General features: G+C 49.7%; 1 protein-coding gene across 1 annotated transcript; it reads left to right on the top strand.

Annotated features, from left to right (window-relative positions):
* Positions 1-66,197: 66,197 nt before the first annotated feature.
* On the top strand, positions 66,198-138,880 carry KCNJ6 (potassium inwardly rectifying channel subfamily J member 6). Its single transcript, XM_047100486.1, has 3 exons — positions 66,198-66,204; positions 66,288-67,208; positions 138,555-138,880. The coding sequence occupies exons 1-3, from the start codon at positions 66,198-66,200 to the stop codon at positions 138,878-138,880; spliced, it is 1,254 nt and encodes a 417-aa protein (XP_046956442.1).
* Positions 138,881-144,179: the final 5,299 nt, after the last annotated feature.

Raw genomic sequence — 144,179 nt, 5'->3', positions numbered from 1 at the left:
GAAAAATCCTGCTCTGACCTCCCGGGGCTCCTGCGTCCAGAAGGCGAAAACACGTTCCTTCTTTCTGAACCTAACACTTCCAGGCTCCAAGAGCACATCTCCCCGTCTGCCTCCTCACCCAGCCTCTGCCCAGGTTTGGATTATGCCAATGCGTGAAAATATTTGTCACGTAATCGAGGCAGCTCAGATACTCTGCAAAAGAGAGGGATCAAACCTGACATCCCGAGGACAACATTGGCCGCGTCAAGAAGCTTCCGTCACGATCCACAGTATCGAAAACTCCGTTTGACTAAGTGCAGTGTGGCTGGTGGTCCGGAAACAATCGGGCTGTTGTGAGCCTGGTTATGTCGTGCGACAGACCCGGTGCATGAAGACACTGTGCCCCGCTCCATCCCACCCCCCTGTGACTGTCCCTCCCTGACGCGCTTCTTTTTTTTTTTTCTTTTTTAATATTTATTTATTTTTGAGAGATAGAGACAGAGCGCTAGCAGGGGAGGGGCAGAGAGGGAGGGACACACGGAATCCGAACTTGCTTCTTAGAATGAAGGCCTTTGTTGGAAGGGGAGACAGATTTGTTTCTTTCATTCTCTTGTCCTTTCTCTGTCTGTTTCTTCCTTTTTAATTAATATGCTTGATTTCTTAGAATACTTTTAGCTCTACAGGAAGACTGAGCCGAGAGCACAGGGAATTCTTTTTACCCTCTCACCCCCAACCGCAGTCTCCCTGTTAACATCTTGCGTCAGCGTGGCACCTGTGTTACCATGGTAACAATGTAGCTGAACTACTATTGGTACGTTATTATCACCTAGAGCCCACAGTTTACTTCAGGGTCCCCCTTTGTGCTGTACGTCGTCTGGGTTTGGACAAATGTGCAATGACATGCGCCCACATTACAGTGTCACACAGAGTATTCTCACTGCCCTAAAATTCCTCTGGGCTCTGCGTGCTCCTCCCTCCCTCCCCTTTAGCCCCTGGCAACCACTGATCTTTTCTCTGTCTCCATAGATGTGCCTTTTCCAGCGTGTCATAGAGTTGGAGTCACACAGTACACAGCCTTTGCAGACTGGCTTCTTTTACTTAGTAATATGCACTTTTAAGTTTCCCCATGTCTTTTCGTGGCGTGATAGCTCATTTCGTTTGATTGCTGCATAATCTCACATCCCTGCTTTATCTTCTTCTCTCAAGGTAAAAATTCTGATCCGTGTTCTGTGTCCCGTTCTAAACCAGGCAGAATGACCCCACTAACAAAGGAATAGCAGTTAGTCAGGGACCCCTGCCCCCTACCTTACCCCTACCTTACACACACACACACACACACACACACACACAACTGTGCAGAGAGATGATACGAGAAGTCTCTACAACCTGATAGGATAAGAACCCAGCCGTGAGCCCACCTGAATCACACCAAATCCAACAGAACCACATTCTAAAAGCACACATCGCGCGCTGTTACATTTTTATTTCGAGGGTAGATGCTTTTCGGTAGATACACTTTCATTTGTGGCTCTAAACAGTTCATCTCAGGGCCACATGGCTGTACAGGCAAACCTTCGAAGGTTAAAGTCATTCTGGAATCGATGGCGGATGTCCTTTTACAGAAACATTAGCCTCTGCTTAAGGAGCTTGCTCTTGAGGCGCCTGGATGGCCCGGTCGGTTACGCGTCCGACTCTCGATTTCAGCCCAGGTCATGATCTTGCAGTTTCGTGAGCTCGAGCCCTGCATCGGGCTCTGCACTGACAACACGGAGCCTGCTTGGGATTCTCTCTCCCTCTCTCTTTTCTCCTCCCCCATTCGCACTGTCTCTGTCTCTCTCAAGACAAGTAAATAAGCTTAAAAAAAAAAAAAAACGGAACTTGTCCTTGCTTGACCTAGAAGCTCCAGGGACCCAAGCGATCTCTGAACTCCCTGGGGGCCCTTGAGGGGGCTTTCTTCAGTCAAATTCTTCTCTCCCAGTCTCCATGACTGTTCCATCAAGTGAGGGCTAAACCTTTGAAGCGGAGAAAATTCTCTCCCTGGGTGTGCAGTGGGGTCTCCAGGCAGACACGCGGCAAGAATTAGGCTTTTGACAAGTTCGTGGTCCCCACATAGCAGAACAGCCAGCCCTCCACAATCCTACTGCTGCGTGTTCAAGTAGACTCATCAACAGGTACCTCAACACGCTGATCCAGAAGGGCTGGAAGAGAGTCATCTGCCCCCCACAAAGCTGCCCCCGCAAAGCTTGGAATCAAGCGTGAGAGAAGAGATAGGCCTGTGGTGCCCTACGCACCCCTCACGAAGGACTCAGTGACCGGGATCAGGGACGAGCACCCTAGGGGGTGAGGTCTTTCCTCGAGTGCAAAATTCCAGAGGGCACCAAAAAACTCAAGAATCAAGGCAAATACTCTCTTAAGACAATAGATTTAAGAATGACCACGAATGCCAAAAAAAAAAAAAAAAAAAAAGAAAATCGTGGCGAACAAAATATCAACATTCTATTTTTTTAATGTTTATTTATTTTCAGGGGGGGAGGGACAGAGAGAGAAGGAGACAGAGAATCCCAAGCAGGACCCACAGCCGTCAGCGCACAGCCCTATGCAGGACTTGACCTCACAAACTGTGAAATCATGACCTGAACTGAAACCGAGAGCCAGACACTTAACCTACTGAGGGGCCCAGGCACCCCCAAAATATCAAGATTTTAAATAAAGGCAGAACCCAACCAGCCCTCGCATGACCCTGAGAATGCATGCCTCACTATCCCCACCCTGTTTCCAGCTCTGAGGTGAAACCATGGGTGTGAACATGCTTCCCACACCGCAAACGCAAGGCACTAGATCACTATGAGCAAATCATTCTCACAGATAATAAGGTCAGTGACAATTCGGAGAAGAGACAGCTGTGCCTGGATGGCCCCAGACGGCTCAACAAAGGGTGAATCAGAGGTGAACTTTGACAGGCAGGTGGGGGTTACAGAGCCAGAATGGAGGGTGCTCCAGGCGAGGGAACCAGAAACGGGCAGGGGCAGAACAGATCATTCCGTGGATGCCAGGAAGCAGGGGATACAGGAGACAGATGTGGTCGTGATTCCAACAGAAGATGGGTATTGAAGCATCAGAGGAAACTACGTAGGAAGGGGCCAAGGTCCAGGAGTCTGAAAGGTGTCACCCAAAAGTTTGGGATGGATGTGACAGTCAGGGTAATTCCTCGAGCACAGAATCCTAACATCACTTCAAAAGCAAGAGCTAATGAACAGAAGCAAAGCAGTGGGCGCTTTATATATACATAGAGCTTATCGTTCCGCCGTGCAAATAACACAAGCTCATTCTGTAAAATGGGAAAAATACAAAAAGGAAAAGAGAAGCAGATCGAGAACTTTGATCCATTCTCTTTCCCTGTCCTCGAGAAGAGACACTTCTCCGGGAGGAGGTAGTTCTGTGTGGAGGCTACGTGCCACAATCTCAGATCAGAGGAAACCGAAAAGTTGGGTATACGGAAGCACGGACTTTGAGAAGACAAAGTAGCCGTGAGTGCGAGGAATAGGTCCTTCCTCGGGGGATTGTCACTCAAGCAAGCCCCGGGCTGAAGAGACACAACCAGACCCCGAACAGCATCCTCAGCCAACAGACGCCCCTAGGAAGCTCCTGCTCAAATAAAACCTTGCTAGAGAACACACTCGGTTCCTTTTCTGGCATAGACAAAGGTGAATGGCCTTTGAGTCATGTTTTCATTCTTCTTTTCAAGTATCTGTTACCAGCTTGATGGTTAAGAACACCAGGAACACTTCCCCATTATCTACAATAGGGGGTCATTCTGGGGTCTCCGACTGGCAGAGAGCGAGGTTGTCCTGGGCTCCTGGTACAATATTATGGACTCCAGGCGCACTGGGCTGTCGTCCAGGGTGGCGTCCCCGATTCCTTCCTCCCGATTCCTCCTTTGCTTTCCTTTCTTCTGCAAAGGTTAAGGTTCCTTTCCAAGCACTCGTGAAGCCTCTCTTTCTATCAGCAGCTACCAGGGACCCCGGAAAAAGAGCCAGATTGGGAAGTCTGCACCAAATACCAATTTTCCTTTCAGCGAGTAAGCTAGATTTGTGTTACGTGAATCCCCAAAGTGACAGCAGATATGTGGCCATTAATTGCACCTTATCCTAATCTTTAAACATGCAATGCGAAAAACAGAAAACATAAAAGAAGTAAAAATGCAATTCAACCTATAGAAAAAGATGCGAATTCTTCACCTTTAAGTAACTAAGCGGAATACTCAGCACTTAGTTCTTAATAAAAATACGAACCGTGAGCTTAACTCTATTCTAAGTGCTGGGTTGCGCGGCACAGGTTAACGTCTGGGAGAGGACAAAACGCAAGTTAGCAAGCGTGACAATGCAAGCAGTCGTACAGACCAGACATCAGTCCTAAGGGTCGGCATGTGAGCGCTGGGTCAGTGCCGAGCAACCTCATTGGAGAGGGTGGGGAAGGTGAACTATTCTTTGGGGAAAGAACAACAAAGATAGGACAGAGCCAGGGGGGAGGGGCGAATGGCAATGACCTTCGTTCGTTGGGAGAATAAGAAGGAACCCTGTAGAATTATGAGTTGCTATTATCTCCTAAAACTCCCACCACAATTATTTAACATCTTAAACAATCCTATAAAGTAAAAGCTCTATTGTCATTTTACAGATGGGGAAACTGAGACCCAGAGGGATTAAGGAACTTGGCCTGAGGTCACACATTTGTCAGAGGGCGGAACTGGGTTTCCAGACCGGCCTTCTGATTCCAGAATCTTTGTTCTTAACTGCTATGCTAGAGACAAGGATAAGACATGAATAATCCATACTGTCACTCAGGTTGGTAAATTTGATTTGTTAAGCAGAGAAGAATGGTCAAAACAAAACAAAACAAACAAACCAACAAAAAACAGCCCGTAGGGAAATCACCACGCCGGAATGACCCAGAGAGGGCCAGAGGGTAAAGAAAAGTGGAGAATCTGGCAGGAAACAAAGAGGATGTGGCTAAGGGGAAAGGAATCACACCTGGAGAGGCCGCTTCAGACTGCAACGAGGGAAGGGTCTTCAGAAAGCCGAGACTGGATTGGGGGCCCCGGGAGGGCTGGCTCAACAGTGGCCCCAGAGTCCTGAAGGCATCCTATTCCCAGTGCTGTCAGCCCTGACGCAGGCATCGGGCAGGAGGCCCGTTAGGTGCCCACAGAGGGTGGCTGGAGAGAAGGAGAAGTTTGGTCTCCGTGGGCAACAAAATCCCAGTTTCCATGTTAGGAACACAGTTACGAAGGAGAGTGGACTATCCATTCTCCCCTCCAAAGAACCCACGTCCAACGTGGATGCATTAGCCCGTGTCACCTGGGCATGGAGGGGGCAGGATGAAGGACAGCCTTAGCCCTTTCATGCCTGTTTCTACTCCCTACTTACACGGAAGAGAAAATAGCTACATTTTCCTTACCAGGAACTATGCTGGTCCCGGGGAGATCACGATAAATAGGATTTGGTGGAGGGCCGCCTGGGACATCCCCTGGCTGGAACCCAGCAGGTTCCAGACAGGTCCAGAGAACCTCCTCTGAGCCACCTGCCGTGTCCCAAACTTTCTCAGCCCCTCCCATGAGGCCAACCCACCTAGGCGACAGGAGTTGAAGTTAAACGACCAACAGGCAACTATTTAGGTCTTACAGCACACAGCCCGCTGTATGGCCACACCCCAGAGACACAGGAACCCACCCGTGAGGCCCCGAGACTGCCCTGGAGGGGCCAAATCGTTTGTGGGGACAATAGATGGGCACAGAAAAAGATGAGTTTTCTCACTGATTATGAATTTGCGAATGTATTGTGGATGAAAAAGATCTCTCCCACAAACTCATCATTTTCCCCCCGGAAGATGCCATGATTTCACAGTGTCCTTGTTGAGTTAATGCTGTGGCATAGCACATATACGGCGTATGTGGCATAGCATAAGGAAATGGTGACAGAGATCCTCATGGTACCAAAATATGTAAATTGTATGTTTATACTGTTTCAAATGTACTTTATCAGATTTAGGGAAAAATAAAATGTTTCGAATGGAAAGTAAAAGATGTAACAAGTCAAGATAAGACAGCCAAAGAAACTTCCCAAAATCTTTGGCTGGGAGGTAGTAAAGACCAAGAGAACATATGCTATACGGATAAAAATTGGAAAATACTAAGGTGGCAGCATAATCATGAGACATTCTAACCAAGTCTCTGAGCTTTAGAAATTTGTCTTTTCAAATTAAACCCATTCAGAATCTTTAATTCTGCAGCATTGCTTTAAATTCTCGTCTCTCCCTGTGGAAAAATTCACAGGGTAGAATTTATGAATGTGATGATTCTGAAATAAATATTAAGTGCCTGAAAAAAAAAAAAACAGGTGACTTCCATCAGCTGTTACCTGGTTGAATTTCTACTGTAAAATGTGCACGTATACACACGTGCATGTGCATTTGCACATACGTGTGTCTGTTTCTATCAAGGAATCCTAAGTTTACAAACTGGAAGATTTCCAGTTCACCGAGTGGGTATAAACACAGTGATGTGTGCAAGTAGTAATCGATTCTCTCCTAACCCTCTATTTCCACTGGGCAGCCTTTTGAGATTAGGATATGAAAACTCTTCTTTCAAATAATATCATTTTAAAGCACTCTTTAATTTCTGATTCTTTGTTTTTATGATAACATGTCTCGCAAAGTAGGGACCTAGTCAGATTTACCATGAGTCGAGCAAAAGGCAAGCTAATGAGATAAAATTCTTCCCATGCAGAACTTTATTTATGGACCATAGACATGGGGATAGGTATTTCCTAAAATACCTCTCATGAAATTCTAGTGTTGCAATTCCCGGGGGGGGGGGGGGATGTTGCAGATTCAAATAAAATTAGTAAACACCTCGTATTATGTCCTTTTGGAACATTCATACCCGGAGGTGTTGTAAAGGCTCTGAGAAATCCTGAGAGAGCGACATCTCTTAAAAATCATTTCTCAAACTTAACTGCCCAGAGAAAGTCTTGCCTTTTTTTTCCTACCAAAAACCATGGTTTGGGAAGTTTAAAGTGATGCAGATAGGACTATAGCTACCTCAACCAGAAAACACTCATTGCAAACTAGGTGGTCATTACATGATTTACTAAGGGTTAGAACTGACCATCTGCAAAAACCTCCTTGGATCCAACAGTGCCGGCATTCCCATTTCTGAGACTGGTGAGCAAATAGCCATCCACACTCCCACTGGAAGGTTAGGTCAAGTGTTATCAGTCAAGTTTTGCCAGAGAAGCAGAATGAGTAAGAGAAACATATTAAGAGTTCCTACAAAGAATTAGTTTATGTCATCGTGGAGGCAAATCTGAAATGGCTGGGGCAGGCCCTTGGTAAAGCAAAGGAGAACTTGTGGGGAGCAGAACATAATGTACAGAGTGGTGGAATCACTATGGTGTGCGCCTGAAACTAACGTAACATTGTATGTGGACTATGCTTGAAGGGAGGAAGGAAGGAAGGAAGGGAGGGAGGGAGGGAGGAAGGAAGGAAGGAAAGGAGGGAGGGAGGGAAAGGAGGGAGGGCGGAAGGAAGGAAAGGAAGGAAGGAAGGAAGGAAGAAGGGAAGGTGGGAAGGAAGGAAGGAAGGAAGGAAGGAAGGAAGGAAGGAAGGGGAAGGAGGGAGGGAGGGAGGAAGGAAAGGAGGGAAGGGAGGAAGGAAGGAAGGAAGGAAGGAAGGAAGGGGAAGGAGGGAGGGAGGGAGGAAGGAAAGGAGGGAAGACAGGAAGGAAGGAAGGAAGGAAGGAAGGAAGGAAGGAAGGTGGGAAGGAAGGAAGGAAGGGGAAGGAGGCAGGGAGGGAGGAAGGAAAGGAGGGAAGACAGGAAGGAAGGAAGGAAGGAAGGAAGGAAGGAAGGAAGGAAGGTGGGAAGGAAGGAAGGGGAAGGAGGCAGGGAGGGAGGAAGGAAAGGAGGGAAGGAAGGAAGGAAGGAAGGAAGGGAGGAGGGAAGGTGGGAAGGAAGGAAGGAAGGAAGGAAGGGGAAGGAGGGAGGGAGGGAGGAAGGAAAGGAGGGAAGGGAGGAAGGAAGGAAGGAAGGAAGGAAGGAAGGAAGGAAGGAAGGAAGGAAAGGAGGGAAGGGAGGAAGGAAGAAAGGAAGGAAGGAAGGAAGGAAGGAAGGAAGGAAGGAGGAAAGGAAGGAAGGAAGGAAGGAAGGAAGGAAGGAAGGAAGGAAGGAAAAGGAGGGAGGGAGGGAGGAAGGAAGGAAAGGAGGGAAGACAGGAAGGAAGGAAGGAAGGGAGGAGGGAAGGTGGGAAGGAAGGAAGGAAGGAAGGGAGGAAGGAAGGAAGGAAGGGAGGGAAGAAGGAAAGAAGGAAAGAATGAGCAAAGCAAAACTTGGCCACAGGCAGAATCTTCTTCTCTGAGGAAAGTTTCAGCCCTGCTTTTAAAAGATTTACAACTGATTGAATCAGGCCCAGGTAATCCTTCACTTAAAATCAAATAATTATGAAATTGAACAACATCTAGAAAATACCTTCCCAACAACATCTAGATTGGTATGTGAGTGAATAACTGGAGACTGTAGTTTAGCCATGTTGACATATCTAGAAGATCCCCACCGTCCACTCCATGTTAACTTGGTAACTATGCATGTCTCCTTCGACCATAGTTAATTTCTAAATAAAGACACAACGATCATAATTCCCCTTGATGGGACATACATATCCTTAATACAACCAAAAACATACTTACCTGTTCCCTAGAAAAGGATGCAAAGCCCTGGGGTGATGTTCTGTGTTCTTTGATATGCTGTACCTTAAATGCTAAGATAGAAAGTTAACTACTATTAATATATCTTACGTTAAATGATAAAGGGACAAGAGGAGAAAGGAAAGGAAAATATTTGACATTTATATATATACACACACATATATATATTCTTAAAAATATTAGGAAGAAATACCCATAACTATTACAGTCCTCATTTCTGCAACCGTTCGCCTGACCAGAATATCTAGGGTGGTCTTCACTTGAAGTCGACTGATTATGAAGTGTAATGGTCACATCTACAGAACACCTTCATAGCAACTTCGAGATTAGGGTTTGAGTGAAAACTGGGGACTCCAGCTTAGTCATGTTGATGTATCTAACAGACCATCATCTTTGTCTAATGGGAGGACTCAAATCTTCATTCTTGAAGAGTCTGGATCATTATCGGTCCTGCGAGCACTGGTTTTGTGGTTTTTCATTGATTTTAATCACATATGAAAGACGTTGGTTTAGAGCATGTACTGCACCTAGAGGACAAGTACTTCCACCTAGCTAGTGTTAGAACTGAGTCTTTAAAAGCCCGTTCCACCATCTCATCAGGCCAGCTGCTTCAAGACGATAGGGAAAATGGTACAACTAGTGAATTCCATGAGCGTGGGCCCTTTACCACTCTTCATTTGCTGTAAAGTAAATTCCTTGACTAAAAGCAATGCTATGTGGAACACTGTGACGTTGGGGGAGCTACTCTCTAAACCCATGGGTTCTAGCTTTGGCAGAAGCACTGAACACAGGGAAGGCAAATCCAGACCAAGTGTCTATTCATGTAAAAGCAAAGCGCTGCCCCTTCCATGCTGGAAATGGCCCAGTGTAGTCAGTGGCTGGTCACCCCCATGGAATGGTGCCGTATCGGGGAATCCATATTGATCCAATCTGCTCCTCATAGATTGGACATTCAGCAGTGGCTGTAGGCAAGTTGGCCTTGTGAGTTTCTGACTCATCCATAACCTCCATCCCCACCACCATGGCCACTTTGTTCATGAGTCCATTGGGCAATGACAAGCAGCTGGGGAAAAAAGCTGACTGATATCCACGAACAGATCATCCTATCTACCTCATTATTAGGGTGTTCCTCTGCTGAGGTCACCCTGTGGTGAACATTTACGTGGAATACAAACACCTTCCCATTCTTTGCCCATTCAAAGAGATCTATCCACATACCTCTTCCCAGACCTCCCTGTCACCAGTGTTCTTTTTTGTTTTAATGTTTGTTCATTTTTGAGAGAGAGAGAGAGAGAGAGAGAATGTGAGCGGGAGAGAGTCAGAGAGAGGGCGGGACAGAGGATACGACGTGGCTCTGCACCTGTCAGCAGCAAGCCCAATGCGGGGCTTGAACTCACGAACTGGGAGATCACGACCTGAGCTGAAGTCAGACGTTCAACCAGCTGAGCCCCCCAGGTGCCTCCCTGTCACCAATTTTTGGGTCATGTGCCTTCTAAGTCCCTGCCTATCCAGCCACACTACTGTGCACAGTACGTGAATCTTTATAAGCTCGTACTTCTGGCCATTTCTTCTTCCGGACGACATGAACAATCAGCTGTACTGATTGTGGAGTTCTTCCCACTCTCACGTATACCCATCTGATATACATCACTCCCATGTTATAATAGAGTGGTACTGTGCGTGCCCAGCTCTCTGGTTTGGTAGATCAGACAATAATCAATCCATGATGTATATAGCTGAGTTCACATGGTAATTGGGTGGCCCATGGTTAAGTGTTCGGTCTCTACTGAGCAGTGGGCCAAAAAAAGGGGGTGTTTTTTTTTTCCAAAAGGAAAGTAGCCATCCCAGAGGATGGCAGGGCTTTGCTACAAAATGGTAAGGATTCAACTGTGATTCAACTCTAGAAAAGCCTGCCAACAGCTTCAAACAGCATTTCTCTCTGCCACTGACACCTCAAGCGTGATCAGATCTGCTGGATCATATGGCTCAAGCGGCAAGGCAGCTTGCACGGCAGCCTGGACCTGTTGCGGAGCCTTCTCTGGTTCTGGGTCCCACTCCATACCAGCAGCGTTCCAGGTCACTCGGCACATTGGCCAGAGTAGCATCCCCACACAAGGCATACGTTGCCTCCGGAATCTAAAGAGGCCCACTAGGCATTGTGCCTCATTTTCGATTGTAGAAGGGCCCCCATGCAGCAATTCGTTTCTCACCTTAGAAAGGCTATTTCGACACGCCCTGGGCCACCGAACCCCCAGGCGTCCCATCGAGGTGTAAATCCCCTACGCTCTTTGTGGGATTCATTTCCCAACATCTGGCATTCAAGTGTCCCCCTGACAAGACTAGAATCATTGCTACTTCCTGGCCACTAGGTCCAGTCGGCACGACGTGATCAATTCGATGAGCCGGTGAGACATCCCGTGGAAGGGAAGGGTCATCCAGATCCCTGAAGACTGTACCGTGACATTAGGCTGCAGAGTCGATACAGGCCTGAAGTAGGACAGTGGAGGGGTACCGCCAGCCCGGTTGGAAGCGACCTGTTTCTGGTGGTCTTTATTAACAGATACGGAGTAAAAAGCACTTTCCTAACCAGTAGCATCACACTAGCGTGCAAACAGCTACCGAGGGATATGTTAATTTGCCCAAGCAACAAAACTGCATCTGGACCAGTCGCCGTGACTGGAATACCGTTCAACCAACTGTTCAACCCCAGTTTCATCTGATTGAGCTCGTGGTGATCCATTGTCATTTTCCAAGACACATCTGTCCTTTGTACAAAAAGGCAAGTTCAATGGGGAGGTGGTGGGCATCATCACCACCCCTGCCTCTTTCAAGCCCTTCCTGGTGACACTGATCTTTGCAATCCCTTCAGAAATGCAATATTATTTTTGTATTTGCTATTTTTTTAATTGTTTTATTAAAAAAAATTTTTTTTACATTTATTTATTTTTGAGAGACAGAGAGGGACAGAGCGTGAGCAGGGGAGGGGCTGAGAGAGAGGGAGACACGGAATCCGAAGCGGGTTCCAGGCTCTGAGCCGTCAGCACAGAGCTCGACGAGGGGCTCGAACCCGCAAACTGTGAGATCGTGACCCGAGCTGAAGTCGGATGCTCAACCGACTGAGCCACCCAGGCGCCCCTTTATTGACTATTTCTGTAGGTAGAGGCAATTCTCTTGACTTCCGCTTGACCTTGCCCATCATAATAACCTTCACTCCATAGATCAGGGAGCCAGTGTGGAGATTCTGCCAGTTACTGTGTATATATATTTAAATTACGCATTCCAGAACTGGGGAAAGAGCCACAGGATGGCTCTGGGGACCTGAGCCCACTGTGAGACAGACCTGACATTGATCACCTGACCTCCACAGGCTACTACTCTGACTGCTGGACTACAGTGATGTTTCGGGCCTCCTGGAATCGGGGTTGGTCCAGACAGTGTCCAGGGAACTCTAAAATGTCTGATTATTTCCTTTCCCCAACGCATGATTACCCTGGTAAATAGCTTAGGGTCCTTCTGAGGAACAGTGGGAGAAAGATTAACAGCACTAAATGTTGGCAATACGCTAGGGTTCTTTGTCGAGGGGATCTGCCCTCCCCCTCATTTAAGAGGTTCCGGGTCTACAAACTGGCCCAAGTCTGGGAATTGATCAGGGGCCGTGATTGTGTTTTGGTGAGTCAAGGTAGATTTCTGTTCACTGGACCTAAAACCACCCATACAGATCAAGTTAAGAATCTGCCCGTCGGTCCATCTGTTCCTTTTCTAGAGACAGTGATCAACCGGACAGTGCCATAGGTCTTTGTGAATCAGACTGTGATGATTACTGCTTTGAGTCCACTGTCCTCCACCACGGTAACCATGGCCATCTTGTATTTTGCAGTTAAGTACCCACACTTGGCCCCTGCCACCCTGGGATCCAATTATCTTCATTGCACTTAAGGATTTCAGTTCAATGGTGACAGTTATCACTGTAATTCCTGTCCTGCAGAGAAGAGTGAGCCCAGATCTCCTCCCGGATATTGCATTTCCCCACACCAATTGATTTCTCACACTCCTGATGGGAGGAGTGTCCTATGCACCCTCCTCGAGTGAACGAGCAGATCTTATGTGATAATTCCTCTTGAACATTCCAATCTCCCCAAGACTTTGGTCTCCTCCCTCTACGTGATACCGAGGCCGTTCTGCCATTTTAACGTCGTCGGGCTTAGGCCGCTCTTTAGTCTGTGTGTCAACTGAACAAAGCAAAGTGTTAGGGTCCTGTCTAGCCCTCAAGGTAAAATATTGAATTCGGAAGTTCTGCCTCGGGCCATATCAACGATAGGGTAAGTCTCAAAGAGAATCAGATGCGTCTTGAGGCAACCGTGGCGGGGAGGCCATGGTAAAGCAGGGAAAACCCCTCAGACAATTGCAGAGGAATCCTTCCACTGGCAAAGAAGACCGGGCAGAGTGTAGGGGTTTGGGTATCCCCAGTTTCATAAGAATCTGCTCACATGTCCCCAGGAGAATTCTCAGGACCCGGTTCTTAATTTTTTATTTATTTATTTTTGAGAGAGACAGTGCAAGTGGGGGAAGGGCAGGGAGAGAGGGAGACACAGGATCCGAAGCAGGCTCCAGGCTCCGAGCAGTCAGCACAGAGCCCGACGTGGGGCTCGAACCCACAACCTGTGAGATCATGACCTGAGCAGAAGTCGGACGCTCAAGCGACTGAGCCACACAGGCGCCCCCGTCTATTTTTTTTTTTAATGTTTATTTCTTTTTAAGAGAGCAAGAGACAGACTGTGAGTGGGGGAGGGGCAGGGAGAGAGGGAGACACAGAATCCGAAGCAGGCTCCAGGGTCCGAGCTGTCAGCCCAGAGCCCGACGTGGGGCTCAAACTCACGAACCGCGAGATCGTGACCTAAGCCGAAGTTGGACACTCCGCCAACTGAGCCGCCCAGGCACCCCTCTCAGGACCCAGTTCTTAATGATCAATTCCCTGCTTGAAGCAATTTTCAAACTCTCTTCTCTGGAGCCCTGGAATTTCTCAGAGGAAAAGGAGCCGTAGGGCGCTGGGTCTCCCTACCATCTCATCCGGAGATGCTTGGCTTTTTTCTGTTACAAACACTGAGTTCCTGTGTAAAACTGTATTTGGAAAAGGCAATTTGAAAACAAGACCAAGTCAGGCCACGAGTCTTCCTCGACTAGGAAAGTCTTCAGTGATACGAAGCTGCACACAAGGCAGTGTGACTGAAGGGATGCTCTTGGACAGTCAGAGGCTGGCAGAGATCTATCAGCAGCTTTTGCCCCCACCGTGCGTCTTCTGGAGGAGTAGAGAATCCAGTCTTCAGCTCTAACGTGGCAGGAGCTCTTAGGCGAAACAACTTGCACGTGTAGGGCTGTCCGAACTGACATGTCATCGGTGGAGCTCAACCTCAATCTGATGCCCTCGCCCCACCCCAGGCTGCCCCGTGCCCTTTGGAACCACATCACCCACCTGTTGGTCCCGCTGTAGGTCTGACCTTGGAACAAGCCGACCGTATACCCGTGCTGGGGCCTGGTGAACCCCCAAGTTCCCACAGAGGGGGTAAGGGCACTGATTGCACTAACCAGAGTCCAGTGGGAGACGAAGAAGTGAGCAGTGCCTGTCACCAGCCTGTGGTTAATACTTACCCCCTACGCGACACTCACGGTCACTCCCTGGGACGGGATCCTCAGGCTAATCCATCACGGCTGCTCTCCCCTCTTACGCGCGACACCCGCACACAGATCAACTTCCACCCGAGCTGCGGATTCACCTCCAAAGAGCGGGGCTCCCCCGCAAACACGTTTCCACGCGAACTCAGAAGATAAGTGCCCCTTCCACGCAGTTGTGTTTTACCATCGCCCTGCGCCATCCACCTCGCCCTAAGCGGCAGCTGGAACTACAAAGCGTAGAGAGAAGTCCTGAGTGTGAATCCCAGGCCGACTTCATCCTAGAAGCACTAGGACGGTTCCACTCTGAGCCTGTCACCTCACGTGCTTCTTGGAGATGACGCCTGCATCAAAGAGCGTATACGTGCTAAGTAAATCAAGTGTAACAAACCCGTGATACGGTGCCTGTAGCATGTCATGAAGATCAGTTCTCACCTTTTACAAAACAGCAGAAGAATCGAGAGGGCTCGAGATCCTGTGCGTTATGTAACCCCAGCACCACTTCCATCTTGTAAATTCAACTGTTTTATTTTTGTTGCTCAGTTCTTCATTTTTCTTCTTCCTTACGTCTTTCTTTAGCTTGATAATTTAGTAAGAGTAAGGAACTGCCAGAAGTTTTAGAAATACAAGTGTAATAACTCCTAAACTAGCTTAGAAACGTCTTCCCGTGGGGTTACTCTTAACGTGCTGATGCAAAAACCAAAATAAAAGCACATGACCCCTCAGAGGGTCCCCCGAATGTCCCAGATGTCCCTGACTGCCATATCATGCATTAGATGGCCCTGAGGATCACGTCACACAGAGACATCCCTGACTACCAAGTCACACGGAGGACGGCCCCAATTGATACGTCACATGGCAGACGTCCCTGATTGATGTCCGTGACTGCTCTGTCACAGTGACCTGTATGGATGGCCTCAGAGAATCAACTTCACTAACCAACCAGCTCAGGAAGGACGAACAGGCTGACATATGGCTGAGACGAAAAAGTCAGACAACTTGGAATGACTCATACAGATGCTTGAAAATAAAAAATCCATACACAGCCACCTACAATATTTTAATTTAAAAATTTTACCCAAGTCCTTTGGAAATACAATTTGCATGAAAGCCCACACTTCTAAAAAGGTTTTCAGTTCTCACATATGATTTCCCAGACCTCCAGACTTCTTTCTGTGTCTCCTTCTAAGTACAGATCGTTTTCCAAGCTTTGGGGTATGAGATACAAACGTCAAGTTAAGCTGAAGTCTAATCAATGCACTCTTCTGGGGGAAACGGGAAAATTAAACTCAAATTCTCTTCAAACAATTCTAAAAGGCAGCTTCAGGAGTTGGGAAGGGAGAGGAAAAGCAACCTTTTGCCCACCATCCCTTCCATCTACGTTTCTAGCTTCCCTGCCCTCTCCCGATCCTTCTCCTCCCAGCTGGGAGTTGGTGAGAGGAGGGTTGGCAGCTGCAACTCTAACACGGCCAGCCTGTCCCCTGGAACAGGTAGCTAATCTGCTCTGGCTGCTTCCTCCTCTGTGAGGGATGGAACTTGAACTAGAGGGTTTGAAGGCCCCTGGCAGATCCTACCTACCACAATCCTACTCTCTGTTTGACACCTTCTACCCCATCCTGTGTTGTCATTAGTAGATTTGAGAGCCAGTCTGCACACACAGATGAGGACACATACCTAGGATTTCTCTAGGGTGAGGACGAGGCCGTCTGTAGCCCTCCAAGTCCATTCTTTCCCACCCGGACAAAGACGTGTGTGCCACAGTTCTAAAGGCCATCAGATATGACATCCAGAAGGATCTTGACCCCATACACAGAGTGCCCGGCACTAAATGTGGTGTAGAGGGAGCAGGGAGACCCTCGGAACCTCAGAGTTGGCCTCAGAAGACTTGCGTCTTGTTTTTCTGGATTCTGTCTTTGTTTCCTTTAGTGCAACTGACAAACATGTGAAGCATGTCTTCCCTTCGAGGGGAGCTCGAGTGCCCTCGGAGCCGTGTGCCCTCTGGATACTCCCGCTGCCCGGGGTCCCGTCACAGTGCCCCTTCTCACCAGAGGCTGCCCATCCTGTTTCTGCTACCGAAGTTTACCATTCCTTTTTGCTCTTCCTCTGGCTTGTGCTCCAAATGGACTATAATGGGATCTAACCGATTCAATGTACGAAAAGAGTCCCGCGAGAACCCCAGGCAGTTACTGTCCCCCACTCCCATGCCTTCTGCCCCCGTGCCCATCCAGCGACAACCCAGAAGGCCTGGGTCAAACACTGGAGACAAGCCCCTGGAGCAGATGCTTAAGGAGCGGTAGGTAGGCTTTCAGTGTGACCGAACCACATTGCGAGAGAGGCATCCCAGCCCACCCACCCGTGCTTCCCAGAACCATACCTTGCTTTCTCTAGAGGTAAGCTTCACGAACACAGCGCGTAAGGACACGGAATGAGGGTGGTACATTGAACATCAGGTAACTTTGCAGCTTCTAACCAATGGCGTGTTGGTAAATGTTTATCAACACACTCTCCAGGAAAGAGAAGGCACACACACTTACACACGCATACACACGCGTCTGTTACACATTTCGCTGATCCAAAGGAGGCATATATAGCACTTAATGTGCTACTCAGACTATACATAATCATTTTCTTTAAATTTTTTAATGTTTATTTATTTCTGAGACAGAGAGAGACAGAGCATGAATGGGGGAGGGGCAGAGAGAGAGGGGGACACAAAATCCGAAGCAGGCTCCAGGCTCCGAGCTGTCAGCACAGAGCCCGACCCGGGGCTCGAACTCACAGACCGTGAGATCATGACCTGAGCCGAAGTCGGTTGCTCAACCGACTGAGCCACCCGGGCGCCCCTATACGTAATCATTTTTATTGTGAAGGCCACATAGCCAACTGATTTTCACAAAAAAGAATTTTTTTTTTTTTTTAATTTTTGCTGCCCTCCTGTGTCTGCAGCCAACCTACGGCTGCAAGTGACAAATGAGTATAGGCTCCAAAACGAATGTTGGTTGAGACCTTCATTTAGCGAAACAAAGGAAGTGAAAATGGATGTTGGGACTTCGCTCATTCATCAAGGTCTTGAGCAACTTCTCTGCCGAATCGAAAAATAGTTTTCTAATGCTGGAAGAATATTTCCTCAGTTTCTTTGTGGTAGTCACTATGGAATGGGTATGGACATAACATACTTTTAAGTATAATCTACATTAATTCATCGCTTCCTTAAATCTAGACCAGGATTTCTCAACTTCACTCTTGACATTTCGTGTGAGGGAATCTCATTGTTCTTTGCGGCAGGCTTGTCCTGAGCATCTGGGGCGTTTCGTGGCACCTCTGGTCTCCACTCACCAGATGCCAGCGGCACCCATTCGTGACCATGTGAAGTGTCCCTGGGGCTCAAACTGTCCCTAGTTCAAAATCATTTATCTTGACGATTAACAGAACAATAAACCAAGCCTTGACTGATTGCATTTGACAAATTGCACGATATACACAAATACTCCCGCTCTGACCAATTTCCAGCTATCGAAGTGCTGTCGCCATTGGGAAAAGATGCGTCGCGGAATGCTGTTTCCACCGTACGGGTGCAATAGAGGGAAATAACCTCCAGAACACAGACACAGAACGATAAGCAGGAAGGCGATGAGTTTTTTTGTATTGATTGCCTTGGCCTTCAATACAATTAACTTGTAAGTTTACATAATTTAATTTTTAACAATGACTATGGCTGACAACCAGCTCACACAAATTCCCGAATTTTTAACGGTCAGGTCTCTAAGCCAGGACAGCGGCCCCAGCCAACCACCGCTTCTCCCTTCTACTGCAGAGACACTACGTGAAAAGGTGCACTTTGGGAGCGACATATCTGTGGTGCCTCTGGACCCCCACCTGGTGGCAGAACTTCAGGTTTGTTCGCACCATCTCCTTCCATTAAGGCATGTTCGGGAAGCGCTTTCAAAGTCTGAGATCACTCGGTGACCAAGCACACGTTCCCACCTAGGAAACAAACCAGCAGCAGACTTCCTGGAAATCCATCTGGAGGACTCCCATCAAAAAGTAACACACTCCTTCAAAATTTTCTTCTGAACATGCCCGGCCACAGGCTTCCTGTTCCTTCGCTCCCTCCCTCATCTGCCAGCCTTCCGGACACCCTGCCCGTGGCTTCCACGGATCCATTTTCTCACCCTGTTACCGTGGAAGAAGAAGGTCCCTTCAAGCCATTGCTTTCCTACTCATTTCCACAACAAGACAACCCCAGGCGTACAGCCTCCTTCATCAGTGTCTTTGTAGAGAGACAGTATCTGGTGTCAGTTTCCACAGATGCATTCGACCTATGGTTCAACCGCATGTTAAACATACCCTGTGTTAAAATAACCCGTTTTAGAGGCGCCTGGGGGGCTCAGTCAGTTAAGCGTCCAACTTCGGCTCAGGTCATGATCTCACAGTTCCTGAGTTCAAGCTCCGCATCAGGCTCTGGGCTGACAGCTCAGAGCCTGGAGCCTGCTTCGGATTCTGTGTCTCCCTCTCTCTCTGCCTCCCCTCCCCCCCCCACCCCCGCTCTATATCCCCCTGTCTCTCAAAAATAAATAAACGTTAAAATTTAAAAAAATAATAATAATAACGCACTTTACCAGTCAAGGACTTGGTTCCCCTTCCAATCAAGCATGGCCTTTGAGTATATAGTGATAAATGCACAAATTGGGGGAAAACAAAGGTTTTTGAAAGAGCAAAGACCAGTCATTCGTTAAAAAGACATTCATTAAACACTTCCTATGTGCCGGGCCCAGTCCAGATGCCAGAGGTACAGTCATGGGTCATATGGACATGTCCCGCCCCTCCTGTAGCGGATAGTCTACCGGGAAGGCCAGTGGTCATGCACATAATCCCTCAAACACATCATCACAAACAGTGCAGGGGTGGAGAGAAGGAGGTGGTTTGGGAAGGTGTGTAGGGAGACTCCCGATGTCATCTGCTCAGAGAGACTTTAATTGAGCAACTCATAGAAAAAGAATGGTCCAGCCAGCAGGTCCTGAGGCTAAATTTTGACCCTCCCCTCCGCCCTTCACCACGCTGCCTGGGAGGATCTCAGGGAAGACTCGGAGGCCTAAATTTGGCCCTGCCAGCCTCAGTCTCTACCCCACCCACGTGGAGGGAGGGTGGCCTTGTGCTCCCAGAAGGCCTGGCACGTGGCCGGTCTGTCCCAGCCCGAGGAACGGTTTTCTCGGCCATCATGAAGCCAGAGGAGACTAAAGCCCTGGACACGAGGCCCTGTCCGCTTCCCCCAGCTGTGGAGGGCGAAGGGCGGCTTCGCCCATGTGTGGGGACGATGGCAACCTGCCAGTTCCCTGCGGGAGACCATGCATGGCAAGCATTCAGCCACTGGAAAACCCCTCTCCAGGCAGGAACCCAAAACTCCCCTCGCCTCTCAAAATAGCAAAGTCGGGCTTGGGTCGTCTCAGGGGGGCTATTTGTCCCCCTTCGCCTGATGGATGCCCTGCAGACCCTGCTCAGACAGCCTGGCTGGGCAGGACACAGAAGGGCAGGGCCAGCCCCAGGAACCAACCTTGCCATCCTTGACCGTAAGGTCTCCGTGACAGCCAAGGTACGAGACCGGTCCATGACCGCCAGGCCTGAGGGCCACATGGATTCCAGATGCCCCGGCTGAGGGCCGGCATCGCTGTCCGGGTGGTTATCCAGATCCCGGGGGGGCCAGGGCGTGGGCTCTGATGACAGTTTGCAAACATTTCCATCCAGGAGGTGAACTCAGTCTACCTCGACCCCTGCAGGCAGGTCTGAGGGCAGAGTGTGGCGTGTTTAGGGATGAGGGGGGCAGAGTTCCACGAGTCAGCCTGGCATCTCCTCACCCGGCACGGAGGTCACGGCTGGTGGCAGGATGGAGGACATTATGGGGTATGGGGCCTCCAGGAACCCAGTGGGTCAGGTTCAAATCTTCGAAGGGATCATCGGGACCCAGCAGACAGGGGCAGGGACACCACTGGGCGGACGCATCCCCCGGCTCCTTCAGACCCCGCCCTCCCAACACTCGGTCACCCCTGAATCTCAGCCAGTCGCTGTCACACACAGGCCTCCGTCTGCCACCCGTGCCAGTCTTGGGGGGCCGGCTGGGGGTGGTTTCCAGGGACAGACCAACAGCCCGCCCCTGAGGGACTGGACCTCTGAGAAAGAGTGCCACGGGAGCAGCGGGCAACAGAACTCTGATCTGAAATGCAGAGCGTGGCCCTCCCAGAAGATAGAAGGCCAGTGGGCTTTGCACCAAGTAACAGGGAAAGCGAGGGCAGCAGGTCCAGCCCCACCCCACCCCGTGCCCGGGAGTCACCCCTGCCTGCAGCAGAGGGCCCCGGGGGGCTGGGCCGGCAGGCTGGGGCCACCTCCCTGCACTAAGGCTTAGTCGACAGGCTGCCCAACACCCCAGGCTCCACCATCCCCCAAGTCGGGACCAAGGTGCGGTGCAGTGAGGACAGAGAAGGTCCCAGGAGAGGGCCCAGCAAGGACCTCATGACACACGGAGCCACCCACCCAGCTGGCACGCCCCAGCCACACAGAGCGGCCCGAGGGGCCAGGACGGGCCCCGAGGTCCCCCCAGCATCAGGACTGGGAAGCAGGGCAGGGGCGCGTAAGAGGGGAGGCTGTTCAAACGAGAATCGTCTCATCGACTGCACCCCCCCGCCTCCCCCCATGCCTTCAAGTCTGGGGGCCGGGGAAGGAGTCTGCAGGTCCCCTCCTGTGGGCAGCCGCATAGGCCGGTCGGGGGCGACAGGCTCTGTCCCTCGGGAATGGCACACGGCCGGGGTGGGGGACGCCAGCCCGTGTGCTCTCCAGACACTTTGGAAAATTCCTCTCTCATGCTTCCGATCTGTCAGTGGATCCCACAGATCAGTGGTTTTCGATGACTCGGGGCTTCTCAGAAGCCCGGGGAACCACAGGGAGGATCGCGTCATTCAGAGCAGGCCTGTCCTCAGCTGCCGTGTTCATTCCTCTGAGCAGATTCTGGGGGAGAAAGAGTCCCCTGCTGGAACGAGATCTGAACATCTTTCGTCTCAGCCGCTGCCTGGGGGACACAGCTGGGGGTTTCTGCAGACGGGCCTTGCCGGGGGTCCCCACCCCAGAGATGGCTTTCATTGCTTTGCGGTGGGGCTTAGACGGTGGAATTTTTTTTTTTTTTTAATCTCCTGGGATCCGGAAGTATACAGCAGGCCGGGGGCACGAGCTCATCAGAATTAATCATAAAACGTAGCTACCTGCGTCCCCAAAGATCCAAGGGCAGGTGACTCCTTTCCAGACGGGGCCTTGTAGGGTGTCCAGGCCACGGTGTTATTTATCCGCTGGCCTTCTCAGGGGCCCACCCCGCATCTTGGTGGCTGGCCTCTCAGCCCTCGTCAGCAGGTGCACCAGTCTGGGCTTCGGCCTACAAGTGTTGATCTCGCAGGCGTCCTTGTGACCTCTTTGTCGGAACACCAATGAGGGGGGCAGGCAGCTCCCGGAAGAGGGCCCACGTCCCACGTCCCCCCTGAGGCTTGGGCCCAGCCAGCCTGTCAACCCAGGCTGTGTCCAGACTGGTCTTTAGATTTCTTAAATTTCTAGCAACTTGGGCAGGAAGGCTTGCACCCTGTTCCTTTTAGGAGTTTCCTTCCACAGGCCCGGGGTCTGCCCACCCCCTGCCCCAGGAAGGCACTGGCAGCGTGACTCTGGGTGGGCAGTTCATGCAGAGACACTAAGTGCAGGGACGCCCAGGGCCGCAGAGCTGAGCAGGGCCCCAAGAAAGCAGGGAGGCCACACTGGATGGGCTTTTACTCTCACGTAAGCTTCCGTGGGACACGGAGCGCTTTCCTCGGGGCCTCGGGATGAGGGGTAGGGACACGGAGGGGGGGCTGCAGGCTTCTTACCGCCCACTCCGCACCAGCTATGGACAGGTCTGTGTCCAGAGAAGGGGAGTCTCCTTGACAGAGTCTGACCTGGAGCGGGTTCCAGGCACTCCTGGCTTGGGGACGCTGCCGGGCCATGTTTTACAGCAGCTGCAGGGTCACCACATCCTCTGGGTGACTGTCCCGCTAGTGGGGAGTGGAAGAGACGGCTCAGATGGAGGTCGAGGGTCTCCCGATGAAAAGGGAGGAGGGTGTGTGATGCTCTTGCCAGGAAAAGACCTCGACATCCAGTAACTCAGATTCCAGGTCAAATCTTGTCCACACATCTGAGGAAAACTGGCAAATGACAGGCAAACATCGCTGCCCTCAGGGGGCCAAAAGTCCCCTGGCTGTCCCAAATCTATCCCAGCGGCTCCTCTCCTGTTACTTTTCGACTCATTTCAGCGCATGTCGCTGCCCTCCGCCCTGGACTTTATCGGACTCGGGGGGGGGGGGGGAATGCATCAGAAGTTCGGCATGGCGAGCAGATGTGCACACACACACACACACACACACACACACACCACATGCACACCATGGCAACATTTGCTGGCCGGGTTTCATGGGCCTAAACCCAGATCCCCAGGACCCATGACGCCTGCCTGTCTTCTCGCTCCTTCTCCAACACCCTGGCTTTGTCTGAGTGTCCCGCTTTGAGCCCAGACACCCCACCCGAGGGCCTCTGGCCATCCCGTTCTCCACTCAGGCCTCACAGTGCCCCCGCCCCCACCCCAGAAGGGCGTGTTGGAGGGAAAGAAAGGCCCATTACCAGCACAGGCAAGGAAGAAAGGGGACCGAGCTCTCTCCCTTCTGGGCCCCAGTTTGGCAAGCTCTGATGAATGGCGGGAGGCTGGCCTCACCAAGTCTGAGAGGAGGCTCTTGTGCCCCAAAGGCCGCAGACGCAGACGGGGATGAAAGGAGAAGGCAGGGTGGTTAGCAGGAAAAGCTCGCTGGAAGTTCGAAGCAGACACAGAGGCAGGGACCCCAGCACATGACAGCAGGACGGCTGGCAATCCTGAGGCAGGGCTCTGAGTCCCTGAGGGGGGGGGAAGGCCATGCCTCAGAAGCCCGCCCCCCGCTGGCAGGGCCCGGATTCGCATCTGGCTGTGGAGGGGAGGGCCCCGGGCTTCCCCACCACCGGTCAGCGCCCTGTTTGGGATACAGGGTCCACAAGTGCAAAGGCTTTGGGGGGCAGCATGTTGTGGAGACAGCGTGGGTTGCGCAGTCCAGCCGCCTCTGTCTGAACTCTGCTCTGTGTCATCTTAGGTGAGTTCCTTCACCACTCTGCACCTCTGTCTCCTCACCCACAGAACGAGGCCAATGGCAGCCTTTTGTTCTGCAGACCCCCTCCAAAGACAGTGGCTTGACTAGCAGGAAGCATCATGTCTGGCCGTTTCCGTGGGCCGGGGATTTGGGACCGGTCAGATTCAGGATGGCTTTAGGCCCCAGCTGATGTTGGCTGGGGCCACGGTCATTCCAAAGCTCAACTGGCCGGGGGCCGGCTTCCAGGGGACTGGGGCCCAGAGCTGGCCAGTCGGGGCTGGCTGTCGGCCGAGGCGTCCGGGCCTCCTGACGGGGGCCTCCCTGCAGGGCGATAGCCCTGGTGCCTGGCTTCCCCCAGAGAGAAAGAGCCCGGCAGCAGCCGTCGTCTTTGTGTCCCGGCCTCAGAAGTTCTGCCACTGTAACTCCCACCACGTTCCCTTTACCGGAAGAGTCCCTCGGTCTGGCCCACGGCCAGAAGGAGCGGAATTAAGACCCGCCTTACGAAGGGAGGGTGGTCGAAGAATCACGGATGTAGTCTGAAGCCACCACGATGTGTTTGGGCAGATGCACACACAGTGAGCAGGTAGATAAAATGCTTGCAGGACGATATCAAAGCCAGGAGGGAAATTTGCTATATGAGAACGACCAGGAGAGCTACTCACGTGGCCTGACGGGCCGGGGGGGGGGGGGGGGGGAGGCTTTCTAAAGGACTAAGAGAAGCCAGAGATGGGGTTGCCAAGGCAAGGGCATTCTGGGTTGGATGGACCTGTGGCTCCAGGGCCCTAAGGAGAGAAAGGACTTCATGGCTTCTGGAACATCTGCGAGGGCAGGGTGACGGCCGCCGGTGAGCACGTGGGTGTCACCAGACCCCGGGGCAGGGAGGCAGCCTCCGGCCTCCCTTCCTGGTGGCTCTTCCTTCAGACTCTATCTCCAAGTTCTCAAATATTCTGCCGCTGGGTGTGGGGTGGGGGGGGGAGGGTCACCGCCTGTCCCAGTGTGATGCACTCCAGGGTGGTGGGGGGAGGGGGGGGCACCAGGAGACGTCAAGGGCACCGAGGAGGAGACAGGCACAGTGGCAGGCCAGCTCAGAGCCAGCAGGGAGGAAGAGGGCGAGAGCCAGCCGGGGCCAGGGATGTGCCTAGAGACGGTCAGCTCTCCGGGGCCGCTGGCTCCGTCTGAGAAGCTGAACCGGCGGTGGGGCAGGGGGTGGGGGTGGAGGAAGGACGCGGGGGTAACCTCCTCCCAGCCTTGAACTCAGCCCAGTTCACGGTGGCCAGGAGGCCATGAAGCAGAAGGCTCAGACTAGGGTTCTGGTCTCACCACGTGACCTCTACACCTCAATTTCCTGGCCCGCAAACTTGCTCATACTTAGCAAATGATTCTTAATTAAATGAGCCGGCTCCTCAGGCTCACGGGAGCTGCCTGGTAAATATTCGGGGACTTTGTGAGCTGGCTAAACCGCTAAGCTTGAAATCAGCAGCCACGGGTGCGCTTCTCCCATGGAAATCGGCCAACAACGCACATCAGGGCGTCCCCCCCCACCCCACCCCCTCCGGAGGGCCGGTTCACCAGGCTGGCACCGCTACGGACTCTTGTTTTAAGAACTGAAGGCGGAGGCCGGATTTACAGCTCCTGGCACGAGGTAGCGGCTCCCCAAACGGCTCCCACCCACGCAAACATGAGGACCCCAGCGCGCCCTGTGGGCGTAAAGACAGTACAACTACAAGGACCCCCGAGAAGTGACACCGCATCAGCCCTGCAGACGTCTGTAAACAGCCACCTTCAGGCGACCCCCCCCCGCCCCCCCCCCCCCCCCCCCCCCCGCGCCATACCCTCGCATTCCTACTCTGTCAAGGACTTCACGTCCGGGGACCCGAGAGGAGAGACAGGGGAAGCCAGCCTCGCCGAAACTCCCTTCACCTCGGCCGGGTAAAGCAGGCCCCCCCAAAGCAGACCCGGGGACTCCTCTCTCACCACCCTCCACACCCTGCCCCTGCCCACTTAGGCCCTGGGAGCTACCTCTTCCCTCCACGATGCGAGACGAGTCATTCACAGGAGGTGACAAAGGCAGGGACGTGGGATCCAAAGGAATCAAACGCTAAGATGTGAGATTCTGAGGCCATGGCGGTGGCGGTGGCGGTGGTGTTATTTTAGCGAAGAATCATGTGCTAAGGGAAGCATTTTGGGGTGCACTCGGAGTTCAGGCCCGACCCCCGGGGCTCAAGCCGGCCGATTACTAGATGTGCGACCTCATACGCATCTGTAACATGCAGCAAGAGCTTTGACAACAGACGAGATTACCGGCCTGTGACCGGGCGCTCACTACGGCCTAGACGCTCGGCCCTTGCTGTGCATAGCTGCAAAGCGGGCCAGGTGGGCCCAATGCCGGGCAGGCCGCCCGCCCAAGGGGAAGGCGGGGAGAGCTGTGGGCGCGCACTGAGGGCCGGAGCCCCCTCCCCAGGCTGGGCCTCTGTTTCCATGCTGTCATCTCCCCGGGGGCAAGCCAGCCGGATCCCGAGGGCGCCTCTCCGACACTGGGGTCTGCGGCCCACGCCCTCAGAGACCTCAGAGACCGTCGAGGGATGGTCTCACGCTGCCCCGTGCGTATTATAAAACGGCACCCAGGCTCTCATTTCTGACACGGAATGAACAGTTGTCGGTGGTATCGTGTGTTTTCTTTGAGCCAATTTTCTGCTTTTGTTCATGTTTAATGATGGCTCCGCCCGGGTCACGGTGGAGGCCAGGAGGCTCCGCCCTGGGAGCAAGGAGTCGGACAAGCTTATCTCCCTGAATCCCCACGCGGCCTCCAGATGTGCGTCACCTCCAAACGAGGGAGCCGCGGTGCCATCCGGCCAGCCAGAGAGCCCAGAAGAGCCTCAATCCAAAGGCGTCTCAACGAAATGAACCCCGCCGGGCACTTATTTTCCCTCTCAGGTGCTACCGAGTGACCATCTACAGACAAGGAATGAAGACTTCAGACAGCCTGCACTTTCTGCACGAAGCGCTCCCCCTCCAGAGGTCCCCAAAAGTCGATGGCTCCGACAAGGGCCAACAGGTGCTGCGTGAGAGGCGACTGGATGAACCAGCAGCCTTCCCTCGACTGAACACTGGGCTCTGGGGACCTACACCACGTCCTTTTCTGCATCCCTCTCGCTCCGGGGTTGGCCCCTTGGCAGCACCCATCCCGGCTCGGCCTGGCTTCTCGTGGGCTGAGCAGGAACCCAAGGTAGCCGCCCTTCCTTCCTGGTCCAAGGCAGAGAGAGGACGCCTTTGCAGTCCCTCCCGGTTATGAGCATGGGAAACACGGAAGTTCCAGCTCCTTCTTCCTGGAACTTCTTCCTTGCCTCTCGTGACAAAGTGCACACAGATTTGCTTCTCCAAAGCCAGTGTGTTGTTTTAAAGAAAACCTGGCCTCTCCCTGCTTTCTCTTTGGTTTTGCTTTAAAAAAAAAAAGGTGGGACGGGGGGCGCCTGGGTGGGTCAGTCAGTTAAGCATCCGGCTTCGGCTCAGGTCATGATCTCACGGTCTGTGAGTTCGAGCCCGCATCGGGCTCTGTGCTGACACCTCGGAGCCCGGAGCCTGCTTTGGATTCTGTGTCTCCCTCTCTCTCTGACCCTCCCCCATTCATGCTCTGTCTCTCTCTGTCTCAAAAATAAATAAGCGTTAAAAAAAAAATTTTTTTTTTAAAAAGGGCTTTCAACTATAGATGAAAAGCACTCAGGTAGCATTTGAAGATTTGCAAGACTTAGAGAACACAGAAAAAGTCTCAGAAAAGCATCTTCTAGCCCTGGGGCCGGCTTTTCCTTGCCTTCTCTGAGAACCTTTATATGTATGTGTGTGTATTTTTTTTTTTTTAATTTTCATGATGCCCCTGAGCATAGATTGCCCACAAATAAACAACCAGGGACTATAAAAGTTAGCCAAGCTCCTTTGGATTCTCTTCCTTCTTTCTTGTAATTTCTGCCCCTTCCATGGCATTAGAAAATTCTGCTTATCTTGACTTTTGATCAACGAAACCGGTTACTGCTTTTCTCAGATTTACAAGGGGGTCTCTCGCATGGGTGTTAGAGGAGTGGAACTTGGTTTCCCGAGCAGACTTGCAGCCTCTGCGTTTTATTGTTTAGCACATGTCAGAACTGGCTGGAAGGTGTCACCCTGCTCCCTGGTGAAACTTTGGAAGTCCTGAGATGCACCTCAACTGCTCCCATCTCACGTGCTTCGCTGCCCAGATGTGCTGACACATGCCAGCCCTGTGGCCCGTGACCCTGTCACAGGGTCGTGACCCTACGCCGTGGCTCAAGGGCTAGGGACAACCCCAGAAAGGAAAAGAAGTTGCCCCCAATCCCGAGAGAAGAATCCCAGGCCTTTCATCCACCGTCACAAACATCGCCGGCAAGACACGTATCAAAATTAGGGAGATGGGGCTTCCCACCCCAGAGCAACACGCTGCCTCCCATCTGGGCTGCGATTCCTGGCGTGCGCAGTCCCTTCACGTGCGTCATCACCAGAACCTCACGTTCCCGTGTATGAGGCACGCAATGGCCGGGACTCTGGCGTCCTGTCCACCAAGGCACAGCCTCAAACCTGATAAGCCACAGCCACGGGAGATAAGGACAAAGTGTGTTACCTTCATTTATATATTCAACATAGTGACACGCACTGGGTACCTACTAAGTGCCAAGCTCTGGAAAGATGCAATCCACACCAGAAGCTTCAAGCTATCGTGACCAATTAGAAAAAAACTCGATGAGGGGGCGCCTGGGTGGCTCAGTCGGTTCAGTGTCCGACTCTTGAGTTCAGCTCAAGTCATGACCTCACAGTTCGTGAGATCAAGCCCCACATCAGGCTCTGTGCTAAGAGGGCACAGCCTGCTTGGGACTCTCTCTCTCTCTCTGCCCCTCCCCCCCATGCTCATGAACTCTCTGGCTCTCTTCCTCTCTCTTTCTCAAAAAAATAAACTTAAAAAAAATTTTTTTAAAAAAGAAAAGCAAAGACCCAATGAGAAGCCTTCTACTTCAGCTGCCTCACGGTTTCATAAAAAGCCAGTCTCGGGGCGCCTGGGTGGCGCAGTCGGTTAAGTGTCCGACTTCAGCCAGGTCACGATCTCGCGGTCCGTGAGTTTGAGCCCCGCGTCAGGCTCTGGGCTGATGGCTCAGAGCCTGGAGCCTGTTTCCGATTCTGCGTCTCCCTCTCTCTCTGCCCCTCCCCCGTTCATGCTCTGTTTCTCTCTGTCCCAAAAATAAATAAACGTTGAAAAAAAAATTAAAAAAAAAAAAAAAAAGCCAGTCTCATTTTGCCCAAGCAAAGAGCACTGCAGAGTCACAAAGTTTTGTCTCGTTGGGATCCCAGAAGCTCTCCTTTCCGGGGAAACGTCACTATGCTGAAATCCACAAACGGGAAAAACAAAAAAACCAGGAACGCATTCTCAGGGACGGCCTGGCACAGGCCGTCCTTGCCCTAGAGATCGTCTTCCTCCAGTAACTGCTCCTTTACATGCCGGTCTTCGAGAAGAAGTTTGCAGATGACATCCACGTTTAACTCTCTGTTGGTTCCAGTACCTTATATACTTCCCAGGCCCCAGATGGCTTTAAACATTCGTGAAAACTAGCTGCGGGCATGCCATCTTTTAAAATTATTTTTTATTTTTTTAAGTTTATTTATGTACTGATAGAGAGAGAGAGCAAGGTGGGGAGGGGCAGAGAGAAAGACAGAGAGCAAATCCCAAGTAGGTTCCACACTGCCAGCGCGGAGCCCGATGCAGGGCTCGAACTCCCATACCATGAGATCATAACCAGAGCTGAAATCTAGAGTCGGACGCTTAACTAACTGGGCCACCCAGGTGCCCCCAGGCATGCCATCTTTGGTCTCAGACCTAAAGGAGCCGCCCTGTGCTCTAAAGTCATTTAGCACATGCTCAGGGGTCCAGCCCTGTTCCCAGTGGAATAAAATCCAGCCAGGGAAGAAGCGATCATTCCACAGGAGTGAAGGCAATGACATCAGACGCCTCAGAGGTCGAGGAGAGTGAGGACCGGGGCCAGCCCCTGCTTTGACAACCGGAGGGCCCCAGTGACTCTTTCGAGTGCAGTCTTTTACTTTGCAAAGGCTCACCTATAAAACACATCACAGTGACAGTGTTCCTTTGTTCGGCGAGTAATAGGTACTTCAAATGATGGAAAGGAACAGAGAGCTCTCGGAAACGCGTTCTTTCTTAACATCATCCAAGTAGCCCTTCGCCGGCTTTCTCTCCAGGTTTCCCTTTCAGCACCAGGGGCTGAGCCTGGCCAAGAACTTCTTGTTCCTACATGCCTACCAGGCCGACCACCTCTCCGGACCCAGACCTCTGCTTCCATTTTGTTTATGAGGCTGGGTGGATCCGTGCTGTGTGAACGCTGCAGCCTCTGCCAATTCTATACCTGGCCAGAGTTTCTTACGCTGTAGTCTGTCTTCCAGCAGAAATCCGTGGGTCCCAGGGTTCTGATTACCGGGCGCTAGGGAACATCCAAGATCACAGCTGTCATCCAAGCCAGGAAATGCCATCCGGGGCCTTCACTGTTCGCTCTGGTTGTTCCCAAAGTTCCGAGTGTCCTGCTTTCCACCTCTGGGCACGAGGAAGCCCCCGCGGATCTGCAGTGACCCAGGCCGCCTTCCTCAGCATGGCGCAGGCCCGTGCCACTCGTGAGCCCGTTTTTGCAAGGCGATTTCCATGTGGCCATCTCAGCCCCACTCAACACGCAGCACCGCCTCTGGGACTGCTGTCTCAGAGGCCTTCCCCCTACTCTCTGCCCGACAATTTAATATATACCACCTTGGGCTGCATCCCCAACTCGAGCACAAATTCCTTCCCAGGCAGAAGCACAGTCCTACAGTCTCCCAGAGTCCGCCGGTCCCCCACAGCTTGCAGAACCCTGAATTCACATCTTAGTGCTGCTTCTAGACCAGCGTGGCTCGCTGTGTAGACACCGAGGCTCAGAGAGTGAAATGCGGGCACTGGGCTCCTTCAGGTCGCAGGAAACCAGTCTGGTCGCCAGTGGCCACCTGGCCAGGCTTCCTGGGAACAGAAGCTTCATTCGCCATCAGGGTTTATCAGCCCCGAGGGGGTCTGCTGGCTCTGATGACCCAAGAGCAGTGAGTCGGCCATGTCTGGGACCCAACGTCTCCACCTCTACAACTCTGCCTGCCCACATCTGCTCCCCTCCCCCTCCTCCACCCTCAAGGCTCCTGCTTGCCGCCTTCTCTGTGTCCCCCCTTGGCTTTTGTGCCCCCTACTACTTCTCCGTCCAGCTCACGCTGACTTCCAGGAAGAGAAGAGACCAGATGATTGGCCACCACCCAGTGTAGTCATCTCCTATTGGACAGCGCTCCACATCAGGCCACCTCATTGGCTGCTGATCGGCCAATAGCAGCTGCCTGCTTGGTCAGATGTCCATCTCTGCTCCAATCAGCTGTGAGCAGAGTAACTGGGCCGCTTGGGATGAGTCGGGGCAGCTCCTCCTGGAACCCTCTGGAGGGGGCCGAGGGCGTGACAGGCTCTGGTTCCCAAGGTCTTGTAAGACACCGAGCAGCCTGCGTTACAGGTGCAGCGCTTCTCTGCCTTCTATGTGGTGGACAATAGATCCTTCAGATGCCCAGAGGGTTCTTCTTTGGGCGGCACACCTTCAATAGCCAGTGAAGGCTGGACTGAATTTGCACAGGGACAGGATTACTATACGTTGTAGATAGATCGTTTTCCACCGCCGCGCTTTCTGTAACTGTGCGGATACACTCTTTTGACCCTCATGCATTCTGTTCACACAGTGAAAACGTCCCCCTTCCTTCCTTCCTTCCTTCCTTCACCAAGAATACACTGAGGACTTGCCGTATGTCATTTGTGCTGGGGCCTGAGAATACAAAAGTCAAGAAAACACAGTTCCTGGCTTCGGAGACCTCATCATAGGAAAGAGCTGACTTTGGTTTGTGCTATGTTCCTTTTCTACATCGTCCTCCTTTCTGCCAAGGATTTGGGAGGAAGTGTTCTCAAAGGTGCCACAATCACACGTTTAAACTCAGTGCACAGGAACCGGATCGCTTTTAGGCATGACCCTTCTGTGGCACCATAAATATTACATTTAAAGGGAAGCCCATCCTCGGAGGTGGGGCGTCCAGGGACAGCTGGACTCCCTACAACTGTCCAGTCCTCTGGGTGGGCTGAGCAGAGAAGCTTCTCGCACTACTCCCCGCGCTCAGCCAGTGCAGACTCACCAAACACAGGCATGGCAACCCTCGCACTTCAGCCCCGGAGCACTTTTACGTCTAAGTGTGAAAACAGGCACATCCTCATAATAACGTCAGTGCCCACTTCTCTCCTCTTCCCCCGGGGCCCCGCAAGAGCACGGGAAGAGACCAAGCCTCTGTCCCTCAGCATGTGAGCAGGTCACACTTTCCGCATTTGGCTAATAGAACGCCCAGCAGTCCAGAACGGCTCACGCTACAGCCACATCGTGACGTTCAGCATGAAATTCCAATGAGAAATTGGACAAGTAGCAAATGTTCGCGAGATTGAGGGCATGAAGAATTCCAATGAGAAATTAAACAATTAGCAAATGTTCATGAAATCGAGGGCAACTGCCGTGGCATTTTCTCTGTGTGCGCGTCTCTGTCTCGCTTGTTCTCGGCCGTCCTGTCCAAATAAGACTATTCCTTCCTGGCTCTCAAAGGTCTTCTCTCAATTGTCTGGTCAAAGGGACATCATGGAAACCCAAGTAGAAACAGGATTCTCTCATTTCAGAGGGTTTGTCATTAGTTTCATTAATTTCACTAACCCTAAACACATAACAAGGGTTTTGTTTTTTTTTTTTTTTCAGTGTGTAACAAGATCATAACTCTAGACAATTCTTACCATATTTGGCTTCTAATAAAACTATTACAAAAACGTAGGCTTCTATGCTTTGCTACCAGTAAAACAGCAAACAGGCTTTTTTAATGTTTATTTTATTTATTTTTGAGAGAGAGCATGCGCACAAGCGAGGGAGGAGCAGAGAGAGAGAGAGAGAGAGAGAGAGAGAATCCGAAGCAGGCTCCGAGCTGTCAGCACGGAGCCCAATGCAGGCTTGACCCCTTGAACCGTGAGATCGTGACCCGAGCCAAAGTCGGATGCTCAACCGACTGAGCCACTCAGGTGCGCCCAAACGGTTTTTAATATATACATCCAAATGTGTTATCCCCCAGATAAACATTCAGATCCGTGGCCTTTTAGCCCAGCGCTTACCTCTCCTAAGACAACATCCTACTGATAGTCTGTTCGCACTTGCTTGGAGGTCCCTTGATGACAGAATGAGGCAGAACAGGCAGGTAGGGTTATACCCTTTGACAGATTCACTCACTCTGGCACATTGGCTCCAAAGGCACTGGTTTGCCCTGCATCCCATGCCGCCTCAATAGATTATATCCTCGTACCAAGCTAAAGAACTTGCCTGAGACCATTTTTCAACCTCCAGCGTCTTTTAGATTCAATCTTTAAGCTAATGCACTAAAGTCACTTCGGATCATGTCCCACAAACGTGACTTTCCTAGTTCCCTGAAATACCACGAACTCCAACGTGAAGCCTCCCTGTGTATTTGCATCTAAATCCTCTTGGAAAGTGGCCAGGACAGCCCTGACATCCCTACTTTGTCTCACAGCACAAAGAGTTACGGCCACGCCCCGGGCTTGGGTGCAATAAAAGTTCATCTCACGCAGCCAATGCCAAAGCAAGTCCGTGTGTGTGTCTTAAGCAGCTCCTGCGGGGCTCCTGGCACAGCCCACGTTCTGTCCACCGCCGGAGGATGTTTCTTCCGGTTCTGTTGGTGTTTGCCCAGCCTTACCCACATGTATTCATTCTCTGCCCGGCTGTTTCCCAGGCAGAGTCGCTCCTGGCTCTGCTCCATGCACAGGCCCGGCTTCCTGGAAAGAATGCCAGTGCCTGCTCCTGCCCTCTCTCCCTGGGCAGATACGCCCTGTGACCCGCGACGTACCTGCTGCTGTGCCACCCAACCTGACTCTTACCTGTCACCTAAACTGCCCACGCCCCAATGCAAAAACTCAACTGTAGAGAATAACGTATACATTTCTAAAATTAGTGCCTCCTATCAAAAAAGCGTGTGTGTGTGTGTGTGTGTATGTGAGAGAGAGAGAGAGAGATACAATTTGAGGGTTGAGGGTTAAATATCCCTCGTTCACTCAGGACAAATCAATTGCTCCTTACCTGGTAAAATAGCACAATGCCAAATCGCCTCGGAACACGTCATGCGTAGGTCCCTCCTACAGTTCTATCCCCCGGCATTGCAGTTCCGTGCCTTCCAAGTTTCAGCTCAATAAAACCCCAGTGAGGGCGCAAAGCCGAGTCCGACTTTGAGTGAAGTGGGCAAAAATTGCATGAAGCCACAAGTTCCTGGAACAGCCATCAGCCTCAGCATAGCCCGTTGGGAACTGAGAGTCATGGCAGGAGCTGGAGCCCCAGTCTAACACTCAAAGAAATCGCCTCTGAAACCTTCTGCTGAGACCTGACCCTTGTGATTATGAACACCGCCATTTTCTATTACCAGTACATTGATCCTGCCGCATTGTCATCAACATAAAACCAAACTCTGAGGGGAAAAAAAATCTCAAACACTGCTGCGATTTCTGGGGTTGGACTCCTGACATCTGTCTCTGAAAGACTTGTCTCCTCCTGGCCTTGAAGCCATGGAGCCCGACTCCCACCCCCTGGCCCGCCACCCCACCCTGACCCAAACTGAAGAGCCATCTTTTATAGGCTTGCTCTGACAAGTGCAGTTCTGCAACAATTCACATATTCTTTTAGAAAAGCCTCAATTAGCACCGCAGCTGTGGGTCCGCTCACAGCCCTCAGGTACAAGACACGTCACAACCCTAGATTTCCCTCCGTGGCACTAAACTGGCTTTGAGCGTCTGCCGTCCAGGGCTGGTGAGCCATCTTGTGTCAGCCATCACTGAGGGACCTCACCTTTCTGTGGGGTCATACAGATGGCCCAAGAGGCTCACACGGTCCACAAAATGTGCGGGGGGACTTCTGGTCTGCACAATCCATTTGAAGGCATGAGACTGCGTGAGCATGAGGTTCACTCCTCCCCATCCAGCAAATCCACCGAGACCTTCGCCGCGTCTCCCACGGTCTCGGCACTGCGGCTTAGTTCCCGGGCATTCCCGGTGTCCCCCTGTGTTAGTTTCCTCATGCTACTCTAGCAAATGACCACAAACCTGATGGCTTTCACAACACGAATTTACTCTCTCACGATGCTGTTGGTTGGAAGTTTCATGCAGACCCCAACTTTTCAGCGAGACTTATGTCCCTTTGGTAGATTCTAGGGAAGAATTCATTCCCTTGGCTGCTCCGTCTTCTAGGGGCTGCCCACATGACCAACAACATAGGGCTGAATCTTTCCTGTGCTACAGTTTCTGGTCGTCCCTCTTCTGCCTCCAAGGACCCTCTTGTGATGCCGTTGGGCCCACCAGGAGAACCCAGGATAATCACTCTATCTTAAGGCCGTCTGATTAACAACCTGAATTCCACCCGCAACCTTAACTCCCCCTTGTCCTGGAACCTACCATAGTCACAGGCTCCAGAGATTAAGACACAGACATCTTGCGGGGGGGGGGGGGGCATTATTCTGCCTACCACACACTCCCACGGAGATCCTTCCATGTCCCCATATAGTGTTCAGATGCTCAGGTACACACTTGCAAATCCGGCCCCCTTCTCCAGGTCTCGGGGTCTCTGCTCCCGGCAAGGCCTCTGCCAGCTTTTCCTGATTAAACCCCAAAGCTTCCCCCCTTTAGAATGACCCAGCTCGTTGCCTCCCGCAGCCAAGGCTTTGGAAAATAAAAGGACTTCTCTAAGGCAAGGCACAAATCCCTTCTGGCTCTCTCCAGAGGGGACAAATACTGCCCCTTTCAGGGAGGGAGAAAGGTCAGCCAGTTTCGCAGTTGTCTTTCCTGCCATCTCCCTCTTGTGTCTGGACTCTTGCGGTATGCCTGTTCTCCCCATCGTGTTTGTTTGGGTTTGGGACCGCATCCTGTGCCCCTGGAATCTTCCACCGGGGCTTACCCCGTGCTCTGCACATATGTTCAAGTGTTCCATCCATTTCACACCAACACATGCAACAGTAGAGGCTTTAACTTTATCTGGGCAAGGCTCCAAAGTCATAAATAATCTAAAAGAACGTGGGGCTTTGCCACCATTCCCGATAGCCAACAAAATCCTATCGCTGGAAAGCTTAAGACTGTTGTGTGGCTTCTATTTGGACCTAGTGCTAGAACGTTAAAAAATCAAAAAGCCAGAGAGGCATCAAAGGGAATAAAGGACAATTTAGGAAGCGTGAAAAATTTTGTAGACTACTGCTCCAGAAGTTTGGTCTTGAAAGAAATGATATGACTCATTTATTTATTCAAGAAACATGTATTAAGTTTCTATGATGTGCCAGGACCAGCTTTAAGCTCTGAGTTTAGGGTCACAGGAGACCTCGTGCTCTGTACCTCCCCAGGGTTTCATCAGAAGGGATTTACTCAGAGTGCCGTGGAGGATACGGGCTTTGACCTGAGTCGGGAGGTCAGATATCCCTGCAAGTTGGGGAACTTTCCAGGTTAGTGAACCTGCTGTGCAGAAAGAGGGAAACGGTGTTCTCGAAATTCCATGCTTTGTTTAAATCCTCACTTGTGATGCCTGCTAACTGGTGGGATCCTTACAGCCCCTTCTGCTGGGACACGTGTCCCCAGTAAGCCTGGTCTCTAATCTTGAGTGTCTCGGGGACTTTTCCTGAGACACATCGCCTAGGAGAGAAGTCACCAGCCCTGCGACGCTCACTTTATTTCTTGCTGGCCTTACTTCAGCAACCACCTAATCTCCCTTCTTGGGTTATTACTGTATGAAGGGGAGTCTTTCAAGAAAGGCATTGGGGGGGGGCACCTGGGTGGCTCAGTAAGTTAAGCATCCGACTTCAGCTCAGGTCATGATCTCACAGTTCGTGAGTTCAAGCCCCACGTCGGGCTCTGTGCTGACAGCTCGGAGCCCGGAGCCTGCTTCAGATTCTGTATCTCCCTCTCTCTCAGTCCCTCCCTTGCTCACGCTCTGTCTCTCTCTCTCTCAAAAATAAATAAACATGAAAAAAAATGTTTAAAGGCATTGGAATGGGGGTCCTGCCACTTTTTTGTCCCTTTCCCCTTCCCAAGAGGACATGCGTGGGGAAGTAGAAACCCCGGAGGAGGCCTGCACCTGATCCGTGCCTCTATCTCTTAGGATCTCTAATTCTTTCTACTTCGAGAGAGTCCTAGGTCCTCTGCGTCACTTCCCAGCCATCTCTCCCTAAGTTCTGTCATCAGGAGAAATAGGTTTTCTTGCTATCTGTTATTTAGGAGGGAGTGTGGACTCCCTTATTGATTTAGGGAGAAGTGAACTTTCCTGCAAAAAGTTCAAAGCATTTTCATGAATAGAACATTCTACTCCCCACAGATCTTTGTCAGATTATAGACAGGAGGGGGAACAATGGAGGCAAAGTAGAGAGAAATAGCACTGACCACATTTAAAAGTCATAACTGAGAGGGGTTTTTTTTTAACGGTTTAAGTAGGTACCCTGTGGAAAGTAAGTGTTTGGATTTTCCGATCGGTCCCCCAAATCAGCCGGATACACAACCAGCCCATCTACAGACGTGTGTGTGGAACACAACACACACATTCATATAATTTCATCCACCCACCAACTCAGTCTTTCGGGCAATGTCTACTGAGCCTCCTCTGTGTTTCTGGCTCCTTCACAGACCCTGGGCTGTGGGGAAGAAGGGTGAGATACAACCGTGTACCCACCACATACCCTCGCGAGTTCAGGATCTGTCAGGGCAAAGTGACGTGGAAGCCGGCCACAGTCTTGGATATGCTGGGTGCTGTCTTTCAGCAGGCACTGGGTGCTGAGATGCGACTGACCGTCTGGGGATCCTCCTGGGAAGGGAAGTCAGAGCTGAGTCCTAAGGACTTAGCTAAGTTGTGGGTAGCGGGGAAAGCAAGGGTGACGAAGGAGGCGTCACGTGAAAAGACACCGCACGGAAGAGCTCGGGGCCTTGGAGAACCCTGGGTCTCTCCGGTGTGGAGGAAAGATCGAAGGCCCAGGCAGAGGGACGGCCTCGCTGGCATCATCAGTGGCATGCAGAGCCCTGCCGAGGAGCGTGGACCTCACCAGCGGGACCACTGAACAGTTTGCAGCGGGGCAGGTGCACGGTCAGGTCTGAATGGAAGCAAGATCTGTGGAAAAGAACGGGGAAGTACACGAGCTGGAACCGTGGCCCAGACTTGGACGCGACAGCAAGAATCCAGACGGAAACTGACGAGGGAAGTAGAAAATACATGAATGGGGTGCCTGGGTGACTCAGTCTGGCTCCGTCGGTTGAGCGTCTGACTTTGGCTCAGGTCATGATCTCACGGTCAGTGAGTTTAGGCCCCGCATCGGGCTCTGTGCCGATGGCTCAGAGCCTGGAGCCTGCTTCGGATTCTGTGCCTCCCTCTCTCTCTCTCTCTCTCTCTCTCTGCCCCTCCCCCGCTCATGCTCTGTCTCTCTCTGTTGCTCTCTCTCAAAAATAAATAAACATTAAAAATTTTTTTACAAAAAGAAAAGAAAAGGTTAACGGTGCCTACTGCTTGCGGGAAGAACCCGGGGTGAGGTTTTTGCTCTCTTCTTTATACCTTATACTTTCCTGGGTGGCTTAAACTGTTCTCCAGGAGGATATATTATCTTTATAACCAGGAACATAACAGCTTTGGGGCCGCTGTTTAGTAAAAACTGGCAATGACCCCGAGAGACTGAAGATGCAAATGGCCAGACCGCAGACAAAAATAGAAGCCGACCCACAGGCTGCAGCAGGCCGGCCCCGGAAACCCTTTCCCGCCGGGCAGGTACAATCCGCAGCCCAGGACGCCAGCCGGCTGGACGTCACACGGCACCTCTAGGAACGACCAGGCGGCCAAGCGAGGACTTCCCTAACAGCTGGCCCAGAATGGCCAGGATTCGATGGATAACCTGCCGCCTCCCTGGTTTTTGGTTCTTCTGTCGCCTTGGCGGCAACCAGACAAAGGCGAATCCGTACCCCCTGATCAATCGATCGCTGAGGGGGCCCCACTGCCAGCTGCCCACGGCTCTTCCAGGCCTGTCACCCCCATCAGGGCCTGCCTGCAGCCCTTTTCTCCGGCCGAAGCTTTCCTACTCCCCTGCCTGCCTTTGGGTCTCTGCCAAAGTGCAGGTGACACTGCTGACTACCTCGCGGTGGCAAATTCATTTAGTCCCACAACTTGAACGGTTCTGTTAAGCCAAAGGGGACCATGAGGACAACCTATGAGGAAAAGGTTATGGCACTGGGGGGCGTCTACTGGCAGTGGGGTGAGGGAAAGAGACAAGCATGTCTCCGGCTTCTGGCTTGGGGTTCTGACCACGAGCTGATGCTGTCCGTGGAGTCAGTAAAGGGAAAGGACACACGGGAGAGGTATGTGTTGGGGTCTTCGGGAGACAGACGTGGTGGGACAGACAGAGGAGGGTTAGAAGATTCTGGAGGCGCGGGATAGGCCAGGGGAGACCAGCCGCGGATGGGGAGGCACCCCGGGGCCGGGAACAGCTGGAGCCACCACCCTGAGCCTCAAGGTGCAAAGGGAGAAAATTGGACAGAACCACTAAACGAGAGTATGGTGGCAGGAAGAGCTCGGTCCGTTTCAGCTCCGCCCGGGGCCTACAGGAAGATTCCATCTTCCACCTGCCCTTCAGTCTCCTGCCAGTGCCTCCCATGAGCCCAACCCAGCAGGAAGCCAGAGCACGTGAGAGGTGGATGCAGGTGCATCCATAAGAGCCATTCTACGGGGACGTAGGGAAGCTCCGCGGGGGCAGGTGGGGAACAGTCAGCCCACACAGCATGGGGGTGATGAGTTCCATCTTGAAATTGTCCACTCCGAGGATCCCACAGGGCCTCCAGGTGGGTATGTCTCACGAGCAAGTCAACCTGGTGGTGTAGAAACTAAAAGAAAGATCTCAGTTGCAAAACTCTACGTGAGAGTCATCTAAATATAAGAATTTTAGAATGGGGACCTCTCCCTGAGAAAGGGTGAGGTATCGGGGCACCTGGGTGGTTCAGTCAGTTGAGCGTCCGACTTCGGCCCAGGTCATGATCTCGCGGTCCGTGAGTTCAAGCCCTGCGTCGGGCCCCGTGCTGACAGCTCAGAGCCTGGGGCCCGCTTTGGATTGTGTGTCTCCCTCTCTCTCTGCCCCTCACACTCATGCTCTCTCTCTCTCTCTCTCTGTCAAAAATAAATAAACATTAAAAAAAAAAGGGGGTGAGGTATGAGAGGAGAAGCAGGCTGAGGACAAACTCTGGGGTGAGGAGGTCCGGGAAAGGAGGTCCAGGAAAGCCACTGAGAAGAACCAGTCAGAGACCTAGAGGCATGATCGAGAATGTCACCAGATTTTCAGTCCCACTTTTCAGCAGTGAGGTCCACCAGTAGGTTGGGTGACGATGTAAGCCAAAGGTATAGACTCAGCCCAAAAGCAAATAACTCTTGATGTCCATGATCTTTGGGGGCTCCAGGGGTGGGGCAAGGAGGAATGGGTGACTGGTGACTACGGCGTTTGCATTTCCGTGAACATATTTTGTAAACTAATCCCAGCAAGCGTCCTTGACAAGCCAATCTGGAATAATTCACTGACTTGGCGGGAAAGAACAGGGTGACAGACCGTGTGACTGTCTGTATAGGTGATGTCACGGTGCTTCAAAGCTGGGACCATGACTCATTCCTTCACCACTGGATGCCTATGCCTGGTAATTGTTGTTATTTAAGGAGAAGAAGGAGGAGAAGGAGGAAGAGGGGGAAGCGGGGGAGAAGAGAAACAAACAAACAAAAAACTTGAAAAAAAACCTTTTAAAAAATCTTTCTTGGGGCGCCTGGGTGGCTCAGTCAGTTAAGCGTCCAACTCCTGGTTTCAGCTCAGGTCATGATCTCATGGTTCATGAGTTTGAGTCCTGAGTGGGGCTCCGCACTGACAGCGTAGAGCCTGCTCGGGATTCTCTCCCTCTCACCTCTCCCCCCGCCCCTCCCCTGCTCACTCTCTCTGTCTCTCTCTCAAATAAATAAACTTCAAAACAAAATTGTTAAGAGTCTCCTAAAACAATCTTCCTAAAGGACAAGAAATTAAAATTAAACAGACAACATCCATTAGTAAATCAAAAGACCCACTCCCTTCTTTCACCTCACTTTTTCTATCTGCAAATGTTCGTTCTTCCACGAGCTGCCGTTCCCAGCTTGGGATGTACAGCAGCAGCGGGAAATGCGATCCGTGTCTGATGTCTCTAGCCGGGCACAGCTTAGGTCCGGCTGGTGCGCAGAGAGCCAGCACACGCGTGAACACGCTGGCTGAACGGCCACGGCTTCCAAACTGAGCTGGAAAATTCTTTACGCTCGTCTGTCGGGCATCTCCTAAACCCTCTTCAATCAGTTGTGCTCTGTTCCAAACCCTTTTTCATTTTCTTCCCCGATTACGGGGTCCTCGAGTTAGCCTCTCCCATAGCTGATCCTTCTCTTTCCTGACCCGGGATGGCACATTGGCTGCCCCTTGGCATTCATGCCATTTCCAACGTACCAGAAGGAACGGGCACGGCTGAGGACTGGATACTCTGTAACAGCCCTGCCAGTGGACGTATGATGCCAGCCACGTGTATTATCTTAAATTCTCTATTATGCGCACTTAAAAGTAAAACGAAATGGGTTAAATTAACAGAGTGATATATTTTATTTGACCCAATACATACAGAATATTGTCATTCTAACATGTAATCAAATGAAAACCACTACTGATGAGAGGTTTTCCGTTATTACTTTGCACATTATGACTTCAAAACCCCGTTGAGTTCACGCTTATACCGCATCTCAATTCAGACCTGGCTCATTTCAAACGCCCAGTAGCTACACGTGGCCGGCGGATGCCACATCAGACAGCACGGATCTGTGAGGTCACAAGAGACCAGGGAGCTTCCTGTCTCCTCCTCTGGTGACAAACGCTGGAATCTTTCCAGCGGTAGTTACTCATTTTTTCCAGATAAAATGAGCCCATCAGCCCATCCAGACTAAAGAGAATCTCTTTCGTATAGATCAAGAAGTTATCAGAGAGTGCTGGCCACGGAGGGGGTTAGCGGGTACATAATCCACGCGCCTCCCTGTGTTATCAATATTATCAGCATTCTCCAACTCAATGCAGGGTCCATTTAAAACAAACACACAAGGGGTGCCTGGCTGGTTCAGTCAGTTGAGCGTCTGGCTTCGGCTCAGGTCACGATCTCACGGTTTGTGAGTTGGAGCCCCACGTCGGGCTCTGTGCTGACAGCTCGGAGCCCGGAGCCTGCTTCGGATTCTGTGTCTCCCTCTCTCTCTGCTCCTCCCCCACTCGTGCTCTGTCTCTCTCTCTCTCTCTCAAAAATAAATAAACATTAAAACACATGCAATTTTTCCTGATCCACCTGAAAATTTGTTGGAAAAATACTTCTTGGGGTTCAGGGAAAAAGATATAAACAGGAATACAGTGGACCCTTAAACAAAGCAGGGGTTAGGGGCTCTGACTCCTCCCAGTCAAAAATCCTTGTATAACTTTTGACTCCCCCAAAATGCACCTACTAATGGCCTACTGTTGACCAGAAGCCTTACCAATAACGTAAACATAAAAGTCAATTAACATATTTCGTGTGTTTTATGTAGTGCTCTTACAATAAAGCAAGCTAGAGGAAAGAAAATGTTAGTAAGAAAATCAAAAGGAAGAGAAAACACGTTTACAGTCCTATACTATAAAAAAAATCCGTGCGCCAGGGGCGCCTGGGTGGCTCCGTCGATTAAGCATCTGACTCTTAATCTCAGTTCAGGTCAAGATCTCATAGTTCGTTCAAACCCCACCTGGGGCTCTGCGCTGATAGTGTGGAGCCTGCGTGGGATTCTCTCTCTCCCTCTGTCTCTGACCCTCCCTGGCTTGTGCTCTCTCTCACTCTCTTTGCACGCGCACATGCACGCTCTCTCTCAAAATACATAAATGGACTTGAAAAAAATTTATTTAAAAATCCGTGTGCTAGGGGCGCCTGGGTGGCGCAGTCGGTTGGGCGTCCGACTTCAGCCAGGTCACGATCTCGCGGTCCGTGAGTTCGAGCCCCGCGTCAGGCTCTGGGCTGATGGCTCAGAGCCTGGAGCCTGTTTCCGATTCTGTGTCTCCCTCTCTCTCTGCCCCTCCCCCGTTCATGCTCTGTCTCTCTCTGTCCCAAAAATAAATAAACGTTGAAAAAAAAATTTATAAAAAAAAAAAAATCCGTGTGCTAAGTGGACACCTATTCATTCCAACCTACGTTGCTCAAAGATCAACTGCACTAGGTTTAAGGTTAGGAACACCAACATCTGTGAATTTATGACAGAAGTCAAAAGTTTGCCAAAGTGGCTAAAACGTAACTTTCCAAGGACACGTCATTTGTTGAATTCCCCTGGTGAAGGCAGAGTCGAGAGAAGGGCACAGATTTCTGTTTTTCCTCTTAAAGAGAGCGGATGGAGTTACTTCAGCGCCTGTACTCGTGTTGAGAATTCGACCAACTGACTTTAAAGAAATCAAATAAACCTTTGCTGGAGAACCGAAAGACAAGAATGATTCAGTGCAGGCTGAGCAAAGCACACAACAATGCCAACATTGGCCTCAGGGGAGGAGCGCAGAAGCAGGAGAAAATGTAATTTTAAAAGGACTGGATCCCAAGTGCATGAAACCCAAACAGCGCTGCAGCCCACGGACCACAGGGGCAGGGAAACACGAGGCCATTTGTAATCTATGGGCTATTAATAAATCAGCTCCTGGAGACACAGAATGCCAAATGGGGCATCATCGTTCCCCCCAAGGGCTGCCTGTCACCAGAGCCCATGCCAATTGTCTGTGAGCAGAGAATCAGAAAGCTCACAGTCTCCCTGTTAAAAAAAGGGCGTGATGTAAACATTGAACAAACACAGCACTAGAAGGCCCCAGAAGCCCCTGGCCTGGAACCTGTCTTTCCAGCCAGGCCTCCCTGAGAGCTGAGCAGGTACAGAGCCCGTGGAGAATTTCCTCAGGCTGAGGTCAGAGTTTTCTCCCTTTCTACACATCTTCCGTAAGAAGCACATCTCAGCCACACATCTTTCCACCTCAGCCAGGCTCATTCACGGTCGGCTCAGAATGGTGACCTGAAGACCCCAGGACAAGAAGGGCCTGGATACCCTGGACAGGATCACGTGGTGCTCTAGTGATCTGCTGTGGAGTAATTTGCGTCTTTCTTTTTTTTTAGAGACAGAGAGAAAGAGAGCACGAGCAGGGGGAGGAGCAGAGGGGGAGAGAGAGACTCTTAAGCAGGCTCCGTGCTCAGCACAGGGCCCAATGTGGAGCTCCATCCCATAATCCTGAGATCATGACCTGAGCTGAAATCAAGAGTCAGACGCTCAATCAACTGAGTCTCCAGGCCCCTGAGACTGACCCCTTTCTGTATAGAAACAATCCCATTCCAGAACGTCAGGTTTGGTAGACAAAGAACAAGCCAGAACCTTTGCTCGGACCCTGTCCCAGAGCCCACTCCGACTCACCCTCACTAGGCTAGCAAAGGACAGAAGGGAATCAACAGATCTTTCCAGACCTCTTCCCCTTCTAGAACTGGAGACTCAATTCAAGATCAGTTGTGGTCAGAGCTGCCTAAAGGTGTTCCCACAGGCAAGGTGATTTGCTGGGGAAACTTTCTTCCTTTGAGCGAGACGACATCAGAAACAAACGCATAGACAAACTGGCAAAAAATCTGCAGAGAGAGCGCCCTCTTCCCTTGTCCTTCGACTTCACTTTACAAACACCAAGAGACACCCTCCACCTGAGCTGGGAGAAGGAAAATGCAAGTATTTCCAGAGGCTGGTGAAAAGTACCACAAGTTAAAGCAGGGCACTGTCTCAAGGAGCGAATGAATGATAAACACAAATCCAGCTGACTTCTGGCCATTCTGATGTGGCTTCCTCGTCTAGCAAATCTCCCAAAAGAGAGACAAAGGGAAAGAGGCCCAATCTTGGCATCAGGCTGTGAGATAGAGTGGGGCCCTCAAGGGAAGAGCAAGCAGTGCTTTCTAAGGAATTACGCAAACCCGCCCCCCAACATATCCATGCCAACCTAGGAAGAGTGTTGAGCGACAGAAGGAAAAATCCGACATCACAAAAGGGAAAACATGGTGTGCCCAGGTAGATTGCTGGAAAATGGGTCTCAGAAGAAAAGCTCAGTGTCACCCACGCAACTACAATGGTCCCATGGGGCAACTTGTGTCCATTTGGTCTAAGACCATTATTAAGGGTGGGATCTCCAGTCGAGTGACCAGGAAACGCTGACGTTGGTTGAAGTTCATGGGCCTTCATCACAGCCACCCACTATCAATGACTTGCCAGATGTTGGGGCTTCAGAGTATGGAGACAAAGGGTGGTACGTGCCCAGGGAGAGGCTTCTCCAGCCGATGATGGGGGGTCCACCTGCCTGGGGCCCTTGTCTCCCTCCACCTGCCCCTGGGGACAGTGGCCTTGGGCAGATGTTCCAGCATGCTCTGTCTCCCTGTTGCCCGTGTAGCTCTCAGGCTCAGGCAGATAGAGCGGCCATGGCTTTCTCGGGAGGTCACACTTCGGGATTTTTACCATCCAAAGCAAATTCTTTTTTAGGTGAAATTCATGTCCCTTTAACACTGATCATTTTATAGTACATTTCAGTAGCTTTTAGTACACTGACAACATTTACACAACCGCCTCCACCAAGTTCTCAAGCATTCTTATCACCCCAAAAGGAAGCCCCCTGACCACCAAGTTGTCACCCCATCCCCAAACAATTTTTTTTTAATTTTTTTAATGTCTATTTACTTTTGACAGAGAGAGAGAAAGAGAGAGACAGAGCATGAGTGAGGGAGGGGCAGAGAGAAAGGGAGACACAGAATCCAAGGCAGGCTCCAGGCTCTGAGATGTCAGCACGGAGCCCGTGGCGGGGCTCGAACTCACGGAGCGCGAGATCATGACCTGAGCCGAAGTCGGACGCTCAACCGACTGAGCCACCCAGGCGCCCCCCAAAACAACTTCTAAAGGAAGTTTAATTTAATTCCAAAAAACATCTCCCCCTACTTCCTACCCTGACCTCAGACCAGTTTCCAGCCACAAAGGAAGCTCCCTTGGCAGAGACGTACGATGTATTCATCTTTATGTCCCCACGGCCCTAGTACCGTGCTTGGCACGCGGTGGCACGCAGCTGAGGTTAGGGGACCACAACGGTAAAGACAGGACGCTAAGGGCAAAACGGCAAGATGGCACTTCGTGGGTCAGGGATGCATATTTCAGTTCATCTGCTCTGAGGGCAGGCTCCGCACTGCATTCTGCTTCTTCACATAGACCCTACGTCAAGTTCGCCCACAGCCGCGCCCCCTGGGAAGCCAGTGAGAACCAAGAGGAGAGAAGGCTCCTCCCTTTATGGAGTCCTGTCCCCCAAGTGCGTCCCAGATGGCGCACCCCATAGATGGGCTCCGTGACGCCATTCCGCCTCCCCTTGAAAACCCAGCCACACGTGGCCCACGGAACGTCGTGATGGGCAACAACATCACAACGGACATAGCAAGCATTTTTCAGGGCAGGGCACTTGATGATGGCATGTTTTCCTGCTACGAGTTCTGTCCCACTCCAACAGCAGCAGCTACTGCTCTGGAGGTGAGGACCTTGCCCTCGGCCTCCACCAGCGAGGCTATCGGGGGCCTCGTTCACAGCACTACCCCTCTGTCTTCTGCCTCCAGCTCTGGGTTTCCACAAAACAAGTCACTTCAATAACTAGAAGTTACTGAAGGCTTTCACCACCCCTCCCTCCAGGGATCTCTGGGGCGGGGACGGAGGGGGTCAGGGACTTGCGTGGGGCCTCGGGCACGGGGCCTGGTCTGGGTACTACACCAGGATACTGGCACCAGCTCCCTCGTTGCCTGGGGGCCAGGGTCTGGGGGCCCTGAGAGGGACCACCACACTCGAACACGGACTGATAGGAAACGCCTCTTGGGCAAAAGTGGAAAAGCACCACCAACAGCCTGTAGGTAATTCCCAGCCTTGGGCTGTCCCCATTTCTGGTTCTGTGATTCTATTTTAGATTCTTTACTTTCATCCTCCCCTCGGAGTCTAGCAACAGAGTCTAAGCTAACGTCCCATTTGTGTCGGAGAATCTTCCTCTATTTGGATAATATGTCACTCTCGTCTTCGCTCCTGGCTGGTGACTGAGTCACGTCTCTTTACGAGGGAGGCAGGGAGGCAGGTGCGTGGATGTGCTCGGGGAACAAGGGAGACGCGGAGGGTCGTGTTGGCAGCAGGGGGAGTGGGGTCGGAGGCAAGGGGAGAGCCAGGCACCAGCCCTGAGCCAGTTGTGAGGCCGCCTAAGTGCGGGCCTGACACTGTCCAATTCCGTGTGCCTTCCAGGAACCTGCAAACCAGATATAGTTCAAATACGTGCTCCTTGGAACATGGTCGTCCTGAGCTTAAATGGGCTGGAGAATTCTGGGAAAAACAAATTTAAGCAATTATATATAATTGCAGTATTACCTATAATGATAATGTTACGTGTATAACAGGATGTCTCAGAACCGCGACTATGCTAACTTGTTCTAGAACTCTCTGAGAGGGAGGCAGAGGAGGCAACATTTCCTAAGCCCATTATCGGTTCACGTGCCTTCCCCCTCCTCCCTCGTTCCCCACCACCTCTCAGGCAAAATAGGATCCCTTCGCCTTCGCTTCTGGGAAGTAGGATTTGATCCGGTAGGGTGCTGAAGTAAGCTCCTTACGACTCCTGAGAGCTGATTGTTAAATACTTGGGAATTTGGGGTCACCTGGGTGGCTCCATGGGTTAAGCGTCCCACTCCTGATTTCGGCTCAGGTCATGATCTCATGGTTCACGAGTTCGAGCCCTGCATCAGGCTCTGCGCTGACAGCGTGGAGTCTGCTTGGGATTCTCTCTCTCCCTCTCTCTCTCTCTCTCTGCCCCTTCCCTGTTCATGCCCCCCCCCAATAAATAAACTTGAAAAAAAAATTTTAATCTAAATAAATAAATAAGTAAATAGTCTGCTATTTTGAGAGCCAGTGATAGTCTGAAATCCACCACGGTGGGAGTTTTTATACCACAGATACTGGCAAACACTCAGATCGGGGCGTGTGTGCGTGTGTGCGTGTGTGTGTGTGCAGTCACATTAATAGCACACCAGTGGACCTAGCCCAATTTGTAGAGTCCGCTGAGCTTAGAAAGGGCTTCCGGGGGGGGGGGGTGGAGGGTCCCTCACATCTTGCTGCCTCCCCCATGCGTCCTTGGACTTGGTCCCCCTTTGCAGGGGGGAGACACATGCACGGAACCACATCCCACACAGTGCCTCCCGGGTGGGAACACCTTGAAACCACGCCCCCACTCGCAGCCCTAAGGCTGGGGGGGGGGGAAGCAGGGGGAACCCACCGCGTCCTGCTTATGAATTTCTTCAAAAGAAAAATTACACCCTGGGAACCTGGCGAAACAGAGAACCAGAAACCCACATCCAGCCTCAGCATTCAGACCTCGGCTTGTCAGCACCTCGAAGGCTTCAGTGCACAACACGCGGTGATTCAAACAAACCGAAGGCACAAGGGACGGCCGCAAAGGAAGCCTGGGAGGTTGGACGCCCTCTCAGTCAGCTGGCGGCCTGCCAGCAGTCAAGCGCCTTTTCGAAGAGAACCCAGAGTGCTGGCACACGTTTACAGAAACCCCAGTTATCCAGGAAATGAAGGTGTCGGTGACAGAAGGGCCCCACCTGCCTGCGTGATGCAGGAGGGGGGAGTCATCTCCTTCCCTGAAACCCGAGAGAGCTACGACCCCCACGGAACCGACCGTACATGGGAGTAGATGGCATGGCTCTCACATCGGCTGAAACTTTGCTGAGGCCTTTGGGAACTTAGGGCTAAAGCCCGATTTCACTTGCTTCCCAGAGAAAATAGGGTGCACTTTGCTGAGCAAAACACATCAAGCTCCGTTTTAAAAAGAAATCTCTTGGGGCTCCTGGGTGGCTCTGTCAGCTGAGCATTGGCTCAGGTCATGATCGCACGGTGCGTGAGTTCGGGCCCCGCGTCGGGCTGTCCGCTGTCAGCACAGACCCCACTTCGGATCCTCTGTTCCCCTCTCTCTCGGTCCTTCCCCCACTCGTTCTCTCTCTCTCTTTCTCTCTTTCTCAAAATAAATACATGAAAAAGAAATAAATAAAAAGAAATTTCTTATTTTATCCTAGGAAAAATTGTGGGTGGTGACTATTTTTTGGGGTGGAAGGAGGTAGGTAGGGTACGTTGTCGACCCGCAGTCACTGGAAGACGGACGCCATGATGCAGGGAAGTGAGGGCAGCAGCTCAGGACAAGGGACCAAGTGGTTAAGTGAAGACTTGGGTCTTTAGACCCCAAATCCAATGCATTTCCCCCCCACACAAAACCCCACGCTAAGGAAGTGCCCACTTCTGAGTGCTAACCCAGTGATTGAAGAGAGCCCGCTTCTCTTCAAAAGACTCTGAGATCCCGACTGCAGTTCTCTCCAGAACAACACGGATTTAATGAAGTGCACACTGGAGGCTTTTCTGCATTCTGATCGAGGTTCCCTAGGGATTCAAACCACATCTCAGCAAAGGTAATTCCGGGTTATTGATGCAGGAATTAGCGTAATCACTGATATACGTTCAGAGGACAGGTCTTCATAGGGAAGGAGGGAGTCGGCATTAATCTGTTCAAAACACATAAATTTCAAGTGTGAAGCTAAACAACATGATGCCTACGGTGTGTGCATTAAACGTGAAGTCAAGGGGGAAATGACGCAGGGAAAGAACAGTTTTCTTGTGGACTTAAACATACCTTGTTAGAGCAGAGAAAACCCCTCTGAGCCTGTTCTCCAGGCCCCCTCTTTTTTTTGCTGGTAACTGGTGGAGTCTCCCAAGAGGTGTTTGGACGTGGGCATCCGTTATCTCAATTATGTGGTGGCTCCTCTGAGTGAATTGCCCCCGACCCTTCTTGTCCTTCTGAAACCTAGTGATTGCTGCCCCCAGGGGAAGGACAGCGAAGGGAATGAAATTCAATTTTCCACTCACTGGAATTCTTAACAGAAAGGGGTTTGTGGGAAGTGGACCAAAACGTGTGTCTGAAGTTGGGACTCTGGCCAATGTGAGGCTTGGAGTCAGTGTTCATTCCTCTGTTGCCAAAGCCCGTGGCGCGGTGTGGTCCGAGAAGCCCCCATCGGTCTTGCCCCAGCGATTCTACAAGGAACATCACACCCACAGTCAAGGGACTTGGTGTTTTGAAAGGGCGTCCCCTCTCCTCACTCCGGAGCTGACCAACTCCCTCGTAGAAGACCTGGCTTTCCATGATTTTAGGGTCTGAGGGAGGAGGTCTTGTGTTTCGGCTCTGCTGAGGAACTAAGAAACCGGCCCTCCTCAAGACCAGAAAATCAGATGATTCTGTGGGCTCGCCAGGAGGGTGGCCAAGTCCACTGACAGGAAAAGAACGAACCAGAACAGGTGTCCTCATTCTGAGCTGGCCACGGCCTTGCAGATCCCTCCCGGCCTCGCATGGTGCCTGGGGCGGACAGGAAGGGGCCGGGCTTCTCTCTGAGGGCAACGCTCAGCCTCACGTCCCGTTCCTTCCGAACCCCCCGGAGATCCTGCTTGCCCATCTTTGCTTCCCCTCCTGGGTTTCCCATGGCTCCTTCCCCGTCACTTGGGAAACCAGGCTTCACTCCCGCTGTCCCCAGCTACTCTGCCCCCTCCCTCCTTTGCCTACAGACAGAATGACTCCTGCAGCTTCCGCCATCATCACCTCCATTCGGAGTCACCAGTGGTCACCCGGCCACCAGATGCAAGGACCTCTCCTCTGCTGAATGCACTGCCGTGGCCTCCCTGACCTGGACCCCCACCCCCCACTTCCACTGACTCGCTGCTCCTCCCGACTTCCTCCACCCTCTGCTCCTCCCGCCCGCCATCCGTGAACACCTGTGCTTGGTGGCCTCGGTGGCCCCTCTTGTCCCCTGGAACAGCTCATCCATCAGCCCAACACCACCGGGCTGAGGTGTTGGGCACTTCTGTGCCGTGTGATGAGCGGAAAATGCCCTCGACCCGGGCTCCCACACCCCGGATCAAACCCAGTTCCGACTGTAACCTTGGGCAAGGGGTTCACCTTCCTCAAATCAGCGACACCACACAGCTGTGCTCAGGATGGGAAGAAACAGGAAGCGTACGTGAAGTCAGACAGCCCAGTGCAGGCACAGAGTAGGGCGTCCATAAATGTCCATGCCGCCCTGTCGGTCCCAAAAGACGCCAGAATGTTCCCACCTACCAGACGGCTGACACCAGAGGTTCTAGAAAGGCTTTTTTGTGCCCTGGCCTTTCTCCCTGGGGTTGGCCTTTACCCCCAGAACAACCCCTCAACTCCACACGCCTCTGTTTCCCTTCCCTCACCACACTAGGGCCATCCATTGCAATGGCACGCGAGTAAGGGGACATCCTTCTTGCCGCCGCGCTTTCCTTCACGTCACGTACACACGTGCACCCATTCACACACGCACACACGGGCACACACCCTTCCTCTCCTCTATCTGCAACGGCAGAAGAGAAAGATTACGAGCTTCAGAATCTAGGCCAACCCGGAATCCAATCTCCACCCCATTTGGGAGGCGTAAGCTTCAGCACGTGGCACAACCCAAGAGACCTCCTTGTGTCAACCCTAGCCCAGCGCTTGGCACATAGTAGATGTTCGGCGAGGGCTGGCTTTCTTCCTGTCATACTTGAGGGTCACGGTCACGTCTCACCTCCCTCACGCTGCCTTGCCCATTCGTCCAGCCACTGCCGAACTCTGAACTTCCGGCATGCCAGAACGTTCTTGTCTCGTGTCCACGGTGTAGAAGGCAACGGCACATTATATGGGACGGTGTGCAGGTCTCGTGTTACCAGGCAAGCTCTTAACTTCCAGATGGGTTTACCCATCTGTGTCTTAGATTGCTTCTGAATTTCCCACAGTTTCCAGGACAGTGTCGAGCTTGTAAAACTCGTGATTATTATAGCTCCAAGTTATGTACCTTCCTGGACCCAGACACTATCATAATTGTTACCATTTGTTCCACGTCTGCTAGGGCCCAGGTGCTATGTTTGCATGATTTATTGTTTTCTCACAGTAACCCTGCAAGATAAGGTCTTATGATTCTCATTTCATACTTGGAAGTAGAGGAATAGAGGAAACTGAAACTCAGAGGCTGAAGTGGCCTGAACAAACGCACACGGATCAGAGGCAGGAGAGCAGGCTCCGATCCACGCCTTCCCCGGGCCAAACTTGGTCACCCAGGCTGCACTGCTGGGCACGTTTCATGCCCTGTAATTCTCCCGTCAACCCAGCAGGGTAGCACTGAGCCTGTTTTGCAAATAAAGAGTCTAGATGGATCACTGGGTTCTCCTCCTGAAACCAAGACTACACTGCATGTTAACTAACTTGAATTTAAATAAAATAAATTAGTTAATTTTAAGAAAAGAAGAAGCGTCTGTGGTTAAGGGGGCTGAGGAGCAGGGACTCCCCAGGTCTGGCTAAGTCCCAACCCCGCCCTGGAGTAATCAGGAGCCATAAAGGATTCTTGCTCCAGAAGGAAACCAGCAAGTCAAGGCTCCCAAGGGAGGGAAAAGCCTGAGGTCACCACCACTGCAGACATCAGGGAAGATACACAGGTATCCAGGAGAGCGCAGGCTGGAACCCCAAGATCTCAAAGCTCCCTCTAGCTCCGCCTCCCGGTGTCGGCTGGCTCCCTGGGACCTCAGTCTTTTCGTGTCAAAACAGGAGGAGGACGAAATAAATGACATCCAGAGTTCCAGGACTGCTGCTCTCCTGTACCATGTCTGAGAGCAAATGACAGAGGCACCCTTTCCTCTGAGCAGAGTCAGGCCTAAGAAAGGGCACACGGGTTGGCAGGCAAAGCACAGGGCTTGCAACCCTTCTGCTTCCCTTCTGTGGGTATCCTTGTGCAGTGGACAACCCACACAACTGGATGCAGTGATCCTAAGAGGTTCCCAATGGTTCTAATTGGCTAAGGTTCTGATTCCTGAAGTTCTTTGAGAAGGAAATCAGTGGGATGTCACTCTCCTTCATCCAGCCCAAAATGACCTGTCACTTCTCTCCTTTGAGCATTGAAATTGCACATTTTACAAAGCCATAGCCACACGCAGAGCAGCCAACATTAGTCCTCTGACCTTGCGGTGGGTACCAGACATTCTAAATTTAGGTTCACCGTTGTGGAGCCCCCAAGCTAAAATTTTAATAAGAGCCTTTGCCCTTTGGTAGCTGTCACATGTTTCCAGCGGGATGTAAGAGCCGTCCGTTCTTCCACACAGTGACATTAAACTCTCCAGTCCCTCCGGATCTCTGACTACAGTCATCTCTCAAAGTCCAACAGCTCAAAGTACAGGGCGAACAAAACCCGCCTCGCCTTCTCATGACGCATCAGACATAAATGCCCCACATCACCAGTCCCGGGGACAAGCTTCAGCTGAGGGACTTACACAGGAAGGTGAGCATCCGGGCAAGGGACCAAAGGAAACGAGTCCTGAACTTCGGGCACCACTGGTAACCGCAGCTCTGAATCATCCGCCAAATGTGTCTCGGCCGTAAGGTGGGAAAAGTGGGGGCAACAGTTGAACCATGAACGGATGGCAGGAAAATCCCACCCCAACCTCAGGCTGTAGCATTTTAGAAACACGAATCTTCTCTCATTTAGAAAACATGTATGCTTTTCTTTTGTTAATGCGATTTACTTGTTTATTGTGCTAAAATATACAAAACACACAATTTCCCACTCTGCCCATTTTTAAAGTTTTTTGAGTATTTACTTGACAGAACGAGCAGGGAGGGGCATGGAGAGAGGGAGAGAGAATTCTAAGCAGGGTCTGTGATGTCAGTGAGGAGCCTGACGCGGGGCTCGATCCTACAACCGTGAGATCGTGATCTGAGATGAGGCAGATACTTCACCAACTGAGCCACCCAGATGCCCCTACCATTGTAACCATTTTTTTTTTTAATATAATTTGTTGTCAAGTTGGCTAACATACAGGGCGTTCAGTGTGCTCTTGGTCTGGGGGGTAGATTCCTGTGATTCATCCCATACATACAACACCCAGTGCTCATCCCAACAAGTGCCCTCCTCCGTGCCCGTCACCCATTGTCCCCTCTCCCCCGCGCCCCCCCCCCGTCCACCCTCAGTTTTTCCTCTGTAGTTAAGAGTCTCTTACGGCTTGCCTGCCTCTCTGTTTGTAACTATTTTCTCCCCTTCCCCTCCCCCATGGTCTTCTGTTAAGTTTCTCAAGTGCCGCATGTGAATGAAAACATACGGGATCTGTCTTTCTCTGACTTATCTCACTTAGCGTAATCCCCTCCAGTTCCATCCACATTGCTGCAAACGGCCATGTTTCATGCTTTCTCGTTGCCAAGTAGTATTCCCTTGTGTATATAAGCCACATCTTCTTTATCCATTCGTCAGTGGATGGACACAACCATTTTTAAGCGTATACTTCTATCGCATTGAGTACATTCACATTGTTGTGCGTGTATCTTCCTACCCCGGAGCCCCATACCTGTGCCACTCTAACCCCTGCCCCCCTCACCCAGTACCCGGTAGCAAGCACTCTACTTTCTGTCCCTCTGGATCTGACTACTCTCGGGACGTTACGTAAGTGGAATCATACAGTATCTGTCCTTTTGTGTCTGGCTTATTACACTCGGCAGAACGTTCTCAACGTTCATCCACGTGGTTGCAGGGGTCAGAGTTTCCTTCCTTTTTAAGGCTCGATAATACCCCGTTTGATGTCTGTCCCACATTCTGCCTGTCCGTTCATTTCGGTGGACGCTTAGGTGGCTCCCACCTTCTGGATGTTGTGAATAAGGCTGGTGTGAACAACAGTGGAACAGATTACCTGTTTACACATGCTTTTCCTGCCCGCTAAGCCAGGGCCGGATCTTCGATCATGCTGAGTTCAGTTGTTTGCCGTGCTAGACGCAGATTTAACCCAATGGGTCCGCTGGAGTGTGGCTTTCTTGACATCTACACTGGAAAGCGAGCCAAAGTGAAGCCCCTTCACCGCCCATTCACCCATCTGAAAACCTAAGAGAGATGTCCCCAACGTCCCCTTCCCATCTTTCCCTCCTGTCCTTACCATTGCTACCTCTCTGGGAGGAAGTTTCGCCCCTTTTTCTGCATTAACCCAGCCCTCCATCTACAGCGCCTTGGACTGACCTCCACTCCATCAAACACCTCACTCCACCACTGCCCCCTTCCTCACAGGGGCAACATCTCCACTTTCGATTCTTCTCAGCACACACACACACACACACACAAGGTCCCCATTCCATCCATTCCCTCCTGCTGTCGGACTTTAAACACGCTGTGTATACTTCTCTTTTCTCACCCCCTTCCTGATGGATCACCCCTCAAACCACTGGAATCCGACGTTCGACCCCATCATCAGATGACACAACCCCCCCACCCCACCGGTTGGATTAGTTGGATTCGTTTCCTGTAGTGACCGCACAAGTCAGTGCCACGTGAGTGGCTTACAACAACAGAAATTTACTCTCTCACCCCGTCCTGGAGGTCAGAGTCCAAAATTACGGTGTCCGCAGGGCTACGCTCCCTCCAAAAGCTCTAGAGGAGAATCCCTCCTTGCCTCTCGCAGCTTCCGATGGCTGTCGCCGCATCACCTGAATCCCTGCCTCTGCCAGCACATGGCCTTCTCTGTGTCTTCCTGTGTCCTTTTCTCTCCCTTGCGGGGACGCTCTAAATTTATTTGGGACCCACCCTGATCCAGTGTGATCTGACCTTCATGCTTACTTGAACTATATCTGCAGAGACCCGACCTGCAAATAAGATCACATTCTGAGGTTCGGGACAGACGTGGGTTGGTGGTGGGGACGCAGTTCAACCCACTACACTGGTGAATCCCAATCGCCAAGCCCAATGGACATTGCTCTGTAGCTCTGTCTGTGCCACACTTGCTTTGGTTACTCAAAACTGAAAGAGCTTTATGTTTCCTGCTGATATTTTAGATGCTAGGAGCACATTAAGAGAAAATTTCAATAGAGAAAAATTGAAAGAAAGCAAAAACACCCACAAACGTACAACTCAGAGATTGATCGAATTAATATTTTGGATTACATTCTTCACACACACACACACACACACACACACACACACACATTAATGCAAGATGGCAATCAATATATGCAAAGGACTATAATGTTCTTATTCTGCTTTTTCACTTAACACTGTGACACGCACAACCTGTCGGGTCAATAAACACAGGGGACCCGTGCATTCAGTAGACAGGTGCCGGGGTTTGCCATAAGCCAGGCACTTTTTCCAGGGTCTGAGATCCATCAGTGAATAAAGTGCACGGATCTCAGCCCTTGGGGAGCTCACCTTCTGACCGGGGACCAACAGACAGCAAGAAGTTCACATAATATGGGGCACCAGGGTGGCTCAGTCGGTTAAGCGTCCGGCTTCAGCTCAGGTCATGATCTCCCGGTTCATGGGTTCAAGCCCCGCATCGGGCTCTGTGCCGACAGCTCGGAGCCTGGAACCTGCTTCAAATTCTGTCTCCCTCTCTCTCTGTCCCTCCCCTGCTCGCACTCGGCCTCTCTCTGTCTCTCAAAAATAAATAAACATTAAAACAAATTTAAAAATTTTTTCTGGGGGCGCCTGGGTGGTGCAGTCGGTTAAGCGTCCGACTTCAGCCAGGTCACGATCTCGCGGTCCGGGAGTTCGAGCCCCGCGTCGGGCTCTGGGCTGATGGCTCAGAGCCTGGAGCCTGTTTCCGATTCTGTGTCTCCCTCTCTCTCTGCCCCTCCCCCGTTCATGCTCTGTCTCTCTCTGTCCCCAAAATAAATAAACGTTGAAAAAAAAATTTTTTTTTTTTTTTTAATTTTTTTCTGGTGCACCTGAGTAACTCAGTCAGTCAGTGAAGCAACCGGCTCTTGGTTGGGCCCAGGTCATAATCTCCCAGTTCGTGAGACCAAGCGCCACGTAGGGCTACATGCTGAGCGTAGAGCCTGCTTGGGATTCTCTCTCTCTTTTTCTCTCTCTCTCTCTCTCTCTCTGTCTCTATCTCTCTGCCTCATCTCCACTCACTCTTTTTCTCTCAAAATAAATAAAAAAAAAAAACTTCACCTAATAACTAACCCTTTTGATGCCAAAAGTGAAAGGTACTACAGGAAAAGCAAACAGTAGCACAAGAAAGAGTGACATGGAGTCCTGGGCAGCAACGAATGCAATTTTAGAACAGGAGGGGGCTTCAGTCGAAGCTTCAGTAAGAAGGTGATCTTGACACGAAGAGTTGAAGACCCCCCAAAATACTGGGAAATCATTTTTAACGGCCACATAGTATTCCATCGATTATAGCTGCAACAACATGTTCAACCAACGTTCGATGACAGACATTTAGGTTGTTCGCAAGTTTTCACTATTATGAGCGAGGCTGCAACATATCCGCCACGTTGCGACGTCATTTCCTTAGAAAAATGTCTAGACCCTGAATGGTTGATTCAAGGCATCCAATCATCCCAAATTGTGAGACCTCCTGTCACCTACCCTCCAGAACGATCTTTCCGGTTACACTGCCCAGAGAGCATATGAGTTCACAATCCCTCTGCCTCTCCCAACACACACACACACACTCCACATACTACATTTGTCATTCAGTTCTAACTGTGCCAACTTCAGGGTAAAAAAAGAAAAAAAATGTTATTGTATTTGCATTGCTTTCACTTGGTTGAACAGTCCTTCCATATGCCTTTTAGCTCTGTGTATTTCTTCTCTTATAAACTCCTTATTCATTCCCTATGATCATTTTTTTTTCTGTGGAGGTATTTATTGCTTTTGTAAATTGGGAATATGTATGTTATGTGTTGCAAATATTTTTCCTGGTTTGTCTTCTTACTTTTTTAACAAACACTTAAAATTTTTATACTGACAAAAATACCAGCCTTTGAAAATAGTTTCTGGATTCCTATCATGGTTAGAAAGGCTTTCTCAACTCTTATAATTATAAAAATATATCTTCTACGCCTTCTGTAGGGCTTTTTTTTTTCTTGGCATTTAAATCCTTAATCCACTTGGAAGTTATTCTGATATAAGAAATAAGGAAGGGACTCATCACTTCTCTTCCAAGTGGGCATACAGTTGTCCCCACAGCGTGTGCCGAGTCATGTCCCCTTTGCCTGTCCCTGGGCTGCAGTTCCACCTGGCTTCCTGCCCTGCTCTCTCCTCCCGCCCCTCACATGTCTCATCCCTTCCTCTGGTTCCTCCTCTACTTCTGACTTCTTAACGTAATTCTTTTCCAGGAAGGATCCTCTATAATATTCCTCTATAGAAGGATATCTTTCCGTATCCTCTTTGAACTCCGTGCGATCTCCCCACGGAACTGTCGTCCGTCCCCGCAATGGCAGCCTCCCCTTGTATGAGCAGGTGACCTTCCAAACCCGGAGCCCGGTCCGGGTCACTGCTGAACGCCAGCCCCACACACCTGATTCCCCATCCTGCCCACTCCCCTCTGCAGTCGCCAATCTCCACATTATCATAATTCTGCTTCTTTTTTTGTTTTTTTTTTAATTTTTTAACGTTTATTTATTTTTGAGACAGAGAGAGACACAGCACGAGCAGGGGAGGGTCAGAGAGAGAGAGGGAGACACAGAATCTGAAACAGGCTCCAGGCTCTGAGCTGTCAGCACAGAGCTCGACGCGGGGCTCGAACTCACGGACCGCGAGATCACGACCTGAGCCGAAGCCGGACGCTCAACCGACAGAGCCACCCAGGCGCCCCCATAATTCTGCTTCTTATTCGATCCTAAACCCTTTGCCACGTCTTCATCCTCACGACTGCTCCCTTCATCCAGCACCTAGCTGTTTCTGCCCGCGGGCACCCTGTCTCCAAAACTCAGCAAATCCAGCCGGCGGCCTCTTTTTGTGCTGCCCATGAGCTAAGATTCGTTTTACGTTTTTGAGGAGTTATAAGAAGCTTTTAAGAAACCAAGAAGAATATGCAAAAAAGACACCTAGGTTGCCTACAAAGACTAAAATATTTACTATTGGCCCTTTGCAGGAAAAGTTTGCCAATGCTTGCCGCTGGTCTATACTCCACGTGACTACCCTCCAGGAGGATCCTTCTAAAATAACATAAAATATCGAATCATATCGCTCCTCATTTTAAGACCCATCTCCATAGCCTAGTACAGAGGCCTTCGGGGTCCAGCCGGACTCTCATCCACTGCTCTCCTAGCTCCCTCCATTTCCCCCGCACGTGCTCTATTCCAGAATCTCTGCCGTTCCCAAACAAAGCCGCTTCACACCTTCAAGACTTTCACACGTGCTGTTCCTGCCTTGCGAGTGCCCCACCATTCCAGCGTTCGTCTATCAGGAAGCAAGCACACACTCACCACTTCCTTGAGCAAACCCATCCTGCTCTCCACCCAAGACAGATTTAGGTTTGAGCTTGCTGGTATCTTCCCAGTGCCCCTCTCCCTCATCTCCGTTTTCACATCATATTTTAATTTGTTGCTTGCCCCTGACCAGAGAAATTCCTTCCCAATGAGGTCTTACCAGAGCTCAGTAGCAGGCCTAACCTGGCAAGATGCCCTGCATTTTAAATTGCCTCCTTTATTCGGGAGTGCTCAAGCGAATGTACCACATTCTTCCGATTCAGGGGAGAAAACGAGAAAGTAAAGTAAAAGAAAAGCGAGCCGCATCTGACAGACCATCTAGGGACTCTCAATAGCACAAGGACAGTTTGAGTAGGTCTTTCTTTTAAATTGTGGTAAAATATACGAAACATAGAATTACCACTGCAAACACTATAAATGTACGATTCGGTAGCTTTAAGTACACTCACCGTGTTGTGCTACCGTGACCACTATCCATTTCCAGAATTTGGGGGATCATCACAAACAAGTAACTCCCCCTTCCTCCCTCCCCCCAGCCCCTGGCAACCTCCATGGTGCTCCCTGTCTCCATGCGTTTGTCTAGCCTAGATACCTCACGTCGGTGGAATCGTAAGATATTTGTTCTTTCGTATGTTATTTCACCCAACATAGTGTTCTCAAGGTTCGCTCCTGTCATAGCATGTGTCAGAATTTTATCCCTTTTCAAGACTGACTAATCTTCCATTGTGTGGCGGGACCACATGTCGTTTATCCCTTCCTCTGCTGATGGACATTGAGGTGGTTTCCCCTTTTAGCTACTGTGAATAGCGCTGCTATAAACACGGGTGTGCAAGTTTCTGTTCGAGCCTCTGCTATCGGTTCTTTCGGGTTTATACCTAGAAGTGGAATGGGGGGATCGTGTGGTAACTCTACGCTTATTTTTTGAGGAACTTCTATGCTATTTTCCACAGCAGATGCACCATTTTACGTCCCTTTCAGCAAGGCACCAAAGTTCCGATTTTCCGCATCTTCACCAACACTTGTTATTTCCCCTCCCCCGCTTTTTTTTAACAGTCATTCTAATGGGTGTGAAGTGATAGGTTGGTTTTGATTTGCGTTTCCCTAATGACCAGTGACCTAGTCATGTCGAACATCTGCTCGTGCACTTGTTAAGCCATCGGTCTTTGGAAAAATGTCTGTTCTAGTCCTTTGCCCATCTCTGAATCGGGTTGTTTGTTTTTCTGCTGCGGAGTCGTAGGAATTCTTTATATATTTTGAACATTAGTCTCTTGTCTAAGATATGCTTTGCAAATATTATCTTCCACTCTGTACATTGTCTTTTCATCAAGTAGGTCATTTCTTTTTAGCTTTTACTTAAATTGCAGTTAGTTAACATACAGTGTATTATTAGTTTCATGAGTACAACATAGTGATTCAACACTCCCATACATCACCCAGTGTTCATTACTACAGTGCACCCCTTAATTTTACCCATCCCCTCACCTCCCTCCCCCCTGGAAGCCATCAGTTTGTTCTCTATAGTTAAGAGCCTGTTTCTTGGTTTGCCTCTCTCTCTCTCTCTCTCTCTCTCCCTCTCTCTCATTCACCCTTTGCTCATTTGTTTTGTTTCTTAAATTCCACATATGAGTGAAATCACATGGTATGTATCTTTCTCTGACTGACTTATTTCACTTAGTGTTAACACTCACCAGTTCCATCCATATCGTTGCAAATGGCAAGATTTCATTCTTTTTGATGGCTGAGTAATATTCCACGGCGTATATATACCACGTCTTCTTGATCCATTCATTAGTCAATGGACATCATTAGGAGGTAATTTTTAATGAGGAAGTGACCATGATTCTGTGCCACTAAGGGTTCTCCTGAGCGCGTGACGCTGAATGAAAACCACCAGGAGGCTCACATGTGCTCCTTTTCTCTTACACCTCGTTGTAACAAGTGTAAGGCCTCCCACACTCCTTTCTCTCGTGGAGACCGCTGGCCAGCCCCAGGGACAGCTGACTAGTTTCGTCCCACGGGTCTTGCCCCTCACCCCCCATGGCATTCTGTATTCCCACCGCTGCTGTCCCAACAGTGGGGGTTGAGTTATGATTTTTCTCAGATTCCTGAAGTCATACACCAGAAGGGTCTCAACGCCGTCTTGGAAAATTCCTTTTTTTTTTCCTTTTTGATGCCAAAAGTCATATAAACTCATTTTGCAAAATTTGCAAAAATCAGAATATTTAAAAGAAAATTTTAAAGCCCCCATAAGCCACCCACTCAGAATTACCTACTAACATCTGTGCGTACTTCCTTCCAACTTTTGATTTTTGCACATGCGTTGGAGATCTCTCCTGTTTTCCTGTCGGGTTTTCCCCAAAGCATTAAAAACTCCTGAAGTACGTTCTGAACATTTCCCTCGGCAGGGGAAGCATCACCCACAGAACTCATACATAGCTTGAAATGTAACAATTTCCCAACAGGAGAACATCTCAACTGGCTTTATCCCCCAGACCCATATTTACTCTAAGCCAAAGTCCGGAAAAGCAACTCGTCAAGTAAATCATCAGATGCTGGCGGTTGCTGCTGGGTCCTCTTGCACCCAGCAGGGCACGTCACAGGTGGCAGAGAATTCCTCTACATTCTCTTTGGTCCAAGCACCTGCACAGAGGGGCGCGTGTGGTCAGTGGGTCTGAGCACATGGCCGCTGCGCATGCCCGGCGGGGTGGGGGTGGGGGGGAGGCCCCAGGGCCAGTTTCTGAGCAGGGCAGTGGGGCGAGAAGCTAGCATCACGGGCTGTGCAGGCCCCCCCCCCCCGCCCGGGGGGGGGGGGGGAGAAACGTCAGCTTTGCCACGTGCAGCTGCTCAGCGGCTCAAAATGCGCCGCAAATGCAATTCAGATCACCCCTCAAATCCACACCCGGGGTTTCAGGCAAGAAAAGAGCCCTTAAGAGCCATCATTAGCATTCCCTTCTCTATTTCCCTTGCTCGCATTTGCATTCCCGCTGAGGGTGCTGAGCCTTGCTCCTGGCTCAGAATTGGGAAGCCCCGCTCCCTGGTCCAGGGCTCCCCGCCACTGCTCTGGACGCAGCCTGGAGGCTCGCCCCCCCATTCTGCTCACTCCACCCACCCTTCCTTATCGGCGCCCCTCTTCCTGCCCCTTGGGACTCCTACTCCAGTGTCTGCTATGCCCCAAGCCCTCCCACACGTCCCTGGTTCTTTGGTTTCTTTCACTCCTGTGCCTGCCACCCCCCCCCCCCCCCCGCGCCCTATTAAGCAGGAGGCCAGCCTTACCTCCCACTGCCGGAGGCAACATTCTCCTCTCCCCTCTCTGGCTGGGCCTAAGAATTAAGCTGACACTGGGGCTCCCGGGCGGTTCCGCTGATGAAGCGCCCAGTCGATTTCAGCTCGGGTCATGATCCCAGGATCGTGGGGTCAAGCCCCGTGTCACGGTCCAAGCTGGGCGTGAAGCCTGCTTAAGATTCTCTCTCCTTCTCTCTCCACCTCTGTCCTCTGTTTGCACTCGTGTGCCCTCTCGCGCTCGCTCTTAAAAAAAGAATTAAGCCAACGCAGAATCACAGGAGAAAAGCACAACACGTGTACATGGGAGCCTCACAAGAATACAGACAGGGAGAGTGACCGGAGCCGGAGGCTTCCATACCATTTAGACGGAGAAATCATGGTGTGTAAAGAATTGGCAAGACAAGGGGGTTGGGTAATAAAAGGTAAAGGAGTGACCAGGAAGATGTGGGTTTGTTTAACGAAGTTTGTTTATACAGCCTTCCCAGCCCCCAATTCCCCGCCTCTGGTGAGGAGAGTGTCTCCCACCCGCTTGGCACAGGGAGGGCACCTTTCCCGTGGGAGATTCATCTCCTGCTTTCAGGAGGACGGGAGGGTCAGAGTATCGTTCTTTCGCTGGCTGTTTCATAAGTACCTTCAATTCAAAATAGTCAATATGCCAAAATGGCATGTTTTGGGGGCGACCTGTTCTGAACCCCTTCACCATCTTCCCATGGATGCACCTTGCCCGCGTGCACTGTCTCACCTGCAGGGGCACCTTAAAGGCCACCTTCCCATCTCACCCCCCAGGAGGCTGGGCTATCTTTGTTTGACTACATTTTTATTTGTTTTAAAAAGGCTCTTGGGGCGCCTGGATGGCTCAGTCGGTTAAGCGTCCGACTTCAGCTCAGGACATGATCTCGCAGGTCGTGAGTTCGAGCCCCGCTTCGGGCTCTTTGCTGACAGCTCAGAGCCTGGAGCCTGCTAGAGATTCTGTGTCTCCCTCTCTGTCTCTGCCCCTCCCCTGTTCACATGCACACGCTCTCTCTCTCTCTCTCAAAAATAAACATTAAAAAAATTTTTAAGCTCTTAAGTAGCATATGCATTTACATTTTGCCCAACACCAAACCCAAGCATGTGACTAACCACACGCTAGTTCATTATAGATGCTTAGATTCAAACATTCCATCCTGACTTCCTCTCTCCCTGTTCTTTCCCACACCAGCCCCCCCTCAAATCATGACACTTCTCTCCCCATGTCAGTAGTGCTGCCCTTAAAATGAGACCTAAGACTGTATTTGATAATAGACACGACAGACATAACGGCCCAAACATTTTTTTTTTCTTGTTTCTAGTCAGATGGTGGCTTTTTGCCACCTCCACCTTCTGACTCCACCGTCCTCCGTAGAAGGGGCAGGGGCCTAGGAGAGGCTACATCCACTCTTTGAGGCTTTGACCCGGAAAGACCAGCTCCAGACCTGCCAGGACTCTGCACTGGCCACCTTTCAATACAAAGGAAACTGGGAAATGTGGTCCAGTCCTGAGCTAGAAAAAGAAGAAACAAACAAACAAACAGAGAATGTGGAGGACCAACCAGCAGGCTCCCGGGACGACCCAGAGCGTTTGTGTCTACTCACTCATTAGCCTTTCAGACAGGTTCCTCCAGGTCAGGATAGATGCCTGGATTTGAAGGTTACAGCCCAGCCAGAAAAGGCAGAAAAGCATCTTCAACTGGGGGCCCGGGAAGAGGGTTGTAGGTTTCCTCTGTGACATTTGAAAGTACGAAATATCACTGAAGATTGTTAAGGGCCAATCGATCTGACAAACCCTCTTCTTGGGGGGTGGAAGGACTGAAGGACTCAGGGACGCAAGGGCTCAGGGTGGTTCTGCACAGTCGGAGGGCTTACCTCCCCCCCTGCCACCCCCTCCCCCCCCCGGATCAAGGCAAACCCCTACCTCAGGTTCAGTCAGGCCCTTGCATCCTGTAAACAAAGCCCCCCATCCCAGTGGGTTTGAGCCCTGAGTTTATCCCCCATGATGTCCGTATGGAGAGACTCCCAGTCAGGGCAAAATCAGCAGCGAGAGCTCAGGCGAGACCTTTCCGGGTCACAGATACCCCACCGGGTAGGGGTGCCGGCAGCGAGCAAAGAGAGGGCCGTGGCGTCCATCCAGATGCCCCACCCCGCCTCCCTCCCGTCCCGACCTCAGCTGCTTCCCTTTGACGCCTGTCCTGGTTTCTCTGTTCGAAGAAGAAAAAGAATAAGCAAAGTTTCTCTTTGACACATGAGGGCTATTGAGGGCAGTGATCTAAAAAGTCAAAGTTGTCAAACCAAACAGCAGCTTTTGCAGACCGGATGCTGTCTCTTCCTTGTGCTGCAATATGAAAACAGATCTATGGGATTGATTTTTAAGGAAACTAACCAACCGTGAACAAGGTTAATCCATAAGTGAAGTTGGTACCTCTCCCGTCCTATCCACAGCTATGTTCTTATTCAGATAAATGTTTTCGCAACAAACCGCGTTTCTCCTTTAACCCAGGAGAAGACGTAGTTACCGCAGAGAAAATGCACTGCGGACCCAAAGGCACAGAATGAAAGCCTGGGGAAAGAAAGTGCTGATGAAACTTTTAGAAAGCTTTAAAATCATTGGCTGAAAAAGTAATTTCATACAGTGGTTGATGTGTTTACTGGCAGTATCATTTCCAAATTTCCCCTTGCACTCAGATTCTAGAAGAGTTTTCCTAATGCACTGTTAACTAACGACTGTACCAAGGCATGAGTCATGACGGCCGTCGGAAAGGAAACAACCACGAGCCAAAACTGCAGATGTTACGTGTTGAGGCAGAAACCAGATAAAACGTGTAACGCACAGAAAGACGGAGAACATTTCCCCACACCTTTTTTTCACCTGGGCATCAAATCAACCCTCAGAATATGATGCACGCATCCTTACCAACCAAAACCAGAATTTTCATTCTTCAGCTCTGAAATTCCAGTAACAATTTAGAGAGTTCACTCAAAATTCTTGCCCCAAATGTAAGGAGAGTACCTGCTAGGAAAGTGCTGGCGGGCACGTAGCACATACATCGTTCCGTTCAACTTGAGAACAACCCTATAAATTGCGTATCGTGATCACCATTTCGTCCATGTGGATAATCTGGATAGTGTATTTGGTCTACCCATGCTGCCATAACAGAAGACCAGAGTGCGGGGCGGGGCTGGAGGTTTAAGATCAAGATGCTGGCAGGATTAGTGTCTGGCCGCCTCGCGTGGGTTAGAAGACCTCTCTTCTTGGCTTGCAGATGGCCACCTTCTCATTGTGTCTCCACATGGCCTTTCCTCTGTGTGCACACCCCTGGTGTCTCTTCCTCTTCTTATAGGGACCGGTCCTATCAGGGTGCCTCCCTTATGACCTCATTTAATGTTAGTTATCTCTAAAGGCTCTATCTCCAAATACAGTCACAATGGGAGTTAGATCTTCAGTACAGATTGGGGTGGGGTGGGGGGCACAATTCAGCCCATAACAGCACGCCCAAGAGCCTGCAACGGCTGGGGGGGCAGAATCAAGACTGTCTGAATTCAAACATTTCTTTATCCGGCGTGTGCCGGAGGCCACGTGACGCCATCTCAGATAAGAGTGGGAAGGCATCCCACGGAGGGGCTGGCTCTTAGAACTTGCTGGTAGGGAGACAGTTTCACAGCAGTAAGCTCTGTCCCGGTGGGAAGGGTGAGGAGGTACCCACACAAGCTAGATGGCAGGGCACAGGAGTCCAGGTCAACCAAAGGCCCACCCAGAGATGCCAAATGAAAATGGCTTCATCTATTCTGGTAATAACTACACGAATGCCGTGTACTGTACACAGTGTGGTTTCCGTGACCCCCAAAGAACCAGAATTTCACTCAACTTTTCTTTTCTTTCCTCCAAACCACCAGCTAACGTCCTGGAGGGCGACTCCATGGACCAGGACGTTGAGAGCCCTGTGGCCATTCACCAGCCAAAGTTGCCTAAGCAGGCCAGGGACGACCTGCCAAGACACATCAGCCGAGACCGGACCAAAAGGAAAATCCAGAGGTACGTGCGGAAAGATGGAAAGTGCAACGTCCATCATGGCAACGTGAGGGAGACCTATCGCTACCTGACCGACATCTTCACCACCTTAGTGGATCTCAAGTGGAGATTCAACCTGTTGATTTTCGTCATGGTTTACACAGTGACTTGGCTCTTTTTTGGGATGATCTGGTGGCTCATCGCATACATCCGAGGAGATATGGACCACATAGAGGACCCCTCGTGGACTCCCTGTGTCACCAACCTCAACGGGTTCGTCTCTGCTTTTTTATTTTCGATAGAGACAGAAACCACCATCGGTTATGGCTACCGGGTCATCACAGACAAGTGCCCAGAGGGAATTATTCTCCTCTTAATTCAATCTGTGCTGGGGTCCATCGTCAATGCATTCATGGTGGGATGCATGTTTGTAAAAATATCACAACCCAAGAAGAGGGCAGAGACCCTGGTTTTTTCCACCCATGCGGTGATCTCCATGCGGGATGGAAAACTGTGCCTGATGTTCCGAGTAGGGGATCTTAGGAATTCCCACATCGTAGAGGCTTCCATCCGAGCCAAGTTGATCAAATCCAAACAGACCTCAGAGGGTGAGTTCATCCCCTTGAACCAAACAGATATCAATGTAGGGTATTACACCGGGGATGACCGTCTATTTCTGGTGTCGCCACTCATCATCAGCCACGAAATCAACCAACAGAGTCCTTTCTGGGAGATCTCCAAAGCCCAGCTGCCCAAAGAGGAGCTAGAAATTGTGGTCATCCTAGAAGGAATGGTGGAGGCTACAGGTAAGACGTGTTCCGTGCTGGGGCATCTGTGGGATCGACGCTCTTTGTGAGCTGGCCCTGACTTATTTATGATGAAATATGAAAAACTGAACCTCCCTCACTATCGATCTCATCCCCTCGTTTCATGACATAGTATATATACCTCTGTGTCCTCTAACCTCGCGTAGCCACCAAGAAGTCTAACCATTTAGCTTTTGAAAAGCTTTTGGAGAATAAACTAATAAGTAATTTTTCGAAAGCACTATGTACTATATTTTAAATCTCCAAGTGTTTCTGTAAGTTAAAATCTTATCTGTCTCTGAAGCGCTTTTAAATGGCTCTAAAACATTACCTGCTTTAAATACTTGAGGTGATTTAATCGCAAGCCAAGAGGAAAAAGTTTAGCCTTTCAAAGGAAGGCTGACAAATTGCTTTAATAAAAGTGCGATTACACCCCTTCTTTGAGAGCCATTTGCAAGACCCGGGGACCAAGTGAAAGCTGGGTGTCTTTCTGTATACTCTACCTGCTGAACCCCCAGCTGATACAATTACTGCAGTAAATAATCCTAACAGGAAAGGGGAAAAAAATTGAGGATCCGTTCATCACAATCCTATTGACCCTTCTGCTGTTAATGGCTGATCATTGGCGCGTTCTCGGGAAAACGATCCGTTCTCAAAATAGCGAAATGGTCTGTCTTTATTGAAGTCTTCACTCATATCTGAGTTTGGCACGTGTTATACATCCCAGCGGCAAAGCAGGTCCTGCCTACGTTTATCAGTAACATTCCACAAAATAGAGCCAGACATTCTGACTTAAGCTAAGAATAGCGCCCCACTATAAAGTATAAACCCGAATCCAAATGCATTATTTTCTTTCCTGTTCTTCGGAGTTATCGACGGTAGCCTTCAAATCCTCTTTAGATGTGCAAGCTGCATTTCTGTGCTTTGAAGTCTGCAGCCTGCGGTTCTGGGTTCGTTTCTATAATCTGAAAATGCGCGGCCAACAGCCTGGCCCCAGATTCTTTTTCCACCCATAACCTGAGCTCAGTCATCCCTTGAAAGCCGTCGGTCCCATGTTTCTGCTTCCCTGTACCCAACAGCAGGCAAGATCATTACCTCTAACTAACTTCTCTTGGAGCGGTGGAAACTTTCGCCGTCGGTTTTTTAAACGCAGCCAGCAATGAAAATGTGAGTAAAAGTCTTTGCGTGGGGCTCAACGGTAGGACTGTGCCCCTTTCCGTAGAACAAAAGGAACACGGACCAGATTCGAAACTGGCTTTACAGAATAACAAAATAATTCACGTGAAATACTAAGAACCGCACACGTGAACGGGTTATCTGCCCCTTGAGCCTGACTCTCCCCGAGTACTCATGAGGCAAGGCTGTGTGGGGGGAGGAGGAAGAAGAGAGGGGAGGAGGGAGGGGAGGAGAGAGGGGAGGAAACAATCCAAAGCAGGAGCCCGGTCATTTTCTCGCCGACCAGAAACTTCTCCCACCTCGGCTCAGCACGGGGACTCTGGATCCCCCTAGTGGTGACCACTGCCATACAGCCGCTGGCAGCATAAACCGACCACTCGTGATGTAGCCTTTATATCAGATTCCTCATTACAAACCCTCCCGGTAGGACATGAGGGAGGGGAGTGGACAAGCCTTCTTATCGTTGCGTCTTTGAGCTCAAGGAGCAAAAGCCACTGAGATGTCCCCTCTGGTCACTGGTGCTAATCAGAGCCGCAAACTGCAGGAGCTCAGCTTCAGCCCAATCTTGAGCAAAGTAAATGAATCCAGAATGAGCAAATTATCTTTGTAATGTCCCTGAGTTGGAATTCTCCCTGGGGCAGACTCTGTCTTTCTGATGGCAGCTTGTGATGAGTGAGACTTTCTAAAGGGAAGAACAACGTTTTCTTGGTAATTAACAGTGATACTCGCCTCTGAACAGTCAGCAGCCTTTCTTCCTGCTTTTCTTAGAGAAAACTTGGTAGTTGCCAGCATAACAAAAATCAAAACACTTATCGCTGCTCCTGGGGAAAGGCAACTGCTCCTAATTTAAAAACATAAAATAAAGTTTTCTAATTTCTGTTACGTGGAGGGAAGAATGTTCTAGAGAGTTCTGGGTTTGTCTGGAAGCTGGATATGTCCTGATCTTTTCCTAACGGGATTCATACAGTTCAATACTTCCAGCACATCTGATCTCTGAAGCTTCAGCAGGATACTTTTTCTGTGTGAATGAAATGCACAAATGGAATTTGTGGGTATTAAACAGACCCGTGAGGGATGGGAAGAATGCTTCAAGGAGTCAAAGCCACAGGAAAAAAAAAAAAATAAGCGTGAACCAAATGCACACCAAGGAAAACAAATTCACAAGGATCTAATTACTCATTACAGGGCTAGATGGGAAGTCAGGAGCCTTGAAAACGGCAAGCTGACCCAACACGATTTCCGCTTTATTCATGCCTTCTTTCAAAAATGACTTAGTTGACCTCAAACCACTGTCGGTGATCCCAGTTAGCAGGCATCTTCCAAGGATGAGCGCCACGCTGCAACATCACCACAGTGCTCTCCTCCTTTCACACACGTTGTGGTACACAGTGATTCCAATATGGTGTTTTCTGGAAATCTGAGCTATCCTGCAGTAAGCCGAGTATCCACTGGGTCCTTTGGTCTGCTGAGCGCCCGGGGCCAGAACACGCCAGTTGGTCTTCTGTTGATGCATTATATTCTCTACTGCAGCCAGCCTGCTTTGCCCCATCACTCAGAGTTAGGCTCGATTCTAGAAAACGAAAAGTAAGCTCCTTGAAGACAGGACGTGATCTTGCCCAACGTTGATGCCCTGCAGGTCCTAGCCCGAGTCCCCCACTCGATAAGTCCCCTAGCCTCATAAAAGACAGACTCACACCCACCAAAGACAGACCCACATCCTCGGTGGGTGGCTCGCGGCCGGTCCAGCCCAGGGTCAGAGGGATGTGCACCGTGACCTCTCGAGAACCTTTCAGTCATGTGATTCTATTTTTGAAAACGAATCAAACCCTGGAAAATTCTGACACCAGCCACCCAGACATCTGGGAACTGGCCGTGGCTCATCCTGCAAATATATTTTTAAAGGGGGCCCTTTATGTTCCTGACACATGGGCAATTTTGAGATAGTGATGTTTACAAAAGGGTTCACAGCTACGTAAACAAACTTGCTCAGCAGCTGTGGCAAATGTGCTTTAAAATAGTAAAGCGTTCACATAGACTGTTATTTATAGAGGGCAAATTGGCCTGGAGGCTAGATGACAGCTACACAGAGCTGGGCCTGTTGCCAGCCAGCTCCCCACTAGAGCCTCTCTGATTGATGAACTTCCATATTTACCCCCCAACGATTATGCAACTCTGACAAGCAGTCCTTTCCAACACCTCAGCAAATGTGCCTGGTTAGCTGGGATGAATCCCCATTAAGCTTTTTGTTGTTGTTGTTACAGAAATCATAAAACTTAGACAAGAGTAGACCAAAAAGGATAATTAACTCTCATATACCCATCATTCGATTTCTAGGATTGTCAATTCACAGCCAAACTTGTTCCATTCTAGACCACCACTCCCTTACCGCCCCCCCGGCCTCGGATCTTTTTCTCTACAACTCTTTCCTGTGTGTTTCTAAAAGGCAAGGGCTCGCACATACAACCGGAACACGGTGGTGACACCTAACATACCTAAAATCGTTAGTGATCATTCCTTAAGATCCAATATTCGGGTGTTCCAACTTCTAATTGTCCCACAGATGTCTTTTTTTATTGTTTTCAAAGCTGCTCGTTTGAAGCGGGATCCAAATGAGGCTAGCACGCTGTGACCGCTTAGGATCTCGTGAAAGCCTCTTAATCCAGGAGCTCCACCTCCGTCTCTTGGGGGGTGTTTTTCTTTCAAGTTTTTCTCAAAGAAGGGGACTTCTGAAAGATTTAAATAATGCACAAAAAACTGGGGAAAGTGGAGGATGGAAGGAAGCCGGCTCAGTGGAGGCACACTGACACGAGACCGATGAGGACACAGGGCTGACAGCCCCGCAGCTGCCGGCTGTAGGAGGAGAGGGAGTGGGCATCCTAAACCCGAGAACGCAAACCGGAAGCAGGAAACCGGAAGTGGGGGGGGCGAATCGGAAGTAGTTGCCGTCTTTCGCCACAGGAAAACTCAGTGCCGTCTCTAGAATAACGTGTAGGCGGAAAGGGTTTCGTCGGTAAATCACGTGACAGATCACAGGATTTTTGAGTTGGAAGGGATCTTCACCAACTCTTCTTTTACAGAGGAAGTGGAAGCCTGACTAGTGCCTGGTCCCAGGTCAAATAGCCCCTGGCAGAGTAGGACCTTGAAACCCAGGATGGCCGATGTCACCCAGCCTCCACGTACAGTGCTCTTTTGCGTGGTGAATGCTGCTGGTTCATGAGGATTCAAGAGAGAAGTGTGCCCCAAAAAGAAGTGTCAAAGCAGGCTGCCCTCTCTTTTCCCCTCCCATTGGTTCCTCTTTTTCTTTAAGGTTACTCTGTTGGTCTCTACTGTTACCGATTCGCTTTAAAACTCTTGATGCATTCACATGAATTTTTAACAACCATGTATTCAGATGAAATGTGCTGCAAAGAGTTCTGAAATCTAAATTAAGTAAGCAATGTCTACACAAATACCCCTGGAAGAGTATGATGTTCTGTCAGAGCCGATTTCCAAATACCATTTTTCTTTGCTGTGATCAAAATGCCACTTCACTGTAACAGAGGAGACTATGAGATCACAGATTTTGAAAAGGTGGCATTTCGCAGATAAGATGGTTGAGTGTTAGCACTACAGTACTCTTAAGCTATTTCTGGTAACGATATTTCATACCCATTACATTTTTCAAGTCTTATTTTCTCCTCTTGATAAGTTTCTGCTGATCCCTCCATTGGCAAGTCATTATCTCAGGATTTACCGCTTTTCTCTTAGGAGTTACAACCCCAGCTACCCAACCTGGGAAAAGAATTAATTGAGGTGATCTGAAATGTTAAGAACGCGGGTGAAAACCTCTTGGTAAAGCTATATAAGGAGGAATACAAAAAATTTCAAGGACACATGAATTTATTTTTCCTAGGTAGAAATCTACCATTCATCAACATCAAGAAATCCAACTATGCTTTCTTCCTTGAGCGTTAGGTTCAAGTGATTTATTCAGGGCTTCCTTCCAAAATGTCTACCTCGATATGATATATCCCAGGAGTGTCATTGGCTGGCTAAAAACTGATGATAACTGCTTCCCCCAAATATGGTAAACATTTTGTGATCTTCAGCAGTTTGGGAACACTGTGTTCTGATTCATCACATGTCCTAACAATCTGAGACTGGATACTGTAGACCGCACACAGGGTTTTAAGCTTTTCCACAACTCCTCTAAAAGGAAGAATATCGTAACTCTGTTAAACAGTATCACTTTGTTAAATACACTGGGGAAAGCCATGTAAGTTGTTCACGCACACACGCACGCACACTGAGCCAAACACCCAGAGGTGCTTCTTCTCCAGTTAAGCACGCCCTTGCTTTTCTGTCCTACACCAGTCCACCTGCAAATTCTGTTTGTTATACGAGTCATTTAGTATGCCTCTTTTCTAAGAGCAATCTCTCTCAGCTACAGCCAAGCTTGTGTTTCTTCAGTCATTTATAGGGTCGGACCATCCTGGGCTCAAGCCACAGTTACGCCATTCACTGGCTTCCTTAGTCTCTCTATGCCTCGAGACTTCTTCCACACTAACGTTGAAGCAGTAACGGTACCTACCTCACAGGTGATCTTTCGACTTCTGGTTTTGTGAGAGCGGATCATTTCTTTCCCCGTAGACTGCACAGGTGAAAGGCCATATAGAACAAAACTTTGCGAGGGTGGGAAGCCTGGCAGTCCAAAGGGCCAATCCCGGAGAGTGGCTCCATTGGTTTTAGGGGCCTTGCCACGGATGCCTCGACAGAATAACAAATGACCCTCTGAAGGCCCTCTGCACAGTCAAAACGGCAAATGGTAACTTAGGATAGCCAGTTCAAGAAATGCATACTCACAACTGAGAGTAAATGCCAGCCTGGCCTCTGCCCCAGTTACTTACCGTGAATTACAAATCGATGGGCTGTGAATTAATGTGGATCACTGGACTCTGAAAAGACTTTGCATTCCTATTGATAGTAACATTTCATCATTATAATTTCTGCCCAAAGTGAACATGAATATAGATTATGCTCAGGTCTTCTAAGGCAACGGCTCCGTGAGGACAAGACCAATAGTCTGCCTCTGAAAACAGTATTTCTGTGTTCCCAGTTCTCCTCCTAGGTTTCCCATAACAACTCTAAGGTATCAGTTGACATCCCAACTTGAAGAATGTAGTTTTGTGCTGGTAACTCAACTAAATTATATTTACTTGCATAATAAGTCCTTAGAGATACTTCTGCCTTAAACTATAGATACGCTTCAACAAACCAGACAGTCAGTTGACCCCTAAATGACACGGGGGTTAGGGACACTGACCACCCCCCATGCAATTGAAAACCCATGGATAACTTCAACTCCCCAAAACTGAGCTACTGATGGCCTCCTGTTGACCAGAAGCCTGACCAATAACAGTCGACTAACACGTATTTTGTATGTTATATGTGATATATACTATATTCTTATAATAAACTAGAAAAAAGGAAATGTTAAGAAAATCACAAGGAAGAGAAAATATATTTACAGTACCATATTGTCAAACAATCCACGCATGAGGGGACCCGCATAGTTCGGACCTGTGTTTTCAAGGGCCAAATGTAAATAGTAATTTCTGTATAATCAACTTTGTTGTTCTCTATTTATTAAGAAAGAATGATAGAGATACCGTAGCAGTCTGCCCCCTGTAAGTTATGCTTCAGTAGCAAACAACCCTAAGGGCTTAAAACACATGGGTTTACTTCTCATTCACGTTACACATAAGTTACAGCTCGGTCCACCTCTGGTTTTCTCCAGGATGCCGACCGAAGGAGCAGGCCCTAGGGAGGACGCGCGGTTCTCATGGCAGGGAGAAAAAAGAAATGGCAGGACACCTCACTTCTACTCATCATGTATTAGTCATACCTAGCAAGTCACATGGCAGCGATTGATATCAATGGAATGGGGAAATAGATTTGCTTCACAGGACATGGAACAAGCAAACGAGAACAGAATAATACAATCCACCACAGATAACCAAGTGGTTTTGAAAACCACTGGTCTGAGTTAAAGTCATTAGTGCTGTTCACCAAATATGTCCGGCTTTCATCCTGCCAGACACATGTTAGGATCACATCTCCCCGTTCCTGTTGGGCATGGCCCTGTGGTACACATTCCTCCAGAAGTCTACGCATAAGCCACGCATATCGCTCTGGTGGAAAATGCTCCCTTCGCTCGTACGGTCCCCAGAGCCCACGTCACAGCAGAGCCTCCATCATCCCGGACCAGAGACTGGCTTTGAAGGGAAGACCCTGCCAGGTCGCTCAGATCATATAGCACGACTGAGAGGAAGAGCCTCACGTTGTTGGTTACCATTGGGTTAAGCCACTGAAATGTGAGTTGTTTACTAGGACGGAGAAATCTAGCCTATCTTGTCTGATACAAAATGTCACACAGGGGCGCCTGGGTGGCTCAGTCTGCTGGGCGTCCGACTTTGGCTCAGGTCATGATCTCACGGTCCCTGAGTTCGAGCCCCGCGTCGGGCTCTGTGCTGACAGCTCAGAGCCTGGAGCCTGTTTCAGATTCTGTGTCTCCCTCTCTCTCTGACCTTCCCCCACTCATGCTCTGTCTCTCTCTGTCTCAAAAATGAATAAATGTTAAAAAAAAATTAAAAAAAAAAACAAAAAACAAAATGTCACGCTAACATTTTGACAAATTGGCTGTCGCATTGCTACTGGCTAGTCTAGACTGGCCCTGAAATGAATCGGTAGCTAGCTATTCTGCAGAACCCCCTCTCCCTCCTTTAAGTCCCATCTTCGCAGGGTAAGCCTTTCAGTTCAGACAGGCTGACTTCAAACTCTGCCTCCACGCCTGACTGCCGGCGAAATTGGGCACATCTCCTTCCTTAACTTCACCAAACCTTTTTCCATTCTGGAACATGAGAATGTTCCTTAAACCTGCAACATGGCTCCATGAGCTAATACGTGTAAGTCATTCATCATGGGACCTGATGCACAGTAAGTGCTCAATAAATTTACAGAGTGCATCTGCAATTCCGTGACTCGCACTATTTTCACCCGTCATTTCTGGAGTGCCTATCAGATGCCGATTACTTTAATAGGTGCTCTGCACATAGATTATTTTCAACCCTCAAGACAATTCTGAAAGGTAGGTGTCGTCCTCGTTTGACAAATGAGGGGTTGACTCTCGAGTGGGGGGCTAGAGAGCAACTTTCCCAAGATTACCCATCTGGTATGGTGAGAAAGCCAGGATCCAGTCTCAGAAACGCCCACCTCCCCAGTCTGTCTGCCCCACGCCTCTCTGGAGGAGACTTGGTGCACACAGCCACATTTTACAGGAGCAGTTAGTGATTCAGTGTCACTAGCACACTGACAATTATGGCTCCATGATATATTCTCCTTTGATTACTGACTGGCTTTCGTTTGCCCATCAGGCTCCCCTTCACCGACTGTAACCGACGGGAGCAATCTGATCTTCCATAACATTTAGCACTGAGTCTCTTGAAAGGACACTTATTGGCTCGTACTCCAGGTTCCGCCCAGCTCCGTGCTATCAGGTGACCATGCCAGCTGACGCTCGGGGCCAACCCCCTCCAAAGCAGCCTGCTGCCATGCCAAGTATAACCCAAAGTGCAATCAAGCAGCCAGCTCACAGACCCTGAGGGGAGGAAAAAATAAAATTTAATATTGAAAGGGAAGGATCAACTTTGACTCTGAGCGCCCTGCCCGAAAGCACGATGATAAAAAGATTTAGGCTTTGGCCAACCTCATTAAACCTTGTTGGGGTTTCCATTTCATTGTGAAATGTCCAACAAGACTCTTTCTGGGGTTTGACGATGGTGCTGACGGTTTTTCTCTGGGCACTGAGGTCATCCTTAGAAGGTTTCAAGTAAACGTTTGCTGAGTAAATGCATTTGCTTTTACATTTTCGCAAGCATATTTTACATAGGGTGACTATTAATAGGACTCTGGGAAGGCCGGTGGATGAGAAGGAGTTAATGGGTGATGACATCGGAGGAGCACCCATGGTACAAGCACTGAGGGGACAAGGCTAAAGCTTGAGTCTAAAATGGATTAATGCCCTATTCACACTGGCCCCAGATTAAGTGTGCTTAGTTACAAGTCAGAGAGCTTACAATAGCAGTAAAGTATGAGTCCATTACTTCCTTGAGATCCTTGGTTTTCTATATCGTCTGTCTCATAAAACCAAGTTGGAAAAGTTGTCAGGCTTCAGAGGAACAAAAAAGACGCCGGTCCGTGACTCTGGCGGAAGCTCTTAAGAACCCACAAGGTCCAAAAATGGGCGAGAAAGATTTCCAAACACCTATGAGTCTTTCCAGCATAATTCCTTCGTGTTCACCCAGAGGCACCTCAGCACGTTCAGCCGGGCCTGAAGACCCTGTCGTCAGCCCCCACAGCCAGGGAAAGAAAGAGGTCACACTCATTAAGCCAACAGCAGATGACTGTATTTGGGAGGCAGGCAACCTGACTGGCCATGGACAGACCAGGCCAAGAGCAAGGAAGGGCAGGGATCCTTCCAGTACAACTTTGCGGCCTTCGCTGCCGTGGGGATCTGGCACCGAGTCACCCCCTACGTTTAGTGGATGAATTGACAAAAGCCTCCCCTGTGGCTGGAAACACCCTTCTTGACGTTGAAGAAGCTAGCTGAGGACGCCACGAGTTTCCACGTCAACAAAGCAAGGTGTCCTCTATCGCCATATTGAGGGGTAGAACGTCACCGTGGCATTTCTTCCCTTGAGTTCAACCTGATATCCGCTCAACCTGGTGGAAAGGGGGCATCTCGTGAGTAACGAGCATCCGTAATCTGGGAAGGCAGCGGTCCAGCGGACAGGAGACAGAAAAGACATTAGATCAAAATGTGCCGTTGCTTTCACGGCATCCCACATTTGCTGCCCTAGGGTCCGTCCTTAGGATGAAACCAAATCTGTTGATGAATCCAAGGAGTGTGCATTTAAGTTCAAATGCTTAGTCTGTTCATGTTCTCATCCACCAAAATCATGATTTCTACTTCCTCCTCTCTCTGCAATCTCACACGACTTCTTCTTAGACAACAACCTGGCTTCACACTAGGTTGAGAAAAGAGACGTAATCACAATGGACCAATGGTCCTCACTCGGCCACGTCTACCACCCTACCTGGGCCTTTAACCCTGTCTCTTCTTGCCTCCGAGCCCATTCTATCTGGAATCCTGTTGTCTGTTTTCCCTCTGAGCCATTTCAGCCAGGCCCTTGGCTTTGATTACCATCTTTTTTTTGCTTTGCATGTGACATCAAATTTCTGTCTCTGGCCCCAACCTCTCCCTGACGTTCTGCACTCAGAGATCTAGCTGCCTCTTGGCATCCCTATTGAGATGCCTAACAAGCCTGTACAACTAATGCGGCCAAAGCGGAAACTAAAGATTCTAGAATCCTCTATTTCTTCCCCTCTCCATCTTCCCCGTGTCCATAAATGTCATCATCAATCATGCAGTGACTTACATCACAAACTGTAGCAGCATCCTTGATTCATCTCATCCCCTTACCACCTGGAAGTCCTTCCAAAATACGTCTGCGGCCATGGCTACCACCCCAGATCAGGTCGTCGTATTGTGGAGGGAACAGCGTTCAACTGAGTCTCCCTGCTTCACTTGGACCATCCTACAAAACTCCATCTTGCCCATAGCGTCCAGAGTGCTTTTAATAAATGTAAACCAGAGCAAGACATCCCCATGCTTAAAGCGCTCCGACAGATTCCCACAGCGCTTGGAAAATCCAGATTCCTTGCCATGGTCCACAAGGTCCGTCTGGCCCGGCTCCAGCCTGCTTGTCTGCTTTTACCTCTAACCACTTTTCCATCTGACTCACCACGCTGCAGCCGTTTGAGCTCTCCATTCCGAGCACAGAGAATCTTCCTCAGGGAGGTCTCCTCCAACCACCCAAGAGAAACCAGCTCCAGTCACTGTGCCTCCATCATGCTATGTGGGACGTGTCACCAGCTGACATTATCTTGTTATGTGTTTATTAACAATCAGAATGGAAGCTCCATGACGGCAGTGCCTTGTCCTGTCTTTGCTAGGCTCCCAGTACCAGGAACAGTGTCTGGACCATAGCAGGCACTGGCTAAATATGTAAGTGTCAGGGTAAACGAATGAAGGAACGAATAAGATTCCTGTATGATCGCAAAGTGGTCTCTTAAGCACTAGAGAAAGTCTAGAGTCATTTAAAATTGCCAAAAAAAAAAAAATCCATCTGGCTTGCCTATAGCCTCTGCCTCCTGACGTTGGGAATCACTCCAGGGACAAGCTCCTCAGTCTTCTTCAAGACTCCCTTCTACTCTCTGCCACTGAAAATTTTCAGTGGGTCCCCAGGGCTCTGTCCTGAGCTCTGATCACTTCCTTCTGCACATCCTCCCAGAGCAACCATTCCCTGCCTCTTGGAGTCAACTCCTGTCTGCTCCCTCGTCTGTAGTCCACACTCTGAGGCATCAAACCACCAGTCTCCCAGTCGCCCGGGTCAGAAAGCTGGCTGTCGTCTTACACTGTGCCTTCCCTTGGGCACTTCAGCTTTCTCACGCCCAACCATTTCCCCAAGTCCTGGACTGCTGCTAGCCCAGAGGGCACCTTTGTGCGAAAGAGGAAAAGCCATCCCTCCTCAAGACACTCTACTGCCATCTGCTGGGAAATCTGTGTAACAAACAAACAAGCCGATACTCAGATGTAATGAGCTGTCCAAGGTACATCCTGCACAACCATATGCGGCAGCCCCGGCTAAGCTGGCCCCTTCCATCTCTTACCCGTCTGTAGCATCCAGAGAGCTCTCCTTTCCAGCATCTAGGCCACCACACTGGTTCACAGCCCCACTCCCTCGCCCTGGACTATGAACCCGCCTGCACAGGAGTCTTGTTTTGGCAATCCCCCTCCTTGCAATTGTCAGAAGAAACTTTGTAACCTACAAATAGCATCTTCTCACTCCCCAGTTCATTCTCAGCAGCTTCCCAGCAGTTGGAGAATAAAGCCCAATCTCCTCTGTATGTCTCAGTCGTGCACCTGCCCAGGTGCTCTGTCACGTCCTCCGCTACACGCACCTGTGGCTGAAATTCATGACCATGCCACACGTCATTTCGCCGCTGGCCTGCGCATATGCTGTGACATTCTCTCCATCTAGAATATGCTTCCTCCATTTTTACCTTTCTGATAACTCCTACTCATCTACCGAATTTCCCTGCAAATGCTGCTCCCCGACACACATGAAACCTTAATGACGGCTTGGTTCTCCCTGTCTGCCTCCTCTACGCTTCCACATATTTCCATCACATCTACTGCATTGTGGGTGATTGACCACACGGCTGGGTGCCCCAGGCAGACTTTACATTTTTAGGGATAAATATTGTGCCTCCCCCCCCCCCGTTCTCAACAACTAGCACAATTTGGCACATGGCAGGTGCTCAGTAAAAGGGATGAATACCTAAATGATTTTTATTCTTTTATTTTAATTTTTTTAACAGTTATTTACTTTTGAAAGACAGAGAGACAGAAAGCACAAGCAGGGGAGGGGGAGAGAGAGAGGGCGACACGGGATCTGAAGCAGGCTCCAGGCTCTGAGCTGTCCACACAGAGCCCAACGCAGGGCTCGAACCCACGATCCGTGAGATCATGACCTGAGCTGAAGTCAGAGGCTTAACCGACGGAGCCACCCAGGCGCCCCCATACATGATTTTTTTTTAATCAGGGTCTGGCCTTCCGAAATGTGTCTCAGGCTCTCCAGTACATTTCTTCTTCACCTGGTACCATGTTATCTCAACTCTACCAAGAGCCAAGGGCTCCCTGCAAGGGCTACATCTGCCTTCCCTATGAGGCTGTTATATCATTTAATTTAAAAATTAAAGGGGCAGCTGGGTGGCTCAGTCGGTTAAACATCCAGCTTCGGCTCAGGTCGTGATCTCATGGTTCGTGAGTTCGAGCCCCACATCGGGCTCCGTGCCAACAGTGCAGAGCCTGGATGGGACCCCACTTTGAGTTCCCCACCCAACATTCAGCAGGCATCTTATAAACTCCGTCTGATACATAAATGCGGATAGTTTAAGGCAGAGACCCAAAAGGTAAACTCGCCCCAGAATTCGGTCTCATATTGCACAAGGGGCTCCGCCAAGTAGAAATACCCTTGATCCCCTTCTGAAAGCAGGTCTAGTCCAGTGGAGACTCTCGGGCTCCCAGAGCAACCGTCCCCCCTGGTTTTCATGTCACCTCGTTCCACACACAGAGCGTTCCCTCTGAGATCGCCTGGTTCCGCTCACGAGCCTCCTCCCCTCTGCCAGGGGAACAGACAAGTGTCTCAGAAGAGCAAAGCATGGGAGAGGCTGGACCCTTTGCCCAAGTTTCCAGTCCATAAGGAAGGATCTCCCTACGCAACCCTCGCTCGCCACGGTTATGAAGGGTGAGGGGCGATGCTAAATCAGGACGCACCACTGCACCCCTGACACCCCCTAAGAGGCCTTTCTGAAGGCAAAAACTCAACAGGCAGGGCATCTTAGGCTGAGGTGTATTCAGTCAGCAGGCAAGGATTTTCCAGAAACTTCCATGTGCGTGGCATGGCACAAAGTTAGAAGAACACAGTCCTGTCCTTAGGGAACTCACATTTTAGAGCAGGGGGTTGGCAAGATGTTTTCTGTTAAAAGGCCAGGTAGTAAATATTTTACACTTTGTGACACCTCTGTCACCATGACTCAACTCTGCTGCCATTGCATGAAAGCAGCCACAGGCAACAAGGCTAAACGTGAGCGTGGCTGTGTCCCAATCAAACTTTATTTATGGACACATAATTTTCAGGTGTCATAAAATATTCCTCTTCAGGGGTTTTTTTCCAGCCATTTAAAAATGTCAAAACTGTGTTTAGCTCTCCCCGGCTCTAGCCATCGAGACAGACACAAACAAATCACAATACGATACAAAGTGGAATCATGGAAGGTAAAGGGAACATTTGAAGTGGGGGTGGGGGGGTGCGGGGACAGTATCCATGGGCTCTGCTCGGGTGATCCCAGTCGGAACTGCCCTGCAGACCTGCTCCACGTCGTCCTCGTCGACCAGAGCGGCAGGCAGGACCCCTCCCTGGGAAAGGAGACGCGGCCACAACCCATGGAAAGCTGAAATCAGTCACATCTGCCTCCCCCAGAATGAGAACACAAGAGGGGGCAGAGGTTTCCTGACCTTAGCGAGAGAGCTAAACCTGAACTTCTGTTCAAAAGCAGAGACGCGTCACTAAACGGTACTATTAATAACATCATGCTTTAAAGAAAAAAAGAAAAAAGGACGTGAACGGTTTTGTTTCATGAGGGTGTGTGCCGACTCCCCGTTTCCCTTTTTGCTCGTTCTGTTTTGTTCTGGGTGGAAAGTCCTCCCGCTACTTCAAGTTCTCTGACTCTTCTCAGGGCAACGTGCATTTTTTTTGTTAATGTGTATTGTTTTTGAGAGAGGGAAGGTGCGAGCAGGGGAGGCCAGAGCGAGAGGGGGGCAGAGGCGGCAAAGCAAGTTCCACGCCGTCAGACTCACAAACTGTGAGATCGTGACCTGAGCCGAAGTCAGACGCTTAACCGAGTGAGCCACCCAGGCGCCCCGTGGGCAAAATGTATTTTTAATACCATCAGTCCATCTGGACGATGAAGGTTCTAAAGTCCGTTCCACCCTGAAGGAGACTCTTTTGGTCCAAACTCCACTCTGCCCCTAGCCCACCCCCCGTTTTCTTTAAGAGATCGAGAGGGGGGGTCGCCTGGGTGGCTCAGTCGGTTAAGCGTCCGACTTCAGCTCAGATCACGATCTCACAGTCCGTGAGTTCGAGCGCTGCATCAGGCTCTGTGCTGATGGCTCGGAGCCTGGACCCTGCTTCCGATTCTGTGTCTCCCTCTCTCTCTGACCCTCCCCCGTTCATGCTCTGTCTCTCTCTGTCTCAAAAATAAATACACGTTAAAAAAAAATTTTAAGAGATCGAGAGGAACATACATTAATTAGCCATCAACAAAGACCCTCAACCTTTGCTATAAATTATACATCCACACAAGACAACCCTACACGCTATCAGGCAACCCTGAGACACAGTCTGGACAGAAAGGTGTCCTTCTCAATCTAGTCCAAAATGCCTCCGATCGTACAAAAGAGCTTGCTGACAAGACAGCCCACAAGTGAGATCACTCAACCTTTCCAGTGTCACCGACCAACCAAACGTGGCGGGGGTGAAGACCTCACACAGCCTCGCTGGCATGCTGCGGCTGTATTTCTCTCTAACTGCAGGATTTTTGACCAAAATAATTGTACTCATCTCTTGAATCACAGTAGCGTTTAGGAACTTTCCTTGATAAAAAATTGTTTCGCCGGGGCGCCGGGATGGTTCCGTCAGTTAAGCATCCAACTCTTGATCTCAGCTCGGGTCATGATCTCATGGTCTTGGGATTGAGCCCCGTGTCGAGCTCTGTGCTGACAGTGCGGAGCCTGCCTGGGATTCTCTCTCTCCCTCTCTCTGCCCCTCGCCCACTCACTCCCTCTCTCTCAAAAATAAATACACTTAAAAAAATTGTTTTCCCTAGAATGGGTGTTCATTGGAAAATACACAGCGGGAAGCCTCGGGTTCTCTCCTGGCTCATATTTATTCTCTGTCTTTCCACACTGCCTTCTGTGGCTCCCTTTCCCCACCAGTCTGAATTCTCCAGACCCTGTAAGGTCCAACAGGTGCCACCTCCTCCAAGAAGCCCTCCCATGATGCAGCTGGCCCTGCATTCTCTCCTCTACTCAGGTCCTGTACTATTTCCTATTTTCCTGAGTGCTGTTACCTTCTCCCCCGTAGACTGTGAGCTACACTAATCTTCTGGTCTTCTCTCTCCTTTATCCCTTGGCCCCAGGCTGAGCACATGAAGACCACAGTGCCTGTTTGCAACAACTCAGGGACCTGTCAGGGTACCTCTTGGCCTGCCCCTGTGGGTCCGAACCATGCCAAGGGTTCTGCGACAACTGTTGGGACAAGAATTGATTGTGAGTTCATTTACAGACATTGAACTTAGCTGACCCATTCCTCAGATTGATCCTGTTAGCCATGATCTATCACAAGTCAGGGTAGCAGAAACAGTCTTCCACATTTCACTGCATTTGCTTAATCATCCTCTCTAGATCTGGATGCAGATACCAACACAGATGTGTGTGTGTGTGTGTGTGTGTGTGTGTGTGTGTGTGTGGGTGGGTGTGTGTATTGAAGATTCTTTTTAATCATTTGAAAGTCACCTATACACATGACTCCCCTTGACCCCTAGCTTCTTCAGGGTATGTTTTGTAAATGTGAAGACAGTGTTAGAAAACCACAGGGTAGGGGGCGCCTGAGTGGCTCAGTTAGATGGGCGTCCGACTTTGGCTCAGGTCATGATCTTAGGGCTTGTGAGTTCGAGCCCCACATCGGGCTCTGTGCTACCAGCTCAGAGCCTGAAACCTGCTTCAGATTCTGTGTCACCCCTGCCCCTGCTCGCACACTGTCTCTCTCTCTCTCGAAAAAGAAATAAACATTAAAAAAAAGAAGAAGAAAAGAAAACCACAGTGTAATCATCAAAATCAGAAACTTGATATTGATACAATGCTATTATCTAGCAGGCCTGATTCAGAATTTGCCAAGCTTCCAAATAATTTCTCTTGCTAAAATCCCAGATCATACCATGTTGCCAAGTCTTTTCATCTCCTGCAATCTAGCGGAGCTCCTCTGTCTGTGTTTAACTTTCATGACATTCACTTTTTTGAAGAGGGCAAGCCAGTTACTTTGTAAAATGTCCCTCGATTGAGATTTTTTTTTCATGTTTCCTCATGACTGTATTCCGTTTATGCAGTTTTGACTAGAATAAACAGCCGTGGTGCTGTGTCCTTCTCGGTCCATCATATCAGGAGGCACATGATGTCGGTTGTTGCTACTTGGGTGATGTTAACTTCAATCACAGGTTAAGGGGGTGCCTACCAGTTTTTTCCACTGTAAAGTTACTACTTTTCACTTTGTAAAAAGTATCTTATGGACAGGTACTTTGAGACCTTGGAAATATCCTATTCCTCCTCAAACTTTCATTTTAGCACCTATTGATGATTCTTATTTATGTCAACTAGGTACTACTAGGCTGGTTACCAAATGGTGATTTTTCCAGCTCCACGATTCTACATTTATGTGTTGGCTTTCAACTATAAAGAATAGCTTTTCTCCCTCCATTACTCATCTATCTATCTATCAGTATGGACCCACTGAGTCTTATTCTATTTAATGGATTACAATCTGCTATCATTATTTATTCACGATGCTCTAATTATCCCCGATTTGGCCAGTGGCATCCCCTCCAGGCAGGCTTCTTGTCTTTTGAAATTTTCTACACCATTTTTTGTGTTCTTCCTTCCTTTATGGCACAAAAAAGATGTTCTAAGCTTCCCCTGTACTTTTCCAGTGCCCGCTGGAATGGAATCGGACATTTCTCCAAAGATTCTTCATTCCCTTTAGGAAAGCACGGTCTTTAGAAGCCAAGACCTGGGCACCAGGAGTGCAGAGCAAGATGTCCATATTGGGCTCCTTTGGTTACAAAAGAGAAGGTCGGCTCTTCCCCAACTCTACTGACTGCTAAACGTTTGTATCTGAACTAAACCAGTAACTCAAAAACACTGCACTCCAGGAACTTGTCAGGAAGAAAGCCCAAACTCTCATCACCTCCAGTATTTATCGGAAAGCTGATCTGGAGTGAAACAAATGGGTAGGACTGCGGGCAGCCACACAGCACTGCGTTCTTCCAGAAAGTCTAAACCCCAGCTTTCTTACCTACCAGAGAGGCAGAGGATGACCCTGTACTTAGAAGCCCCCTGCATGACGGAAGAGCGCCCCCTTCATCTGACCCTGGGTCTGCTAGAAGGTGGTGCTAACTATAATTCAGGGCCCCGCCACCTTGTTGCAAACTCTTAGGGGAAATCTCCTCATGTCCAGGCACTAAGGGGAGTTGGACTTTTGCTTGGCAATTGCTTTCCCCGTCCGGGATGGATGCTGTAAATCCTGTAACGAGCCAGGTCTCCCTCGTGGTTGCAATAATGCCTCGAACCAAAGGTGCCGTGCATACAGCAAGGTTGTACCTGGTGACGTGTAGGTTTCATAACTCATGGACCCTGGTGCTTCTCACAGCCCCATCCTGGGGGGGCAGGGGGAGGTTCTCTCCGCGGCATCCCCCCCAGCGTGATGGGAGCTATTTACATACTCTGTGTACTAGTTGTCTAGGCCCGCCATGAAACATACCACAAGCTGCATGGTTTAAACAACAGACATGTATTTTCTCAGAGTTCTGGAAACTGGAAGCCCCAGATTGAGGCGGCGGCAGATTCGGTGTCTGGTGGGAGGTCTCTTCCTGATTCTGCAGATAGCCACCTTCTCCCCGTGTCCTCACTTGGCCCCTTCTTCTTTGCGCTCAGAAAGGGAGCTCTCTCCCTCTTCTGAAAAGGACACCAGTCTTGTGGGAATCAGGCCCCACCGTTATGCCCTCATTTAACCCTTATCCCTCCAAATAGGCTGGATCTGCAAGTACAGCCACACTGGGGCTCAGGACGCCCACGTCTGAATTTGGAGGTGGGACACAAGCCCCTAACGCTAGGTCACCTGTTTCTAGCCTTTGTGGACCAGGTCAGAGTACTGATGAGTGAACACTGCTTTCCTCCCAGCCAGGAGTCTGCAGGCTTCACAGAACTTCCCCACTCTTGACTGGCATGTCAAACGCCTAACCTCCCATTCCGCAGCCTGAAACGGAGCAAGGGCCACGCCTATGACCCGATTAATTGTACTTTATCTTAAAATTAAGTGAAGTCAAATGCGCTGAACTTGGCTCATTGTTCCATAATCGAGCAGGACGGAAAAATTCTCAGGTGTTCCATCATCCCTCCCTCAAAGTTCCCACACCCCTTTTCTCTTTACTGTAACCTCTGAACCTGTCGTTGCTACGAGAGCCATCCAGGATGGGAAGGTCAAGAGCGCTGCATCGCTGTCCTGGTGCAAACCACCCACACAAACATGCCTCAGGGCTTCACAGAAAGTGCCTTCAGGAGAAAGCCTGATGGCACATGGCTACACATCACACATGGCCCCCAGCTTGGACTTTTCTCCCTCCAGAAACTTCTCTACACTCACCTTCCGTGGCCCTCAGGCAGGAAGCATGGTGTCTCTACCCAGTGCCAACCACAGCGCCTAGAGTTGTTTGTCTATAGGCCTGGGAAGCTGTGTTCCAGCTCATCCAATGGTGTTTCTGCATTTGTTCCAAGATCCCATAGCAATTCATTTTGCACTTTCAACCCTGCTATGTCACTCACTCTCCCCCAATCTTTCCTGTCCACTGCTGGCCGAGGGGCTCCATGCTCTCAGGGCACCTGCCCAAGGTCCCATACAAAGGGACCAAGGGTCCCATACAAAACTCCCACCCACCCACACGGTTGCCCTTCCCATCTTCTGTCTTGGCTCAGAGCCATCCAGTCCACCTTGCCTGGCCTCTTGCTCACCAGATTTGGCCATATGGACCACAGCTGCCATTTCTAAGACACGACCCAGAATTCTCTCTTGTAGACTCACCCATCATAACCCAGACCTACCTGCTCCTTCATTCTTCAACTCCAACAGACCCTGGGGCCACCGTCTTTCCAAAGAGGAAGTTCTGACACCAGCCCCCAATAGGTTACGTTAATCTAGAGATGACAGCATTTCCGCGTACCCTTGTTTATGCGGCATTGAACTAGTCAGCTCTATCATCAAGAAGCAAGAAAATATGTACAACATAGCACTCAGTCCCATCTATTTCAGAAGGAAAAATTATGACATTTAAATAATTGATATGATAGATTTCCAAATTGCATTACTGTTATTAATTGCCTGCTGTCAAAATAGAAATTATCACAGGAATGTTTCCCTCTACCCATTAAGCCTTTTAATAAAAGCTGGAAAACAGGATGGAACACAAACAGCGTAACTAGTCGTTACTGAGACCTTGTTTACAAGGTTGCTTACAGAATTCATTTCTCTGGGCTTATTCACAACACAAATAAAGGCTTGTATAAAAAGCTATCCCTTTTTGGTATCTATCGTTAAGAGCAAAATGTACCTAATGCAGCTCTTCTATTCTAGCTTTAACTAAATAACCATTTACCTGAGGAAAGTGACTTCAGAACTGGGACTAACTAGTTGGTTCCTTGGCAGGTCACTGGGTGACCGTGGGGCTCGATGGGAGATCTGTGTCGTAGAGAACGTCTGCCTGTCAACATCCGTGACTCTCTGAAAGTGAACTGGAAGCATCCTCCCATTTCCTGATTCCCTCCAAAGCCAGGGTCTAAACTCTGTATTGCAGGGAGAAGGAAGGGTTCGACCATGAGGCCCCAAAGTCCTACCGGAAGCAGGAGAAGGTAGCACGTCCAGCTGACGCACGGCTCACGTTGGCCCCCACATTCCCGTTATCTTACAGGCTTTTCCACCAAAATGAGACTCGTGGAGAGGGAAGTCAGCGTTCCAGCCAGTAAGTGTGGGAACGGGCTGGTACAGCTGAAGAGATCGTCTGTGCTCTCGTGTCTACTTTAAACTAACAAGCTTTAAACACAATTCAAACTCCGTGTGTAGCACCTTGGAAATTATTCCGAAAGGGGAGAAAGAAGTTCAAGTCATTTATTTTTCCAAAGTAGAGGGAGAGGAAGCTGAAACACAGAAGTTCAGTGGAAAGGTGGGTGCCGCTCAGTGGTTTTTTAATCTCTAGAAGCAGACGTGTGGCAAATCCTATTGCCACAAACACCAAATTGCCATCCAAGTGTGTCAGAATTCAACTACGTCAAACATCACTCGAAATAGACAAGCAGGCAGCTGAGGTTAGAGACATTTGTTTAATGGTACAGCAAAACTTCTCGAAAGAGGTATTTGATCCGCAGGGGTAGATCACGGCACGAGCGCACTGAATGAACACATTCGGTCGTCATCTATTCAACTTATCGAGTCCTGCACGGTCCGTGGTGTCCTGGTGGCCGTGCTTCCTGGGCAAGCACAGGTGTGCTGGTGACTACAGACGACACCCCTGCCAAGTGGCCTCCAGCCGTGCCTCGCTACACCCCCCACTGACATTGTCAGATCTCGGCTCGTGCCGAAAACCGCAAAGCACCTTGAGCTGGAGCTGTTCCTGGAGGCTGTCGCAGCCAGAGGCCAACGTGTGAATCGGTCATGGAACACGTCAAGCAGAACTCCGGGAGCCAGGCGTGGCTGGTGGCCCCACCCAGCGGGTGTCAGCTCCTTCCAGCTTCCAACACGAGCAGCCGGGCGCCGTGTGGAATGTGCGGGGCCGATGGTCAGAACCCAGTTTTGTGGCCCAACTTTCACCCACACCGACGGTAGAGGGTCAGAAATTGATGATTAGATCCTGTGACCCCAGGCCACTCTATCCCCACACCTGGCCAGCTGCCGCCGTGATGGCTTACCAGACCAGCAAACCTGTGCTGATAGATAGCCACCACGCACTGCTGTCCCCAATCTTCCTCCTCAAAGGTACAGCTTAAGAGGGCTTGGTGCGAAAATGAAAATAACCTGATAGCGTCACCCGTGAACCACTTTGAGCTATACTCGCTTATGACCCATTTCCTGTTTGGAAAGCAGAGGGCTCTGTGGCTTTTTTTTTTTTTAATTCGTGTTTGTGCCCCGATTGCAGCCTTAGGCGATTATCTGAGCCAGCTGCCTTTCTTGGTAACCACGCTACTGTCCCCAGAATTCGCAAAGATCTTCATAGGCCTTTGGCAAGTTCAAAAGTCCTGAGGTTTCCCAAGATTCCCACAGCCCTTTTCTCCTACCAATGCCAGTTACAAATGCAAAGATGGGGGGCTCCCCTGTGGACAGCTGCTGAAGCCAAAACTCACCGCACAGAGCGCCCACTTATTTCGCTGCAGATGGGCATTTTATGAAAAGTCTTGGCGTAGACAGTCCTTAAACTTCTACAAACTTCAACAAGATTCAAGGGGGAGATGATTAGTGTCAGGTGCAGGTGTCAGGTGCATGCTATAGAGTGGAGAGGCTTGAATGTAAATAATAATAATAATAATAAATGGAAAATGAGGGGAGCCTGGGTGGCTCAGTCAGTTAAGTGTCCACTTCGGCTCAGGTCATGATCTTGCGGTTCGTGAGTTCGAGCCCTGCATGGGGCTCCGTGCTGACAGCCCAGAGTCTGGAGCCTGCTTCGGATTCCGTGTCTCCCTCTCTCTCTGCCCCTCCCCCGCTCATGCTCTGTCTCTCTCTCTCTCTCTCAAAAATAAATACACATTAAAAAATGTTAATAAAGTATAAAAGCTATAAACCTGAAAGTTCTGCAAAAAAGAGACTTCTCACTCTGCCCTGTACTTTCAGGAACAGACATGGATTTCTGTCCGTATTACATACACATATATGTACACAAACATACATATATGCACAGTGGTGTGAATCCACAGTACATATATTTAATGATATCTTCACTGCAGTTGAATTATATTGGTTCAGTACATACTGGAAGACGTCTCCATTTGACCTTCATCATGCTCTCTTTGCCAACACTGCCATCCATAATGTCACTGTGTCTGCTAAATACCTTTTCTTTTTTTTTAACATTTATTCACTTTTGAGAGTGAGAGAGACAGAGCGTGAGCGGGGGAGGGGCAGAGAGAGAGGGAGACGCAGAATCGGAAGCAGGCTCCAGGCTCTGAGCGGTCAGCACAGAGCCCCGACTCGGGGCTGGAACCCACGGACTGTGAGATCACGACCTGAGCTGAAGTCAGATGCTCAACCGACTGAGCCACCCAGGCACCCCTAAATACCTTTTCTAGAACACTAGGACGAGGAGAAATTACTTCCTAAGCAACCAGGTCTGGTTTCCAGCCAATACCTGCAAGACGGGTCTCATTGATGAACAATCTCTGGTATCTTAGCTGACACCCGGATCCCTCTTCCCCACCTCTCTGGCCGTTAGAATTCAACGTCCCCGAACAAGCCTTGCCACTGTTAAAGAAAAACCGAGCCTGATAGTAGCCAAGGGGGTAAAGGCAGATTTTTAATAGGGGAAAGAGACCTCAGTACAGAGCGGAATTCAAGTCCAAATACATCACAGATGAGCAGAGATTCTAGCTAAGGGTAGTCAGTGGATGGGAGCTACCCAGAGGAAACATCGGGGGTCAGGGCATTCTGGCTAAACCGACCCAACAGCATCCTTGCTGAAGGCAGGCCAGGTGGTCAGACCTCACCTGCGGATGGTGAGAAGGATGAGAAGCCTGAGCAGGTGCTGAGGGCGATCGGGTATCAGCGTGGGGGATTCTGGGTAACCTGACTTCACAGGACTCTGGCTAAAACTGGACAGTACAAACACAGAAGTCCAAAGGTCCAGGTCTCTTTGGGGAGGGCACTTGAGAAGAGCCTGACGGAAGTGGGGTCAGGAGGGTCTCTGTGGCCAGCAGTGGGTCATGTGTCCCGGACCCATAAGCCCTGGGCTTGTGATCAGAAGACGTGCTCACGACTTGACCCGGCTCCTTGTGAGCCGTGTCCTTCACCAAAACATCTGGTTTACCTGGACCCCAGTTCTTCTGTCTGATCAGGGGCGATAATACCTGCCTGGCTTGGTTTGGATGATCATTAAATGAGGTGATGCCAAAGGAAAACAAAATCTAGCATAGAATCTGAAATACAGTAGACATTTGAGGAAACGAAGGTGCTTTGAAACTACTGGTGTATCTGCTCAAAGGTTCTTCTCACCTATAAAATAGCAGGTGGTTTAAAGATCTAAAAACGTCAAGTTAGAAAAAGCCCTCCCCTCCTTATTAGCAGGCAATTCTTCCTTAAGTTGAATTTCAGCAAGTTGAGCTGGGGATCCCATCACGTATAATTCAGACACGTTAGCACACTTTTGCTCTAAAATTATCTTTATAAGGGGAAAAAAATCCTGGTCTGCCAAGCCCATACAGAGGGTTCTTTTTCTCATTCAAGCCTCTTATACCCAAAACAGGTCAGGCAAAAGGGACGCCTTCCGTCTGGGATGGAAGGATTCCGTGAACAGCAACCACAAAAAAAAAAAAAAAAATCAATAAAAAATATAATCATCCTGGGGCGCCTGGGTGGCGCAGTCGGTTGAGCGTCCGACTTCAGCCAGGTCACCATCTCGCGGTCCGGGAGTTCGAGCCCCGCGTCGGGCTCTGGGCTGATGGCTCGGAGCCTGGAGCCTGTTTCCGATTCTGTGTCTCCCTCTCTCTCTGCCCCTCCCCCGTTCATGCTCTGTCTCTCTCTGTCCCAAAAATAAATAAACGTTGAAAAAAAAAATTTTTTAAAATATATATATATATAATCATCCAGAGTCATTGAAAAATAAATAGAACAAGGAAACTTTTCCATCATCAGGCATTTGTTTCTCTGGCAACTTAATCCATCAAATTGCAGAATACAAGTTAAGAACCCAGAAGCAAGGACAGAAATGCAACCACAGAAGATACCAGAAAGTCCATTCGTTGAACATCAATCACCAAGCACAGGGTCCGAGACCGATGTGAAGAGAAGCACAGCCTGTTTCTTTCTTTTTGCGAATAAGAAATCCTAACAAGTTCCGTTGGCTGAACTGGTCCCAGACCAGAGCAGAACGGGAAGCAGCAAATAAAAGGGGGCCATGGGTTTACTACAAGCTGGTATATGGAAAGCAGGGAGGATCGAGTCTAACAGCAAGTGAAAAAAAGCCCAGAGCTACCCATCAAAGAAACAAAAGCCCAAACGTGTAGGGGTCTGGAAGCTGTCTTGAGAGAAGGAAACGCCCCTGGCCTTGCGATCTCCCGAGGTCAGGTGTGCAGTGAAGGACAGAACGGTATCTGAGGTTTTCAGCAAGTGGCCCTGAGGCATGAAGAACTAAGGTTATACAAGGGGTAGTCTGCTGCCCCACAGTGGGCTTTCCTTGCTCCCAGCGGCCAACTGCCCCCAGCCCAGGCTGTCCTGGAGTGAGGGCATGCTGTCCCGGTGTTCGGGAGGGTGGGAGTGGGATGGGAGAATGGCAGGCTTAGAAGGAAGAGGTCAGCAGGGACCAGAGAAGGGGGTTCCCGCTGTCAGGGTGGGCACCAGCCCGCCAGCACCACACAGGAGTCACCCCGGGCCTCAACTTCCCCATTTGGCAGAGTACTGACTCTGGCCTTGACTCTTGACCTTGACTCTTAGGAGCTTGACTCTTGACCCTTTAGGGCCCTTTAGGAAGGAAATGCACTATGGGTTTTTCCATAGCCCACCCCACCCTGCCCCAGCACCCATTTTCACACCACCTCTCCCACCTCCCTATGATGTGCCCGGGTCTCCGCGTGCACAGGAGTTTGAGGCCCGTGACCACATGCGTAGGTCCGTGTCTACACTTGGGATCCAACGGCCTTGAACACAAGACAGGGGATGCATGGAGGTGGCGGGTTAGGAACGCCAGATTCAGCACGTAGTTTTTAAGCCACAGTAGCTTTTTCCTTCCCAGACAGTCTCTGTCTTCATCTTCTGCCCGCATCGGCGATTTGACTCGGGTGATGAATCTCTCTTTATTTGCTTTGGTCTAAGGCAATTAAATTTTGCTTCTCACTGTCCTCAACTGTGTATTAAGGGAGAGCAGAGAATAGTAGCCCAGAGCAAAACCTCTTTATTGCCAGAGAAAAACTGATGTCTTATTTCTCATTCTTTACTGTAATTTGGATGTTTTTGCATTAAAAGTAATACTTGTGAACGGTAAGAAACTCAAATAGCATAAGAGAATACATAATAGAAACACATCCTTCTCCCATCCTCTATTCTCCAGCCCCTCTACTGCTCAGTCACCTGTATGCCTTCCAGAAATAGTTGGTACTTATCCAAGTCTAGGTACACACATTAATACATACTTCTATTTTGTTACACAAATGGGAGCATGCACTTTGCCCATGGTTAATTGTGTTTTTAAAATGTAATAGATACTGTAAATCTTTATTAACATATTCTTTTTTTTAATGTTTATTTTTGAGAGAGAGAGAGACAGAGCATGAGTGGGGAAGGGGCAGAGAGAGGGGGAGACATAGAATCCGAGGCAGGCTCCAGGCTCCAAGCTGTCAGAGCCCGACGCGGGGCTCGAATTCACCAACTGCGAGGTCATGACCTGAGCTGAAGTCCAACACTTAACCAACTGAGCCAACCAGGCGCTCCTAAGTTTATTTATTTTGAAAGAGAAAGAGAGCATGGGGAGGGGAGGCAAGAGAGGAGAGAGAATTTCAAGCAGGCTCCGTGCTGATGGCAGGGGACTCGAACCCACAGACCATGAGATCATGACCCGAACCGAAATCGGACACTTAACCAACCAAGCCACCCAGGTGCCCCTAACATATTCTTTTAAACTGAAAAATAATATTCCAGGTTATGGATGTGCAGCTTTTTATGGAACGAGGGCTCTGTTGGTGAATATGTAGGTAGCTTCCCACTTGGAACTCTGATTTCCATAGGATAGATCCCTAGAGGTAAAACAGACAAGGTAGCAGAGGACATGCATATTTTTCTTTAAAAGATATTGCCAAATTGCCCCCCACAGGGTTGTGTTGATTCACAGTCTTCCCTCCAGAAGGGAGTACTTCCATCCACGCTGGATAAAACGACCCATCGATCTTTGCCAGTAGGATGAGTGAAAACTGGGTGTCATTTACATTTCCTGGAGTGAGTTGTGCATCTTTGAATATATTTGTTGGCGTTTCTTCTCCGGCCCTTTGCCCATTTTTCTAGTGGAGTTTTAGCCTTTTCTTATTGATTTGGAAAGACCTGTCTTGAATAAAGGAAATCAGACCTTTGTCAGTTACATGTTTTACAGATAGTTTTTCTAGTCTGCCTTTTGTTTCATGGCCTTCTTTGTTACAGTTTTATGTTTTGTGTCTTTGGGCTGCAGAATATTTTTCTTTTACGTAGTGAACATCAACATTCTCCTTCATGAGATCTGTTTTAGGTCAATGAGATGTTTGTGTTTTAGGAATACAGAAATAGCTTACGTCGTAGGAATAGGCCCTTCCTGTCCCTATGTTATCGATGTAAAACAAGTCTGCTTTGTTTTCTTGTAGTCTTTTGAACAGTTTAACTTTTGAGGGACACAGACGGGGAGGGGGAGGGAGGAGCAGACAGGGAAACAGACACAGAATCGGAAACAGGCTCCAGGCTCTGAGCTGTCAGCACAGAGCCCGTCGTGGGACTCAAACCCACGAACTGTGAGATCATGAGCTGAGCTGAAGTCGGACGCTTAACTGACTGAGCCACCCAGGTGCCTCCAGATCCTCCAGACTGAGATCTCTGAGCCAGCTGGACTCAGCTGGAGAGCACGGCTTTCGTTGTTTTCTGCATGACCAGCCGATCGGCTCTAACACCACCCACCGAATAAGCCATTTTTCTCCACCGACTTGAGTGCCCATCACTCAAGTGATGGTGCCCACTTTGCTCTTTGTGATTGTTGTCTGATCCCTCTTCGGCAAAAGACAACAAAAGTCAATAAATATTCCTGTCCTTTGGCGTATGGTGACTGTTTCAAATATCAGTCTCAGCTCCTGTCAGTTGCCTATGCCAACACAGCTTTTCACAATTGTTATTGCGGACGGCTGTCCCCCAAAATTCACAGGGTGAAGTCCTAACCCCCAGGGCCTAAGAATGTGGCCTTTTTAAAACAGGGAATCAGGACACAGGCACAGGCTCAGGGAGAAGGCCATGTTCAGACGAGGGCAGAGACTGGGGGACTGCACAAGAGGGCAAAAAATGTCAACCAGCAAATCATCGGAAGCCCAGAGAACCCTGGAGCAGATCCCCCACCCCCACCCCCCACCCCCACACACACAGCCCCAGAAGGAACCAAACTGCCCACACCTTGATCTTGGCCTCTTGAGCGTGTCTCCAGAACTGTGAGACAACATTCTTCTGTGGTCTCAGCCGCCCAGCCTGCAGTACTCTGTAACAGCAGCCTGAGCAATCGAATACAGCCATTATGGGGAAAGTTCCATGATTTCTTACTTAGGACTGGAGACCGAGGTATTGGCTGTGGGAGAAGGCAGGGTGAGGAACGCCTGTGCTCGGTGGAGGCCAGCCTCCCAGACAGGGTCAGTGTGCCCTGGGGACCACCAGTGAGGCAACGCACCCCCAGGCCGGCCTCCAGCAACCACACAGGATGGCCCCAGCTCTACCTACCGAGGAGGAGATCCCTCCTGGGGGGGCGGGGGGGGGGGGACACAGCAGGAAAGGGCCCTGGGCCCAGGTGCACACACTACCCACCCACCGAGGCCCCTTCCAGCCAATGCACCTGCACTGGGACTCTGCCCCCTCCCCCCTGCTGGGCTGGCCCTGAGCTTCCTTTCCTCTTCCTGCAAACAAACAAACATGCTGAGCTGGGGAACGCGAGCCATCCTGACCCTCCAAAAAGAGTGCCTCTGAGGTTGCTCGGCCGGAAGCAGCGTGTGCAACGGCCAGTAAAATGGTAGAGGAGCCCACGGACTGAAGGGGGAGAGGAGGGAATGGTCGCTTCAGGGAAGCCTGAAGAAGGATTTATTCAAAGCCGCTCTCTTTTTAAAAAAACAAATGCCGTTTTTAAAAAGCAAAAGCCTTGCAAATCCCTCCGGGAACGGGGCGGGGGGCGGGGCGGGGGGGCTTCTCCAACTGCCAGTTCGCACTGGCGTCTGCAGCCATTTCTGTCACCGGGGAACCCACATTTGCCACACTGGCTCCTTCTCTTGCCGCAAATACGATTTTTCTTTGGGGCCGACTTTGTGCGTATGTGTGAATTTCGGGTGATGTCTTGTAGCTGGTTTCCTCCCTCTGGGAATACACAGCTGAAGAAATTATAATGTAAATCAGGGTGGCGGAATGATTCAGAAGACACTTTTCCAGGAACGCTTCCCTCGCCTGACGCCACAGAGGGAGCAGTGGGCGGGAGGAAGCTGGATCCACTTGGGGGACAGCAAGGTGGGTCTGAACAACGCTGGAGCTCTCGTGCGGCGGCCGGAGCGCCGTTCCCCGGGGGCTTGGCGCTTTGCTCCCCACCCCTCCAGAGCTGATGGTAACTGTGGGGCTCACAACACGTCCCCAGCAGTCTGCAGGGACAGGTGGAGAATTCCAGAAGTTCTTGGGTCGACAGAGAACCACTCCGGTCCCTGCTTGGGCACCAGCCCACCTGCAGCGGGTTAACTGATGGCCCCCAAGAAGATACGTTCACGCCTTAAACCCCAGCGCCTCTGAACGTGACCTTATTGGGCAAAAGGTCTTCGCAGATGGAGTCAAGGATTTCAAGGGATTGTTCTGGATTACCCAGGTGGCCCCAAACCCTGTGACGAGTGTCTTTGTAAGCGATAAAAGAGAAGACACAGACACAGAAAAAAAGCCACGTGAAGACAGACACAGAGACTGAAGGGACACGGCCACAAGCCAAGAAACATCTAGAAGCCACCGGAAGCTGGAGGGAAGTAGGAAGGATTCCCCCTCTAGAGTCCTCAGGGGGGCACAGCCCTGCGGACAGCTTGATTTCAGACTTCTGGCCTCCAGACCTGTGAGAGAATAAATTTCTGTTGTTTCGAGCCCCCTAGTAATCTGTAACAATGTGAATTTGTTACAGCAGCCCCAGGAAAGGAATAGACCATCCCTCCAGTGACCCCTCGCCCTCTGCTGCCTCCACAGAGACCACAACCATTTGTGGAACCAAGGAACCAACAGGACAATAAAGCGGCTGGCCAAGACCGGTCCCTTGACACGTGGGCATGCCAGACCTCTTTCCCCTTAAAGAAATAGACAGGGGCGCCTGGGTGGCGCAGTCGGTTAAGCGTCCGACTTCAGCCAGGTCACAATCTCGCGGTCCGTGAGTTCGAGCCCCGCGTCGGGCTCTGGGCTGATGGCTCGGAGCCTGGAGCCTGTTTCCGATTCTGTGTCTCCCTCTCTCTCTGCCCCTCCCCCGTTCATGCTCTGTCTCTCTCTGTCCCAAAAATAAATAAAACGTTGAAAAAAAAAATTAAGAAATAGACAGCAGGTGTCCCTCACGGTCAGCAGTCAGCCAGGACCAGCATCACACATCTTGACCTCTAATTTCACAGGAGTGGTCTCCATGGGCCAAAGTGGCTGCCCAGAGCTTTGACCTTCCAGAAAACTTGCTTTGGGTCACTCCTTCTTTCCCCCTCTGTTCTTTTTTATGTTGCCCACTGCCCTCACTGGCGGATTGTTCCAGCACATACACATTCACAGAGAGGAAGTTTAATGAATGGCAAGATGAGAAAACATTACTCATGTTTTCACTTCCTTCAGAAGCTCCTAATCAAATTACAGGTTTATATTTAGCCCCAGGCAATGCAGGAGCCTGTGCTAAACTCATCCATAGGCACCTGTCAGTCTCCCTTCAGGCAGAAACCAACACAGGAAAGACCCACAGAAGGTGAAGAGAAGGGCCCCATCAGAGAAGCTTGGCTGCTTATCACATTACCATCTGCCTACTTCCAGATCATCCTTCATTAGATCACATTATCCTTGCCTACACCTTGGGAACTTCCTCCCCTAATTTGAGAGCTTCGAGTTGTCGGCATCGAATGAAAAATGCAAGGAAAAGCACAGCATAGGCGCTCTCAACCCCTAGAGAGTGAGAGAGAAAAGAAAATTGGGACCTTGGCATTGTTATTTCTAAGGCCAAGGGGACCTCAGCTCTCTACTCCTCGATAGCTAAGGAAACAACTCGTTAAGATTAGTTAGAGGGGGGGCGCCTGGGTGGCGCAGTCGGTTAAGCGTCCGACTTCAGCCAGGTCACGATCTCACGGTCCGTGAGTTCGAGCCCCGCGTCGGGCTCTGGGCTGATGGCTCAGAGCCTGGAGCCTGTTTCCCATTCTGTGTCTCCCTCTCTCTCTGGCCCTCCCCCGTTCATGCTCTGTCTCTCTCTCTGTCCCAAAAATAAATAAACGTTGAAAAAAAAAAATTAAAAAAAAAAAAAAAAAAAAAAAAGATTAGTTAGAGGGATGCCTGGGTGGCTCAGTCAGTTAAGTTAGTTAACTCTTGATCTCGGCTCAGGTCATGATCTCACAGTTCGTGACATCGAGTCCCATGTTGGGCTCTGCACTGACAACATGGAGCCTGCCAGGATTCTCTCTCTCCCTCTCTCTCTCTCTCTGTCTCTCTGTCTCTCTGCCCTTCTCTCTCTCTCTCAAAAATAAATAAACATTAAAAAAATATATTAGTTATAAATTGTGCAGTCAGCTTTAGGGGTCATAGCTCCTTCCACAATCGACACGATCCTCAACTCCGGTCCTAGACTGGAACCTCAGCAGAAACAAGATTGGCAGGTAGCAGTAGGAACTGCTGCTCTGGGGAACGGACCCTCTGGTAAACAGTGTGGTCCCAGAGGTGGGCGTCAGAGAAGCTCCATAAGGGGTGGTGGAGATGGTGGCTACAGAGGTCCATGTGGTATGTATATTAGTCTGGGCTCTCCAGAGAACAGAGCCAGTAGGAGAGAGAGAGATAGAGGATGGATGGATGGATGGATGGATGGATGGATAGATGGGTGGATAGATGGATGGATGGATGATGGATGGATGATGGATGGATATAGATGGATGGATGATGGATAGATGGATGGATGGGTGATGGACGGTTGGGTGGATGGATGATGGATAGATGGATGGATGGATGATGGATAGATATAGATGGATGGATGGATGGATGGATGATGGATGGGTGGATGATGGATGGATGGATGGATGGATGATGGATGGATGGGTGGATGGATGATGGGTGGATGATGGATGGATGGATGGATGGATGATGGATGGATGGGTGGATGGATGATGGATGGATGATGGATGGATATAGATGGATGGATGATGGATAGATGGATGGATGGGTGATGGATGGTTGGGTGGATGGATGATGGGTAGATGGATGGATGATGGATAGATATAGATGGATGGATGGATGGATGGGTGGATGATGGATGGATGATGGATGGGTGATGGATGGATGGATGGATGGATGGGTGATGGATGGATGGGTGGATGGATGATGGATGGTGGATGGATGATGGATGGATGGATGGATGATGGATAGATATAGATGGATGGATGGATGGATGGATGGATGATGGATGGGTGGATGATGGATGGATGGATGGATGGATGGATGGATGATGGATGGATGGGTGGATGGATGATGGGTGGATGGGTGATGGATGGATGAATGGATGGATGGGTGGATGGGTGGATGATGGATGGATGATGGATGGGTGATGGATGGATGGATGGATGGGTGGATGATGGATGGATGATGGATGGGTGATGGATGGATGGATGGATGGGTGGATGGATGATGGATGGTGGATGGATGATGGATGGATGGATGGATGGATGGATGAATGAATGGATGGGTGATGGATGGATGAATGGATGGATGGGTGGTTGGGTGATGGATGGATATGGATGGATGGATGACTAATAGATAGATAGATAGATAGATAGACAGACAGAGATAAATAAAGAGGTTTATTATAAGGGACTGCTTCACATGGCTATGGAGGCTGACAAGTTCCCAAATCTGCAGTTGGCAAGCTGGACACACGGGAGAACCAACAGTGTAAGTTCCAGTCCGAGTCCGAATCAGAAGGGAGCAGAAGCCCGATGTCCCAGCTTAAATACAGTCAGCAAGAAGGAGCAAATCCTTCCTTCCTCCACCTTCTTGTTGTCTTCAGGCCTCCAGTGGTTTGGATGAAAATCCCCTGACCCCACACTGGGGAAAGCACTCTGCTTTATTCAGTCTACCAATTCAAATATTAACCTTCTCCAGAAACACCCCCACAGGCACACACAGAATAATGTGTGACCGAATATCGGGGCCCCCTGTGGCCCAGTCAAGTCGATGCACGTGAATCACCACAGCATGGGTACCCCAGCTCTCAGGGGTGGCCACGCGCAGCCCCGAGTTGGCCGGTCGGCTCAGGCGGTGAGCATCTTTGCAGACTGGCGCGGTCTCAGAACTTTCGGTAAGGGGTGGGGGTGGGTAGGCCATGCTAGAGGTCCAGAGGAAGCACAAGCCTGAGAAACAGCCCCATCACACGTCCTTGACAGCGGCTAAATATTTGGGGAGCCACTGTGGCCTCGGATGCCGTTTCCTTTCCTTGCAGGTGCTCTTAGAAATTCAGTCAGTTGCTCGCCGGGCCCCGGCCAATCACATCAGAGTCATAGCCTATGGCTACGTTACCTTCACACCCATCGCTCTTAGCTACGTATTTCACTCCACTCTGTCTTGAGAGGGTTGCTTCCTTAGGAATTTCTGCCCTGAGTGGGAATCTTCCTAACCTTTTTTTACTCCAAAAGTAAGCAACAACTAAAAATGGGCTGTTACTTATATATACTCCTGGCCAGTAGGGGAAATGAGTTGAGACAGAGGGGGAACAGGATTTACACCTTTTGCTTTTGTATCGGAGAAAGAAAAGCATCATTCACCGTATGCCATTTATTTATATACAAATATATCGTTGTAATCAAAGGAGTTTAATAAAAAAAAAAAATCTCAACAGGAAGGAACTGGTCCTTCTGCTGACTCAGGGCATCCCTGGGCACCCACGCTCACAGATACTCTCGGTCGCTTCAAAAATGAGTAATGAGGGTGCTTGGTAAAGCTTTTTAAGGTCAACGTAGAGGGTTCTTTCAACCGAGATTAGAGGCGGGTGAGTGTGAGAATGCTGAATCATCGCAAAAGGCAGCTAGGAGTGGCGGAGACAGCAGGGTGCGGGGCTTGGCACAGACGGTCCCTCCGCGGGGAAGATGGGGTCCTTTCATTCACCCCCTCACCGGCCAGCAGACCTTCTGACCCTTGTGCTGCGTCTGGACTGGCAGAGCCTGCAAAGCGGCTCAGATGAGTGTCGATGTCCTCCTTCCATTCATTCAGCAAGAACTCTGTTTCTTCCCCATTTCCCCGCCTTTGCCCAAATTCATACAATTACCACTCGTGCGGGTTAAAAATAACGGTCATTTATTGAGCACTTGCCGAATAAGAACGTTATGTGTACTAACTCACAAAATCCTTACGGATCCTCTGCGGTGGAGACACTGTTATTACCACCCTAATTATATGGGTGAGGACACAGAGGCACCGGAGAGTTGATCAACTTGCCCGAGGGCACACAGCTTCGGCAACAGTTGTCAACTGCTGTACCACGACTTACCCAAAAACGTAGTGGCTGAACCAACAAACGTGTGTTGCCTCCCAGTTTCTGTAGGTCAAGAATCAAAGGACCGAAGATAAACTCTCTGGGCCAGCTTGCTCTCTGGCTGGGACACAGGGGCTGCACACGCCCAGTGAGCCACAGGATCAGGGTCGGGGTCAGGGGGCCTGCACGCCCAGCACTGAGCTGTTGCCATGGGGAAGCCGCTGTCTCTGGGGCTGTGCTTGTATAGGCGTCCTGTCCCTCCTCGCCCCCAGGCTGTCACACCACAGCTGGTCTTAAGCCACAGGAGGGCCGAGTCCTGCAGTCAGAGGCAATTGTCCAAGGGCAGTGGGGGGGGTGGGGGAGGAGGGCACTGGTGGCATCCTGGCATCTGGGCAAAACCGGTGTTGGAGGTCCGACCCTGGACACGGAGCCCTCCCGAGAGCAGCCTCAGCCCAGCCAGGACCCCTGCCCTACAGTCACTCCTAATAAGGTGTCAGGTCCCAGCACCGGGGACAGTGGAGGCTGTGAAGGGGACCGAGAGCCACCACGGGACTAGAAATTTCCAACAATGCAGGGAGACCCGTTGTGCTTTCTCACGCCGCTCCTCTTGGCACTCCTGACATTTGTCACTTCTTTGCTGTGGGGCCATCCCGCAGCCTCCCTGGCCTCTACCCTCCAGATGCAGCTGGCCTTCAGCCAGCTGTCGTGACCATCAAAAGTGTTCTTCCAGACGTGGCCCGCGTCCCCAAGTGTGCAAAGGCGCCCCCCGGAGAACCACTGCTCTGGCAGGAAAGGCCACCTCTCTGCTTTCCTGCTGCTTTGTTCACAGCCTCTCGGACGGCCCCGGGCCTAGGCGTGACCCCTGTGGCCACCTGCCGGTGCTCTCAGGCAGACCCCCCTGCCCACACCTGTACACAGGCCCGCAGGGCTCAGTGCTCGCCTCTGCAACCCTTCCACGGACACTGGGCTTGCCTGTCTGAGTTCATGCTTCATTCCACGATTTACCAGGAGCCTGTATCAGCCGGCAGAGGGGCGCATCGGTGAGCAAAGCCCAGGGCCCACCCTTGGGAGCTTAGAGCCCACCTGCCTACCTGACCATGAACGCCCTGGGGTCATGGGACCCAGGCCTGACCTACGTCAAGACCATCTCCTAGAGTAAGACTCCCCCCCCCACCGTGCTTCCTCTCAGTGGCTGACCCAGTGACCGGTCCCGGGGCCATGGACCTCACCCACCTTCCTGGCTGCCCTCCCCCTGCAGCCCTCCCATCTGTCTTCTGCTGGCACTCGGCCAGTTTGGGGGCACCCAGGAATCACCTGGGCTGGTGTTAAAATGCAGGCTCCCATCCCGCAGGTCTGGGTTGTGCATTAGGGCATGCTAATGCTGCTGGTCCTGGAGACCACAAGGAAGGGGTGGAGGGCCAAGTTAGGCAATCTGACAAATGCCCCCCCCCATTAGTGCTCTGCCTCCCGCAGAAGGCCGTGGGGACGCCCTAAAGGTGACTCCAGCAATAGGAACTTGGGGATGGGGTAACACCGTGAGGACCAGCCAAGGGCGGCCCTCCCATTTCCTCCGGAGCACCTGAAGCACGTAGGAGGCTACCTGCCTGTGATATTGCTTCCAGGACAAGCGAGGGCCCTTAGTGACAGCCTCCGGGCTTAGACTCCAGAGGTCGGCCTGGTCAAGATGTCCACCCCTATCACACACCCTCTCCTGGGGGTCGAAAGTTCTGCGCAGGTGGAGGCAGATGGCAGGCACCGGGGACTAAGGCGCCCCCTCGCGCTAAAGCCCTCCCCCTCCCCAGTCCGGGGTCCAAGGAAAGGACAAAGTGCAGCCCCTCCCGGAGATGCGGGTGGACCAGGGGACCAGAGGTCCTCTGGACCGAGGACCAGAGGACCAGCCGGGCAGCGCGCCTTGCCCACCGGCGATCGCGGGGACCCCAGCCGGCTGTTCTTCCCCCCGCGCGGCCAGCGGAGCCCGGGGCGACCGGCGGGGGGGGGGGGGGGGGGCGGCCTGATGGCCCTGAAGGACACGCAGGCGCGAGCGCCACCTCGTGGTCCAGCGGCCACACAGCCCGGCCGAGCCGCCTGCGGACTCTGGGGCGCCTGGGGCAGGTTGTAAAACCAGCGCAGTCACACTCTGAAAAACACACCGGGACTCTACACCTCTCTTCGGGGGTGTAATCCGCGTGGCATTTCTATCCCCGGGGTATAGCCGCCATCCCTGAAATCCCAGATAACAAAAGACGAGGTCTTTGGGGTTTGCACTGACCATTACGTCAAACGTTTACTGAGCACCTACTATTCCCAGACAAGACAGTACAGCCGCACACAAAATACAGGCCGTCGCTGGTGGGCTCAGTCCATGCCAGGCACCTGGAAAGTGGTGTGAAAGGATGTCTACGGAGTTAGGCCAAGGCCACCAGGGGAGCTCCTGAGCCCACCTGGGAGGGAGGCCAGGGGGCAGGCGAGACAGGGCTGGTCTGGGAAAGGCAGCTCTTGCCTCTCCTTACTACCCTAATTGAGCAAGTCGCCCAGCTCTTAGGCAGTCATTCATTTGTCATTAAATGAGGACATACTATGCAGTGATGTGGGGACACAGCAGTGAGTAAACCGGGTCCCCGCGCTCACGTGTCTGCATGCAAGTGAGCGGGACAGAGACTAAGCCAGAAGTGAGTATGTCGGGGTCAGATGCGCACACAGGTAAAGGAAGCAGGGTCCGAGCAGGGGGCATACGTGGGGCACAGAGGAGCCAGGTAAGGTGTGACTGAGAACAGGCCTGGACGGGAGAGGGTGTGAGCCATGGAGAGAGTGGGGGGGAGAGTGTTCCAGGTAGAGAAGGCCTTGCAGCCATGGGCGCTTACAGAAAGGCTAGGAGGCCATGTGGCTGGTGAGAACGTGGAGAACGTTCATGAGCCGGGCTGAGGAGGGCGAGGCCCAGGCGCCGGACCCAGAGCCCTTGCGGACCGCTGTAAGCATTACAGCCTGTGCTCCAAGAGAGGGGCCCCCGAGAGTGTCGAGCAGGGAGTGGTGAGGTGTGCCAGGATTGTACGAGGATCACCTGGCTGCTATGTGAGCCGGGACGACCAATGTCTAGGTGTGCCTGGGACTGAGGGGTTTCCCGGGGCGCGATGGGACGTTCAGCGCCAGATCTGAGTCACAGGCAAGCCTGCACGAGTTCGTCACCCTATGTGCGGACAGCAGCCGGCAGAGGAGGAAAAGTCTAGAGAGAGGCGATGTTGGGGCAGGTCGGGTTGAAGATGAGGGGGGGTGCCAGTGAGCCCCGAAGTCTGCACCTGGGCATAGACAGGGACTGCGTTCCTCCCTGGCCCCTCACTCGCAAGTAGCCTGCTTTCGCCGTCCCCGTGGTCCCTGGCTAGAAGGCAGGGAGACCTCCCACAGGCACAATACACTGTCGTCACCGGAGGGAAGCCACGGGGCTGAAAGTCACGCCGTGAAAGTGGACAGGTAAACCCTGCTCTTCAGCTAGCTTCCCTTCTAAGGCTCCTTTGGCCGTCCCCAGTGCAGCCGGGGCAAGTCCTTGCGAGAGCCTCTTCCCCTTCTTGCCTCCAGTGATCCACCTGGTAAACTCCTATTCATCCTTCAAAGCCCATCTTCCTTTTTTTTCCTTTCTAATATAATTTGTTGTCAAACTGGCTTCCATACAACACCCAGTGCTCATCCAACAGGTGCCCTCCTCCGTGCCCATCCCCCACTTTCCCCCCTCCCCCCCCACCCCCCATTCACCCTCAGTTTGTTCTATTTAAGACTCTCTTATGGTTTGCCTCCCTCCCTCTCTGTTTGGAACGTTTTTTTCCCCTCCCCCTCCCCCATGGTCTTCTGTTAGGTTTCTCAACATTCACATATGAGTGAAAACATATGATATCTGTCTTTCTCTGCCTGACTTACTTCACTCAGCATGATACCCTCCAGTTCCATCCATATTGCTGCAAATGGCCAGATTTCATCCTTTCTCCTTGCCAAGTACTATTCCATTGTATATATAAACCACATCATCTTTATCCATTCATCAGTTGATGGACATTTAGGCTCTTTCCATACTTTGGCTATTGTTGAGAGTGCTGCTATCAACATTGGGGTCCAAGTGCCCCTATGCATCAGCCCTCCTGTATCTCTCGGGTAAATTCCTAGCAGTGCTATCGCTGGGTCGTAGGGTAGATCTATTTTTAATGTTTTGAGGAACCTCCACACTGTTTTCCAGAGCGGCTGCACCAGGTTGCATTCCCACCAACAGTGCAACAGGGTTCCCATGTCTCCACATCCTCGCCAGCATCTCTAGCCTCCTGATTTGTTCATTTTAGCCACTCTGACCGGCGTGAGGTGGTATCTCAGTGTGAAAGCCCATCTTTCTTGAAAACTTCCTTGCATCACTTCCATCTAGCAAATCCCCCCTTCTCTCTGCCTCCTCTAGCCCTCAACACACCTCTAAAATTACAGGCACCCACATATCCGCTTACTATGCGTGTCAGTGTCTGCACCCTCCTACCTGGTGCCCCCACCCCGCCGTGTCCCTGTGCCGAGCACAGCGTCCGGTCCATAACAGGCGTGTGATGCGCGGGTTGGGTCCAACCACAGGAACAAGTGGGCCCAGCCATGGGACGGGAAAAGTGCTGCTCTGAGACACACCCTCATTTCTGAGGCTCAGAAGTGAATCCTGTGCCTGAGAAAATGAAGGCTGTGGCCCCAGAAGGGAGGGTAATTCTACCAGGAAAGAAGCAGGGGGGGAGGGAGGCAGAGAAAGCAGCCCTCTCAACAGCCCCTCCTGACCTCAGGAGTGTCTTACAAGAGCGGGCGATCGCCATGTTTTCGACACACATGCAGCTGAGGTCGGGCCACCGGGAGTGTGGACTCCGGTCCACTGCGAGCCTGTCCCCAGTGGTGGATGAGGGGCCCCGGGCAGAGGCAGGGATGCTGCTTGACCTCCTCCAGGGCTGATGCCAGACCCCCATCTCCTGCGTCCCATCGAGCTCCATTAAGTCTGCTCCCACCCAGAGTTCTGTGGGCTGCCTCTCAGCAGAGTCCACAGAGGACAGATATGGCTGGGGGCCTCTCCGGGCTGGAGGATGGAGCTGCCACGTGCCCTGCAACCGAGAATCGTCCAGCCCCAGGTGCCCCTGGCATGCAGCTGAGGACCCCTGACCCAGAGGTTCGAGACGGGAAGCAAAAGGAAGCAACACGATGAGCACTTGCTAGGCCCCCAGCTCAGCTCTGGGTGCCCTGTCCCGGTTGTCTCTTCGTCTGTAAAAGCCAACAATGGCAGAGCAATAGTGCTGTCCCCTGTGTCACAGCGGAGATGACACAGCGGGGGTGGAGGAGGCCCAGCAGCCTTCTTGGAAGCCCAGGCCCTCGTCACACAGCAGCCCCCGAGCCAGGCCGTCCTGTCCAGATCGTAAGGGTCCAGCTCATCTGGGGTCAGCCCAAAGAGTCCCAGGGAGGGGACTTAGCACCACCAACAGGAAGCCAGGACTAGGGGCTCTTGGGTCAACACAAGCTGGCCTTGCCCGTAGCCAGATCTATCCATTGTCCCCCTTCTCCTCCCCTCTCCTGTGAGCCCCCACCCTGGGTTGGAATCCCTCCACTCCTGCTTGTGTGCTTTTCGGAGAATCACTTAACCTGTGTGTGCTCCTCTGTTACCTACAGAACGAGAGTATTATCTTCCTCTCGGGGTCTCAAGGTGGCTGTGGGGTGTAAAGTGAGATCCCCCGTGAAAAGCGACTAACAGAGCAGCGCATGGGTGGCTCAGTCAGTTAGGCGTACGACTCTTGATTTGGGCTCAGGTCATGATCCCAGGGTCGTGGGATCGAGCCCGCGTTGCACTCCGCACTGAGCGCAGAACCTGCTTAGGATTCTCTCTCTCTCCCTCTCTCTCTGCCCCTTGCTCATACTTTCACACCCTCTTTTTCTCTAAAAAATTAAAAATCAACAAATGAAAGATTAATAATAATGTTTTTTAAAAAAAGAAAAGCAACCGGAAGCATCCCTGGGCATCACAGCACGCTCACGTGCACCCACTTCTGTCCCCTCCTCCCACCCACATGCCATCCATCCTCTGGACTCGTGTGTCCTCCAGGAAGGCTTCCCTAACCATGTCTGACACCTCCATTCCCTGAATAACTAAACCACCAAAGCTTCAGCACGAGCTCACACATCACCCTCCATTGCTGTCCAACTCTCCATCAGGATAGTTTCTTAGATAGACTTTAAATTGCTGAAAAGCGGCAACTTGGAAGTCCTTGCCTGTGTTACTTGTTGGATGGATGAATGATTTCCTATTTCAGTCTCGTCCCTCCCCTCCTTGAACCACTGGGAGAGGCCGGAGAGGTTCACACCCCAAGGCAGAGCTGTATGAATCCCAGCTCTCTGGAGAGGCTCATCCGCGCAGGTGACAGTGTCCCGCCCCCCGCACCCCCCCCCCCCCCCGCCCCGCCGCCGTGGAAATTAGGTGGAATAATTAAAAATTACTTTCCCGCCTGATCTCACTATTTCCCTTTGCAGTTCAGAACTGCCTCTGATTCCCGTGAGATTTGTCTGTATCCTGCCAGTTGCTAAAGGTTTATCGTACAGCTAGGGTGAGTAATGATTATCTCTTCCCTGGAGAAATGACTCCTGGCAATGATTACAGACTTCCCCTGCCATGGACTGCCTCCTCAGCGAGGCTCTTGGAACCAACTCCCCGCTCTAACACTCTGCTTTACTGAAGCATGATCCATAATAATAACAATGGTTACCATTTATTTAACGTATATCCCCTCAAGTGACTTCCATTCCTGATCTCCTTGAATCCTCATAGGGATCAAGCCCATGGGGTTGGAACTATTGTTATCCCATTGAGCAGATGACTAACTCGAGCCTTAGAAGGAGTACTTCCCTTTTTTCCAGCCTCTTGTAGGACTCGAGTTATCCATCCCTGTTTGAAGGAACCTACAGAAAAACCATGTGGGTTTTCCATCCACTGTTTCCTTTTCATGAAGTCTTTTCACTGATGTAGTTTCTCCAATAGTTATAGGACTATTCAGGTTTTTCCATTTCTAGTTGAGGCCGTTTTAGGAAGCTCTCTATTTTTTTTAGAAATTTGTCTATTTCATCTAAATTTTCAAATTTACTGGTGTAAATCTATAATACTTCTTGTTATATTTTTATAGCTTTACTGCATATTTAGTTATATACACTTTTTCACTCCTAATGTTATTTATTTAAATCATCTTTCTTTTTGACTCTGTTCTCTCCCTAGGGATTGGTCAGTTTCATTACCTCCAAAGAATCCATTTTAATCCTTTCTGTCACATTTTAATTTTCTATTTCATTACTTCCCGCTGTCGTCTTGATTCTCTCTTTACCTCTTTTTATTTGGATTATTTGTTACTTTTCCCCCTTAATATCTACCAGTGGTTCTTCGCTCGTTCATTTTCTGTCTCCTTTGTGTGCTTTCTAATATAATTTAGGGTTGATTTTCTAAGAATCCCTTTAGGTTCATCCCACAAGTTTTTATATGTAGTTTTTTTTAATTAATGTTGAATTCCAAGAGTTATCTCATTTCTATGATCTTGGATTATTAACTGATAAATTATTTAGGTGGGACTTTATTTCCAAAAGCATGGCGTTTTATTAGCCTTGTTACTGACCTCTAACTTAACTTCTTTATGGGAACTGCACGACAGTTTCTTTAAAATCTATCAAGTCTTGTTTGTTGCTTTTGTACACGGTCCTTTTAATGATTGTTGCGAATGTGCTTAAAAAGAACACAATCCCAGCCCCTGGGTGCAGTATTTGACATATGTTCATGAGGTGAAGCTTGGTGACTGTGTCCTTTGTCTACCTGTATTCTTACTGATCTCTTGTCTGTTTATCAAGATCTACTGTTGACAGAGTCTTCATTACAATGGTGACTGTGCCCCAGGGCGCTTGGGTGGCTCAGTTCGGTGGGCATCCGGCTCTTGGTTTCGGCTCATGTTATGGTCTCAGTGTTTGTGGGCTGGAGCCCCGCATGGGACTCTGCGCTGTCAGCGCAGAGCCTGCTCGAGATGCTCTCTCTTCCTCTGTCTTTGCCCCTTGCCTGCTCATGCTCCCTCTCTCTCTCTCTCTCTCTCTCAAAAAAAAATAATAATAATTAAAAAAAATACAGTGGTGAATGTGTCCCTTTCTTTTTGTTATGCTTAAAATCTACATTATTAGACAGACATAAATTTAGCACTTTTATATCGTCTGATGAGTAGGACCTTCTAACATTATGAAGTAACCCTCTCATGTCGTGCAGTATCTTTTGCCTTAATCCATTTGTTTGATATTAACGTACCTACACAAGTGTTCTTTGGTTACTATGTGCCTGATCGAGCTCTTTCTGTAATTGTTCTCCGACCTTTCCGTGTTCTTCTGCTCTAGGAATGCCTTTTATGAACGGGATGTAGTTGGATTTCTTAAAAATTAAGTAGACCATTTTGGTCTTTTTACCAGAGGATTAATCGAGTGTTCAAGGTCAGTGATCTAAGAGGGACTCACTAACTTTTTTATTCGTACACTCCTTAAAAATTTTGGCCAACTACTGGCTTCTCATATAATTTCAATATGACATCTGATACTTTCATTATAAGTTTAAATAATTGCAAGAAGATTTTTGGCATATTGTAAATATCGACATTAACTATGACATGATTATATGATTCGTTTCAATATATCCCATAGAGGGGCGCCTGGGTGGCTCCGTCAGTTGGGCGTCCGACTTCAGCTCAGGTCATGATCGTATGGTTCGTGGGTTTGAGCCCCGCGTCGGGCTCTGTGCTGACAGCTCGGAGCCTGGTGCCTGCTTCGGATTCTGTGTCTCCCCGTCTCTCGGCCCCTCCCCTGCTCATGCTCTCTCTCTGTCTCTCAATAATGAATAAATGTTTAATAAATAAATAAATAAATAAATCCCATAGAATATAAATATCTAGCCATCCAGTAACTCATCCCCAACCATTTAAAAAACAAACATAATACAAGCTTTTCTTTACACATCTGAAATTTTACTGTCCTTTTTCCCCTTGCATTTTGATTTTCATTTCACCCACACACACATGTACCTTAATGTCCTACATTTTTACACTTCGAAATCTTCTGATCATGAAATCAGATTTCTTTGCAATAAAAATATCTACATAAGTTTAAATTGAGAAAAAAAAAATTCCTCTGACCAAGAGTGCAAGAGTCAAATTACGTCCTTCTAGATAGCTGTCATTACAACATAAATAGAACGCAAGTGATCAAACTATAGATAAATAATTTTTGGTAAGCAATTATTAAGTACAAATAACAAAACGTTAATAGATAGACGTCTCTTGGGGATGTGAGTGGAGTTTTAACTTCTGACATGTGACTACAGATTAGTATTACTTCTTGGTAGTCCGAGAGACCAGAAAGACCTCCACCCAAATTTTATGTTAGTGTAGCTACAAGTGCTGATAAACATCATTCCTATAAATACATAAGAGGGACTAGAATGAGTATCAACATAGCAAATCACTCAGTTCGTTTGTCTTCTTTGAGATCACTGGGTTTTAAAAATTGGATATTGATTAATCATCAAAAATCATTTTAAATGATCCATAAGATGATAAATGAGTGAGGTCCTGTTTCTGTTTTGTTGAAAGCAAATCGTTAGAAACCAGCTGACTTACTAAAAAATATGTTATTAGTTATTATGGCCGGTATTAAAGCTAATCACAGGTGCAGTTTCAAGGAATTGTATACAAAAGAGGGACTTTATCAAAACGTATCAAATAGCTATGAATTACGTGATTCTTATACCTGGAGGCATCTCTTTTAGCCCGATATTTTCAAAAGATTGTTAGAAAAATAGAAGTGTTATCCATTTTAAAACACCCCTGCCAAGGAAATTTGAATAGGTAAATGCTGAACAGGGCATTCAATTAAAAGGTAATAAAAATTGTTGCCCCCATAAGTCTGAAAACATGTTGAAGAAACTGTAAAACACTATCTTAGTTCTGAGACCTTCTCTCAAAGACGTTATGACAATTATGATAATCTGCTAAATGTGGGCAGGTGACCCACAGAGGGAGGCACCTGTGAAAGACGGGGCTCGCCAGGATTAGTGGGTTAATAAAGACAAGGTGTGGGGCTCCTGGGGCCAGTACCCGGTGCCGGCCAAGCCAGCTTGTCTTCCTCCCCATCCCAAATATTTCTTGGAGCCTTGCGTGTGCCGGCTGTGTGGACGCACCACCGGCCAGGAGTCTCTGTTCGGTCCTCGTGGGAACAGGGCATTCCGCAGCCACAGTAGGGAATGGGAGGAGCGAGGTGTCTACAGGGAACTCAGCGTCGGGCGGGTTGGGCAGCCAGCTTCCAGCCGAGGCTACGACACACGTGACTTCTGCACGTGGTGGCCTGGGCCAGGACGCGGCTGCCCACTCAGGACAGTGCATGGCAGACAGGGACTGCTTAGAAGCCCGCCTGCGCCCATTAATAGGGTGTCCACAGTACTGATGTCTCGTAGGGTCTGGGGCCTCGCGGGGGTGCTTGCGTCTGGGGCATCAATGCTAGTGAAGTGTAGCCATTCTGGGTCAAGTGCAATGGAATCAATCACAGAAGAAAGGGAGAACAGAGACTGCAGGTGTGTGCCCCCAGGAGACACGCTTGGGAAAGGCTACCTGGATGGTGAGGCTCTACAGGTGACGCTCCGCAGAGCCCCCTGGGGAGAGTCACGTGTCCAAGCGGACACAGAGCAGTCTCTTGAGGCGTGGGGTCAGCGCCTGTCCCGGGGCCACGGGGTCAGCACGATCCCCCTGCAGCAACCTGGCCCCCTGTTCCCATTTCCTCTCTGGTTCTCAGGATTTCCCTCTCTCTCCAGCTTCGTTTTGCTCTGACACCTACATTTTTGTCATGTACCCAGCATTTTCAATATTCTGGAAGGTGACAATTTTTCAGGTGCTCTACACAAGGCCGGATTTCCGGAAATGAAAATGCTTCGGCAATTTCACAAAAGGCTCTCAATCACTGCCTGTCGGGGAGGACCAGGAGAAGCAGAAGCCTGCAAGATCGGGTCCCGAAGCCACGAGCCGGAGGAGGCACCGTCATGTCAGCAATTTGCTTCCTTGCCTCCCGTTTCTTTCTCTTTCTCATGCTTGTCCGTTCTCATGCTCTCGGCCGTAACTCAGACCTACCTGTACACCCCCAAGGACAGCTTACGGCCTCTCCAGCACTTGTCACCAAAGATCTGCCCCGTGTGTGAGGGGGTGGCCGCCGTCCCCTACCCCACTTAGAACGAGGGCTTTGTTGCCGGTGAGGGCATCGGAGAGCAAGGACTCAGCTCTTGGAGGGTTCTCGCCCCTCTTCTTGGTCACAACTTTTCAGTTCACATCTATGATTTATTTGGTGCTGAGTTCGTGATCAGGAATGCAACCTCACAGTTACACATTTTTCTTGTGGAACAGAGCGCTCCGATCGAGCTGCAGTTTCTAGGAGTGCCCGGACAAAAACAAAACCAGGGACAGCCTGTAACTCTTCCCCTGGGCTCCACCAGGGGCTCCGAGAACTTCCATGAAGTGAGTTCCAACCAACTCGAGCCTTGACAAAGCGGCAAAGCATTTAAGGCCAGGAAATTTTATTAAAATGCATCTCATTTGAAAAAAATGAGTTAGGAGAATTCCCAACTCAGTTTCCAGCTAATGTAAACGCTGAAAACACATTACTCATTTGGGGAGTGAGAACAAAGAGTTTTCTGTTTTAAGTGTGGCAGCAAACTTTTCTAGACAGAGACTTAATGTTTGGGGGAGGGTAAACAATGGAAAGAGGACCAGCCTGGGAATTGGAGGGTCCAGGCTGGCCCCAAGCTCTGCCACTAGCTCGCTGGACAGCCCTCGGCAAGGGGTTGCTGCCTCTGTTTCCCCATCTGTAGCAGGAGGAGTGGGGATGGTCTCTGAAGTCCCTTCCAGCCCTGATGAGCCAGGATTCCAAGCCACAGAGAATTCTTTTGGCCTCAGTATCCCTTTCCCTCCCATAGGTCAGTCCTGCTTCTGGTGTTCACATTGCCTGGTTATGCCCTTGGGAATGGGGTATGGGATTCGGGTATATTCTCTTTCCATCCATTCTGCAGACAAGCCAAAAAAAAAAAAATCTATCACCATCACCCACTTCTTCAGGGCTTTTTAAACCATCAGAAAGTTGCACACAAACATCCCTGCTGCTTGCTTGCTGCAACATTGTAGCAAATGAAAAGCTCTTCTAAAACGTTCTGCACTGCAGATATTTTGGGACCGATTTAAAATGGCTGCGCAGAAGTTGACAGAGACACTCACACATGTGAGGGCAAATCCACGAGGTCTCAGTTTTCTCATCCAAACAAAATTGCAATGTCATGCTTGTCTTCAGGGACCAAGTGCTTCCGTCTCTCCATTTAATTCGCTGTGCATTCCTCCCATATGCTTGCAATGCACTGAGCTCACTCTTATTTTCCACTTAGTCTGTAAAATGAATGTCTCAGTCATGCTACGGCAGCAATGAAATCAGTTAATTGGGCCCTTCCTGCAGACAGCTATGTCCCCTGCACCCCCCCCACCACGTGCAAAGCAATTCTGTTTTATGTGCAATAAAACAATCCATAAATATTTACAGGCACAGGAGCCTCATTTTACCAGAAAACGCCCAAGTTACAAAATGAATCTCAAAACCTGAGTGCAGTCCAGGACGGGGTCATGAACGTGGGTAGCCAACAGCCCTGAGTTCCCACCCCCACTCATCACTTCATCAGCTTGCAAAACAGTCACGGGAAAGACACCGTGGTAAGACACGGATTTCAAGTGTTCCCCCCGGAAGTGCAATTCACGTTGCAGGGGCTCGTCCAAACCAGGCAATGGCCTGGACAGGTCAGTTATGAGAAATCACCGCTTCATGTGTCGTTTTGCCGGGAACACGGTGGAAAAACTAAAGGAGTGTGATTTTCAACTAGTCCGGAAAGTTAGGGGAGGCCCTCCGGTTTATGAAGGTCACCCCAACAGAGAGCTGGTCCAGTGGATGGGGTCCCTCCAAAGAAGAGAGAAGAGAAGGAGGGAAGGAGGCCCTGTTGTCCCCACGTCAAGCTCTAACTGGCTCTCCCACTGCTAATGGAGAAGCGGAGCAGACCCTCACCCATCCGGGACCACCCATCCACATGTTGAGAGAGCTTCCCCAGGCCCACCCCTAAGGTTTGTGGGGTCGCAGCAGAGCACAGATGGAGCCTCCCAGGCGCACCTGTTCTCACTTGCCCCATTTTCCAACTGGTCCAGGGGCGGTCCCCTGATATCACGTGACTGCCGTGCCCGCCCTGCCCCACCAGCTACGCCAGCTTGACAGTTCTCGCCAGCAAAATCCCCAAGTCCACAGGGCGCCGTGGGGATGCTGAGAGAAACCGGGTGACAAAGGCCGTAGTGTGACCCAAGATCCTGTGCAATCCTCGGGGCCTGCGTGCACGGGACAGGCCCATACCTGAGTCCGTGCGGGGGGGATGTCAGCAACTACGGAAACCAGGGTGGAAGGTGGCGGTGACAGTAACGCAAGCACGAGGCAGGACGTGCGTCCAGACGCCCGCCCCCGGCACCATGCCGACCCGCTGGCCTCCTTCCCAGCTCCCTCTCCTGGTCTGGAGTCTCAGCACCCAGCTCTCGGTCATGATCTCCAAGGGAGAAAGCACCGGGGAGCCATTGCCGACAGGAGCACCCTGCCCATCACTAAGGCAACGCCCTGCACCCAACACCTTGAACGGCCAGGAATCAACTGAAGGTAGTTGAAGTTCATTGTATAGGTAAGACCTGTCACCTCACAAAGGATTCTCACATCATTCTTCCTGTCCATCCAACCTGTGTCCTGCCTTCTCTTTCCTTCTCTCTCTCTCTCTCTCTCTCTCTCTCTCACACACACACACACACACCCTGCATTACAAAGGCAATGTGTTCAAAGACCAGAAGGGCTAAGATACAGCTTGACCCACAGGTTCCAACACCATTGTGGGACGTCACCGCCTTCTGTCCCTTGGCTCCACTTTGCCCTGTGCTGCCTCTAACTCCCACCCTCTCAAGTTCAGGCTCAATGGGGAAGAGCTGGTCTCAAGTTCAGGCTCAATGGGGAAGAGCTGTGGTCCTTTCCTGCAGCTCCCTAAAGTTCTGAGAATCCCAGTGACCGAGCTGGGTCGCAGGTGGCCCCAGGGACGTCCATGCGGCCTGACGGGGAGGATCAGGAAGACCCTGGGGAGGCAACCCACACACACGCCCACCTCCTCCAGCCTCGTCCGGGAATCCTCTGCCTTTCTTTCCGGCAAGTCACTTCATCGGATAAGTTCGCCCATCAGTGGAACAGGCAAACTTATCCTCCAGTGGTTGAGAAGATGAGAGGACCCTGACGTAAGCGGGAAGGAGGTGTGCGCCAGCCTTGCCCGCGGGCCAGGGCGGCCGCACAACCCGCCCAAGGACGCGGTCAGGGCTCCGATGGCGGCCAGCCCCTCGTTCTGCACCTGCTGCGTCCGGGGACGCAAGGCAGGGAATCGGTGTTCGAACCTCAACAGAAAGCGTGCCAGGAAGTTATCAGGAGATTCCAACGCTTTTTCCCATCTGTCAGTCCAGCAAAGAAATGTTAAATCGGAGAGGGAGAAGACAGCCAGTCCCGTAGAAGAGCTTTCAGCTGCTTCCCTCTGCTGGGCGCGCAGAGAGGGGACGCCGGGCTCACGCTCATGTCCCACACCCCGGCACCTTCCTGGTGCCGAGGACACAGCTTGCCAGCACCCCGGACCAGTGAACGCAGAACCGAAAAGACGGAAGAGGCGCTACCCCAGGCACCGGGCCAGATGCTTGACATCCACAATCTCTGATGCTCGCAAAAATCCCACGGCGGCGGGGAGGCGCCTGGGTGGCTCAGTCGGTTAAGCGCCCGGCTCTGGATCTCAGCTCAGGTCATGATCTCACCGCCAGCGGGATCAAGCCCTGAGTCAGGTTCCGTTGGGATTCTCTTTCCCCCTCGCTCTCTGCCCCTCCTCCACTCACTCTTTCACTCTGTCTCTCAAAATAAATGAATTACATTTTTTTACAAAGCCCACGAGGTGGAGTCTTGGGTTCCGAGCTGTGGCGAAAGTTGCCCGAGGACGTCTCTCTTGTTAAAACAAAACCCTCCTGCTTCCACAACTCCCCACTGCTCTTTCTCTCTCCTTCCCTCTGCAAGCAGTCTTCCTGAGACTTGCTTATGTCTCCTCCCTCCCTCTTCCCCTTGCCTGTTCACACTTCGGCCACTCCCGCGGTGTCTAACCCCACCTCCCCACTGGAGCATCGCTCACCCGACTCTCCAGGGACCTCAGTCTCCCAACCCAGTTAGCTGGTTCAGGTCTTCATTTTGTTTGTCCCGCCAGCAGGTTTTGATGTTGACCGCTCTTTCCTTCTGGGACTCCTGTCTTCCCTGGGCTCCTCTGACACGTAACTCTCCTGGCTTTTCTTTCCCCTGTTTTTCCCAAGATCTCCTCCAAGGTCGTAGTCCCATAACCAGCATGGAATGTCAGAGCTTCTCACGGCCCAAGCTAAGTGCTCTGTCCTCTCACTCTATTCCAGCTCCAATTCTCATCCCACCCACTTCAGTTGCCACATGCCAGTGACTCCCAAATTTACCTCTAACCCAGGCCTGCCCTTGGCGTTCCAGAATGTTCTATTCAACAGCCTATTGGGAATCTCCTCTTAGAGGTTGGATGTCAAAAACACCACAACTCAACATATTCAAACTAAACTCATAAACACCCCCAACTCCAGTCCTCTCCCTGGAGTCCACAGGTCGGTGCATAGCAACAACATTCAGGTGCTCGATCCAGAAACCTAGAAGAGATCCAGATGCTTCTTCTCCAACACCATCTCTGACCCAGTATCAAGCTTGGCCCATTTCTGCTCCTAACTATCTCTTGAGTCCATCCAGTCTCTCCCTCTTGTGACCTTTGCGATCCACCGGCCACTGACTCCCACCCAGACTATGAGGAAGGCCTGCTCTCCCCGTGTCTACCCTCACCGTACCCCGACACGTTGTGACACCACAGCTCTTTCCCCCACACAGATCAGGGTCTTTCTGTTTCCTGAAAACTCCTCAAATGACTTCTTATTCATGAAGCTCTTGGTAGGGGCAGGTCCCTACCACATAGAGAGAACACTCAGGGAATCAGGTTCATGCCACGCTGTCACCTATAGTGACGTAGAATAAACATATAGGAAATAAACGTGGCTAAACCAGAACCCAGGCCGGTTCATTTGGAAACAGTCCCTTCAGAAACGTCAGCAAGAGACAGCTGGTCAACCAAAGGCAATCAGGAATTTACGGCCACATCTCTGTGGCTGTCGCAGATAGCCTGTGACAACAGGTTCCTGTCATGCCCACCACCTCCCACTACAAAAATCCTAATCTCCAACTGATTTTGCCATGGGATTGCCGTGGAGGGCTTTTGCAACTTCCAAAAAAAAAAAAAATTCCTCTTTACATCTCCTTCAATGTCTCAGTAGTAATGTCTATTGAGAAGTATGTAATTGCAATGAATTCTGAGTCTGTTAAACAGTATAAACAACGAGTGGAAATTGGAGGTGACTGCCAGAGGGGGAAAAGGCATCACATCTTCCTCTTAGAAATCTCAATGCTAAGATTCCCTGCATCAAACTTCTCATATTTCTTCCATAACAGGTCATGGATAACCTGCAAAAATGAAATGTAAGTCAAGGGAAGGAAAAGGAGAAACACAGTGATGTACAAACTTCCTTTCATAAGTGACCAGTTTTAACAAAATTAAACTTTAAGAACCCAAGGTAATGAATCCGGTATGATGTGACTCTAGAAATGACCAACTCTTGGGCGCCTGGGTGGCTCAGTCAGTTAAGCATCCGGCTTCAGCTCAGGTTATGATCTCGAGGTTCATGAGTTCAAGCCCCGCGTCGGGCTCTGTGCTGACAGCTCAGAGCCTGGAGCCTGCTTCGGATTCTGTGTCTCCCTCGCTCTCTGTCCTTCCCCCACTCGCACTCTGCCTCTCTGTCTCTCTCTCAAAAACAAAGAAACATTAAAAATTGTTTAAAAAGAAAGACGGGAAGAAGGATCAACCCCGGGAAATAACAGGAAATAGGGAAGAAGGTTGATTTTCATCATCTTGTTGGACCGAGAAAGGTCCCGTGGCATCCGTGGCCTGGGAAGCAGCCCGGTGAAATCAGGACCCTCTGCTCCAAGAGAAGTCATTTGAAAAGTGCACCTATTGACAATCTGGTTAGGGGAAAACGCTGAAAGACTGAAGTGAAATTATCCAGAAAGGAAGAGGAACGATCCCCGATTTTGTGCCCCAATCTAAATATTAGCAAGAAGGCCCTGCCCAGAGACCATGGACCAGTTGGCAGGGTTAGAAACTCCAGTATCGATGGCCACGATGTGCTCCACCAGCGTCTCCCAGAGGAGAGGCCGGGCCTCCGAGGCAGGTGGCCTCCCCCCTGCTCCCCCGAGGAGCGCTCCAAGGGCTCACCCAGCAGCCAGCCGCTCACGGAGGTCTCAGCGAGGAGGGCCTGCTCCGGACAGACAGAGCTGCCAGGCCTCGGCATTTCCAGCCCCCACCCGCACAGGCGAAGCCCCTTCCTGGCCTTCAACCCCAAGTCTTAGCCCCGCGGAGGGGCACTTTAATTCTTGTGGGAAGGTTTGAGAAAGGCAGGGGATGTGTTAGAAGGTACCACACCTCCAGGCTCCATTTCGGCCTGACGTCCCCCCAGGAGCACCTGAGGAGGGTCTGTGGCAGCAGCCGCCCAGCCCGTCCTTGGCTATTCCGGGCCAGAAGGACCTCCCGGCAGCCTCGCGACAGTCACAGGCTACATGCGACATGTGACAGTCACATGTCACCTACACACGTGACATCCGACATAGGGCACTGTCCCACACTGCGGGTCTCCACGTGAGGTTCGGGAAACACCCTCTGCGGGAGGTACGCTTCACCTCCTCCCACTTCGTTCATGTAAACCAAGCCACGGACGCCGCTCTCTCTGTCGACCAGGCGGTAACTGTTTTTGTTTCGTTCAAGTTTCTTTTTATTTATTTCGAGGGGCAGGAGACGGGCAGAAATAGAGACAGGCTCCCAAGCAGGCCCCGTGCTTTTCAGTGCAGAGCCCCACGCGGGGCTTGAACTCACGAACCGTGAGATCGTGATCTGAGCCAAAATCAAAAGTTGGACACTTAACCGACTGAGCCACCCAGGTGCCCCAGTGTTAACTGTTTTATTATTTTTTTAATGTTTATTTTTGAGTGAGAGAGAGAGAGAGAGAGCCAGAGCGTGAGGGGGGAGGGGCAGAGAGAGAGGGAGACACAGAATCTGAAGCAGGGTCCAGGCTCCTAGCTGTCAGCACAGAGCCCGGCGCGGGGCTTGAACTCACGACCTGAGCCAAAGTCGTACGCTTAACTGACTGAGCCACCCAGGCGCCCCCACGTTAACTGTTTTAAAACACAGTGCCCCAGTAGAAAATTTGAGGTTCAGGAAGGCCAACAGGTCAGGAGACAGCTGTCACTGCAAAGACAGTTTGTTACTCACAGATCTCAAGAGGACGGGGCATAGCACCTCGGACCGGAGCACAGGACAAGCACCAGGGTTGGGCAGGAGCTGGGGGGCTGGAGGGGACTACGGCTACAACTTTTATTGTAGTTGCTGTGGGAAGGAAGGAGCAAGACAGGGTAACTGGAATGACTTCCATGGACACTGGGCATAGGAGCTGTCCCCAGGGTGACGAGGGCAGGTGAATGTGAGAGCCCCAGCGTGGCTGGGGTGTGGGCTCCAGGTCGGTTGGCTTGTGTTTGAAAATCGCACCCATAGTCGGGCAGTCTACCGTCTATCTGAGGGGATCGGCTAACCTGGGGAAGGGTAGTCCCTCCAGGGCCAGCAAGTCCCCGGATGTCAAAACACAGGAACACAGAAGATAAAAGATATGGTTAATACTTTAACTCAGAACAAAGCTCTTTCTGAAAGAGTCACAAAGTATTGCTCCCCTGCTCCCCCACCCCCCCCCCAAGACCCCTCAGCCAGGTCTTTACATTTTTTTAAATTTTTTAAATGTTTATTATGTATTTTTAAGAGGGAGACAGAGAGCATGAGCAGAGGAAGGCAGAGAGAGAGGGAGACCCAGAATCCGAAGCGGGCTCCAGGCTCCGAGCGGTCAGCACAGAGCCCGATGTGCGGTTCGAACCCACAAACCCTGATCAGGACCTGAGCCGAAGTCGGACGCTTGACCGACTGAGCCACCCAGGCGCCCCCAGTTCTTCACATGTAATAGCACACTTTCAGAAAGACCCAAAGGCTCACAGCATCCGAAGAAATGAGCTGAAATGCAGGAACCGCTCCAGCTCCCCTAAGGCTACAACAAAGATACCTGTGATATTCTGTGCTTCATAAATGGTGTCATTGACTGGGCATGTGTTACGTACTCTGCACGGTGCTAGATACTCAAGAGTTATTCCACCCAAGAGATGGCTCGTCTCCCTCCCACCGGCACAGATGACGGATTCTGTCCCTCCCCTTCATCCGATCCACGCACACAACCCAGGCCACTCCTGTGCAGGCCCCCGCTGTTATGACTAGTCTAAGTGGATTGCCAACATGCCGTGACCCAGAATCCCAGTACCCGCTGTTCCTCGTCTCAGGAACGCTGCTGAACATCCCCGGCACGCAGGCTGGAACATACCGGCCTCCCTCCGGGAGGGACAGTAAAACGAGATGGCAGAGATTAGCCCAGGGAGGAACACTGTGTCTTTTTCTTCGGTGCCTCCTTGCCTTAAAAGGCAGGGCCGAGTAAATGATGAAGCTGTAAGAATACGGGATCGGCCGGGGAGAAAACCAGCCCGCAGGTGTGAATACAAACTGACGAGGGGGTATTCCTGTCACTCCCCCTGGAAACTAACAGGCCAGAATTTGGACACCGGCTGGTGATCTGTGAGCAGAAGGATGAATCAAGACGAGGATTTATCTTGGGGCGCCTGGGGGGCTCAGTCGGTTAAGCGTCCGACTTCAGCTCAGGTCGTGATCTCACAGTTCGTGGGTTCAAGCCCCACGTCGGGCTCTACACTGACAGCTCGGAGCCTGGAGCCTGCTTCGGATTCTGTGTCTCCCTCTCTCTCTACCCCTCCCCCCCTCATGCTCTGTCTCTGTCTCTCTCAAAAATAAATAAACATTAAAAAAGATTTTTTCAAAAGGCAAGAATTTATTTTGCCAAACCAAGCTCTCATTTGTTCCTTGGGGATATTTGATTCTCATTAAACATCCAAACCCCGTATCTGACACATCGGTCCCTCCTGGGCTACATTTTTCACCCCTAAATGGACTGGAATGAGGAACGTAGAGATTAGGTGGTATATTTACTTGAAATCAGTACTTCAAGACCAGACTTGGACTAAAGCAGGCTCTCACTGCTAAAGGTATTACACATGTGTTTACAAGGCTGTGCTCATTCGGAAGACTCGCCTCACCCTCTCCACACCCAAGTACATTTTTGACAGGTCAGGAGAGATTCCAAATTTGAAGAAAAGACGCAGGTTCACAAACAGAGCCGTAAGTAGAATTTGCCGCGATCTCATTAACCATGCATGGTTATTGAAGAATGAAGACATTCCAACAGATCACAAGGAAGGCTGCAGCCATTGCTGGATTCCCGGACATCTTGAGGCATTTGTCACAGTAAAAAAGGACCAGATGTATGAAGGACCTCTAGGAAAGACCCCAAAGTGCCCCGCACATAACGTTTTCGAGCCTGGAAGCTGCGGCCAGAGGAGGGACGGCGATCCACGTTGGCTCAATCCCAGGGCAGCCTAGGCAGCGATGCCCCAGAATCTTCGGACAAAAGCTTACTTGTGGCACGTGGTTCAACGGATTCAACGTCGCCAACGTCCAAACCTCTATGAACCCCCAGGATGCAAACTACGCTTTTCCGGAATTTGCCCAAACTTTCAACTTCAGACCACATTTACTAAACAGCCTCCTAAGAAGATGTCTTTGCTTTTATAAACACATTGCCTCTATCATATTGCCTTCCTGGCGCTGGGTTCATGAATCGGTCTATAAAGATCTCGTTTGCTTTCAGAAGTCCACTGCTGGGGCGCCTGGCTGGCTCAGTCGGTGGAGCCTGCGACTCTTGATCTCGGTGCCATGGGTTCGAGCCCCGCGTCAGGGCATAGAGATTACTTTGTTAAAAAATAATCAAACATAAAAAAATAAATAAAAGTCCATTGCTTTTGGTTAAAACCCCATTAAAGTCCGTTTTTCAAAAGAAAAATTACCTGTTTTCTAGCAGTGGCAGGTTCTCACGCCTGCCCCTTCTTCCGTCCATCAGTTCTCCCCTGGGGCAAGGACACCTCGGAATCTTTCCGGAAATATGCGGACAAGAGGAAGGGCGGGGAGTTTGGTTACTGTTGTGCAGGCAAGCTGTCAACTTTAGGAAGAATTTCAAACAGGCTCGGGGCGTTTCCTTGTTTTTCCAGTTTTACTGAGATGTGACTGACATGCGGGACTGTGTCAGTTTGAGGGGACGTTCGCGTATCGTGGGACGTGAGTTTGAGGGGACGTTCGCGTATCGTGGGGCGCTTACCGCGGTGCGTTCCGTTAACATCCGTCCTCTCACAGGGACGGAAGGAGAAGGAGAACGAGAAGAAGAAAGGGAAAAGGGTGGGGGATCTTTCTTTTGTTAGGAGAACCCTTAGGATTCACTCTCTTCACTTTCAAACACTCCATAGGAGCCACACATCTTTCTGCATGACTTGCGTGTTTGGCTTCGGGCCCTGTTTAAGTGAGGTTATAGGCTCTTCTCCTCTCCCCAGGCATTTCCTTCTAACAGACCAGAACAAGGCAGGGTACAAACGGGTCCTCTGAGGACGTGGGAGGTAGAGCCCTCCACAGACTGAGTAAGCGTGGCCCTGCAGGCACAAAGTTAATACGACACGGTGAGGACACAGACGGTGATGACAAGGCAACAAAAGTGAACGACCTCGAGGCCAGGCCTAAGCTCTAGTTAATTTTCAGGTACTTTTCCAGTATCCCCCCCGGCTTCTGCGATGTCAGAGTCACAAGCCCGAAGGAAAGTCGGGAGGAGGGATTTTGTTCTCGTCCCCTTCCCACACGTGAGCCATCCAGTCACTAAAAAGGACAGCGTTGCACACACGTGTCTTAGAGGCAGAGACAAATCTCAGCTTGGGAACTAAAGATTGCGTCGGGTTTTTTTTTTTAATTTGTTTCTTTATTTGGAGAGAGACAGTGCGAGCAGGGGAGGGGCAGAGAGAGAGGGAGAGAGAGAATCCCAAGCAGGCTCCAGGCTCCTTAGAGAACCCAATGCGGGGCTTGAACTCACGAAACCGTGAGATCGTGACTTGAGCGGAAACCAAGAGTCAGGTGCTTAACTGACGGAGCCACCCAGGCACCCCGCTGAAGATTGTGTCAATAGGTGTTGATGGCCTTGTTGTATACCTGCCCAGTCAAATGCACGTCAGCCGACGGTCTCCCCTGAGTCACTGCGCTGCCCTCACAGTCACCCTTCCGTTCACTTTCACGCGCCCGGACAGCTGGCCAGATGCACATCGGTGGCAAAGAGTGGTCTCGAGACCTAAGTGACCTGAGGCCAGGAGCATCCACAGGATGCCAAACTTCCGGAAGTGTCCGTTCTAAATGGGATCACCTTAGTCCACAGCTTGTGTGCCAGTGACACGTGGAGGCTTCGAGACACATGGTGCGTCCCACTAACCTGAAGTGTTCTCCTGCCTCTTCTTTGGGGCACAGACAGCCAAGGGCATCTTAGTCCAGGAGCCTCCCCAGCCAGCCAGCCCCACGGTCTTTAAGCTGGGGCTCTCCCTGGGCTGTTTGTCTTAGCCTCAACCATCCATTACGTTTTCTTCCCAGTTGAGGGCATTCTCTCTCCAAGTGGATTCGCGTCATTGTAAGAGTGCTCGTGTAAGAAATATTGGTGATGCTTTGTAATTCCCTCTTATTTCTTTAGTCCACCAGGTCTTTATTGAGCAGCTATCGTATCCCACATTGTGCCCAGCTCCAGAAACACAAGCGAGGCACAGTCCCTGCTCGTCGTGACATTTATGTTCTGTCAGCAAGAAGTCTCACAGGGGACGGTGGGGTGTGATGGGCAGGTGTGACAGAGACCTAACTCAGGAAAGGCCTGCTGGAGGGGGCTACATGGCCCCTAAGGGAAATATACAAGTCAGGCAGGGGAGCAGAGACCTGGAGAGACTGCGTGAGAACTTTGGACCTTGTTTTCGCGGCCACGGGATGTCACCGGAAGGCTCTAAGCCAGACAGATAGCATCAGATCTGCTTTGTTCCAAGGTCACCCTAGCGTCGGGAGAAGACGAGCTGAAGGCAGGAGCCGCCTCCAGAGATGAGGGTGGCGTGGGCCAAGGCGGTGGCGATGGTGCTAGCAACGGGAAGAGAAGGAAGCCGAGATCCAAGGTGCATTTCAGAGGCGGAACCGACCATGTGCATCAAGCGATTGCATGTCAGCAGCGCCATTGACTGGAATTGGGAATCTGGGCTGAGAGGCAGGTTTGGAGGAAAAGGTGATACAGGTGGCACGTGTTCAGTTAGGGGCACTGGATGAGACACCCGAAGGGGAGATGCCCAGTGGGCAGGTGAATGCAGGGGTTTGGAGCATCAGGCATGAGGTTTGGGCTGGAGGTTAGAGAGTCAGCAGCTCGTAAAGTCACGTGAGCAAACGAGATCATCCAAGGAGAGAATGTAGACAGAGGACCTTGGAGCCCAGAGAGAGGACTGGGAGGCCAGGGGGACTCAGAAGGAGGACACGGCCAGCACGGTCAGCAGCAGAGCCAGTCCAGTGAGCTTGCAGGTCATGAGAGCTGCGGGACCACTGCGTCCTTAGATGACCTAACAGCCAGCTGGTCGCCTGTGGCCGAAGCGGCTCTACCTGAGGTTTTGGTTTTGGAAGCGCCGGTAAGTAGGATGAGATCATCGGCCAGGATTTGCCTCAATTAGTGTTAAGTCTCAGTTGCCCCGGCAAGAATGTAGTCAGTGGCTCGTATAAGTTTTAATCTTTCCAGCAACACAAACTTACCTTTAGCACTAGTGAATTAATGTGCCGGACAAGGGCCCAGAGATCCATCAGAATGGCCCATCTGGACGTCCTTTACCCAACAAAAAGATCCTAAGTCTCAGGGCGCCTGGGTGGCTCAGTCAGTTAAGCATCCAACTCTCGATTTCAGCTCAGGCCAGGTCGTAATCTCACAGTCATGGGATCAAGCCCCACTTCGGGCTCCGCACTGAGTGTGGAGCCTGCTTGGGGTTCTCCCTCTCCCTCTCTCCCTGCCCCTTCCCCACTCGCATTCTCTCTCTCAAAATAAATTAACTTAAAAAAAAAAAAAGTTCCGAGGGGCGCCTGGGTGGCTCAATCGGTTAAGCGTCCAACTTTGGCTCAGGTTGTGATGTGGCGGTTCATGAGTTCGAGCCCCGTGTCGGGCTCTGTGCCGACGGCTCGGAGCCTGGAGCCTGCTTCCGATGCTGGGTCTCCCTCTCTCTCTCTCTCTGCCCCTCCCCTGCTCATGTTCTGTCTCTCTGTCTCTCTCAAAAATAAGTAAACGTTAAAAAAAAATTTTTTTTAAGTTCCTAAGTCTCTTACTAAAACTGAGTTTTCCCCCGACCAACTCTATATTGTTCTAATTATCAAACTCAAAACGTAAAGGCCTGGGTTTTTTACTAGAATCTTAAAGTCAGCTGAAATAAGATGTTTATGTTCAACTATGCAAAGAGTAACAGAACCACGTGAGCTCCATAAACTCTCTGGAGGGCACTCTCAGGATCACGGACTCTGCTTTTTCGCTCCAAGATGAAGTCATTTTAATTATACGTGTCATTGTTTGTTTTATTTGGGAAGGATAAGCGCTTAGAATTTTAAGCCAACTTTTTAAAAACTGTGTCCAAGGAGAGATTATAATTTATAGACTCCACGCTCAGATGAGTAGAAATAGAATTGACTTTGTTTCCCTGTGACTGAAATTAACTCCACTGCTCTTAAGCTCCCTGTTTCCTGGTAGAAATAAAAGCTTACATTTGCCAATTAAAGGTAACTTGGTCACTTCCAGCTTTCCATGCGGTTCGTTCAGATCTAAACTGTCACTCAGGGGGCGCCTGGGTGGCTCAGTCGGTTAAGCGTCCGACTTCAGCTCAGGTCACGATCTCACGGTCCGTGAGTTCGAGCCCCGCGTCGGGCTCTGGGCTAATGGCTCAGAGGCTGGCGCCTGCTTCCGATTCTGTGTCTCCCTCTCTCTCTGCCCCTCCCCCGTTCATGATCTGTCTCTGTCTCAAAAATAAATAAACGTTTAAAAAAAATTAAAAAAAAAAAATAAACTGTCCCTCAGGAAGTTCCCCTCTCGAACCATAAGAGCCATCTGAATCGGGGTGGTTTATACATCATTTTGGCATCGGTGAGGGGGTGTAACCTAAGTACATCCTGCCTCCTTGCTCTCCCCACAAGGTCTTTGGGGTATCACGTGCTCTCGCTGCGAGGGTCCAAGTGTCCACCAGGCTCCTGAATTAGAAGCTGCCGTGCGCCTCTCCCCACGGTCCTGCCAGCGCCTCCACACCGTCCGCACACGCTCCCGCATACACACTCGAGAACACACACACTTGCACACACACGAGGGAAGCTCACACAAGCACAAAAACGCATGTTCATACACACTAACACACACGCACAGCACAGAGCACACGCTCTGGGCCAGGCCCTGGGCCACTGACCAGATGCACCTCATTTAAATGATTTACAGTTTTCTTAAAAGGATCACAAAAGCAAATCCTAAAAGGAAATACAAGTAGAAGCAAAGGAACCTAACTAGACATGAAACAGATGACAGGCCACGTAGAAAAAAACAAATTCAAGCAACGTTTGAACACAGGACCTTGATTACACTACCTCGGTGGAATATTCCAAGATTGAAAAGAAGTGCAAAGAATTTTTTTCTTAATTTTTCAATGTTAATTTATTTTTGAGACAGAAACAGAGAGACAGAGAGACAGAGAGACAGAGAGACAGAGCGCAAGTCGGGGAGGGGCAGAGAGAGAGGGAGACACAGAATCCAAAGCAGCCTCCAGGCAGGCCCCAAGCTGTCAGCATAGAGCCTGACCAGGGGCTCGAACTCATGAACCATGAGATCACGACCTGACCCGAAGTCAGATGCTCAACCGACTGAGCCACCCAGATACTCTGCAAAGAAATTTTTAATTTTCCCTTACAGGTTTGTGGTTGATAGTGTCAAACGGACAAACAGCACCTTGTGGGTTGTTTTTTTTTTTTAAAGGTGCTTTATTCAGATCTTATGAAAGAGTCTGTTACCATTATCCTCCTTCCTTCCAGAAGACTCTGATGACTTTGAAAGGAAAGTGAGTTTTATGCAGTAAAAGGAGGAAGTCTTAAGAGGGCCTTTCTTCCTGGCTTGTAGATGGCCTCCTTCTCATGGCATCCCAACATGGCCTTTTTCGTGTGTGCATGCAGGAGAGAAAGCTCTCTGGTATCTCTTCCTCTTACAAAGACACCAATCCTATTGAATTAGGGCCCCACCCTTATGACTTGGTTTAACCTCGATTACCTCCCTAACGTGCTGTTTCCAAATACAGTCCCATTCAACATGTGAATTTTAGGGGCGCACAATTCAGTCCATAAACTGTGTTATCCAGGAAAGGTACTTAAACTTTCTTTGCTTTAGTTTGACCATATGAAGGTAGAAATCATAACAGCCTCCCTGCAAGAAAGCTGCTGAGAGGACTAGACGGTTGATGCACACAAAGTGTTTTGTGCCTGGCAGAAAATAAACAATCGATAACATTTCGTATTTAACTCAAAACTTAACTTGTTAATTTTGTCAACTACTTTGGCGAGAGCAAAGTTAGGAGTGCACACATAGAATGTCTTTTTTTTTTTTTTAGACATTGAGAAAATGCACATCTCCATTTATTTTTGCATGGCTGCGGGTGAACCTCAGTGGCCCCCCAATATTTGGGTAACAGAAGAAGTACAACTGTTTATGGAAGGGCCTTGTAACCTGAGTGGAAGGCAGGGCTCCGTTATTTAAATAATCAGCAGTTTGCTGAACCTACCGAATGAAAGTTATCATCATGCTATGGCAGAGATGACACTATACTGTTTCTTTTTGACATCGCGCTCGGTAAATCACCAACGTTCTTCTCCCACACAAACACTTATAAACATAAGTGCGGAACACTTCATTACTGTGCTAATTCAGTGCGGTCCTTACCGAGAATAGCGAGGAGTAAAGAGAAACATCACATCGTTTAGCCCAGCATTTGAAATAAGAAGGCGAGGCCCCTACAGTCAATTCTTTGTCTCTGAATACTGATGGTCCATATTGGTTAATTTTACAGTATTCAAAGTGGTGATGGCGGTTTATATCCATTTCATTTTATTGGCATCGTATTCTCCAGGCGGTTTTGACGTATTATCTGTCTACAGAGTGAATCCCTCTGGCTTTATCCAGCGGGCTCTCTCTTGAGGATGGCTTTCATCATATTGGTATTCTGCTCAAAACATTTCCCATCATAATTTGCTGCTGTGAATCTAAAAATAGAGCTTTGCCTGTTAAACCCTCGTCTTGCAGGCCTGACCCTCTGCCTGCTCGGCCGCTATGACAGATTCCTTAGCGGTGCCGCAGTTAGGTTTCCTGGCTTCTAGACGGACTGGGCTTTGCGCCCACCGCCGTTACACGCCCCCCACCCCCGTCCTTGCTCTTACGTAGTCTTACTCAAAGAACGAAATGGCCACCAAAAAGAGGAGCTAGTTCTAATCACTTCCCTGCAGGTTAAACTCTTGGAAGATTAACCAGAGATCCAAACAGAGAAGTTCTCAGAGGAGAAATTATGAAATTATGAAAGGAAATAATATTTAAAAGATACACACACACACACACACACACACACACACACACACGTGCGCACGCACGGCTTGGGGCTTTGGGGAAATAACTTAGACCATACCACGCTGCTACGAAAACCAAGCAGCCTCCCCCAGCATAAAGTCGAAGGCATGCCTGGACCTGAGAACACTCCAGAAGACCTCTTCCTCCCCGAGTCCCACTTTGCCTCATGCCATCTCGCAGTGACAATCTGCACCACCCAATGTCCCCTCATTTCTTTTGAGACTGTGAGGACAGATTCCCCAGGGATGTACTTTGGACCAAGCTTACCAGATGCGTATCTATTTTATTAGACTTTTCAAACAACCAATTCTTGCCTTTATCCACCCTATTTTTCGTTTGTTGTCTATTTTAGTAATTTGCACACTGACCTTTATTGCCTATTTGCCATGGGTTCATCCTGTTGTTGTTGTTGCTGCTGCTGCTAATTTTTTTCCACTGAGCAGGGCTGACACACACTGTTCCAGGTGTGCAACATAGTGATTCAACTTCTGTATGCCCTGTTGGTCTCTCCTACTTTCTTAAGATGGATACTCTGCACGTTAGTTTTCGGATTTTCTTTCTTTTCTTCTTTTTAAAGATTTTTTTTATGTTTATTTATTTTTGAGAGTGAGAGAGTGAGCACAAGACGGGGAGGGACAGAGAGAAAGACACAGAATCCAAAACAGGCTGCACGCTCCGAGCTGTCAGCACACAGCCCGACATGGGGCTTGAACCCACAAGCAGCGAGATCGTGACCTGAGCCGAAGTCGGACGTTTAACCAACTGAGCCACCCAGGCGCCCCAGACTTTCTTCTTTTCTAACAGAAGCATTTAGACCTATACGTTTTTCTCGCTTTCCATGTATCCTATAATTATGACATTTGACTTTTGATATCATTCAGTTCCAAGTATTATTGAATTTCAGTAGGGTTTCTTGTTTGACAGAAGCTATTTAGAAATGTGATGGTATATTATGAAAGACGTGGTCGTTTTTAAGGTTCATCTTTTTTTTTGTTTTCTGTCCCGTGCATGCAAAGCTCCAGACTTGTATCAACTCATGCACGGAATGCATTCACAGGATTCTCGTCCCCAGCTCTATCCTCTGTAGGATTCCCCACCGTTTTCAGCTCCCAGACACCCGCTGCTCGATCTTCTGTCTAGCAAGACAGGATTTTTCTCTGAATTCTAGCCACTTGTGCCCCGCATGGTCTCACAGACTCGGGTCACTGTCAGGGTAAAGCAGTGAGAAATGAGAAAAACACAACCACAGACTCTTTGCCCACAGTCCCCTTTTCCCATCCTCTGGCCAGATTTTCTCCAGGCTTTCAGTGCCTGTGACATACAGCACACAGAAAAGTTCCCGATGGGGCAACACTGAGGGCTGGGTGAGGAGAGGACGAACCTAGCGGGGACCCCCCCCCCCCACTCTCATCCTCTGGCTCAGAGGGGCACCTTGTCCCAGTGCTGTGGTCAGAAGGACAAGGTTTCTCCCCGAGATTTTGTTGTCAGCACCTGCTGCCGACTTCTATGCTGGGAACACTCAACTGGTTAAAGCCAGATGATGAAAAAGGAAGAAAAGAAAAGGAAAAAACAAGAAATTTACCCCCAAACAAGTTGATCTTCACGTTTGGTACCCCTTTCCCATCTTCCCGCTAGTGTTAGACTTTCTGGAGTCTTTAGGCTGAAGATTTTGTCTAGAGAAGTTAGTTGTTTGTAATCAGCAGGAGAGAAAAGCTGTACTTAATTCTGTCTTCACCAGAACCAGAAGTCCTATCCCTTACTTTTTTAAGTGAACTTATTTTTTATTAAAAATATGGATTTGGGGGGCACCTGGGTGGCTCAGTCAGTTAAGCATCCGACTTCGGCTCAGGTCATGATCTCGTGGTCCGTGGGTTCGAGCCCCACGTCGGGCTCTGTGCTGACAGCTCAGAGCCTGGAGCCTGTTTCAGATTCTGTGTCTCCCTCTTTCTCTGACCCTCCCCTGTTCATGCTCTCTCTCCCTCTCTCTCTGTCTCAAAAATAAATAAACGTTAAAAAAAAATGCATGGATTTTGTAATTTTCCAGCACCTAGTTTATATTTTAGCCGTGGGTCCTTCATAGATAGTCCGGGATAACACTGGAAACAGAAACCTCCCACTTTCCTTCCTAAGGACTCAAGCCAAATTCCACACATGAATGAAATCATATGATATTTGTCTTTCTCCGACTGACTTATTTCACTTAGCATAATACCCTCTAGCTCTATCCACATTGTTGCAAATGGAAAGATTTCATTCTTTTTCATCAATGAGTAGCATTCCATTGTATATATACACCACATCTTCTTTATCCATTCATCTGTTGATGGACATTTAGGCTCTTTCTATCATTTGGCTGTTGTTGATAGTGCTGCTATAAACATTGGGGTGCATGTGCCCCTTTGAATCTCAACAGAGAACACAGGGAAAAGAAGGAAAAAGAAGATAAAAACAGAGGGAGACAAACCATAAGAGACTCTTAAATACAGAGAACAAACCGAGGGCTGCTGGAGAGGAGTTGGGTGGGGGGAGGGGTTAGATGGGGGGGGGAGAATTAAAAAGGACACTTTTCAAGATGAGCACCGGGTGTCATATGTAAGCGATGGATCACTGGTTCTACTCCTGAAGCCAAGACTACACTGCGTGTTAACTAACTTGAATTTAATTTTTTTTTTTATGTTTCTCATGTTTATTTATTATATTTGCGACAGAGAGAGTGTGAGTGGAGGAGGGGCAGAGACAGAAGGAGACACAGAATCTGAAGCAGGCTCCAGGCTCTGAGCTGTCAGCGCAGAGCCCAATGTGGGGCTCGGACCCATGAACCATGAGATCATGACCTGAGCCGAAGTCAAATGCTCAACTGACTGAGCCACCTAGGCACCCCTTGAATTTAAATTTTAAAAAAAGGACTCACAAGCCATCTTTTTCCTGAATAACAGATCTGAGACATTACCAACCAACAATGTTAATTAAACTGCTTCTCTATAGTTTTCCTAAGTCAAGTCTTTTGACTTGACAACGAGTAGTGTTTGGGAAACTACAATGTTGAAGCGCTGTGCTAAATGCTAGGAACATGGAAATAAACAAGACCTACCAGCCCCAGTGTGATCCCAATTCAACAAGGGAAACGGACACTTAGAGGCAACTGCAAACAGTGGGATAAGGACCATGAGAGGGTATCACTGGAGTGTTATGGCACCCTGGGCTCTATAGTTTCAGCTAGGGACTGGTCAGTCACAGAGTGCTCCAGAAAGAAGATGATAAATTAGCGCTTGAAAGATGAGCGGGATCCCATTGGGAGAAGGATGTTCAAGATAGAGCAAAGAGATGAACACAGGCATAAAAGCACAAATGCCAATGGCGGGAGAGTCAGTATGCCCGGAGAGTGGAGAGCGATCAGAACTGGAGATCAGCTTTTTCACATTTCGCTCTTCATCAAAAGAAGCGTCTCTTTTTCCAGAGAGATGTTTACTCACTAAACACCTAATGCAGGGGACTCCATGACTGTCTTCTTGATATGGAAAATAACACAACATACATACGCACTGATGTAACCTTGGCAGCTCTTTCTTACAATATTAACCCAGTTGGTTGTATTTTGTTACTTTTTCAAATTCGATGAAAATCACATCTTTAAAGAATGGATTAGAACCAATGGCAATGTGTAGAATAGGAATCTTTCTGCAAAAAAGGAAAATTATCAATTTACACTAAAAACTCTTTTTAATATTGTACTATTGGATAAGTACATTAATATTATTTCTTATCCCTTTTTAAATGAATTAGGACACCACAAAATGAATAAAAAAAGGAAAAGCATCCAGGAGCATTCATTTAAATCTCACCTATTCACCTTTTTATTACAAAAATTAAACAATCTCATTAAAATGCTACTATGAAAACATATTTTACTATCCCTATAGAATTCAATAAGTTATTCGTTTGCTAGGTACATAACAAAGTAACACAGACTGGGAGGCTTAAATAACATAAATTTATTGCCTCATAATTCTGGAGGCAGGAAGTCCAAGATCAAGGTAGGGTTGGTTGCTGTGGAGGCCTCTGTCTTTGTCATGCCAATGACCATCTTCTTCCTGTGTCTTCACATGGTCTTTCCTCTGTACATATCTATGTCCTAATCCACTCTTACAAAGACTCTGATCATATTGGATTAGAACCCATCCTGATCATCCCATTTTAATGGAATTATCTCTTTAAAGACCCTATCTTTAAAAACACAGTCTGAAATACTGGGGGTTAGTACATCAACATAGGAAATTTTAAGGGAACAATTCAGTTCCTAACAGTACACAGTTTCCACAAACCAAGTCAGTATTTACATTTCCCTCAACAAATAACCCCATCACATACCTTCGAATCACTTTGCTTTATTGAATAAGTAAACTGTGGCATTTCCATTGAATGAAATAGTGTAATTGCCATATAAATGGAGTAACCAAAAAATTATACTGAAGAAAAACATTTATATTTGCCTGTGTAGTTGCCTTGATCAATGCTGTTTATTTCTCGATTTGAGTTACTATCTAATAACCTTTTATTTCATTCTGAAGGGCTCTCTTTAGTACCTCTCGTGGAGTAGGACTGCCAGAAATCAGTTCAGTTTTTGTTTACCGTGAAATGTCTTAATTCCTCTTTCTTGTGTGAAAGACAAAATTGCTGGATGTAGGGTCCTTGACATATAGTCTTTGTCTTTAAGTGCTTGCAATGTGTCTTCTCACTGCCTCCTGGCTTCCATGGTTTTTGACGAGAAACCAGATGATGATATTGTTGTAGATCCCTTGTGTGTGATCGTCGTCTATCTTGCTGCTTTTAAGATTCTCTCTTTGGGGCGCCTGGGTGGCGCAGTCAGTTAAGCGTCCGACTTCAGCCAGGTCACGATCTCGCGGTCCGTGAGTTCGAGCCCCGCGTCGGGCTCTGGGCTGATGGCTCAGAGCCTGGAGCCTGTTTCCGATTCTGTGTCTCCCTCTCTCTCTGCCCCTCCCCCGTTCATGCTCTGTCTCTCTCTGTCCCAAAAATAAATAAACGTTGAAAAAAAAAAATTTTTAAAAAGATTCTCTCTTTGTCGGGGCGCCTGGGTGGCTCAGTCGGTCGGTTAAGCGTCCGACTTCGGCTCAGGTCATGATCTCACGGTCCGTGGGTTCGAGCCCCGTGTCGGGCTCTGTGCTGACAGCTCAGAGCCTGGAGCCTGTTTCCGATTCTGTCTCCCTCTCTCTCTGACCCTCCCCCGTTCATGCTCTGTCTCTCTCTGTCTCAAAAATAAATAAACGTTAAAAAAAATTTAATAAAAAAAGATTCTCTCTTTGTCATTGTGTTTCAACAGCTTGATTATTGACGTGTCTGAGTATGAATCTCTTGCGTTAATCTTACCTGGAGTTTGATAAACTTCTTGTGAGTGTAGACCAGTGGTTTCCATTAAATTTAAGATGTTTTTAGCCATCGTGTCAAGTATTTCTTCTCCCCCTTTCTCTCTCTACTCTCCTTCTGAGATTTCCATTACGCATATGATATGATCGATGGTGTCCCACACGTCTCTGAAGCTTAGCTCAGTTTCCTTCTTTCTTCTCTCCTTCTGTCCCTCAGATTGGAGACAATCACAATTGACCTGTCTTCAAGCTCATGATTCTTTCTTCTGCCAGTTCAAATCTGCTGTTGAGTACCTCCAGTGCATTTTTCATTCATCTATTATACATTCCAACTCTAGAATTTAATATAATTTAATTTATATTTGTTTTATATATGATTTGTATTTCTTTATTGATATCCTCAATTTGGTGAGACATCATTCTCGTAATTTCCTTTATTTTTTTTTTCACATATTTACACTAGCGAGTCAGGTGAGTCCAATGTCTCAGCTTCTAGGACAGTTTCAATGGACTGCTTTCTTCCTATACATGGGCCATACTTCCTTTTTTCTTCATAGGTCTCATAAATCTTTAAAGCCAGCATTTTAAATAATATAATGTGGCAACCCTAAAAATCAGATTCTCCCTCCTCTCCAGGGTTTTTTGTTGCTGTTGCTGTTTGTTTAGTGACTTAGCGTGAGATTCAGGAAGTCTGTATAGTTTTGTATATAGCCCCCTGAAATCTTTGCTCAGTTAGCTTTGTAATCAGCTAATGACTGGACAAAGGTTTCCTTAAATGCTTGGAATCAGTAAGTCTCCAGTCTCTGCTAAGGAGTGCTGCGTGCATGGTGGGGGGGGGGGGGGGGTGCAGGCCTTCAACACTGAGGTAGGAACTTTACAGCCTTGCCTTCACCTTCACTTCCTGCTTGCTCAGAGGCTCAAGGTCAGCCAGAGACAAGAGCTCAGGGCCTTCTCAGGTCTTTCCTGGGCATGTACACAGTCCTAAACATGCATGTGGTCTTCTAGATTCTCAGGAATATGTCAGAGTTTTTCCAAGTTCCTTACGGACATCTTTCTCCAGCTTTTCCTTTTGTTTCTTGGTTAGCTTGTTGTTTTCCCCAACTGTTATCACTGCCCCCCAAGCAGCTGCAATATTAAACGACTGCCTGGCTGTTTCTGACAACTGACCCAAGGTAAAAGGCTGCCTGCATTGAGTGAGCTCTCTGCCAGGTCACACAAAGACAAGCCTTGCAAGCGGGGTTTTCTAGGGAACCGCCAGACACATGAAGTAATGACAGTTCTGAGAACGGGGCTTTGAAAGAGCTCCACCCGTGTTCTGACCTGCGCTAGCTGTTAGGCTGCTGGTTTTCACCACGATTTGGGGCTGTTGGTTTTTGAGGCTCGTGGAGCTGAGCAGGGGGAGTTAAAATTCCACACCGTTCAGGGTTCTTACTAAAGTTCAGCTATTTTGTTCCTAAGGAAGCTCCCCTGGAATTCGTTTACAGAGCTCTAAAAGAGTTTGTTTGGTCCGTGCTTGCCACTGCTCTCATTGCTTTTATGGGGGAGAAGGTTTTCAGAGGTTCCTCCCCTCCCCCCGCCGGCCTTCCTGGTGACATCCTCTTGGCTGCACCCGCTGTTGTTTCTTCATACCTGTATCCCAAGTGTCTGATTCTCTCTTCAGCCAGCTCCAACAGATGTTGAAGGTCCATTTAGATTTTAACTTTAGTAACGGTAGATTTTATTCCTCACTGCATTTGGTTACGTATATAGCCAGAATGGAAAGCCTAGGCGGATTTTATGTTATTTGACCATCGCTGGCTTCTAATCACTTCACAATAAACGTGTACCTCCTTTATGGGGAAAAAAAAAAAAGTTACTGAAGTTATTTTATCACCTTTTCCCCTTGACTTCCTGTGTACTCTTCATTCTGAGCCCATATGTCCCTGCCATCATCTGTCTTCCCCCGTCACACCCGAACACACACGAAGACTTGGCAGTTCGGACGAGAAACGCTGGTCGGGAAATAAAAAGCAAGACGGCGCCCTTTTCTTTTCCGTATCTAGAAGTCCTGCAGTACTTGTGTTAGAGGCATAAAAGGGGGCTTTTGTGGGTTAGCCAGACAGACATTGCCAAAGGGAAGCATTCGGTTTGGGGATTAAGGAGAAGAACCCAGGGCTGGAGTGAGGGCAGCGCTGACTCGGGCCCTGACAGCTGAGCGGGGTAAATCACGTAAGTCCCTGGCACCCCGGTTTCTTCTTCTAGTCGCACGGAGCAAGTGCCATGCTCTGAAATCATCCTGTAGCTCTGAATCCTCCGTGGAAACACCCACACATATTCTCTTCTCCCCTCTCCCCCTGCACTCCACACAAAGCAGTTGCCTGATACACCTTATCGGCTGTCTCAATACGCGACATGTGGACTGACTGGCTGTTTCCTGGAATGAATGAACACTGACCACGGGACAACTTTTGTGCGTCACAGGTAGCTTGGCCTTGAAGGACCCCTTACTCATTTTTTTTTAAGTTTTAATTACATGACATTTTACAATCTTATTAGAGTAAGGGTGACTATTTTAATGTTTTCTTCTACCTAAAATTTCCTTGTTTTCTTCTGATTTTAAAAGAATTTTTATAGGTCCCTAAAAAGCAGTTGTGGGCCCTAGGCCCCGGACCTGCCTAGCCAATGGAGAAGTCATCCCTGAGGATGGGTGGAGTTTCCCCCATTCTGTCATTTCATATTTTTAAAAAAGCTGCTCCTGGGGCGCCTGGGTGGCTCCGTCGGTTAAGCACCTTACTTCGGCTCAGGTCACGATCTTAGGGTTCATGGGTTCGAGCCCCGCGTCGGGCTGTGTGCTGACAGCTGGGAGCCTGGAGCCCGCTTCGGATTCTGTGTCTCCCTCTCTCTCTCTGCTCCTTCCCCACTCGTGCTGTCTCTCTCTGTCTCTCAAAAATAAATAAACGTTAAAAAAAAAGCTGCTCCTGACTCCTGGGCTGCAGTCGCTCAGCTGCCATTTCTGTGCAAACCAGGAAAAGGTTTCTTATGTTTAAGAAGAAGGGACAAGCCTTGAAAGTATTATGGTTATTGCACAGTCTGAATAACTATCCTCACTGGGCCCCGGGGCAAGTACAGAGTCGGGGGCGGGGGGGGGGGGGCATCCCTTCCAACGTCACCTTGGGCGGCAGTCGGGGCCTGCACGGCACGATGGGAGGAGAGTAACGCTGATCCATGACGTTCGGCTGGAGGACCTCCCGGGTGTAGTTCCATAAGCCAAACTTCACTCTAAGTCGATGGCCGGGAGGCTCACGTCTCCGTAGGGCTCAGGCGAAGCCCCGAAAGCCACGGGAGGCCAGACGCGCGGCCTCCGGGGTCTCCCGGCGCGAAAAGCGGACAGGGCACGAGCACACGTGACTGTGCACCTGTGCGCACGTGCCTTCCCGTGCGTGTGCACGGCCTCGCGGGCACGCGGGGCTGGCTGTGAGCCAGGACGCTCCCACGGCGCCCTGGCGCTCCCCCCTCCCCGCCCCGCGAAGTCCCGGCAGCGCCACCGCACACGCCGGTAGTAGCGTCCGTCTGCAGCACGACTCACTCTCGGTCCTAAGCCCTGAGCCCCTGTGCGGGCCGCAGCCTGAGCAGCTCGGGGCCGCGACCACCGCCCGCCCGCTGGGCCCACTTGCCAAGGGCAAGGCCGCACTCACTAAAGCCTCCGTCCGTCCCCTTCCTTGCAGGAATGACGTGCCAAGCCCGGAGCTCCTACGTCACCAGTGAGATCCTGTGGGGTTACCGCTTCACACCTGTCCTGACGCTGGAAGACGGCTTCTATGAGGTCGACTATAACAGCTTCCACGAGACCTACGAGACCAGCACCCCATCTCTCAGTGCCAAAGAGCTGGCCGAGCTGGCCAGCCGGGCGGAGCTGCCCCTGAGTTGGTCCGTGTCCAGCAAACTCAACCAGCGCGCGGACCCGGAGACGGAAGAGGAGGAGAAGAACCTCGAGGAGCAAACAGAAAGGAATGGTGACGTGGCAAACCTAGAAAACGAATCCAGAGTCTAGTCGCCTCGCCCGGCGGCTCCTCCTCCCCTCCCCCCCCCCCCCCGCACAACCCCTCCTCGTCTCTCATGCTCTCTCTCTTTTGTCTCTCTTCCTTGGTTGTGTATGGATTTACATTTAGTTTTGACATCGCCAGAAAGCGAGTCTTCGAGGTGTAAAATATCTACCTGCCCTCTCTCAGTTTTGCAGATGGACGAGGCAGACACAGATTTGGTGAAGGTGCCAAGCGCCCTCCCTCGCGGCCCCAGCTTGCTCTCTTCCCGAAAAACCACGCATCCGACTCCTAGGGACTTAAGCTACTTACCTGCATGTCTTGGACAATAGCAGATCACTCAAAGAGTGTGTCAGAGATTTCACCTGGGATAGGACAAGTTAGGTCTCTGGTGCCTATTTCCTCATGCAGTGAGACATAGCGTATAACCCTCGGTTTTATAGATCCCAGTAAATTCCATCTGCAGGGCGACGTGCCTGCCCCCTACAGGCATTGCAGTTATAGGACCCGGGTCAGGTAAAGACAAAACACTGTACATATATATGCCTTATGTAATTATTTTTCTTTTTGCAGTCAGTAATAAAACACAGCATGTACGAAAAGTACTGTAGGACAGAACTTTCAAATAATGTACATAGATGTATAATTAATGTAGGTTTAGATATATAACTTTAGAAATAAGATGCAAAAAAAAAAAAAAAAAAGATTCCCAATGTACAGCAGGCATTTCTGTTCTGATGTCTTTGCTTTCTGAATTTCTTTGGTCCCATCGATCACTGGCCCTTAGTGCATGGCCTTTGTTCTGTGTCCCAGACTGGTAGTGTTTGGGTACCTCACTGTTCCCTTGCTTATCCTCTCACTGAATCTAATAAGCCATAGGTCTGGGGGAAGTTAGGCGGTCCGGTACATGGCAAAACCCACCACCAATATGCTGAGATACTGTGAAATGTTTACAAAACTGAGGTCTCTTTCTTTTTCTTTCTTTTTTTTTTTTTTTTTTTTTTTTTTAGTAACAGGAGCCTCACTGACTAGCCTGGGAGAATATTCCAGGGGGACGACACTCTCTGGCATGTCAGCAATGATGTGTTTATGCTTTTCACATGAGCTGTCACCCTTTGTAGTACAAGAGTTTGGGAAACTCTTCTCCTGCAAACCCATGGATTCCCCAGCTGTTCCACTCTGTAATTGTGAGAAACTATAGACCTAAAAAAATCAGACATGGTAATTTAGCAGAAGACGGTTCGGGTCTAAAGCCATGACATTCATGAAGGCGTGCAGTGGGTGACATGTATTATAATCATTCACCTCACACACTTTGACTCCATCCGGCTCTCTCCCTGCCCCTCTAGCTTATCCATCAGCATTTTTCGCATTTGTATTTATTATTATTCGTCTTCTTTTATTATTCTGAAATGACCAGAGTTCAAGGGTCAAAGATTAAATCAACAATCTAGGTGACTATGAAATCTCTCTAGAGCATGAAATCTCTCTAGAGACATCCAAAGTGTCTCCCAATCAGAAGAAAACAAGCAAAAAAACTGCAGCCTTAATTAATTTTAATCTGTGAAGATAAATGGAAAGAGAGAGATTAAGAGAGAGAAGAGAAGGAAGGAAGGAAGGAAGGAAGGAAGGAAGGAAGGAAGGAATTTTGTACTAAAAAATCTAAATTTCAAAATGAAAAAAAAATTTCAAGTGAAACGATAAGGAAGAGGATGTTAGACAAAAATCTCAAGGGCAGGTGGAAATTTTGCACTGTAACAGATCTTTCACATTAATTTCGCAATTTTAAACTCTTTATTCCCTAAACAGTCGCCCATCATAAATATTCATTGGCTGAACTCAAGTTCATTTTCAGCTCCCACAGCTGTGCTCAGTTTGAAGCTTTGTGCCTTGGAGGTCAAAGAACTCAAACTAGCTATCACTCCCTGTTGCCCTTGACTTCCCTGACCAGATTGCACAGGGCTTCGCTGTAGTTCGGGGACTTGGCTACTAAAAAGCATGTCCCAGAGACAAGGAAAGTGGCTCCTCAATTTAACACAGGGGTCTCTCTTCTCCCACGTCCTTGACCTTGCATCAGGACAACTGCTTCTTGGCACTGACTTAACCAAAAACAAATCTGTTGGCCACGTAGCCCTTTCCTGTTGGCCAGCATTTCACTTTCTGCATTGAATACCTGTCGAATCATTTATTCATTCCACACACTCCGAGGAGGGCGTTGTAGTCCAGGAGGAGGAGGAGGGAGCCCCATACACTTCCTGCCAGGCTGTTGGGAGGTACGGTGGCCTTACCTCGCTGTAGCCTTATGAAGGGCGCCCTTGACTTGGGGGCGCTAACCCCGCAACATCACCAGAGTTGCAGGGAAGGCACCGTAGCACAAAGCAAGATGAGGCAGGGGCTCATTAGCGAATTAGCTCTTGATGACTCAGTGGGCCTTTTTTTACTCCGTTACTAAGGTTCAAAGGACAGCACACACCCTGTTGTCTGGTTGGAAGAACAGTTTGGGGCCCTTTAGCACAACTGAACGAAGAGCCTTGGTGACCCTTTGGTCATGCACATGTGTCGGTTCTGTATCTGTGACAGGGCACCCAGGTGTGAGGTCTCTGCCTATTTCTCATCGTCTTTTGTGTCAATGTAGTTGAAGACAGAACATGAACCAAATCTCGTTTTTGTAACGTGAGCCTCTGGATCGTTAAACAAGGATGCTCCAGAAGAACCTTTTACTAGAATGTCCCTATCAAACGTGTCTATTTTTCTACAATTATTGATAACACAGTTTAACAGTGTATTTTGTGTCAACTGTTAACATTTGGAATTGAAAGAAGTTCATTAAGACTGAATTTTCTAAGCAGCAAGTATTGAATGGTGTTTTTCATTAAGACCGTACAACAAAGATGAGCCCATGATTTCTACTCATTCTATTCCGCCATGGCCAGTCCCCATTCAGTCACTTTCTTAGCAAACCAAGTGTTATGAAAATAAATAAGCCTATTTTAATTCAACAATACCCATGACTAATGAGCATCGCTCTCAACTTGATATTTTGGTCTGTTTGGTTGGTGTGTTTGAGTCACTTTCCATAAAAGCATGGTGGGATCCAATAGCCAGATAAGAATTTTTAACTAAAGGGTTATGGTTTGCCACAGTAGACCCCAATCTGGAGAAAAGGGCAGAGTCAGCTGGAAGCATGACCTCCCCAAGGGCTGCTGAGACCCTCAGATTCTCACTTCCACCCACCCCAAGATGCTTTCCAACTGGAAAACCTATTTGTTGATAAGTCAGTTTTATGTAACTAATAAAATCGTTTCTGGTTTTGGCTGTCCCCTGGACAAATGATACTCTTTTGAATTAACATATTTGTAATCACTGTAATGTCAGGTCATTGTTTATCCATTCCTTCATAACATGGCATTGCAACCTGGTGAACCAACATACAGCCACTCCATGTCCGTAGGAAGGAACTCCCTCCTTCCCCCACTCTTTTGCTCCACGTGTCTCTCTCTTTTGTGCTTTCCCTAACTCTCCAGGGCCAGGTCCATTGATTGAGTTCGGTATCTTATGTTCCCTAACAGAAATCCAGCTACTGTCTTTAAAAATGTCAACTTATTTCTTAAGCACAATTTTTCTCTTGGTTTAACCAAACTAGGGCTCTGAAGTGTCTATTTCTCACTGTACTCTAGTTAAAAAAATTATTTACGACTTCATTCAAAAGCCTAAATTTTGAAATCTCCAGAGCAACATCCTTATGCTTTCCTTCCCTACATTTTCTTACGTTTCAGGTTTCTTAATTTTTCCCCTTTGCTTTTTAATTTGATTTAAGCCAATATCTTTGGGATGCACAGAAACTGTTTATTAAAGGCGGGAGCTGGTGGACATGGGGGTTATAAAAATGCCAGTAGAAAACGACTGGGACTCACTCAAAGAATGTGAAATCATTTGATTAGCTGAGTAATTCAAGATAAAAAAGAAGGAAAATATGCATAGTCATTTCCAAGACAGCTTGCCAATAGTCTGACTTTCTTTCCTTGACTTGGATGGTACTGTATGTGACTCAGAAAAGTCAAAAGGGGAGTTGTAATTAAATGCCCTACATACATGGGAAATAGTAACTTCTATGATTTCCTTTCAACGGATGGCTATAAAGTTGAAAAACATAGTTATACATAATAGATGATTCATTGATACCGCATTCCAATATAGTAAAGTCATATTATCTTGTTTCTAGACTTCACGACCAACCTGTGTTTAAGAAAATGTAATCCTTTCATTTAAAATGGAGTTAAACACACCTCTTCCTAATATTTCTGCCCTTCATGTCTTAGAGAACTTCCACTGTAGTGTCATCTAGAAGTCAAAAACTCTGCAAGGCTACAAAGAGATTTTGACAAAGCACAATATCAATACAAAATACAATGACAAATTATGTCATTACACAAATTATGCCATTTAATTCTACTCTACCATGAGAGCTTGAGTGTTACAATTTACGTTTTATGATAGGAATACTAGGGCTTAGGCAAACTGAATGACTTCCCCAAGGTTATGGGCCCAGTAGCGATAGCTCCCGGTCTCAAATCCAGGGCCAAGGCTTAAGCCGAGGGCACTATTTATACAGAGAGGGGCGGCAAACCAAAACTACTCACAGACTCTGGCCCACTCCCTGTTTTTGCACCACTGGTGAGCAAAGAATGACTTTTACACTTTTTAATGGATGCAGAGGGGAGGAATATTTTCGGACATATGAAAATTGTATGCAATTCAAATTCCAGTGTCCATAAATAAAGTTTTCTTGGGACACAGCCACACTCATCCATTTGCGTACTGCCTATGGCTGCTTTCACACTACACTAGCAGAGCTGAGTATTTAAGACGGAGACTATGTGGCCAGAAGACTAAAATATTCCTAGCTGGCCCTTTACAGAAAAGTTTGCCGACCCCTATACTGTCTGTACTATTAAGTACTATTCATGTATGAAGTGGTACTAATTATTTAATATTGTACCGTGCTACCAACAGCTTCCTGGACAACTCAGAATGATGACATTATTTCCCGATAAAAATGCATTGCAGTCACTCGCAGATCTGTTCCAAGAAAAAAATAACACAGTCATATAATCAGGTGTCAAAAGAGGACTCCTTCCTTTTCATAACCATTCTCCCAGAGCGCTAAAGAAATAACCGGTCAAGATTCAGTGGCCAACTCACAAAGCGACAACGTAAAACAATTCCTTAACAAACAAAAAAGAAGTGGGAATCCCCGGTCCAGTTGACTGAGACATTGCGTCACTGGTGTATCTATAGGTGTTTAAATAT

Source organism: Lynx rufus, unplaced genomic scaffold (genome assembly GCF_022079265.1).
Source record: "Lynx rufus isolate CCGP_SWC_20201006 ecotype Redwood Valley unplaced genomic scaffold, mLynRuf1.p SCAF_5, whole genome shotgun sequence".
NCBI classification, from domain to species: Eukaryota; Metazoa; Chordata; class Mammalia; order Carnivora; family Felidae; genus Lynx; species Lynx rufus.
Note: the sequence above shows the minus strand (reverse complement) of the source record. Positions and strands in the feature narration are given on the sequence as shown.

Coding starts and splice junctions, on each gene's coding strand:
- KCNJ6 (XM_047100486.1), top strand. Junction 67,209..138,554: donor AGGAATGGTGGAGGCTACAG/GTAAGACGTGTT, acceptor CCTTCCTTGCAG/GAATGACGTGCCAAGCCCGG.